This window comes from Hibiscus syriacus, unplaced genomic scaffold (genome assembly GCF_006381635.1).
Source record: "Hibiscus syriacus cultivar Baekdansim isolate YM2019G1 unplaced genomic scaffold, ASM638163v2 tig00110987_pilon, whole genome shotgun sequence".
Lineage (NCBI taxonomy): Eukaryota > Viridiplantae > Streptophyta > Magnoliopsida > Malvales > Malvaceae > Hibiscus > Hibiscus syriacus.
In genome coordinates this window covers 1,929,201-2,073,379 of record NW_024062941.1, presented here as the reverse complement: position 1 = coordinate 2,073,379, position 144,179 = coordinate 1,929,201, and the positions used below count along the sequence as shown (strand labels likewise).

The 144,179-nt window shown below is 34.0% G+C and overlaps 42 non-coding genes across 42 annotated transcripts; all 42 read right to left on the bottom strand.

The window, feature by feature from the left end:
• Positions 1-27,398: 27,398 nt before the first annotated feature.
• TRNAN-GUU lies at positions 27,399-27,471 on the bottom strand. Its single transcript has one exon. It is a non-coding gene; the product is annotated as a tRNA-Asn (tRNA).
• Positions 27,472-30,678: 3,207 nt separating this feature from the next.
• On the bottom strand, positions 30,679-30,752 carry TRNAN-GUU. Its single transcript has one exon. It is a non-coding gene; the product is annotated as a tRNA-Asn (tRNA).
• Positions 30,753-32,458: 1,706 nt separating this feature from the next.
• TRNAN-GUU lies at positions 32,459-32,532 on the bottom strand. The gene has a single exon. It is a non-coding gene; the product is annotated as a tRNA-Asn (tRNA).
• A 1,198-nt stretch (positions 32,533-33,730) lies between these two features.
• Positions 33,731-33,804, bottom strand: TRNAN-GUU. The gene has a single exon. It is a non-coding gene; the product is annotated as a tRNA-Asn (tRNA).
• A 1,766-nt stretch (positions 33,805-35,570) lies between these two features.
• On the bottom strand, positions 35,571-35,644 carry TRNAN-GUU. The gene has a single exon. It is a non-coding gene; the product is annotated as a tRNA-Asn (tRNA).
• Positions 35,645-38,103: 2,459 nt separating this feature from the next.
• Positions 38,104-38,177, bottom strand: TRNAN-GUU. The gene has a single exon. It is a non-coding gene; the product is annotated as a tRNA-Asn (tRNA).
• Positions 38,178-38,993: 816 nt separating this feature from the next.
• Positions 38,994-39,067, bottom strand: TRNAN-AUU. The gene has a single exon. It is a non-coding gene; the product is annotated as a tRNA-Asn (tRNA).
• A 1,824-nt stretch (positions 39,068-40,891) lies between these two features.
• Positions 40,892-40,965, bottom strand: TRNAN-GUU. Its single transcript has one exon. It is a non-coding gene; the product is annotated as a tRNA-Asn (tRNA).
• Positions 40,966-41,561: 596 nt separating this feature from the next.
• On the bottom strand, positions 41,562-41,635 carry TRNAN-AUU. Its single transcript has one exon. It is a non-coding gene; the product is annotated as a tRNA-Asn (tRNA).
• A 994-nt stretch (positions 41,636-42,629) lies between these two features.
• Positions 42,630-42,703, bottom strand: TRNAN-GUU. Its single transcript has one exon. It is a non-coding gene; the product is annotated as a tRNA-Asn (tRNA).
• A 147-nt stretch (positions 42,704-42,850) lies between these two features.
• TRNAN-AUU lies at positions 42,851-42,924 on the bottom strand. Its single transcript has one exon. It is a non-coding gene; the product is annotated as a tRNA-Asn (tRNA).
• Positions 42,925-46,350: 3,426 nt separating this feature from the next.
• On the bottom strand, positions 46,351-46,423 carry TRNAN-GUU. The gene has a single exon. It is a non-coding gene; the product is annotated as a tRNA-Asn (tRNA).
• A 139-nt stretch (positions 46,424-46,562) lies between these two features.
• On the bottom strand, positions 46,563-46,635 carry TRNAN-GUU. The gene has a single exon. It is a non-coding gene; the product is annotated as a tRNA-Asn (tRNA).
• Positions 46,636-46,767: 132 nt separating this feature from the next.
• Positions 46,768-46,841, bottom strand: TRNAN-GUU. The gene has a single exon. It is a non-coding gene; the product is annotated as a tRNA-Asn (tRNA).
• An 8,494-nt stretch (positions 46,842-55,335) lies between these two features.
• On the bottom strand, positions 55,336-55,409 carry TRNAN-GUU. The gene has a single exon. It is a non-coding gene; the product is annotated as a tRNA-Asn (tRNA).
• A 596-nt stretch (positions 55,410-56,005) lies between these two features.
• TRNAN-AUU lies at positions 56,006-56,077 on the bottom strand. The gene has a single exon. It is a non-coding gene; the product is annotated as a tRNA-Asn (tRNA).
• Positions 56,078-63,638: 7,561 nt separating this feature from the next.
• TRNAN-AUU lies at positions 63,639-63,712 on the bottom strand. The gene has a single exon. It is a non-coding gene; the product is annotated as a tRNA-Asn (tRNA).
• A 3,612-nt stretch (positions 63,713-67,324) lies between these two features.
• On the bottom strand, positions 67,325-67,398 carry TRNAN-GUU. The gene has a single exon. It is a non-coding gene; the product is annotated as a tRNA-Asn (tRNA).
• Positions 67,399-70,556: 3,158 nt separating this feature from the next.
• TRNAN-GUU lies at positions 70,557-70,629 on the bottom strand. Its single transcript has one exon. It is a non-coding gene; the product is annotated as a tRNA-Asn (tRNA).
• A 3,990-nt stretch (positions 70,630-74,619) lies between these two features.
• On the bottom strand, positions 74,620-74,693 carry TRNAN-GUU. The gene has a single exon. It is a non-coding gene; the product is annotated as a tRNA-Asn (tRNA).
• A 4,854-nt stretch (positions 74,694-79,547) lies between these two features.
• TRNAN-GUU lies at positions 79,548-79,621 on the bottom strand. Its single transcript has one exon. It is a non-coding gene; the product is annotated as a tRNA-Asn (tRNA).
• Positions 79,622-80,878: 1,257 nt separating this feature from the next.
• Positions 80,879-80,952, bottom strand: TRNAN-GUU. The gene has a single exon. It is a non-coding gene; the product is annotated as a tRNA-Asn (tRNA).
• Positions 80,953-83,231: 2,279 nt separating this feature from the next.
• TRNAN-GUU lies at positions 83,232-83,305 on the bottom strand. The gene has a single exon. It is a non-coding gene; the product is annotated as a tRNA-Asn (tRNA).
• A 2,217-nt stretch (positions 83,306-85,522) lies between these two features.
• TRNAN-GUU lies at positions 85,523-85,595 on the bottom strand. The gene has a single exon. It is a non-coding gene; the product is annotated as a tRNA-Asn (tRNA).
• A 2,801-nt stretch (positions 85,596-88,396) lies between these two features.
• On the bottom strand, positions 88,397-88,470 carry TRNAN-GUU. The gene has a single exon. It is a non-coding gene; the product is annotated as a tRNA-Asn (tRNA).
• Positions 88,471-92,398: 3,928 nt separating this feature from the next.
• Positions 92,399-92,472, bottom strand: TRNAN-GUU. Its single transcript has one exon. It is a non-coding gene; the product is annotated as a tRNA-Asn (tRNA).
• Positions 92,473-94,885: 2,413 nt separating this feature from the next.
• TRNAN-GUU lies at positions 94,886-94,959 on the bottom strand. The gene has a single exon. It is a non-coding gene; the product is annotated as a tRNA-Asn (tRNA).
• Positions 94,960-95,773: 814 nt separating this feature from the next.
• On the bottom strand, positions 95,774-95,847 carry TRNAN-GUU. Its single transcript has one exon. It is a non-coding gene; the product is annotated as a tRNA-Asn (tRNA).
• Positions 95,848-97,399: 1,552 nt separating this feature from the next.
• On the bottom strand, positions 97,400-97,473 carry TRNAN-AUU. The gene has a single exon. It is a non-coding gene; the product is annotated as a tRNA-Asn (tRNA).
• An 811-nt stretch (positions 97,474-98,284) lies between these two features.
• On the bottom strand, positions 98,285-98,358 carry TRNAN-GUU. Its single transcript has one exon. It is a non-coding gene; the product is annotated as a tRNA-Asn (tRNA).
• Positions 98,359-99,315: 957 nt separating this feature from the next.
• TRNAK-UUU lies at positions 99,316-99,390 on the bottom strand. The gene has a single exon. It is a non-coding gene; the product is annotated as a tRNA-Lys (tRNA).
• A 500-nt stretch (positions 99,391-99,890) lies between these two features.
• On the bottom strand, positions 99,891-99,964 carry TRNAN-AUU. The gene has a single exon. It is a non-coding gene; the product is annotated as a tRNA-Asn (tRNA).
• Positions 99,965-102,385: 2,421 nt separating this feature from the next.
• On the bottom strand, positions 102,386-102,459 carry TRNAN-AUU. Its single transcript has one exon. It is a non-coding gene; the product is annotated as a tRNA-Asn (tRNA).
• A 2,436-nt stretch (positions 102,460-104,895) lies between these two features.
• Positions 104,896-104,969, bottom strand: TRNAN-AUU. Its single transcript has one exon. It is a non-coding gene; the product is annotated as a tRNA-Asn (tRNA).
• A 2,444-nt stretch (positions 104,970-107,413) lies between these two features.
• TRNAK-UUU lies at positions 107,414-107,487 on the bottom strand. The gene has a single exon. It is a non-coding gene; the product is annotated as a tRNA-Lys (tRNA).
• A 1,571-nt stretch (positions 107,488-109,058) lies between these two features.
• On the bottom strand, positions 109,059-109,132 carry TRNAK-UUU. The gene has a single exon. It is a non-coding gene; the product is annotated as a tRNA-Lys (tRNA).
• Positions 109,133-110,682: 1,550 nt separating this feature from the next.
• On the bottom strand, positions 110,683-110,756 carry TRNAN-GUU. Its single transcript has one exon. It is a non-coding gene; the product is annotated as a tRNA-Asn (tRNA).
• A 146-nt stretch (positions 110,757-110,902) lies between these two features.
• Positions 110,903-110,976, bottom strand: TRNAN-AUU. Its single transcript has one exon. It is a non-coding gene; the product is annotated as a tRNA-Asn (tRNA).
• A 1,874-nt stretch (positions 110,977-112,850) lies between these two features.
• On the bottom strand, positions 112,851-112,924 carry TRNAN-GUU. The gene has a single exon. It is a non-coding gene; the product is annotated as a tRNA-Asn (tRNA).
• Positions 112,925-113,069: 145 nt separating this feature from the next.
• On the bottom strand, positions 113,070-113,143 carry TRNAN-AUU. The gene has a single exon. It is a non-coding gene; the product is annotated as a tRNA-Asn (tRNA).
• Positions 113,144-115,687: 2,544 nt separating this feature from the next.
• Positions 115,688-115,765, bottom strand: TRNAS-GCU. The gene has a single exon. It is a non-coding gene; the product is annotated as a tRNA-Ser (tRNA).
• A 380-nt stretch (positions 115,766-116,145) lies between these two features.
• TRNAN-AUU lies at positions 116,146-116,219 on the bottom strand. Its single transcript has one exon. It is a non-coding gene; the product is annotated as a tRNA-Asn (tRNA).
• Positions 116,220-144,179: the final 27,960 nt, after the last annotated feature.

Below are 144,179 nucleotides of genomic sequence, written 5' to 3'. Positions count from 1 at the left end.
ACTTTGAATAAATAGAGCCTACCCCAAAACCACATTCCAAAACCTAGGACATTTCTTTCCTAACCTTTTTTTTGTGTCTTTATGTTTTTTCCTTTACCATTTATTATTTATTTATTTTTATTTATTTCTATTTTACTAACCTTTTTGCCTTTGTGTTTGTTTTTAGCATTTGCATCGTAACAAGAGGCCATTGATCCCTAAAAAGGTGTTTATTAAAACTCAAATAATCTGAATTCATGGACAAAGGTGTTGTAATACAAGAGATTGAAAACGCTGAGGCACGACTATGGTCTGAGAAGACTCAAAGTGAAAAGGGAGACAGTCTTCAAGGAAGCTATGTGTCAGAGTTGGTTTGCTACACCCCTATCAGCCTAAAACAGAACAATGTACAAGAGCTTCGAGATATCTGGGATAGTTGGAAGAATGATCGGAGACAGAAGTTCAGCCAACGGTACGGTGACATTGCACTCTTGCTTCATGTTAAGACTGATGAGCCCTTAATCAGAGCCATGGTTTCTAGAACCCGGGATATAGTTGCTTCACTTTTAACCAAGAGGACATGGTGCCCACCATCAAAGAATACACTACACTGCTGCATTGTGAAAGCATCAAGCTTGAGCGAGCCTACATTAAACACATCAAAAACCAGCCCTTCAAGAATGCACTGGCCAAAGTTGCAGGAGTAGATGAGAAATGGGTAATCGATCGGACTCAGCGTAGAGGTAGTGGAGAAGGAATTGAATGGATCCACATAAAGCAACTAATGAAAAACCACCCTGATGAGTGGAAGACTATAGACCTTTTTGCACTGGGTCTGTACGGTTTGATCATCTTTCCGAAAGCTTTGGGGTGCATTGACGCTGCCGTAGTGGAACTATTTGAGCAACTTTCTAAACGAGTTAACCCAGCACCAGCCATCTTGGCCGAGACCTTTCGATCTCTCAACCATTGCCGAAGAACTGGCGGAGGAAGATTCACCGGGTGCATTCAGTTCCTTGGTTTGGATTCACAACCACTTCTGGAGGACTAACGGGGTTTCCTACCGCCGTTTCAACACCACCTATTCACCTCTAGGTGAATTTATCACCTTAAAATGGCATGAAGGCGCCTCGAAGGAAAAATGGATGAAGGTCTTTACGCATCTTCAGGATCGGGATATTGTCTGGAGAGCCCCCTGGCTATTTCTCAGTGACATTCTTTTCCGATGTGGTGACTCTGACACTGTGACCTTACTTGGACTTTGGGGAGCAGTCGGGTATGCTCCGTTATTAGCACTTAGACAGTATGGAGCACGCCAGTTTGTCCCAGCAACATGCGGGTTGGCTAGGTCAGAGTTTGAGTATCACGGCGACAGCTATAAGAAGATGATCAAAGAAGCAGCCGATTCGTGGAGGAAAGTATTCCGGATGGATGTTGTAGCTGCCAGAAGCATGCTCACTCCGGATTATGTGGAGTGGCGAAGATTGAGAAAGAATGAAAACATCCCTGTGCCAGACTGTGATGACACCCGAACCATGGAAGAACATCTCAGGCATGTCCCTTCTGAACTCGAGATAGCCAAGACCGAGTTTGAAGCAGTGAATAGTGAGCTGAAGCAAAGGATAAAGGAACTTGAAGCCGAGCGCTATCAGTGGAAGCTAGATGCTGACTCTCAGAAAGACCGGGCAAATAAATTGGAAAGAGAACAGAAAAGAGTCTGTTTTGAGTTCGAAGACTTGAGAAAGGGGTATCAAGATAAGGTCAAGGATAACGCCAAATTGAAGGTAACCTCTGAATACTGGAAAGACGAAGCACATAGCCTGAAAAGGAAGTTTGAGGGGCCTGATGAGAAAGCTTGGAAGGAACAGATGAAGACTGCCCAAAGATGCTTGGCAGATAGTCAATATCAGAACCAGCGCTTGAGAGTTCGGGTAGCTGACTTAGAAAAACAGCAGGAGAAAGATGGCAAGACAATAGCTGAGTTAGAAGCTATTGTAGATGGATTCAAGAGGCAAGCAAACGAGCTTCAGATGGTTCCCTTCGACGGAGGATTACAATGGTGTTTCCATTGGGAATAAGCACAGTGAAGGGTAAGGGCCCGAGAGGCAACCATCCGAGATTTCCTGGACCAAGTGCAAAAAGCAGCCCGTCATCTTCACGGCCTAGCAAGGGAAGCTGCTGTGGTTCGACAAGGCATTCAACCAGTGACAGATGAAGGTAGAAGACTTGTCAACCTACTGGAAGCTGTTCGGGGTCTAGAGGATTTAGTCCGAATGTACCTTTAATTTGTTTTTATGTCTCTTAAAAGATAAGACATTTTTGTCTGAACAAGGGTTTATTTATAATAATGAACACTTTTCTGGATCAATGCCTCCAATTGCATACATCATGCATTGCATTTCTTGCATTTTATATTTCATGTCTGTTTATTTATATTTTCCATGTTTTTACATTCGTATTAACTAAACAGAACATGTCTCAGACACCGAGCTTACCACCGCAAGCATCAGATACACATCACCCGCACAATACTCGAGCAAAAAAGAGATAAATGGAAGCCAGAATGGAGAAAATCGAAGAAAACATGGCAAGACTTCAAAAGGAATTAGAAGATAAGATGGCTCAGAACAGTGAAAGTATTCTGGAGTCCATAAAGAAAAATCAGGAGTCCTTGGTCGACCAAATCGTAGCCAAGTTGTCGGGTCTACAACAAGCTAGCGCATCAGGGACATTTCTTCCGAGGGGGTGGCCATACCACCAACCCCGCAAGTGGTTATCTCACCCGGAATATTACCCGGGGACGCATCTGCTACTAAAGGGAAAGCAGCACTACCCGGGGACTCATTCGTTACCAAAGTGAAAGTTGCACCTGCTGAGAAGATACAAACTTTTACGATCATCCCTAACGATCAACCGGATGATTATCATGTCCCAGACTTTGATGAGGAAGATAAAGCCAAAAAGATGGAAGAAAAGATAAAAATATTAGAAGATCAAATAAAGATGGTCCAGGGAGACCATGATTATTATGGAGTGGACGCAATGGAGCTTAGCCTAGTTCCAGACTTGGTGCTTCCACCAAAGTTTAAAGTTCCTGAGTTTGAGAAGTTCAACGGGAACAGCTGCCCTTCAGCCCATATCACTATGTTCTGTCGAAAGATGACAGGATATGGCGGGAATGACCAACTCCTGATCCATTGCTTTCAGGAGAGCCTGTCCGGTTCAGCTATTCGGTGGTACAACCAGCTTAGCCGGACTCATATCAAGATGTGGAAAGACTTAGCCAAGTCTTTCTTGGAGCAGTATAAGCATATCAACGATATGAGACCAGACCGGGTCATGTTACAAAGCCTAGAGAAAAAACACAATGAGAGTTTACGACAGTACGCACAGAGATAGAGGGATTTATCTGTGCAAGTTCATCCACCCTTGGATGAAAAGGAAACTAGAAAGTTGTTTGTACAGACCTTGAAGGCACCTTACTTCGGGCACTTGGTAGCAATAACGTCGGGAAGTTTCTCAGATTTAGTCATGGCCGGTGAAATGATCGAGTTGGCCATTAAACAAGGAAAGATTGAGGGAGGAGACTCCAGTAAAAAACCTCCCGTGAAAAACAAAGAGCGAGAGATCAACAATGTAAACACCTACAACGTCAGCAAGGGGGTTACAATCTCAAGCTCAAATTCCACAGCAGCTGTGCCATCCGGTACTTCTAGACAGAATCAGAGAGAACCAACAAGAGAAAGGGAAAGGGAGCCGTTCGAACCCATTCCCATGACATACAAAGAATTATACCAACAGCTCTTCGACACTCATGCAGTGTCGCCTTATCCTATGAATCCAATAAGTCCCCCTTACCCGAAATGGTATGACGAGAGCGCTCACTGCGAATACCATGGCGGTGTGCAGGGCCATTCGATTGAAAGTTGTCTCGCATTCAAGAGACTTGTGCAACGAATGCGGAACATGAATTGGATCACTTTCAACTCCGGAGCACCAAACGTCACCCAGAATCCCTTGCCCAATCATCATGAGACAGGAATCAATGCCATTACTACTGAAGGGGGCAAGAGAATTAAATCAAGTGTTTCGGAAATTAAATCTCCTTTGGCTTGGGTATGGAGCCAAATGGTAAAGGCAGGATTTCTTGCACCATATCTAGATACGACAGAAAATGAAGATGGTAACCATTGTTGTTACCACAACAAAGAGGGGCATAAAGTGCAAGATTGCCCAGAGTTCAGATTGTTAGTCCAGCTCATGATGGATCGGAAGGAGCTGGAGTTTTACGAAGAAATTCAAGGGTCCTTGGAAGCAGATGTTTGTGCCACTGGAGAATCATCAGATAGAATATTTGGTAGGGGTAGTCCTTTGATAATTACCCCTAAGGCAAGCATGACAGTAACAACACCAGCCAAGGTGGTAATCTCAGCCCCTCGGCCTTTTCAATATAAAGACAATCGGCAAGTGTCATGGAAGTACGAATGTCAGGTGAGTACTTCCGGAGGATGTAATAGTAAAGTGGGGCAAAGACCACTTGAGCCGTTCAAAGAAGATATGCTAGTTGTCAATGAACCTATAAAAGAGGAAGAAGCTAAAGAGTTCCTCAAGATCTTGAAGCACAGTGAGTACAACATTGTAGAACATCTCCACAATTTACCTACACGTACTTCAATGCTAGCACTATTTTTAAGCTCGGAAGCACACCGAGAAGCGTTGTTGAATGTTCTTAATCAAACGTTCGTGCCATTAGACATTCCAGTCAGCAAGATGGATCGACTGGTGAACAATATTCAAGCTGATAATCTCATCTCGTTTTCAGATGATGAGATTCCATCCGGAGGAAGAGGCCGAACAAAGGCGTTACACATTACTACCTACTGTAAGGGGCACGCTTTACCAAGTGTCTTAATCGATAATGGTTCAGCCCTGAACGTGATGCCTTCGATTACATTGAAGAGGCTACCAATAGATACCTCTCATATGAGAGCTTGTCAGAATATGGTCCGAGCATTTGATGGGACCAAAAGAGAGGTAATCGAAAAGATCGAGGTACCATTGACCATCGGACCAGCCACCTATGATGTTGAGTTCCTTGTGATGGATATCATGTCGTCCTATAGCTGTCTTTTGGGAAGGCCATGGATTCATAAAGCAGGTGCAGTACCCTCCACGTTGCACCAAAAAGTTAAATTTGTTATTGACGGGGCCTTAGTAATTATCAACGCTGAGGAAGATATCGTGGCAAGCGTGACCACGGAGGCTCCATACATCGAAGTAGACGAAGAAGCGGTAGAATGTTCGTTCCACTCCTTGGAGTTTGTGAATGCCACATTCGTGGCGGAAGGAAAGAGAATCCCAAGACCTCGACTCTCCAAATGCACAAGGATGGAGATCAAGCAAACCCTGGGCCGAGGTGCCAGAACTGGGAGAGGTTTTGGGAAATATTTGCAAGGAATGATTAATCCTGTCATTCCTATCTCAAAATTAGACCAATTTGGGCTCGGTTTTCAGCCCAGTTATCATGAAAAGAGAAAGGAGATCCAAAAGAACCGGGAGAGAAGGTTGGCCAGATTGACTGGAAACGAACTCCAATGGAAACCTATGACATTCCCGCCGCTTTTCAGAACATTCAAGTCAGGTGGTTATGTGTTTGAGACCACCATATCTGAGTTAGAAACGGCTCTGGAAGATCTGAACATCAATGCCGTGACCACAGAAGATGTTGACAACGGAGATAGATCCAGGATATGCCCTCTGCCACATGGGTTCGTGCCTAGCAGTTGGTCGGTGGAAGAACTACCTGTGGTTTACAAGAATCTTTCAGAGTAATATTCGAACTATCCCTATTTGCCTATACCCGGGGGAATAGGTGATCTTTTGTAAGGGTGAATAAACATTTTGTTTAAGTTTAATAAAAGATGCATTTTTCTTTTCCATGGCAAACAAATTTTTCTTTTATTTTTGAATTCATTATCCTCTCATTTCTAGTACTTCATTTCCAGTTATTCTCAAAGTTAGTTCTTGACCGTTCCGTGTGGGATATTATCCTCTCACACATGCACATCTTCCTCCTTTCAGGTTCCCAGATAACGATAATGTGGGCACTGATGATCCTGATCTGGATGTGGATTTTGAATCAACCATTTGTCTTGGGGAATTTGATGAATGCGATAATGAAGAGGAGTAAAACTTGCCTACCGAATTGTTGAGAATGATAGAAAGAGAAGAAAAGCAAATACTGCCACATGAGGAGGCGATCGAAATCTTAAATTTGGGCACTGAGGAAGATCGAAAGGAGGTTAAAATCGGCACAACTCTTTCGACTGAAGCAAGAAAAAACCTGATAGTCTTACTTCAGGAGTATGGAGATGTGTTCGCTTGGTCGTATCAAGACATGCTGGGACTAGACACAGATATGGTAGTTCACAAACTGCCAATCAAACCAGAATTCAAACCCGTGCAGCAAAAACTGAGAAGAATGCGACCAGAAATGCTCCTTAAGATCAAGGAAGAAGTCAAGAAGCAATTTGATGCCGGTTTTCTCCAAGTAGCCAAATACCCGGAGTGGGTGGCTAACATAGTACCTGTGCCGAAGAAGGACGGGAAAGTACGCATGTGTGTCGATTATCGGGACCTTAACAAGGCAAGTCCCAAGGACAATTTTCCTCTGCCACACATAGACACTCTGGTGGACAATACGGCCGGGAACGCCTACTTTTCATTCATGGATGGATTTTCGGGGTACAATCAGATCAAGATGCATCCCGAAGACATGGAGAAGACCACTTTCGTCACAATGTGGGGAATTTTCTGTTACAAAGTGATGCCTTTCGGATTAAAGAAAGCTGGGGAAACATATCAGAGAGCTATGGTAACCCTGTTCCATGACATGATGCACCAAGAGATCGAGGTTTATGTCGATGACATGATTGTCAAGGCACAGACCGAGAATGAACATGTCGAGAATCTGAGAAAGCTCTTCCAGAGATTGAGGAAATTCCAGTTACGACTGAACCCTAGCAAGTGTACCTTCGGGGTGACATCTGGGAAGCTATTAGGCTTTATAGTCAGCAGAAAAGGCATTGAGGTTGGTCCTGATAAGGTTAAGGCTATCCAGAGTCTACCTCCTCCATGAACACAAAAGGAGGTCCGAGGTTTTTTAGGAAGATTGAATTACATAGCCCGGTTTATATCTCAGTTAACTGACAAGTGTGATCCAATCTTTCGCCTTCTCCGAAAAAACAACCCTGGAACATGGGATGAAAATTGTCAGATTGCATTTGAGAAGGTAAAAGAGTACCTGTCCCACGCTCCTATCCTGATGTCCCCTATCCTAGGAAAACCTCTGTTCTTGTATCTCTCCATATTCGAGAGCTCCATGGGGTGTGTCCTAGGTCAACATGACGAGTCCGGAAAGAAGGAAAGAGTCATCTACTACTTAAGCAAGAAGTTCACCGATTGTGAGGTCCGATATCCTCCTATGGAGAAGGTTTGTTGTGCTCTGGTTTGGGCTACAAAAAGACTCCGACAATACATGTTGTATCACACCACTTGGCTGATTTCCAAGTTAGACCCATTAAAATACATGATGGGTGTACCTGCTCTATCCGGAAGGTTAGCCCGATGGCAGATGCTTTTGTCTGAATTTGACATCGAATACGTGAGCCAAAAAGCGGTAAAAGGCAGTGCCATATCCGATTTTTTGGCAAGCAGAACTGATGAGAGCTATGAGCCGCTGGACTTTGATTTCCCAGATGAAAACTTGATGGCCATATCTTTAGAAGAAGCAGATACTTCAACAGACAGCTCCTGGAGAATGCATTTCGATGGAGCATCAAATGCATTAGGACATGGCATCGGGGCAATCCTGATCTCTCCGGAAGGGAGTCATTACCCATTTACCAGCAGACTAAACTTTGATTGCACCAATAACATGGCTGAATATGAAGCCTGTATCTTGGGAATTCGGGCTGCACTGGGGCAAAATATAAAGACTTTACGGGTGTATGGAGACTCAGCCTTAGTAATCTATCAGCTCCGAGGAGAATGGGAAACTAAGGATATAAAATTGTTAGAATACCGAGACTAGTGCTGGATCTACTCGAAGAGTTCGACGAAGTCACCTTCCACTACGTGCCTAGAGAAGAAAATCAGATGGCTGACGCTTTAGGTATATTGGCAGCCGCATTCAGGGCTGGTGGAGAGTCTGAAATGATGCCAATTAACATGCAGTCGTATGAGTACCCAGCTCATTGTTACCAAATTGAAGAAGTGAAAGACACTAACCCTTGGTACTACGACATTCTGCAGTATATCAAGCATCGGAGTTATCCAGAAAAAGCAAAACCGATAAGAGAACATTTAGAAGGTTGGCAGCTGGATACGTCCTTGACTGAGAGGTTTTATACAAGGAAAGCCATAACCAAGTTCTGTTAAGGTGCGTCGATGCTGAAGAGGCAAAAATGATAATGGAAGAAGTACATGATGGAGTTTGTGGAGCACATGCAAATGGGCATATGATGTCAAGACAAATAATGAGATGCGGATATTTTTGGTCCTCGCTGGAAAGCGATTGCATCAACTATGCTAGGAGATGTCATAAATGTCAGATTTATGGAGACAAGATAAATGTTCCACCCCATCCGCTTCATGTAATGACGTCACCATGGCCTTTCTCTGTGTGGGGCATGGACGTTATCGGGCAAATCCATCTGAAGGCTTCGAATGGTCATCGTTTCATTCTCGTATCAATTGACTATTTCACGAAATGGGTAGAGGCTGCGTCATATGCCAGTGTCACTCAATCCACCATTTGCAAGTTTCTGAAGAAAGAAATTATATGTCGGTATGGTCTGCCTGAAAGGATTATCACCGATAACGCAACAAACTTGAACAACAAGATGATGAGTGCTGCTTGCGAACAGTTCAACATAAAACATCACAATTCCACTGCTTACAGACCAAAGATGAACGGAGCAGTAGAAGCAGCAAACAAAAACATTAAGAAGATAGTGGAGAAAACGACTGAAACTTACAAAGATTGGCATGAGAAGTTACCTTTTGCTTTGTTCGCTTATAGAACCTCGGTACGAACTTCGACTGGGGCAACTCCGTTTTCACTAGCCTATGGAATGGAAGCAGTCCTACCCATTGAAGTCGAGATTCCGTCTCTTCGGGTCTTGACAGAAGTCAAACTAGACGATGAAGAGTGGGTACAATCCAGATATGATCAGCTTAATCTGATAGAGGAAAAAAGACTGAAAGCCATTCATCATGGTCAAATCTATCAGAAACGAATGATTCGGGCACATGACAAAAAGGTGCGCCCGAGAATATTCCGCGAAGGGGATCTAGTACTAAAAAGAATTTGGCCAGTCCAGAAAGATTTCCGAGGAAAATGGACGCCAAATTGGGAAGGACCTTATGTCGTGAAAAAAGGCTTTCTCCGGAGGAGCCCTCATCCTGGCTGAAATGGACGGACCTGAACTGCCACATCCCATTAACTCGGACGCAGTCAAGAAATACTTCGCTTAGGATGAAAACCCGAGAGGGCGTCCTAAGTTGAAAAAAAAAGAAAAAAAAAGAAAAGAACGTTTAGGGTGAAAACCCGAAAGGGCGCCCTAAATTGAGAAAAAAAAAAGAAAAAGAGGAAAAAGAACAAAAGAAGAGAAAATAAGGTGGGTTCAAGATGAAAACCCGCAAAGGGCATCTTGCAACCAAGGATGAGTCCAAGTTGAAAACCCGGAAAGGGTGATTTGGATATTAACGGTGGGAACATCCCGGCACATGAATCTTCTACGAACTCAACAAATCAGAGAAATGTTGCACCCTCCCAAACGTTGTCGCATTTTCAAAGATCCTTTGGCAAAGGCTGCATTCAAGGTCACCAAACGGCTTTTCAACTCAGAAGTGCCCACATTATCGAGATCTAAGACATTCATTTACACATCATCGTGTATTCGTTTTCTAGAATGTTTGCCATGTATTATTTGTTCTTCTCCTCCCTTATGAATAAAGGCAATCTTTCCTCTAATTCCTTCTGGGTATCTTGAATTAGATTTAAACCTAATGATTTATTTATTTTTTGTGAAAGATAATCGCATATTATTGTACAAAGATTCATTGAAAAGTACAGGTACCCAGAAGCATATCAAGGCTCATGCACATGCTTGAGATGGTTGAGGAGCATCTCCCAAATCAAAAAAAAAACAGAATGTGCACATCAGATTTAAACATTTGAAGAATTCAAGATCAGAGATCGGAACTTCAAGCTTTCAAAATCAAGAGTCAACAACGACAGGCCATCGGAGATCGAGATTTCTCTCCAGAGCCCAGAATAACATATGTTGCATATACATTTTAGGCATACCTAAGAGCATGACATCCATAACATCGCATATATGCATATCTTTGTAGGTTTTACCCAGAGTCAATTTCAACTTCACAACGAAGGATATTGGACTCCAGACAACGCAAGTTCAACTTCACGGCGAAGGGACCGCTGGTTGTCAACAGACATTTCTCAATTTCAGAGCCAATTTCAACTTCACAACGAAGGATATTGGACTCCAGACAACGCAAGTTCAACTTCACGATGAAGGGACCGCTGGTTGTCAATAAACAATTTCAGGGCCAATTTCAACTTCACAACGAAGGATATTGGACTTCATACAACGCAAGTTCAACTTCACGACGAAGGGACCGCTGGTTGTCAATAAACAATTTCAGGGCCAATTTCAACTTCACAACGAAGGATATTGGACTCCTAACAACGCAAGTTCAACTTCACGACGAAGGGACCGCTGGTTGTCAATAAACAATTTCAGAGCCAATTTCAACTTCACAACGAAGGATATTGGACTCCAGACAACGCAAGTTCAACTTCACGACGAAGGGACCGCTGGTTGTCAATAAACAATTTCCCAATTTCAACTTCACAACGAAGGATATTGGACTCCAGACAACGCAAGTTCAACTTCACGACGAAGGGACCGCTGGTTGTCAATAAATAACTTCCCAATTTCAGAGCCAATTTCAACTTCACAACGAAGGAGATTGGGCCCCAGACAACACAAGTTCAACTTCACAACGAAGGGACCGCTGGTTGTCAACAAGTAATTTCCTGGTTTTAGAGCCAATTTCAACTTCACAACTAAGGATATTGGCCTCGAAACAACGCATCTTGCATTGGATTTCAACTTCACGACGAAGGATATCCAATTCTCAGGCTCAAATTCACGACGAATGAGCCATATACAATTCCAACTTCACAAACAGATTGACTCAACTTCACAACGAGAAAGTCATCTGTGACACCACAACACCAAAGTCTTCAGGTCAAGTTTCACCTTCACGACGAAGTACCTTGAGCCAGAAGAGGATTCAGAGACCACTTGCCAAAAGCTTTGAGCTCGTTTTCAACCTCACAAAGAGGGAATTCGTGCTCAAAATATTCCAGTTTTGACTCAACCTCACGACGAGGATGTCATTTCGTGATTGACAAACCAGTTTCAACGTCAGATCTCAACCGCAGAGGATATTCAATATGGTCGAAATTCGTGTCTTTTAATCTTTGCTCCATTGTCGTTACACGACAATGAGCAAAGAGGGGCAGCTGAAGACACTAAATTTCATCGGTTTTAAATAATGTTATTTCGTATAATAATGTCTAACCACATTACATAATATACATACTTACATATTTTTTATGTTTGTGTACAGACCCTTTACAAATAAAATAATAATAAATGGCCCAAGTACAGGTGGCCCAGATCCAACATTACACCCAATGCCTCAACAGCCCAAGGCACATGACCAGTAGGCTAGGGTTTCCAGAAACCCTAGCGTCGTTCTCCCCTTCAACTCCCTATGGCTGTACGTTTCTTATCTCCAACAAATCCGAGTTCTCCGACGCAAGACTCTAGGCCATCAAGCAAACGCCAATGAACGTGTTTCAACAAAGACAACCAAGTCAGAATCGTGGATTATCACCACAAACAAACCGAGTTTTACTCGGATTAAAACTCTAAAAATAGCCTAGGTTATCACTATAAAGCCATGTAATTAGAGCTTTTCGAAAGGAAGAAAGATACGGAAATACACACAAAAATACTGGAAATCACAAGATCACACACAGGAAATTACTCAGCAAAAAACGAGCCTTGTAAACGTTTCAAGAAGAAATAAAAAGGTGAAAGTTTATACCTTTCTTACTTCTTTCCCTTGCATGCGTTATGTCCTTGTCGTTTTACTCGAAAAAAATAGAAGATTTGGGGCTGATGAACACAAGGGAACCGTGATATTCTCTCTTAGATCTACGGTTCCCCGAGGCTTGGTTGGGAAAAATACTTTGATTTTTAAAACGTGCGGGCGAAGAGCTTTCAAAAAACTGGTTTTTTTTAGTTGGTTGCCGCCGATGACCGGCGGCCGTCGCCGATCAACGGCGGCGGTAAGGCGATGAGTGGAGGCCACGGCGGCCGATTTCTGGAAAACACAGCCCTATTCTTCGTCTTGAAGAACAAGGCAGAGGAAATGAAAGAGAGAAAGAAGTTCTCTCGTTTGGTGAAGAGAGAAATGAGCAAGATTAAATTTTTTTAACTTTTATAGTGGCTCTTGACCCGCACCTGGACCCGACCCGCTTTTGATGGATCCGCGTGTTTTGCTAAAAGGGGTAAACTTCGTTTTGGCTCCCTCTGTTTTAAAAAACATTTAATTTGGTACCCAAATCGGTTTAATTCCCTTGGTTATATTCTAATTCGACCATCTAACTTTATTTTGTTTCATTTTACCCCTTTATACTTATATATTTATTATATCTCGTATTTACTCTTTTATATATAGATATTTGGATTTTTATTTATTTACACTATTATATTATATTCTTATTAGTTTATATATATATATATATTACATATTTTTCTTTTATTACATGCTATTTTATTATATATATATTACTCATATTTGTATTTTTCATTTTCTTTGTTTTTATATTTTTTATTCATGTATATTTTATTTACCTATCTATTTATATTTTTATTCTTTTTTTATTTGAATTTTCGTATTTTTCCTTGTAAATTTTATTCGTATTTCATTCTTTCTTTTTGTGTACATTATACTTTCTTTATTTTGTTTCATTTTACCCCTTTATACTTATATATTTATTATATCTCGTATTTACTCTTTATATATAGATATTTGGATTTTTATTTATTTACACTATATTATATTATATTCTTATTAGTTTATATATATATATACATTACCTATTTTTCTTTTATTACATGTTATTTTATTATATATATTACTCATATTTTTTTTTCATTTTCTTTGTTTTTATATTTTTATTCATGTATATTTTATTTACCTATCTATTTATTTTTATTCTTTTTTTTTCTTTATTTGAATTTTCGTATTTTTCCTTGTAAATTTTATTCGTATTTCATTCTTTCTTTTTGTGTACATTATACTTTCTTTATTTCGTTTGTTCGCCTTATTTTTATATTCTAATTTTATTATTTTTATTATCTAACCATTTTCTCAGTTTTTTAAGGATGTTTTCAAAACAATCAGAAGTAAGTAATTCAGGATCAAATTTTACCTTTTTAATTTAAAATTACAATTTTCTTAAATCATGACAACTGGAAATTACGTAGTACCGAAAGGGCGGTTCAAGGGTGCTAATCTTTCCTTGACCGTAACCAACTCCCGAACTCGACACATTTCTGGAAAAAACGCAGATCAGGTAAGATGGTGTCCGACCCACCTAAATTCATTTTAAAATGGTCGGTGACGACTCTAACCCATTTTCCTAAGTCGAAGCCCAATTCTGGGCCCAACCGAAAGACGGTTACGACAGAGAGTAAAATAAAAAATGTAAACTCGAACGTATATAAATATTTATTACTTTTTAATTTATGGATACAATGAGATAATGTCTTAAACATTATATTAAAAAATATATTATATTCTTGAAAAAAAAAGAAAGGAAAGCATTTGAGACTTGGGACAAATACAACACGTTCAAATGTTAAAAGTCAAATTATCAACAACAAAAAATTCGAAAATATTTAATTATTTGGCAATTTCCCTTTAACTGTGCTTTATTCATAAGGTTAAGGTTGTGAGAATTTTAAGATTTTAGCTTTGAATTTTATTATATGTAAATTAGGTATGATTTAAAATAATAATAATTTAATTTAACTTGTAATATTTGTGGGTATTCTCTCAATTTATTCCATATTTTGGTTTAAATTGATTTTTTTTAAATTCTACATATATGGGTAGAGATGGGCACTAGACCCAAACTCAGTGGGTTTTGACCGATCTGACCTAATTGGGTAGGATTTTTTAAAAAAAAAATTGTGTTCGGGTAGGGTTGAGTTTTTTTTAGAAGAAGTTCGGGTCGGATCGGGTTTAAGGTGAAAGATACCCACTCGACCCGACATGAAAAAATAATATAATTTTATCTTATATAATTAGGGATAATTGCAATAATATCATTTTTTATATTATTATTTTCAATTAGATCCCTATTGAATTAAATAAAATTAATTATTTTTTAAAATATATTTATTTCGGGTTAGGTCAGGTTTTATCCATCCCTATAAATGAGTTCTAACCTAAATATATTAAAGTGTTGTAATTTTTTTAAGATATCTATGCTCATTGATTAAAGACGGATGCACTAAGCCAATTAGGGAAACAATTGTACATCATTATTTTGAAAATTTTGCTATATTTAATTTAATACACAAAGAGGAGATGAAGAAAAAAAATTATATTTCCATTTATTCAAAAAATATTAAAATATTAAAATTTTGAATTTTATTTTTTAATTTATAGATTATCATTATCATGACAATATATTCTCTTAAATGAAAAAATAATTTTCATTTGAAACCGTGTATTACTGTGTTTTGACATAGGAAAATGGCATAGAGATTATTAATGATTGCAATATTAAGGTCTCTGTCATCCTCACTTTTGCCATCTTGGCTTCATTGATATTGGTTAATTGTTCTTTTAATTAATTATTATGACGACCTTTGTAAGTTGTAATAAAGAGATTAATTAATTATTATGGTGAAAAATTCAAATTCCACTTGAACATTTCAAAGTATTTAAATTTTAAAATTTAATATGCTTTTCAAGGAAAAATGTGGCATCCAACCATACTATTTTTAATTAATTAAGCAAAAAAATAATTAAAAACTAAAAGGAGATTACAAGTAAAGTACATATATGTATGGCCCTTAATCCTCATTTTAAGTTTTGAAATTTATTTTAATATTTAGGGTAAAGTATACAAATTTTCCTCTAACTACAGGATATTATTTTGTTGAGTCTCTCAACTATTAAAAGTTACAAAATGACCCTCTGACTATAGGGAGGGGCTTTGTTAAGTCCATCGACTATTAAAAGTTACAAAATGGTCTCCCGACTATTCATATGTTCCAAATTTATCCTTTTTCGTTAAAAAATTGACGGTTGTCTACGTTGAACGTTAACCTGCTGACTGAGATATGATAAAATCATATTTCAATGATGTCCACTAGCACCGTCGTTACTTTCAAGCACTGGCTTGACGACATAAAATAAACGAAGAGTTGATCCACAAAATACAACTTGTTGAGTTAATCGATTGACGGAATCGGCCAAGAGGGGGGTGAATTGGCAATAAAAATTTTGGTGGAAGCTTTTGCAGAAAATTGAAAGAAATTGCACAGTGATTTAGAGTGGTTCGACTTTCTCAATCAAAGTCTACGTCCACTATCTTAGCTATCCACACTAAGGATTTTCCACAAATTCACTAATTTGTCTTTCTTTTGAGAACAAAGAGTAACCTTACAAACCCTCAAGAATTATACCCCAAATTCTTGAGAACACTCTCTCCCAAAGAGAACAATACAAATTTGCAAACTTACAAGGAAATACTCACAAGGTAGATTGTTTGCACAATTCTAAAACAAAGAAAAGAACACTCAAGAATGAATACAATTGAGCACAATAAGTGTTCTTGAAAGCAAAATGAATATTGAATGAAAAATAGGCTTGAAATGCTCAAACTTGAGGTTTATGCTTTCTCTTTGATTCCCTCTTGATTCTAGTTGCTTGATGTTTCTTATTGATCAGTGGCTTCTAAGCTTGCTTAAATACACCTTGAATCACTTCTGGATGTTGGGGGATCATTAATGAAGATAATATAGCCATTTTAGTGTGAAATCAATTAATAAAACATCTTGGAGCGTGGGGGAATCGTACCCCATAAGGGGAATCGGTTCCCTAAGTGTAAAATTCAAATATTTCGACCGTTGAACAGTGGGGGGAATCGGTACCCCCTGGGGGAATCGGTTCCCTCCGAGCATACTGGAATTCTCGGAGCCAAACCATTCAGGGGGAATCGGTACCCCCTTGGGGTGGAATCGGTTCCCTCTGAGCAATCTGTAATTTTTTGCTTTGAAACGGTTCGAAACACTTTGTAAAATTATTTTGAAATTGTTTTAAGTTTAAAACTTAATTTTACACTTGAGTAAGGATTAAAAATGACTTTTGAAAGATTTAGAGTAATGTTTTGATATTAGAATAATTATATCGAATATACATAGAAAATCTTTTTGGAAAATCTTAAAATTCATTTAACTTAATTTGTTATATCGAAATATCAAAATGTTTTCAACAATCTCCCCCTTTTTGATATAACAAAAAAAATTTAGTAATTTTAAGATTTTGAAATCAAAAACGACGTTTTTGAAAATTACTCTCCCTTACTTTAACACTTCTCCCATTTAAAACATTTAACACTTCTCCCCCTTTTTGTTAAATCAAAAAGACTCATAAAAGATTTTAAACAAGGTTTTTGAAATCATTTAGCCAATTGATTATATTATAGTTTAAGCTGCTAAGATCACAATCAAGAGAGACGTTAGCCATTAGTTTCATAATCAATATTCATAAACAATGTGACATGGAAAAATTGGTCATATATCTATCATGATGTAAATGATGCAATAAATTTAACTAAACCAAATATATAAATTCAAACATCCAAACAAATCCAAAGTCTAACAATCCTTAAAATAAAACATTCCAAAATATTCAAAATGTTGAAACAATAATCTTTTAGTTCAAAGTTCTATAGCTAAACATAGAATCAAACATCCGGATCGGGAGGAGGAAAACGAGCTCTCATAGCGGCCATCTCATGTGAGAGTGCATCAATACGTTAATTCATCGAAGCGTTGTTTGTGCGCATCTCTCGGAGAATTTCTAATTGTTGAGCTCCCATTGTGGATAAATGGGACTCTATAGAAGTAAAGCGCGAATCCATGGTAGCTATCGGAAATCGAATGTCTCCATAAAAGATTGAAAATATGGAGGCATTTGATGCGTTTGTTGTGTTTGCTCCTCGGGCTGCTCAGGCTCATCTTCGGCTTCATCGATGTCTCGCATTAATTGTTCAAGCTCGGGATCATCATCACCTTCTGGTGGAGCTCGTGAAGAACTAGCTCCCGGAGTATTTTTAGAAGATCGAACCCATGCACCGGTTTCCTTATCCTTTATCCATCCTGCTCTCGTTAAGGAAAGAAGATTAATTTGTTTCTTTAGAGGAAAGGAGGCATCTAGACCAACTCTAAGCCCAGCTTTGGTAAAAAGATTACTCAAAATGCAACCGTAAACTAGAGATGAACAGAGTTTCTTGTTAGGAAAAAGATTTACGATTTCAACAATTTTAGCAAAAATGATCTGAGGTAAATTTATTTTAAAATTGTTTTCGAAACAATGTAACCACCAAAGATCCAAGGCTCTAAGAGTAGAATAACGACCTCCAAATTTTCGAAACACCAAGAAATCATTAGATGAAGAAAACGTTCATGAAGGTCTAAGACACTTGCACCATCCCTTCTTTTATAACGAGAACCTAAAATTTATTTTTCATTTGAAATACCATCGTTATCTAATCCTAATGCCTTGGCTATGTAAGCCGAGTTAATATGTAAGAATTGTCCTGGGAGATAGGAACGAACTTCTATGGTCTCAGTTTGAGCTCGATTTTCGACACAAACGACATTAGAATAAAAGATGCGAACAAGTTGATGGTAAACTATAGGTTCAAGGTCCACTCTTGTAAAAGAGGAAGATATTTAAAATTAATATCTAACATAGCTTGACGAGAAGGGATACGTTCTTCTCTAATTTTGTAAGAGTCGAAATATTGATAATACCAAAAACGATGATTTATAGGACCAGGATGATTGAAGCATGAATTTTGGATAGTTAGATTGTGATCAACGAGATTAGGATTAGGAATTGGAATTTAGGAATAGGAGGAGGATTTGGAGGTGGATTTGGTTGACGATGTGAGCGACTAGATGATGACCTAGCACGTTTAGGATTGGACATGGTTTAGGAAATCAGAATAGAATGAATAACCTGCAATTTAGAAAACACATGTATGCAATTCAATCAATCCCAAAACTCAATTGAGTCCTCAATATTTCAAGGTTCACTAAATCAATCCTAATGGGCAAAGTTTTTGAAAACTATTGAAAAATAAGATTTTGAAAAACAATATATGTATAGTTTTCATAACAACAACATAATTCAATTAAAACACAATAATTTGACAAACAATTTTTTTTATTTCGAAAATTTCAAAATTTTTGGAAAATTCTTGTGTTTTTGATGAAATTAGTCGTAATATCTAGTTTCTAATCACTAAACAATCAATACCCGATCACTATTTCTATCTAGAATTAATTAAAACTAGTCCTATGTTCAAAATCAATTAAATAGAGAGTTTAGAAAAATTTACCTTGAAAGATGAGATTGAGTGGATTTTGATGTTGTTTGCACGATTTTAATGATGCTAGCATGTTTAGAAGATGATATTTGAAGTGAATTCCGATTAAAAACATTGTTTTGAGGCAAGAATGGAGATTTGAGAGAGTAGAGGGGAGAAACGGCAGAAGATAAGAGAAGAGATGTTTTGAGCCAAAACCAAGGGTTCTGCCCGATAAAACCAGAACCCCAGGGGGGTATTGATTCCCCTGTGGGGGGAATCGGTTCCCCTTCAAAGGGGGAATCGGTTCCCTCATGGGTGTATCGATTCCCTCTGCACCAAAATGCTAAAATCCGATTTTAAACACACAAAATGCTAAATTAATTTTCTCTAGTGGTATTGACAACTCATATATTGAAAATTAATCATGTTCAAACAATCAAATTAATCTTTAAACTATATTTGAACATAAAGTTAATTTTCATCAAGAATCATAAACTCCCCCTAACTAATAGCAATGAATGCAATAAAAATTAAGCATTTTTCATTTAGTCTTAAAAGTGCTAAATTATTTTAAACACTAAGTGAAGATAGGTTGGTCAAACCTAATTCTCTCCTAAGTGTCCAAAATCTTTCCTTATCTAAAGGTTTTGTAAAGATATCCGCTAATTGGTGCAAAGTATCAACAAATTCTAGAACTACATCTTCCTTAGTGACATGGTCTCTAATGAAGTGATGTCTTATTTCAATGTTCTTAGTTCTAGAGTGTTGGATGGGATTTTTAGTGAGACAAATAACACTAGTATTGTCACACTTGATATGAATGGTACCTACTTCAACTCCATAATCAAAAGTTGTTGTTTCATCCATAAAACTTGTGCACAACAACTACCAGCTGAAATGTATTCGGCTTCAGTGGTAGATAATGCAACACAATTTTGTTTCTTTAAAAACCAAGAAATCAGCATATTCCAAGGAATTGGCAAGTACCGGAGGTTCTTTTCCTATCTAATTTGCATCCTTCATAATCCGCATCAGAAAAGGCATGCAAGCTAAAGCTAGAGTCTCTAGGATATCAAATTCCTAAACTAGGAGTGTCTTTAAGGTATCTAAAGATTCTCTTAACAGCTAGTAAATGTGATTCCTTAGGACATGATTGAAATCTAACACAAAAGCAAACACTAAAATAATGTTCGGTCTACTTGCAGTTAGATAAAGCAAAGAGCCAATCATTGACCTATATAATTTAACATCTACACATTTACCTCCTTCATGTAAGTCAAGCTTTGTTGAAGAGCTCATTGGAGTGTCGTGAAGTTTGCCATTTTCCAGTCCAAACTTTTTGAGCATATCTTTGACGTACTTAGCTTGATTGATGAAGATGCCATCTTTTCTTTGCTTGATTTGGAGTCCCCCATCATGCTCATCTCAAACTCACTTTGCATTAGCTTAGAAAATTCTTGGCAAAGAACATCATTAGTAGAACCAAATATATATCATCAACATAAATTAGAACTACTAATAAATCTTTACCTTTATGCTTTAAAAACAATGTAGTGTCAACCTTCCCTTTTGAAAAACCTTTTTCAATTAAAAAGTTTGACAATCTTTCTTACCAAGCTCTAGGAGCTTGTTTTAAACCATAAAGCGCTTTTGTCAATCTAAGAACATGATCCATAAATTTTGAATCTTCAAAACCTGGAGGTTGTTCCACATACACTTCTTCCTTTATAAAACCATTTAAAAATGCACTTTTAACATCCATTTGATATAATTTAAATTCATGAAAACATGCAAATGATAATAACATTCTAATTGCTTCCATCCTAGCTACGAGAGCATATATTTCAGCATATGTTTCATCATAGTCTATGCCCTCTTCTTGAGTATACCCTTGAGAAAACAAGTCTAGCCTGTTTCTCACTATATTACCATTCTCATCAAGCTTATCCTAATACCTATCTAGTACCTACAGTAGATTTATTACTAGGCCTTTCAACTAATGTCCATACTTTACTTCTCTCAAATTGATTTAATTCTTCTTGCATAGCCATAATCCAATGTTCATCTTTTAATGCTTCTTTAATATTCTTAGGCTCTATGCATGAAATAAATGCAACATAATTACAAATATTTCTAAGAGAAGATCGAGTTGTTACCCCTTTGGATGGATCACCTATAATCTCACCATCCTTGACATAGTTGTACTCTCTTAGATAAGATACTTCCCTTTCTCAATGGTTGATTCTCAAGAGGATCATGAGTTACCTCGTCTTTTGTTTCTTCCTTTGATGATGGTTCTTCACGTCGTGTCTAACTTCATTTATATTTATAATACCTACATTATCATTCACACAAGAATCCTTTCTCGGAAGGGGATTATAATCGAAACAACATGTATAGACTCTTCTACAACTAAATTTTTTTTATTAATACTCGATAAGCTTTAGAATTTAAGGAATAACCCAGAAAAATTTCTTCATCACTTTTAGCATCAAATTTGCCAAGGTTTTCTTTACCGTTGTTTAAAAAACCATTTACATCCAAAAGGATGAAAATAGCTAATGTTAGGCTTTTTATATTTGAAAATTTCATATGAGTTTTCTTTAAAATAGGCCAAATCATTACTTGATTTACAACATAACAAGCGTATTGTGGCTTCCGCCCAAAAATATTTTGGCAAATTATTTTCACAAAGCATGGTTCTAGCCATTTCTTCTAAAGTTCAATTTTCCTCTCAACAACTCCATTTTTATTGAGGGGTTCTAGGTGCTGAAAAATTGTGACTAATACCATTAGAATTACAAAACTCAGTAAATCCAAGATTTTCAAATTCAGTGCCATGATCACTCCTAACACTAGTTATAGAGTACCTTTATCGTTTTGGATTACTTTTGAAAACGTGATGAATTTTCTAATGCTTCATCTTTAGTACTTAAGAATAGAACCTAAGTATATCTAGAATAGTCATCTACCAAGACAATGCATATTGTTTTCCACCCAAGCTATAGTCCTAGTTGGCCCAAAAAGATCTATATGGATCAATTGTAATACTCTACTAGTTGATATGTCATTAATGGATTTAAAAGAAACCCGCTTTTGTTTTCCTTTAGCACAAGCATCACAGATTTTATCATTATCAAATTAAGCTTAGGCAACCCTCGAACTAAATCACCTTGAGTTAGCCGTTGCAAAACACTTATACTAGCATGTCCTAGTCTCCTATGCCATAACAACTGACATGTTCATCCTTAGAAACTAGGCACAAATTATTCATATCAATAGAATCTAAATGCACCATGTATATGTTTCCTATTCTATGACCAACAAGCTAATCCGATTAGATGCAATGTCAATGACTTTACAACCATTAATATCAAACATGACATTGAATCCCTTATCACAAAATTGACTAATACTCATAGATTATACTTTAATCCATTCACATATAAAACATTCTTAATTGTATGGAAGAGGTATTACCAATAGTACCAAACCTTCAATCTGACCTTTGAATCATCACCAAAAGTCACTTCTCCTCCATTTTTGGCGTTAAGCTCAATGAACCGGTTTTTGTCTCCGGTCATGTGTCTTGAGCATCCACTATCAAGGTACCATGAATTTGGATTTGTTTCCCGTGCCTTGTAGCAATGCTCATTTTCCTACAACATAGATTATTTCTAATTTTTGGTACCCCAAATTCTTTGGGTTCATATTCATTAGTTTCCAAATCCTAGTCCCCTTAGGTATCCATTTGTGTAGGATATCCTTATCTTTAGTAGTAATGAGCTCTTTAGGAAACCATATACTTCTAATGATTTTTCCATTAAAGGTTCTTTGGGGACCTCTATGATTGTAGTTTTTAAAACTTTTTCTAACAAAGTTGGATTTTGAATTTTCTCCATTTTCAAAACGTTTTGTTCCAACTTTATCAAAAGAAGTTTTAAGATCATCAATTTTCTTTTGATGATCATCATTGACCTTTGAAAGTAAATTTTGCAAATCCAAAATTTTCTTTTCAAACTCTTCTAGTTTGATTTGCAAATCTTTGATTTTACTTTCAAGATCGTTGTTGGTTTTGGATATGAGTTTATTTTCATTTTTCAATTTGAAACATCATTTTTATATTTTAAAAACAATTTCTCATAATCCAAAGCCAACCCATTATATTCCTCTAATAACTCATCATAGGATAAATCATCAAAATCAGATGAGTTAAAGGTTACCTTATAATCTTCCCCGAATGCCATCAAGCACAAGTTTGCTACTTCTGTTCCTCTTCATTGGAACCTTCTCGCTCCATGTAGCCTCATTAGCCTTGTGCTTATTCTTTGATCGACCCTTTTTCTTTAATTGTGGGCAATCATATTTGACATACCCCGGCTTTTTGCATTCATAGCAAATGATCGGGTCCTTCTCTTTTGGTTCATTTTTAGGCCTTCATTTCGTTTGAATTTTCTTCCTCGGTAAGGTCTCATCATTTTTCTGAACCGTTTGGCAAACAATGCCATTTCCTCGTCATCTTCATCCGAATCACTCTCATTTTTTATGGATTTAAGAGCAACTCCAATGTTTTTCTTCTTCTCCTTCTCCTTTGGTGTCTCTTCAATCTTATCAAGGTCCACCTCATCTTCAAGCATCATTTCATGAGTGAGGAGTGAACCGATTACCTCTTCAAGAGTTAAGGACGTTAGATCCTTAGACTCGATGATTGCCGTCTTCTTTGATTGTCACGATTTGGGAGGGAGTAGACTAACTTCCTCATAAGCTTTTCATTTGAAATGATCTCTCCATATGATTTGAGACCATTGACAATCATTGAGAATCTATCCGTCATAGCTTTGATATCTTCATTTGGTTTCATCCTGAAATTTTCATAGCTATGTGTTAGATTTTAATTTTAGATTTCTTTACCTCATCGATACCTTCATGAGTGACTTGAATTTTGTCCCATATTTCTTTGGCGGTTGTACAAGATGAAACTCTTTCGTATTCATCTGGTCCAAGAGCACAAAATATGATATGGATGGCTTTGGAGTTGAGCTGGGTCATTTTTGTCTCTCTTCACTCCATAATCTTGGATGAGTGAGGATTATCGATGCAACTCTTCCCGAATCGACTCAAGAGGCAATTAAACCTTCAAATGAGTTAGGCTCTGATGCCAATTGTTGAGTTAATCGATTGACGGAATCGGCCAAGAGGGGGGTGAATTGGCAATAAAAATTTTGGTGGAAGCTTTTGCAGAAAATTGAAAGAAATTGCACAGTGATTTAGAGTGGTTTGATTTTCTCAATCAAAGTCTACGTCCACTACCTTAGCTATCCACACTAAGGATTTTCCACAAATTCACTAATTTGTCTTTCTTTCGAGGACAAAGAGTAACCTTACAAACCCTCAAGAATTATACCCCAAATTCTTGAGAACACTCTCTCCCAAAGAGAACAATACAAATTTACAAACTTACAAGGAAATCTTCACAAGGTCGATTCTTTGCACAATTCTAGAACAAGAAAAGAACACTCAAGAATGAATACAATTGAGCACAATAAGTGTTCTTGAAAGCAAAATGAATATTGAATGAAAAATAGGCTTGAAATGCTCAAACTTGAGGTTTGATGCTTTCTCTTTGATTCTCTCTTGATTATAGTTGCTTGATGTTTCTTATTATTGATCAATGGCTTCTAAGCTTGCTTAAATACACCTTGAATCACTTCTGAACGTTGGAGATCATTAATGAAGAAAATATAGCCGTTTTAGTGTGAAATTAATTAATAAACAGCTTGGAGCGTGGGGGGAATCGGTACCCCATAAGGGAATCGATTCCCTAAGTGTAAAATTCAAATATTTTGACCGTTGAACAGTGGGGGGAATCGGTAACCCTTGGGGGGAATCGGTTCCCTCCGAGCATACTGGAATTCTTAGAGCCAAACCATTAAGGGGGAATCGAATCCCTCTGAGCAATCTGGAATTTTTTGCTTTGAAACGGTTCGAAATACTTTGTAAAATTATTTTGAAATTGTTTTAAGATTAAAACTTAATTTTACACTTGATTAAGGATTAAAAATGACTTTTGAAAGATTTAGAGTAATGTTTTGTTATTCGAATAATTATATCGAATATACTTAGAAAATCTTTTTGGAAAATCTTAAAATTCATTTAACTTAATTTGTTATATCGAAATATCAAAATGTTTTCAACACAACTCAATGGTTCTTTGATCAGATTTTATCGTATCTCAATCAACAAGTTAACGTCCAGCTCAGACGACCGCCAATTGTTTGACGGAAAAGGACGAGTTTGAAATATATGAGCAGACGATTAACCATTTTATAACTTTTAATAATCGAGAGACTCAACAAAACAACACCATATAATCATGAGACCATTTTGTAACTTTTAATAGTCGAGAGACTCAATAAAACAATTCTTTATAATCGGATCATTTTGTAACTTTTAATAGCTGAGACTCAACAAGCATGACTTATAGAGACGGGGGACCATTTGTGTACTTGACTCGAATATTTAATCCATTGAGAAACAGACAGTCCGACCTTAAGTATAAAATGGTGGAATTTAAGGTGTGGAGCCATTTGAAACCACATTAGTCAAATTATGAGGAATCCAAGCCATTGATACAACATGTCGTTTTTTTGGGGTCAAAGTCAAATTATGAGGACTGGATTTTGTAGATTATTATATTTTAAATTAAAAATAATATCTAATGTAGGTAATGGATTATAATTATATATATATATATATAGTCTTAAAGACTCATTTATCCCTAAAGCATATAATTTTTACTATTTTACCCCTAAATTATTTTTTAGGCATTTTGCCCCTAAACTATTAGAAACTATTTTCATTGTCCTACCTTTTTTGATAACGTGAAAAGATTTCAGCCAATCAGAGTGCATCACTTGGTAATTTTGACCAATTGATTTTAATAAAAATGTTATATGATGTTGAGCTTCGTAGATTTTATTTTTTATTCGGTTAGTCCCTAACAATTTATTAAAATCAAATTAACCCTATTTTTTAAATTTAATCTAATATCATTTTATAATATTATTTACAATATTTTTATTTATTTATTTAATATTTAATTTCACCCGATAAGAATATGACGCATATCAATATCAATATCTATAGAAGGAAAAATATAAAACAAAAATGTTAACTAAAGGAATGAACTTGAGACTCGTGGAAAAATAACTCAACACTTAATCTAGTCCCGTTCATTAACAAGAACAACTTGTGACGTGTCACATGACCTTAAATGTGAGGGTCCCACATTTTGAAAAGAACTACTAACCCAAAAAATATTATTTTTATTGTTGTACTAGTGAAGAAAATTCAGTGAAGAAAACTTAATTTTATATGTTTGAAATTTTTTATTTTGTAAGAAATAATTATAATATGATAAATTTTTTATATTTTACAATCTAGTTATTAAACATATTTTAGGGTCTCATTTTAAAAAGCAACACAAATCCCCACGTCTTTTTAAATTATATCATAGATAAATATATTTTACAATCTAGTCTTATTATAACATATTTTACAATCTAGTCATTTTAGGGTCTCAACCACCTGGTCAAACCTTAAATTAGGTTATATTATAGATAAAAATATTAAAGATAAATAGGATTGCAATTAATTAATATTAATACATTTTTAAATTATATTAATATTGATGTAGTTAATGAGCAAACATTTATGGACAATAAGAAAAGCACTACATGATATAGGCATTGCTAAGGCGGAAAGGGAACATTAACAATGTTGCAGTTACCACTAAACGGCAAATGCCTTTCCTATAACCAGCCTGAAACCAAAACCATGTCCCATTCCTGCTCTACTCTGCAGCACAGCACTAAAAGAGTTCAATGGTCTGCTGCAACATTTCAACTACTTCAACTTCTGAAGATCTGATGACGGCCTACCCCATGATGCATCTACATCCGACTGCTCCAACCCAAAGATGGGCGGGGCTTCATCGGAACACTTTGGTTGAACTTGATCTCTTCATTGCTCCGGCTAGACCATTTGTTCCCATCAGATGAATTCCGATTGTTATCTTCATCCCACATGCTTGGTTGTTGAACCATTGCCTCCCTGATCAGAAACTAGTCATGAGGGAAACGACATGTTTGAAAAAAGCGTGAAAAAAGACTAGATTAGTAAAACAACGCTAGAAAGGGCTTAAACCTTCGACCTTGTGGTTAAGAGCCACACACTCTAACCAACTGAGCTAATAGGCCATTAAACCTTTCTTAAATAACTGCATAAATTGGTAATATTTTGAAAGTAAATGGGAAATGGACAATTCGAGTTAAACAACGCTAGAAGGAGGGCTTAAACCTCTGACCTTGGGGGTTAAAAACCACAAACTCTAACCAACTGAGCTATTCTAACTAGTTTGGTCTTCAAGCTCCAACCAATATAGTCATTTGACACTTTTTCCAATTAAGCTAATAGGCCATTGAAAATTTTCCTTATATAACTATATAATTGGTATTTTTGAAAGTAAATGGGAAATGAACAATTTAAATTAAACAAGCTAGAAGGGGGCTTGAACCTTCGACTATAAATTGGTAATATTTTGAAAGTAATGGGAAATGAACAATTTAAATTACAAAGCTAAAAGAAGGGCTTGAACCTTCGACCTTGTGGTTAACAACCACACACTTTAACCACTGAGCTATTCCAGCTAGATGAAGCTTAAGCTCCAACCAGTATTGTCAGTTTGACACTTTACCAAATGTGCTAATAGGCCATTTGAAATTTTCCTTTATATAACAGTATAAATTGTAATATTTTTAATTAAATGGGAAATGGACAATCAGAGTAAAAACAATGCTATAAGAAGGGCTTTGAACCTCTGACCTTGAGGTTAACAACCAAATGTTCTAACCAATTGGCGTTATTCAACTAGTTGGACTTTCAAGCTCCAACCAGTATTGTCATTTGACACTTTTACCACTGAGCTAATAGGCCATTGAAAATTTTCTTATATAACGTATAAATTGTTATTATTTTGAAAATAAAGGGGAAATGGAAATTCCGAGCTAAAACAATGCTTAAGAAGGCTTGATCCTCCGACCATATGGTTAACAACCAAAAGCTCTAACCACTAAGCTATTCCATCTAGTTTGGACATTAAGCTCAACCTTGTATTATCAGTTTGACACTTTTCCAATAGAGCTAATAGGTGTTGAAAATTTTCTTTATATAATTGTATAAATTGGTAATATTTTTGAAAGTAAATGGGAATGGACAATTCAAATTAAAAAAATACTATAAGGAGGGCTTGAACCTCTAACCTTGTGGTTAACAACCACACTCTAACCACCTGAGCTATTCTAGCTAGTTGGACCTTTAAGCTCCAACCAGTATTGTCAGTTTGACACTTTTACCAATTGAGCTAATAGGCCGTTGAAAATTTCTTTATATAATTGTATAAATTGATATTATTTTGAACTCCAACCAGTATTGTCAGTGACACTTTTACCAAATGTGCTAATAAGCCATTGAAAATTTCCTTTATATAACTGTAAAATTGGTAATATTTTTGAAAGTAAATCGGAAATGGACAATCCAAGTTAAACAACACTATAAGGAGGGCTTGAACCTCCAACCATGTGGTTAACAACCAAACGCTCTAACCAATTAAGCCATTCCAGCAAGTTGAACCTTCAAGCTCCAACCAGTGTTGTCAGTTTGACACTTTTACAAACTAAGCTAATAGGCAATTGAAAATTTTCTTTATATAATTGTATAAATTGGTATTATTTAGAAAGAAAATGGGAAATGGACAATATGAGCTAAAACAACACTAGAATGAGGGCTTGAAGCTCCGACCTTGTGGTTAATAGCAACACGCTCAAACCAATTGAGTTATTCCAGCTAATTGATCCTTTAAGCTCAAACATGTACTATCAGTTTGAAAATTTTACCAAGAGATAATAGGCCATTAAAAATTTTCTTTATAAAATTGTATAAATTGGTAATATTTTGAAAGTAAATGGGAAAATGACAATTCAAATTAAAACAATGCTAGAATGATGGCTTGAACCTTTGGCCTTGTGGTTAACAGCCACACACTCTAACCAACTAAGCTATTCCAGCTAGTTGGACCTTTAAGCTCCAACCAGTATTGTCAGTTTGACACTTTTACCAACCAAGCTAATAGGCCATTGAAAATTTTCATTATATAACTGTATAAATTGGAAATATTTTGAAAGTAAATGAGAAATGGACAATTCAAATTAAAACAACGCTAGAAGGAGGGCTTAAACCTCCGACCATGTGGTTAACAACCAAACACTCTAGCCAACTGAGTTATTCCAGCTAGCTGGACCTTCAAACTCCAACCAGTATTATTAGTTTGACACTTTTACCAACTGAGTTAATAGGCCATTGAAAGTTTTCTTTATATAATTGTATAAATTGGTAATATTTTGAAAGTAAATGGGAAATGAACAATCCAACTTAAAACAACGCTAGAAGGAGGGCATAAACCTCCGACCTTGTGGTTAACAGCCACACAATCTAACCAACTAAGCTATTCAGCTAATTGGACCATTAAATATAATTGTATAAATTGGTATTATTTTGAAAGTAAATGAGAAATGGTCAATCCGATCTAAAACAACGCTAGAAGAAGGGTTGAACCTCCGACCTTGTGGTTAACAACCACACGGTCTAACCAAATAAGCTATTCTAGCTAGTTGGACCTTTAATCTCCAACAAATATTGTTAGTTTGACACTTTGACCAACTGAGCTAATACGCCGTTGAAAATTTTCATTATATAACTGTATAAATTGGTAATATTTTGAAAGTTAATGGGAAATGGACAATTCAAATTAAAACAACGCTAGAATGAGGGCTTGAAACTCTGACCTTGTGGTTAATAGCTACATGCTCTAACCAACTGAGTTATTCCAGCTAATTGGACCTTTAATCTCTAGCCAATATTGTTAGTTTGACACTTTTACCACCTTAGTGAATAGGCCGTTGAAAATTTTCATTATATAACTGTATAAATTGCTAATATTTTGAAAGTTAATGGGAAATGAACAATTCAAATTAAAACAACACTAAAAGGAGGGCTTAAACATCCGACCTTGTGGTTAACAGCAACACGCTCTAACCAACTAAGCTAATAGGCCATTCAAAATTTTCATTATATAACTGTATAAATTAGCAATATTTTGAAAGTAAATGGGAAATGGACAATTCAAAATAAAACAACGCTAGAAGGAGGCCTTGAACCTCCCGACCTTGTGGTTAACAGCCACACGCTCTAACCAACTGAGCTATTCCAGTTTCTTTGACCTTTTTAAGCTCCACCCAGTATTATCAGTTTGACAATTTTACCAATAGAGCTAATAGGCCATTGAAATGTTTCTTTACATAATTGTATAAATTGGTAATATTTTAAAAGTAAATGGGAAATGGACAATCCAAGTTAAAACAACTCTAGAAGGAGGGCTTGAACCTCCGAGTTAACATCCAAACGCTCTAACCAATTGAGCTATTCCAACTAGTTGGACCTTCAAGCTCCAACCAGTATTGTCAGTTTGACACTTTTACCAACTGAGCTAATAGACAATTGAAAATTTTATTTATATAATTGTATAAATTGGTAATATTTTGAAAGAAAATGGAAAATGGACAATCCAAGCTAAAACAACACTAGCAGGAGGGCTTAAACCTCTGACCTTGGGGTTAACAGCAATACGCTCAAACCAACTGAGCTATTCCAACTAATTGCTCCTTTAAGCTCAAACATGTACTATCAGTTTCAAAATTTTACCAAGAGCTAATAGGCCATTGAAAATTTTCTTTATATAATTGTATAAATAGGTAATATTTTGAAAGTAAATGGAAAATGGACAGTTCAAAATAAAACAACGCTAGAAGGAGGGCTTGAACCTCTGACCTTGTTGTTAACAACCACATGCTCTAACCAACTGAGCTATTCCAGCTAATTGAACCTTTAAGCTTCAACCAGTATTATCAGTTTGGAAATTTTACCAAAAGAGCTAATAGCCCGTTGATTTTTTTAATATAATTATATAAATTGATATTATTTTGAAAGTAAAAGAGAAATGGTCAATCTGAGCTAAAACAATGCTAGAATGAGGGATTCAACCTCCGACCTTGTGGTTAACAGCCACACGTTCTAACCAACTGAGTTATTCTAACTAGTTGGACCTTTAAGCTCCAACCTGTATTATCAGTTTGACAATTTTACCAACAAAACTAATAGGCATTTGAATTTTTTTTTATAAAATTTTATAAATTGGTAATATTTTTAAAGTAAATGGGAAATGGGCAATTCAAATTAAAATAACACTAGAAAAAGGGCTTAAACCACTGACCTTGTGGTTAATGTCACACGCTCTAACCAACTAAGTTATTCTAGCTGGTTAGACCTTTAAGCTCCAACCAGTATTGTCAGTTTGACACTTTTAACAAATGTGCTAGTAGGCCTTTTAAAATTTTCTTTATATAACTGTATAAATTTGGATTATTTTGAAAGTAAATGGGAAATGTATAATCAGAGTTAAAACATCGCTAGAATGAGGGCTTTGAACCTCGGACCTTACGGTTAAAAGCCAAATTCTCTAACCAATTGGACTTATTCCTAGTAGTTGGACCATCAAGCTCCAACCAGTATTGTTAGTTTGACACTTTTACCAATTGAGCTAATAGGCAATTGAAACTTTTCTTTATATAATTTTATAAATTGGAATTATTTTGAAAGTAAATGGGAAATGGTCAATTCGAGCTAAAACAATGCTAGAATGAGGGATTGAACCTCAGACCTTGTGGTTAACAACCACATGCTCTAACCATCTTAGTTATTCCAGCTAGTTGGACCTTTAAACTCCAACTAATATTATCAGTTTGAAAATTTTACTAACAGAGTTAATAGTCTATTATAATTTTTTTAATATAATTATATAAATTGGTAATATTTTGAAAGTAAATGAGAAATTAACAATCCGAGCTAAAACAATGTTAGATGTAGGGCTTGAACCTCTGAACTTGTGGTTAACAGCCACACGGTCTAATCAACTGAGCTATTCTAACTAGTTGGACCTTTAAGCTCCAACCAGTATTATTAGTTTGACAATTTTACCAACAGAGCTATTAGGCCATTGAAAATTTTCTTTATATAATTGTATAAATTGGTAATATTTTGAAAGTAAATGGGAAATGGACTATTCAAATTAAAACAACACTAGAAGAAGGTCTTGAACCTCTGACCTTGTGGTTAATGCCACACGCTCTAACCAATAGAGCTATTCCAGTTTGTTGGACCTTTAACTTCAAACCAGTATTGTCAGTTTGACACTTTTAACAAATGTGCTAATAGGCCTTTGAAAATTTTATTTATATAACTGTATAAATTGGTATTGTTTCGAAAGTAAATGGCAAATGGATAACCAAAGATAAAACATCGCTCAAGCAGGGCTTTGAACCTCGGACCTTACGGTTAAAAGCTAAATGCTCTAACCAATTGGAGTTATTCCTACTAGATGGACCTTCAAGCTCCAACCAGTATTGTCAGTTTGACACTTTTACCAATTGAGATAATAGGCAATTGAAAATTTTCTTAATATAACTGAATAAATTGGAATTATTTTGAAATTAAATGGGAAATGGTCAATTCGAGCAAAAACAACGCTAGAAGGAGGGCTTGAACCTCCTACGTTGTGGTTAACAGCCACACGCTCTAACCAACTGAGCTATTCTAACTAGTTGAACCTTTAAGCGCCAAATATCATTATCAATTTGAAATTTTACCAAGAGCTAGTTGGCCATTGAAAATTTTCTTTATATAATTGTATAAATTGGTAATATTTTGAAAGTAAATGGGAAATGGACAATTCAAATTAAAATAACACTAGAAGAAGGGCAAAAAACCTCTGACCTTATGGTTAATGTCACATGCTCTAACCAAGTAAGCTATTCTAGCTAGTTGGACCTTTAAGCTCAACCAGAATTATCAGTTTGACACTTTTAACAAATGTGCTAATAGGCCTTTTAAAATTTCTTTATATAACTGTATAAATTGGTTATTTTAAAAGTAAATGGAAATGCACAATCAGAGTTAAAACATCGCTAGAAGGAGGCCTTTGAAACCTCGGATCTTACGGTTAAAAGCCAAATGCAACCAAGTAAGCTATTCTAGCTAGTTGGACCTTTAAGCTCAACCAGAATTATCAGTTTGACTTTTAACAATGATAATAGGCCTTTTAAAATTTCTTTATATAACTGTATAAATTGGTATTATTTTAAAAGTAAATGGGAAATGCACAATCAGAGTTAAAACATCGCTAGAAGGAGGCCTTTGAACCTCGGATCTTACGGTTAAAAGCCAAATGCTCTAACCAATTAGACATATTCCTACTAGTTGGACCTTAAAGCTCCAACCAGTATTGTTTGACACTTTTACCAATTGAGCTAAGAGGCAATTGAAACATTTCTTTATATAACTGCATAAATTGGTATTATTTTGAAAGTAAATGGGAAATGGTCAATCCAAGCTAAAACAACGCTAGAAGGAGGGCTTGAACCTCAGACCTTGTGGTTAACAACCACACTCTCTAACCATCTGAGTTATTCTATCTAGTTGGACCTTTAAGCTCCAACCAGTATTTGTTTATATAATTATATAAATTGGTAATATTTTGAAAGTAAATGAGAAATGAACAATCCGAGCTAAAACAATGCTAGAAGGAGGGCTTGAACCTCCAAACATATGGTTAACAGCCACACGGTCTAATCAACTAAGCTATTCTAACTAGTTGGACCTTTAAGCTCCAACCAATATTATCAGTTTGGCAATTTTACCAACAGAGCTATTAGGCCATTGAAAATTTTCTTTATATAATTGTATAAATTGGTAATATTTTGAAAGTAAATGGGAAATGGACAATCCAAGTTAAAACAACGCTAGAAGGAGGGCTTGAACCTCCAACTTTGTGGTTAACATCCACACGCTCTAACCAACTGAGCTATTCCAGCTAATTGAACCTTTAGGCTTAAACCAGTATTATCAGTTTGAAAATATTACCAAAAGAGCTAATAGCCCATTGAATTTTTTTTATATAATTATATAAATTGATATTATTTTTAAAGTAAAAGAGAAATGGTCAATCTGAGCTAAAACAACGCTAGAAGGAGGGCTTGAACCTCTGACCTTGTGGTTAACTGCCACACATTCTAACCAACTGAGCTATTCTAACTAGTTGGACCTTTAAGCTCCAACCAGTATTATCAGTTTCACAATTTTACCAACAACTAATAGGCCATTGAAAATTTTCTGTATAAAATTATAAATTGGTAATATTTTGAAAGTAATGGAAAATGGACAATTCAAATTAAAATTACACTAAAAGAAGGGTTTAAACCTCTGACGTTATGGTTAATGTCATACGCTCTAACCAACTAAGCTATTCTAGCTAGTTGGACCTTTAAGCTCCAACTAGAATTGTCAGTTTGACACTTTTAACAAATGTGCTAATAGGCCTTTTAAAATTTTCTTTATATAACTGTATAAATTGGTATTCAAATTAAAAACACTAAAAGAAGGGTTTAAACCTCTGACGTTATGGTTAATGTCACGCTCTTAACCAACTAAGCTCTAGCTAGTTGGACCTTAAGCTCCAACTAGATTTCAGTTTGACACTTTTAAACAAATGCTAATAGGCCTTTTAAATTTTCTTATATAACTGTATAAATTGGTATATTTTGAAAGTAAAGGGAATGCACAATCAGAGTTAAAACATCGCTAGAAGAGGCTTTGAACCACGGACCTTACGGTTTAAAGCCCAATGCTCTAACCAAGTACAATTCCTACTAGTTGGCCATCAAGCTCCAACCAGTATTGTCAGTTTGACACTTTTACCAATTGAGCTAATAGGCAATTGAAACTTTTCTTTATATAATGTATAATTGGAATTATTTTGAAAGTAAATGGGAATGTTAAATACACGGTCTAATCAACTAAGCTATTCTAACTAGTTGGACCTTTAAGCTCCAACCAATATTATTGGTTTGACAATTTTACCAACAGAGCTATTAGGCCATTGAAATTTTCTTTATATAATTGTATAATTGGTAATATTTTGAAAATAAATGGGAAATGACAATTCAAATTAAAAAACTAGCAGAAGGGCTTGAACCTCTGACCTTGTGGTTAATGCCACACGCTCTAACCAACTGAGCTATTCCAGCTAGTTGGACCTTTAAGCTCAAACCAATATTGTCAGTTTGACACTTTTAACAAATGTGCTAATAGGCCTTTGAATTTTTTTTATATAACTGTATAAATTGGTATTGGTTTGAAAGTAAATGGGAAATGGATAATCAAAGTTAAAACATCGCTAAAGCTCTAACCAATTGGAGTTATTCCTAGTAGATGGACCTTTAAGCTTCAACCAGTATTGTTAGTTTGATACTTTTACCAATTGAGCTAATAGGCAATTGAATATTTTCTTAATATAACTGAATAAATTGGAATTATTTTGAAATTAAATGGGAAATGGCCAATCCGAGCTAAAACAACGCTAGAAGAAGGACTTGAACCTCCGATCTTGTGGTTAATAGCCACACGGTCTAATCAACTAAGCTATTCTAACTAGTTGGACCTTTAAGCTCCAACCAATATTATCAGTTTGGCAAATTTTACCAACAGAGCTATTAGGCCATTGAAAATTTTCTTTATATAATTGTATAAATTGGTAATATTTTGAAAGTAAATGGGAAATGGACAATCCAAGTTAAAACAACGCTAGAAGGAGGGCTTGAACCTCCGACCTTGTGGTTAACAGCCACACGCTCTAACCAACTGAGCTATTCCAGCTAATTGAACCTTTAGGCTTCAACCAGTATTATCAGTTTGAAAATTTTACCAAAAGAGCTAATAGCCCATTGATTTTTTTATATAATTATATAAATTGATATTAGTTTTAAAGTAAAAGAGAAATAGTCAATCTGAGCTAAAACAACGCTAGAAGGAGGGCTTGAACCTCTGACCTTGTGGTTAACTGCCACACATTCTAACCAACTGAGCTATTCTAACTAGTTGGACCTTTAAGCTCCAACCAGTATTATCAGTTTCACAATTTTACCAACAGAACTAATAGGCCATTGAAAATTTTCTGTATAAAATTTTATAAATTGGTAATATTTTGAAAGTAAATGGAAAATGGACAATTCAAATTAAAATTACACTAAAAGAAGGGTTTAAACCTCTGACGTTATGGTTAATGTCATACGCTCTAACCAACTAAGCTATTCTAGCTAGTTGGACCTTTAAGCTCCAACTAGAATTGTCAGTTTGACACTTTTAACAAATGTGCTAATAGGCCTTTTAAAATTTTCTTTATATAACTGTATAAATTGGTATAATTTTGAAAGTAAATGGGAAATGCACAATCAGAGTTAAAACATCGCTAGAAGGAGGGCTTTGAACCACGGACCTTACGGTTAAAAGCCCAATGCTCTAACCAATTGTACATATTCCTACTAGTTGGACCATCAAGCTCCAACCAGTATTGTCAGTTTGACACTTTTACCAATTGAGCTAATAGGCAATTGAAACTTTTCTTTATATAACTGTATAAATTGGAATTATTTTGAAAGTAAATGGGAAATGTTAAATCTTAGCTAAAACAACGCTATAAGGAGGGCTTGAACCTCAGACCTTGTGGTTAATAGCCACACGCTCTAACCATCTGAGTTATTCCAGCTAGTGGGACCTTTAAGCTTCAACCAGTATTATCAGTTTGAAAATTTTACCAACAAATTTAATAGTCTATTATAATTTTTTTATATATTATAAATTGGTAATATTTTGAAATTAATGATAAATTAACAATCCGAGCTAAAACAATGCTAGAAGGAGGAGGGCTTGAACCTTCGAACTTGTGGTTACAGCAACGGTCTAATCAACTAGCTATTCTAACTAGTTGGACCTTTAAGCTCCAACCAATATTATTGGTTTGACAATTTACCAACAGAGCTATTAGGCCATTGAAAATTTTCTTTATATAATTGTATAAATTGGTAATTTTTGAAAATAAATGGGAAATGACAATTCAAATTAAAACAACACTAGCAGAAGGGCACGAACCTCTGACCTTGTGGTTAATGCCACACGCTCTAACCAACTGAGCTATTCCAGCTAGTTGGACCTTTAAGCTCAAACCAATATTGTCAGTTTGACACTTTTAACAAATGTGCTAATAGGCCTTTGAATTTTTTTTATATAACTGTATAAATTGGTATTGGTTTGAAAGTAAATGGGAAATGGATAATCAAAGTTAAAACATCGCTAAAGCTCTAACCAATTGGAGTTATTCCTAGTAGATGGACCTTTAAGCTTCAACCAGTATTGTTAGTTTGATACTTTTACCAATTGAGCTAATAGGCAATTGAATATTTTCTTAATATAACTGAATAAATTGGAATTATTTTGAAATTAAATGGGAAATGGCCAATCCGAGCTAAAACAACGCTAGAAAGAGGGCTTGAACCTCCGAACTTGTGGTTAATAGCCACACGGTCTAATCAACTAAGCTATTCTAACTAGTTGGACCTTTAAGCTCCAACCAATATTATCAGTTTGACAATTTTACCAACAGAGCTATTAGGCCATTGAAAATTTTCTTTATATAATTGTATAACTTGGTAATATTTTGAAAATAAATGGGAAATTGACAATTCAAATTAAAACAACACTAGCAGAAGGGCTTGAACCTCTGACCTTGTGGTTAATGCCACAGGCTCTAACCAACTGAGCTATTCTAGCTAGTTGGACCTTTAAGTTCAAACCAATATTCTAGCTATTCTAACTGTATAAATTGGTATTGGTTTGAAAGTAAATGGGAAATGGATAATCAAAGTTAAAACATCGCTAAAGCTCTAACCAATTGGAGTTATTCCTAGTAGATGGACCTTTAAGCTTCAACTAGTATTGTTAGTTTGATACTTTTACCAATTGAGCTAATAGGCAATTGAATATTTTCTTAATATAACTGAATAAATTGGAATTATTTTGAAATTAAATGGGAAATGGCCAATCCGAGCTAAAACAACGCTAGAAGAAGGACTTGAACCTCCGATCTTGTGGTTAATAGCCACACGGTCTAATCAACTAAGCTATTCTAACTAGTTGGACCTTTAAGCTCCAACCAATATTATCAGTTTGGTAATTTTACCAACAGAGCTATTAGGCCATTGAAAATTTTCTTTATATAATTGTATAAATTGGTAATATTTTGAAAGTAAATGGGAAATGGACAATCCAAGTTAAAACAACGCTAGAAGGAGGGCTTGAACCTCCGACCTTGTGGTTAACAGCCACACGCTCTAACCAACTGAGCTATTCCAGCTAATTGAACCTTTAGGCTTCAACCAGTATTATCAGTTTGAAAATTTTACCAAAAGAGCTAATAGCCCATTGATTTTTTTTATATAATTATATAAATTGATATTAGTTTTAAAGTAAAAGAGAAATAGTCAATCTGAGCTAAACCAACGCTAGAAGGAGGGCTTGAACCTCTGACCTTGTGGTTAACTGCCACACGTTCTAACCAACTGAGCTATTCTAACTAGTTGGACCTTTAAGCTCCAACCAGTATTATCAGTTTCACAATTTTACCAACAGAACTAATAGGCCATTGAAAATTTTCTGTATAAAATTTTATAAATTGGTAATATTTTGAAAGTAAATGGAAAATGGACAATTCAAATTAAAATTACACTAAAAGAAGGGTTTAAACCTCTGACGTTATGGTTAATGTCATACGCTCTAACCAACTAAGCTATTCTAGCTAGTTGGACCTTTAAGCTCCAACTAGAATTGTCAGTTTGACACTTTTAACAAATGTGCTAATAGACCTTTTAAAATTTTCTTTATATAACTGTATAAATTGGTATTATTTTGAAAGTAAATGGGAAATGCACAATCAGATTTAAAACATCGCTAGAAGGAGGGCTTTGAACCACGGACCTTACAATTAAAAGCCCAATGCTCTAACCAATTGGACATATTCCTACTAGTTGGACCATCAAGCTCCAACCAGTATTGTCAGTTTGACACTTTTACCAATTGAGCTAATAGGCAATTGAAACTTTTCTTTATATAACTGTATAAATTGGAATTATTTTGAAAGTAAATGGGAAATGGTAAATCTTAGCTAAAACAACGCTAGAAGGAGGGCTTGAACCTCAGACCTTGTGGTTAATAGCCACACGCTCTAACCATCTGAGTTATTCCAGCTAGTGGGACCTTTAAGCTTCAACCAGTATTATCAGTTTGAAAATTTTACCAACAAATTTAATAGTCTATTATAATTTTTTTATATAATTATATAAATTGGTAATATTTTGAAATTAAATGATAAATTAACAATCCGAGCTAAAACAATGCTAGAAGGAGGGCTTGAACCTTCGAACTTGTGGTTAACAGCAACACGGTCTAATCAACTAAGCTATTCTAACTAGTTGGACCTTTAAGCTCCAACCAATATTATTGGTTTGACAATTTTACCAACAGAGCTATTAGGCCATTGAAAATTTTCTTTATATAATTGTATAAATTGGTAATATTTTGAAAATAAATGGGAAATTGACAATTCAAATTAAAACAACACTAGCAGAAGGGCTTGAACCTCTGACCTTGTGGTTAATGCCACACGCTCTAACCAACTGAGCTATTCCAGCTAGTTGGACCTTTAAGCTCAAACCAATATTGTCAGTTTGACACTTTTAACAAATGTGCTAATAGGCCTTTGAATTTTTTTTATATAACTGTATAAATTGGTATTGGTTTGAAAGTAAATGGGAAATGGATAATCAAAGTTAAAACATCGCTAAAGCTCTAACCAATTGGAGTTATTCCTAGTAGATGGACCTTTAAGCTTCAACCAGTATTGTTAGTTTGATACTTTTACCAATTGAGCTAATAGGCAATTGAATATTTTCTTAATATAACTGAATAAATTGGAATTATTTTGAAATTAAATGGGAAATGGCCAATCCGAGCTAAAACAACGCTAGAAAGAGGGCTTGAACCTCCGAACTTGTGGTTAATAGCCACACGGTCTAATCAACTAAGCTATTCTAACTAGTTGGACCTTTAAGCTCCAACCAATATTATCAGTTTGACAATTTTACCAACAGAGCTATTAGGCCATTGAAAATTTTCTTTATATAATTGTAACTTGGTAATATTTTGAAAATAAATGGAAATTGACAATTCAAATTAAAACACACTAGCAGAAGGGCTTGAACCTCTGACCTTGTGGTAATGCAAGGCTCTAACCAACTGAGCTATTCTAGCTAGTTGGACCTTTAAGTTCAAACCAATATTCTCAGTTTGACACTTTTAACAAATGTGCTAATAGGCCTTTGAATTTTTTTATATAACTGTATAAATTGGTATTGGTTTGAAAGTAAATGGGAAATGGATAATAAAAGTTAAAACATCGCTAAAGCTCTAACCAATTGGAGTTATTCCTAGTAGATGGACCTTTAAGCTTCAACTAGTATTGTTAGTTTGATACTTTTACCAATTGAGCTAATAGGCAATTGAACTATTTTCTTATATAACTGAATAAATTGGAATTATTTTGAAATTAATGGGAAATGGCCAATCCGAGCTAAAACAACGCTAGAAGAAGGACTTGAACCTCCGATCTTGTGGTTAATAGCCACACGGTCTAATCAACTAAGCTATTCTAACTAGTTGGACCTTTAAGCTCCAACCAATATTATCAGTTTGGTAATTTTACCAACAGAGCTTAGGCCATTGAAATTTTTTATATAATTGTATAAATTGGTAATATTTTGAAAGTAAATGGGAAAATGGACAATCCAAGTTAAAACAACGCTAGAAGGAGGGCTTGAACCTCCTTGTGGTTAACAGCACACGCTCTAACCAACTGAGCTATTCCAGCTAATTGAACCTTTAGGCTTCAACCAGTATTATCAGTTTGAAAATTTTACCAAAAGAGCTAATAGCCCATTGATTTTTTTTATATAATTATATAAATTGATATTAGTTTTAAAGTAAAAGAGAAATAGTCAATCTGAGCTAAAACAACGCTAGAAGGAGGGCTTGAACCTCTGACCTTGTGGTTAACAGCCACACGTTCTAACCAACTGAGCTATTCTAACTAGTTGGACCTTTAAGCTCCAACCAGTATTATCAGTTTCACAATTTTACCAACAGAACTAATAGGCCATTGAAAATTTTCTGTATAAAATTTTATAAATTGGTAATATTTTGAAAGTAAATGGAAAATGGACAATTGAAATTAAAATAACACTAAAAGAAGGGTTTAAACCTCTAACCTTGTGGTTAATGTCATACGCTCTAACCAACTAAGCTATTCTAGCTAGTTGGACCTTTAAGCTCCAACCAGAATTGTCAGTTTGACACTTTTAACAAATGTGCTAATAGACCTTTTAAAATTTTCTTTATATAACTGTATAAATTGGTATTATTTTGAAAGTAAATGGGAAATGCACAATCAGATTTAAAACATCGCTAGAAGGAGGGCTTTGAACCACGGACCTTACAATTAAAAGCCCAATGCTCTAACCAATTGGACCTATTCCTACAAGTTGGACCAACAAGCTCCAACCAGTATTGTCAGTTTGACACTTTTACCAATTGAGCTAATAGGCAATTGAAACTTTTCTTTATATAACTGTATAAATTGGAATTATTTTGAAAGTAAATGGGAAATGGTAAATCTTAGCTAAAACAACGCTAGAAGGAGGGCTTGAACCTCAGACCTTGTGGTTAATAGCCACACGCTCTAACCATCTGAGTTATTCCAGCTAGTGGGACCTTTAAGCTCCAACCAGTATTATCAGTTTGAAAATTTTACCAACAAATTTAATAGTCTATTATAATTTTTTTATATAATTATATAATTGGTAATATTTTGAAATTAAATGAGAAATTAACAATCCGAGCTAAAACAATGCTAGAAGGAGGGCTTGAACCTTCAAACTTGTGGTTAACAGCAACACAGTCTAATCAACTAAGCTATTCTAACTAGTTGGACCTTTAAGCTCCAACCAATATTATCAGTTTGACAATTTTACCAACAGAGCTATTAGGCCATTGAAAATTTTCTTTATATAATTGTATAAATTGGTAATATTTTGAAAATAAATGGGAAATTGACAATTCAAATTAAAACAACACTAGCAAAAGGGCTTGAACCTCTGACCTTGTGGTTAATGCCACACGCTCTAACCAACTGAGCTATTCCAGCTAGTTGGACCTTTAAGCTCAAACCAATATTGTCAGTTTGACACTTTTAACAAATGTGCTAATAGGCCTTTGAATTTTTTTATATAACTGTATAAATTGGTATTGGTTTGAAAGTAAATGGGAAATGGATAATCAAAGTTAAAACATCGCTAAATCTCTAACCAATTGGAGTTATTCCTAGTAGATGGACCTTTAAGCTTCAACCAGTATTGTTAGTTTGATACTTTTACCAATTGAGCTAATAGGCAATTGAATATTTTCTTAATATAACTGAATAAATTGGAATTATTTTGAAATTAAATGGGAAATGGCCAATCCGAGCTAAAACAACGCTATATGGAGGACTTGAACCTCTGATCTTGTGGTTAATAGCCACACGGTCTAATCAACTAAGCTATTCTAACTAGTTGGACCTTTAAGCTCCAACCAATATTATCAGTTTGGCAATTTTACCAACAGAGCTATTAGGCCATTGAAAATTTTCTTTATATAATTGTATAAATTGGTAATATTTTGAAAGTAAATGGGAAATGGACAATCCAAGTTAAAACAACGCTAGAAGGAGGGCTTGAACCTCCGACCTTGTGGTTAACAGCCACACGCTCTAACCAACTGAGCTATTCCAGCTAATTGAACCTTTAGGCTTCAACCAGTATTATCAGTTTGAAAATTTTACCAAAAGAGCTAATAGCCCGTTGAATTTTTTTTATATAATTATATAAATTGATATTAGTTTTAAAGTAAAAGAGAAATGGTCAATCTGAGCTAAAACAATGCTAGAAGGAGGGCTTGAACCTCCGACCTTGTGGTTAATAGCCACACGTTCTAACCAACTGAGCTATTCTAACTAGTTGGACCTTTAAGCTCCAACCAATATTATCAGTTTGACAATTTTACCAACAGACTAATAGGCCATTGAAAATTTTCTGTATAAATTTTATAAATTGGTAATATTTTGAAATAAATGGAAATGGACAATTCAAATTAAAAACACTAAAAAGGGCTTGAACCTCTGACCTTGTGGTTAATGCCACACGCTCTAACCAACTAAGCTATTCAGCTAGTTGGACCTTTAAGCTCAACAATTTCAGTTTGACACTTTTAACAAATGTGCTAATAGGCCTTTTAAAATTTTTTTATATAATTGTATAAATTGGTATTATTTGAAAGTAAATGGGAAATGCATAATCAAGTTAAAACATCGCTAAATCTTACTAAGCCCAATGCTCTAACCAATTGGTTATTCCTACTAGATGGACCTAAGCTCAACCAGTATTGTAGTTTGACACTTTTACCAATTGAGCTAATAGGCAATTGAAATTTTCTTTATATAACTGTATAAATTGGAATTATTTTGAAAGTAAATGGGAAATGGCCAATCTTAGCTAAAACAACGCTAGAAGGAGGACTTGAACCTCAGACCTTGTGGTTAATAGCCACACGTCTAACCATAAGCTATTCCAGCTAGTGGACCTTTAAGCTCCAACCAGTATTATCAGTTTGCAATTTTACCAACAAATTTATAGTCATTATAATTTTTTTATATAATTGTATAAATTGGTAATATTTTGAAATTAAATGAGAAATGGACAATCCAAGCTAAAACAATGCTAGAAGGAGGGCTTGAACTTTCGACTTGTGGTTAACAGCCACATGGTCTAATCAACTGAGCTATTCCACTATTGGACCTTTAGGCTCAACCATATTATCAGTTTGAAATTTTACCAACAGAGCTTAGCCATTGAATTTTTTTATATAATTATATAAATTGGTATATTTGAAATAAAAGAGAAATGGTCAATTAAAAACAACTAGCAGAAGGGCTTGAACCTCGACCTTTGGTTAATGCCACACGCTCTAACCAACTGAGCTATTCAACAGTTGGACCTTTAAGCTCAAACCAGTATTATCAGTTTCACTTTTAACAAACTAATAGGCCATTAAAATTTTCTTATAAAATTTTATAAATTGGTATTATTTTGAAAGTAAATGGGAAATGCACAATTCAGAGTTAAAATCACTAAAATAAGGGTTTAAACCTGACCTTACAATTAATGTCAATGCTCTAACCAATTAACCTATTCTACTAGTTGGACCAAGCTCCAACCAGTATTGTCAGTTTGACACTTTTAACAATGAGCTAATAGGCAATTGAAATTTTCTTTATAACTGTATAAATTGGAATTATTTTGAAAGTAAATGGGAAATGCACAATCTGAGCTGGAAACATCGCTAGAAGGAGGGCTTGAACCAGACCTTGTGGTTAAAGCCCAACGCTCTAACCATTGTTATTCCAACTAGTTGGACCTTTAAGTTCTAACCAGTATTATCAGTTTGAAAATTTTACCAACAATTTAATAGCAATTGAAATTTTTTAATATATAAATTGGAATATTTTGAAATTAAATGGGAAATTAAATCTTAGCTAAAACAATGCTAGAAGGAGGGCTTGAACCTGAACTTGTGGTTAATAGCCACACGTCTAACCATCTGAGCTATTCACTAGTGGACCTTTAAGATCCAACCATATTATCAGTTTGAAATTTTACCAACAAATTTGGTCATTAAATTTTTTTATATAATTGTATAAATTGGTAATATTTTGAAATAAATGGAAATTAACAATCCGAGCTAAAACAATGCTAGAAAGGGCTTGAACTCGACTTGTGGTTAACAGCACTGGTGGTTGGACCTTTAAATCAATCGCTAAAGCTCTAACTAGTTGGACCTTTAAGCTCAACCATATTATCAGTTTGACTTTTACCAACAGAGCTTTTAGGCCATTGAAAATTTTCTTAATATAACTGAATAAATTGGAATATTTTGAAATAAATGGGAAATGAATCCGAGCTAAAACAACGCTAGAAGGGCTTGAACCTCCGACCTTTTGGTTAATGCCACACGCTCTAACCATCTAAGCTATTCCAACATTGGTCCTTTAAGCTCCGACCATTATTATCAGTTGGAAAATTTTACCAAAGAGCTAATAGCCATTAAAATTTTTTATATAATTGTATAAATTGTATTATTTTGAAAGTAAATGGAAATGCACAATCCGAGCTAAAACATCTAGAAGGAGGGCTTGAACCTCCGACTTACAATAAAGCCCAATGCTCTAACCAACTGAGCTATTCTACTTGGAACCTTTAAGCTCCAACCAGCATTATCATTTGACATTTTACCAAGAGCTATAGGCAATTGAAATTTCTTTATATAATGTATAAATTGGTAATATTTTGAAAGTAAATGGGAAATGGAATCAAGTTAAACAACGCTAGAAGGAGGGCTTGAACCTCGACCTTGTGGTTAATCCACACGCTCTAACCACTAAGCTATTCCACTAGTTGGACCTTTAAGCTAACCAGTATTATCAGTTTGAAATTTTACCAAAATTTAATAGCCATTGAAATGTTTCTTTAAATAATTATATAAATTGAAATATTTTGAAATAAATGGGAAATTCGATCCGAGCTAAAACAATGCTAGAAGGAGGGCTTGAACCTTTGAACCTTGTGGTTAACAGCCATACGTCTAATCAACTAAGTTATTCAGCTAGTTGGACCTTTAGATCCAACCATATTATCAGTTTGACAATTTTACCAACAGAGTTTGGCCATTAAATTTTTTTATATAATTGTATAAATTGGTAATATTTTGAAAATAAATGAGAAATGACAATCGAGCTAAAACAATGCTAGGAGGGCTTGAACCTCGACTTGTGGTTAAGCCACACGCTCTAATCAACTGAGCTATTCTAACTAGTTGGACTTTAAGATCAATCAATATTATCATTTGACATTTACAAAGAGCTATAGGCCTTTGAAATTTTTTTATATAATTGTATAAATTGGTATTTTTGAAAGTAAATGGGAAATGGATAATCAAAGTTAAAACATCGCTCCAAGCTCTAACCAATTAAGCTATTCCTAGTAGTTGGACCTTTAAGCTCACACCAGTATTGTCAGTTTGACACTTTTACAATGTGCTAATAGGCCTTTGAAAATTTTCTTAATATAACTGATAAATTGGAATTGTTTTGAAAGTAAATGGAAATGGATAATCAGTTAAAACAACGCTAAACAGGACTTGAACCTCGACCTTGAGGTTAAAAGCCAACGCTCTAACCATCTGGAGTTATTACAGCTAATGGTCCTAAGCTCCAACCATTATTGTCAGTTTACAAAGAGCTAATAGGCAATTGAAAATTTTTTATATAATTGAATAAATTGAATTATTTTGAAATTAAATGGAAACGGTCAATCCGAGCTAAAAAACGCTAGAAGGAGGCTTGAACCTCCGACCTTGTGGTTAACAGCCACACGCTCTAACCAACTGAGCTATTCTAACTAGTTGAACCTTTAAGCCAACCAGCATTATCAATTTGAAATTTTACCAAGAGCTATAGAACATTGAATGTTTTTTATATAATTGTATAAATTGGTATATTTTGAAAGTAAATAGGAAATGGACAATCTGAGTTAAAACACGCTAGAAGGAGGGCTTGAACCTCCGACTTGTGGTTAACAGCCACACACTCTAACCAACTAAGCTATTCTAACTTTGACCTTTAAGCTCCAACCAACATTATTAGTTTGAAATTTTACCAAGAGCTAATAGGCCATTGAAATTTCTTTACATAATTATAAATTGAAATATTTTGAAAAATGGGAAATGGATTCAAATTAAAACAACGCTAGAAGGAGGGCTTGAACCTCAGACCTTGTGGTTAACAGCCACACGCTCTAACCAACTGAGCTATTCCAACTAGTTGGACCTTTAAGTTCCAACCAGTGTTGTCAATTTGAAACTTTTATCAACAGAGCTAATAGGGCATTGAAAATTTTCCTTATATAACTGTATAAATTGGTAATATTTTGAAAGTAAATGGGAAATGGACAATTCAAATTAAAACAATGCTAGAAGGAGGGCTAAAACCTCCGACCTTGTGGTTAATAGCCACACGCTCTAACCAACTGAGCTACTAGTATTGTCAGTTTGAAACTTTTATCAATAGAGCTAATAGGGCATTGAAAATTTTCTTTAGATAATTGTATAAATTGGTAATATTTTGAAAGTAAATGGGAAATGGACAACTCAAATTAAAACAACACTAGAAGGAGGGCTTGAACCTCTGTCCTTGTGGTTAATGCCACACGCTCTAACCAACTCAGTTATTCCAGCTAGTTAGACCTTTAAGCTCCAACTAGTTTTGTCAGTTTGAGACTTTTACCAACTGAGCTAATATGCCATTCAAAAGTTTCTTTATATAATTGTATAAATTGGTATTATTTTGAAAGTAAATGGGAAATGGACAATCCAAGTTAAAACAATGCTAGAAGGAGGGCTTGAAATTCCGACCTTGTGGTTAATAGCCACACGCTCTAACCAACTGAGCTATTGCATCTAGTTGGACCATTAAGCTCCAACCAGTATTGTCAGTTTGAAACTTTTATCAACAGAGCTAATAGGATTAAAATTTTTCTTTATATAATTGTATAGTTTAAAATGTTTAATTTAAAATTGATATTAATCATGTTAATGTTATAACTTATATTATAAATTTTGAACTACAGTATTCAATAAAAATAATTAAAATAAAAATAATTCATATATTTTATTTTTAATAAAAATAAAAATTATTAACTAAATTTAAAAAAAAACTTTATTTAATGATTGTATATAACTAATAAATTATAATTATAAAAAAATATTAAATATAGTTTATAAATATAAAAAATTTCAACCCGAATTTTCTTTTAATCTTGTAAAAATTGAATTTTAAAATATGTTTATACTATATTCATTTAATATTTAATTATAAGATTTGTTTCAGTGGTTAAGTGCTCTTTAGTACTATATTTGGCCTAAGTTTAAAACTCATTATGTTAATTTTTCATTCATATTTTTTCTGGCATTAATTACACAATAAGTTATATATGTTATTGTGTAAAGTAAAATTCAAAGGCTGGGTTGGTTCAATTGTCGGAATGGTCCTTAAGCTTTTTGGGACTATTTTGGAGATTAATCCAACTTAATATTGGAAAATATTGGATTTTAAAATGAAGAACAAATAAATAGGTTTGGAGTCATCATCGACCTTTGGGTTTGGTAGATCGAATACCTAAAAATATATTTTAAAATTATTTTAAGAAAAATAAATTTAAAAGATAAAAAATGATTTACGTTTAACCAGAAATTTGTTTTAAAAAGGGTTCAGGAGTTAATTACGTGTGGGGAATGATTAGCACCTCCACAATGCCCGAAATCGGTACCTAAGCGATTATACGTCATCTAAATATTGAAATTGGCAAATTGAAATATACATTTAAATTATGATCCTTTTTAGAAAAAAATATAAGGGTTGCTATTTTGCACGAACAATTCTCGAAATACCTTCCTTGTCAGTTAAGGTGTCATTTCTATGGATTCCCCATACAAAATAATATTGCCCAAGATTATAGATAAAATACATATATTAAATATATTAAAAAATTCATTCGAATATAAAATGTATCATTTTGTTAGAACAATTCTTGGAAACACATCATTGTCAGTTAAGACGCGTTTCTATAAATTCCTCGAGTAAAATAACATTTGAAAATATTACAACTAGTGAGTAATTAACAAATATATGAATGTTAGATTAAAATAATAAAGATAGTGACTTTAAGGATTAAATCATAAAACCAACAAGAAATCAAGACAACTATTGCAAATATTTTACAAATTAAGCACTACAATCGTAAATAGACCAACTTCAATCATTCAGGACCAAAATGAACATATTTAAAGTTTCGAGCAATAAATTAAAATAAATAAAATTCAGTAACTCAAAGTGACCAAATTATAACACGCGAAAAGTAATAGGGCCAAATCAGAAGCATATAAATCTCGAGTGAGGACTAGGGGTGTAAACGAGCCGAGTCGAGCTCGAGTATTGCTGAGCTCGACTCGACTCGAAAACTCTAAAATTGAGCTCGACTCGACTCGAAAACTCACGAGTTTAAAATTTTCAAGCTCGACTCAAACTCGAAATCATGAACTGAAGCTCGTGAGCAGCTCGGAATTAAAAAAAAATTATTAAACTCAACTCGATTGAAGCCTCAAACTCAAACTCTAACTTGAACCTTAAATACATAAAAATATTACTGTATTTTTTATTAAAAAAATCAATACATAAATATTAATATTATTAATAATTTATTTAAAAAATAAAATATTAATATATTATAACTTCGAGCTGCTCACGAGCTTTTTTAGTCGAATATCAAGTAGCTCGTTTCAGCTCGTTAAGAACTCGAGTTGAGCTCGAGCTGGAGTTGAGTCCATTCGAGTCGAGTATTTATCGAGCCTTGATCGAGTCGATCTCGAGTAGCTCGCGGTCTATCTCGTCTCATTTACACCCCTAGTGAGGACCAAACATGCAGATAAACCATAGCAAATAATATTACTTATAAAAGTGACCAAAGTATAAACTGATTATATAAATTGAACCTTTAAGCTTCAACCAGTATTATCAGTTTGAAAATTTTACGAAAAGAGATAATAACCCATTTATTTTTTTATATAATTATATAAATTGATATTATTTTGAAAGTAAGAGAGAAATGGTCAATCTGAGCTAAAACAATGCTAGAAGGAGGGCCTGAACCTCAGACCTTGTGGTTAAAAGCCCCACGTTCTAACCAAGTGAGCTATTCTAACTAGTTGGACCTTTAAGCTCCAACCAGTATTACCAGTTTGACAATTTTACCAACAGAACTATAATCCATTGAAAATTTTCTTTATATAATTTTATAAATTGTTAATATTTGAAAGTAAATGGGAAATGGACAATTCAAATTAAAAAAACACTAGAAGAAGGGCTTAAACCTCTGACCTTATGGTTAATGTCACACGCTCTAACCAACCGAGCTAGAAGGAGGGCTTTGAACCTTGGACCTTACGGTTAAAAGCCAAATGCTCTAACCAATTGGACCTATTCCTACTCGTTGGACCATCAAGCTCCAGCCAGTATTGTCAGTTTGACACTTTTACCAATTGAGCTAATAGGCAATTGAAACTTTTCTTTATATAACTATATAAATTGGAATTATTTTGAAAGTATATGGGAAATGGTCAATCCGAGCTAAAACATCGCTAGAAGGAGGGCTTGAACCTCAGACCTTGTGGTTAACAACCACATGCTCTAACCATCTGAGCTATTCTATCTAGTTGGATCTTTAAGCTCCAACCGGTATTATCAGGTTGAAAATTTTACCAACAGAGTTAATAGTCTATTATAATTTTTTATATAATTATATAAATTGGTAATATTTTGAAAGTAAATGAGAAATGAACAATCTGAGCTAAAACAATGCTAGAAGGAGGGCTTGTACCTCAGAACTTGTGGTTAACAACCACATGGTCTAATCAACTGAGCTATTCTAACTAGTTGGACCTTTAAGCTCCAACCAATATTATCATTTTGACAATTTTACCAACAGAGCTATTAGGCCATTGAAAATTTTCTTTATATAATTGTATAAATTGGTAATATTTTGAAAGTAAATGGGAAATGGACAATTCAAATTAAAACAACACTAGAAGAAGGGCTTGAACCTCTGACCTTGTGGTTAATGCCACACGCTCTAACCAACTGAGCTATTCCAGCTAGTTGGACCTTTAAGCTCAAACCAGTATTTTCAGTTTAACTCTTTTAACAAATGTGCTAATAGGCCTTTGAAAATTTTCTTTATATAACTGTATAAATTGGTATTATTTTGAAAGTAAATGGAAAATGGATAATTAAAGTTAAAACATTGCTAAAGCAGGGCTTTGAACCTCGGACCTTGCGGTTAAAAGCCAAATGCTCTAATCAATTGGAGTTATTCCTACTAGATGGACCTTCAAGCTCCAACCAGTATTGTCAGTTTGAAACTATTACCAATTGAGCGAATAGGCAATTGAAAATTTTCTTAATATAACTGAATAAATTTGAATTATTTTGAAATTAAATGGGAAACAGTCAATCCGAGCTAAAACAATTCTAGAATGAGGGCTTGAACCTCTGACCTTGTGGTTAACATCCACACGCTCTAACCAACTGAGCTATTCTAACTAGTTGAACCTTTTAGCGCCAACCAGCATTATCGATTTGAAATTTTTACCAACAGAGCTAATAGAACATTGAATTTTTTTTTATATAATTGTATAAATTGGTATTATTTTGAAAGTAAACGAGAAATAGAAAATCTGAGCTAAAACAACGCTAGAAGGAGGGCTTGAACCTCCGAACTTATGTTTAACAGCCACACACTCTAACCAACTGAGTTATTCTAACTAGTTGAACCTTTAAGCTCCAACCAGCATTATCAGTTTGAAATTCTACCAAGAGCTAGAAGGCCATTGAAATTTTGTTTATATAATTATATAAATTGGTAATATTTTGAAAGTAAATGGGAAATGGAGAATTCAAATTAAAACAATGCTAGAAGAAGGGCTTAAACCTCTGACCTTGTGGTTAACAGCCACATGCTCTAACCGACTGAGCTATTCCAACTGGTTGGAATAGTTGGACCTTTAAGTTCCAACCAGTGTTGTCAAGTTGAAACTTTTATCAACAGAGCTAATAGGGCATTGAAAATTTTCCTTATATAATTGTATAAATTGGTAATATTTTGAAAGTAAATGGGAAATGGACAATTCAAATTAAAACAATGCTAGAAGGAGGGCTAAAACCTCCGACCTTGTGGTTAACAGCCACACGCTCTAACCAAATGAGCTATTCCATCTAGTTGGACCTTTAAGCTCCAACCAGTATTGTCAGTTTGAAACTTTTATCAACAGAGCTAATACGGCATTGATAATTTTCTTTATATAATTGTATAAATTTGTAATATTTTGAAAGTAAATGGGAAATGGACAAATCAAATTAAAACAACACTAAAAGGAGGGCTTGAACCTCTGTTCTTGTGGTTAATGCCACACGCTCTAACCAACTGAGTTATTCCAGCTAGTTTGACCTTTAAGCTCCAACCAGTATTGTCAGTTTGAGACTTTTACCAACTGAGCCAATATGCCATTAAAAATTTTCATTATATAATTGTATAAATTGGTATTATTTTGAAAGTAAATGGGAAATGGACAATTCAAGTTAAAACAATGCTAGAATGAGGGCTTGAAATTTCGACCTTGTGGTTAATAGCCACACGCTCTAACCAACTGAGCTATTGCATATAGTTGGACCTTTAAGCTCCAACCAGTATTGTCAGTTTGAAACTTTTATCAACAGAGCTAATAGGATTGAAATTTTTCTTTATATAATTGTATAAATTTGTAATATTTTGAACGAAAATGGGAAATGGATAATTGATATTAAAACAACACTAGAAGGAGGGCTTCAACCACCGACCTTGTGGTTAATAACCACACGCTCTAACCAACTGTTTTATTCTAGCTAGTTGGACCTTCAAGGTCAAACCAGTATTGTCAGTTTGACACTTTTACCAAATGTGTTAATAGGCTATTGAAAATTTTCTTTATATAAATTTATAAATTGATATTATTTGAAAGTAAATGGGAAATGGACAATCAGATTTAAAACAATGCTAGAAGAAGGGCTTTGAACCTCCGACCTTGTGGTTAACAGCCAAACGTTCTAACCAATTAAGCTACTCCAACAAATTGGACCTTCAAGCTCCAACCAGTATTTTCGTATTGACATTTTTACCAAATGAGCTAATAGTCCATTGAAAATTTTCTTTATATAATTGTATAAATTGGTAATATTTTGAAAGTAAATCGGAAATGGACAATTCGAGTTCAAACAAAGCTAGAATGAGGGCTTGAACGTCCAACCTTGTGGTTAACAGACACACGCTTTAACCAACTGATCTATTACATCTAGTTGAACCTCTAAGTTCCAACCACTATTGTCAGTTTGACACTTTTACCAACTATGCTAATTGGCCATTGAATTTTTTTTATATAACTGTATAAATTTGTAATATTTTCAAAGCAAATGGGAAATGGACAATCCAAGTTAAAACAACGCTATAAGGTGGGCTTGAACCTCTAACCATGTGGTTAACGGCCACACGCTCTAGGTAACTGAACTATTCCAGATAGTTGGACTATCAAGCTCCAACTAGTTTTGTCAGTTTGACACTTTTACCAACTAAGCTAGTAGGCCATTGAAAATTTTCTTTATATAACTGTATAAATTGGTAATATATTGAAATTAAATGCGAAATGGACAATCCGAGATAAAACAACGCAAGAAGGAGGGCTTGAAACTCCAAACTTGTGGTTAAGAAACACACGCTCTAACTAATTGAGTTATTCCATCTAGTTGGACCTTCAATCTTAAACCAATATTGTCAGTTTGACACTTTTACCAAATGTTCTCATAGGCTATTGAAATTTACTTTATATAACTATATAAACTGGAAATATTTTGAAATTAAATGGGAAATGGACAATCTGAGCTAAAGCAACGCTAGAAAGAAGGCTTGAACCTCTGAGCATGTGGTTAACAGCCACACACTCTAACCAACTGAGCTATTCCAGCTAGTTGGACCTTTAAGCTCAAACCAGTATTGTCAGTTTGACACTTTTAACAAATGTGCTAATAGGCCTTTGAAAATTTTCTTTATATAACTGTATAAATTGATATTATTTTGAAAGTAAATGGAAAATAGACAATTCAAATTAAAACAACACTAGAATGAGGGTGTGAACCTCCAGCCTTATGGTTAACAACCACACGCTCTAACCAACTGAGCTATTCCAGCTAGTTGGACCTTCAAGCTCCAACCAATATTGTCAGTTTGTTACTTTTACCAAATGTGCTAATAGGCCATTGAAAATTTTCTTTATATAATTGTATAAATTGGTATTATTTTGAAAGTAAATGGGAAATGGGCAATCCAAGTTAAAACAATGCTAGAAGGAGGGCTTGAAATTCCAACCTTGTGGATAATAGCCACACGCTCTAACCAACTGAGCTATTGCATCTAGTTGGACCTTTAAGCTCCAACCAGTATTGTCAGTTTGAAACTTTTATCAACAGAGCTAATAGGACATTGAATTTTTTCTTTATATAATTGTATAAATTGGTAATATTTTGAAAGAAAATGGGAAATGGATAATTCATATTAAAACAACACTAGAAGGAGGGTTTGAGCCGCCGACCTTGTGGTTAATAACCACACGTTCTAACCAGCTGTGTTATTCTAGGTAGTTGGACCTTCAATGTCAAACCGGTATTGTTAGTTTGACACTTTTACCAAATGTGCTAATAGGCCATTGAAAATTTTCTTTATATAAATTTATAAATTGATATTATTTGAATGTAAATGGGAAATGGACAATCAGACTTAAAACAATGATAGAAGAAGGGCTTTGAACCTCCGACCTTGTGGTTAACAGCCAAACGCTCTAACCAATTAAGCTACTCTAACAAATTGGACCTTCTAGCTCCAACCAGTATTTTCGTATTGACATTTTTACCAAATGAGCTAATTGGCCAATGAAAATTTTCTTTATATAATTGTATAAATTGGTAATATTTTGAAAGTAAATCAGAAATGGACAATTCGAGTTCAAACAAAGCTAGAAGGAGGGCTTGAACCTCTAACCTTGTGGTTAACAGACACACGCTTTAACCAACAGAGCTATTCCATCTAGTTGAACCTTTATGTTCCAACCACTATTGTCAGTTTGACACTTTTACCAACTATGCTAATTGGCCATTGAATTTTTTTATATAACTGTATAAATTTGTAATATTTTCAAAGCAAATGGGAAATGGACAATACAAGTTAAAACAACACTATAAGGTGGGCTTGAACCTCTAACCATATGGTTAACGGCCACACGCACTAAGTAACTGAACTATTCCAGATAGTTGGACTATCAAGCTCCAACCAGTTTTGTCAGTTTGAAACTTTTACCAACTGAGCTAGTAGGCTATTGAAAAGTTTCTTTATATAACTGTATAAATTGGTAATATTTTGAAATTAAATACGAAATAGACAATCCGAGAGATAAAACAACGCTAGAAGGAGGGCTTGAAACTCCAAACTTGTGGTTAAGAAGCACACGCTCTAACTAATTGAGTTATTTCAGCTAGTTGGACCTTCAAGCTTAAACCAGTATTGTCAGTTTGACACTTTTACCAAATGTGCTAATAGGCTATTGAAATTTACTTTATATAATTATATAAACTGGAAATACTTTGAAATTAAATGGGAAATAGACAATCTGAGCTAAAACAACGCTAGAAAGAGGGCTTGAACCTCTGACCATGTGGTTAACAGCCACACGCTCTAACCAACTGAGCTATTCCAGCTAATTGTAACTTTAAGCTCCTACCAGTATTATCAGTTTGACACTTTTACCAATAGAGCTAATAGGACTTTGAAAATTTTCTTTATATAATTGTATAAATTGGTAATATTTTGAAAGTAAGTGGGAAATAGACAATTCAAATTAAAACAACACTAGAATGAGGGCGTGAACCTCCAGCCTTGTGGTTAACAGTGACACGCTCTAACCAACTGAGCTATTCCAGCTAGTTTGACCTTCAAGCTCCAACCAATATTGTCAGTTTGATACTTTTACCAAATGTGCAAATAGGCCATTGAAAATATTCGTTATATAATCTTATAAATTGATATTATTTGGAAAGTAAATGGGAAATGGACAATCAGAGTTAAAACAATGCTAAAAGAAGGGCTTTAAACCTCTGACCTTGTGGGTAACAGCCTAACGCTCTAACCAATTTAGCTATTCAAACTAATTGGACCTTCAATCTCCAACCAGTATTGTCAGTTTAACATTTTTACCAGCTGAGCTAATAGGTCATTGAAAATTTTCTTTATATAATTGTATAAATTGGTAATATTTTGAATGTAAATTGGAAATGGACAATTCGAGTTCAAACAAAGCTAGAAGGTGGGCTTGAACCTCCAACCATGTGGTTAATAGCCACACGCTCTAACCAACTGAGCTATTCCCTCTAGTTGAACCTTTAAGCTCCAACAAGTATTTTCAGTTTGACACTTGTACCAACTATACTAATTGTCCATTGAATTTTTTTATATAATTGTATAATTTGGTAATATTTTGAAAGCAAATGGGAAATGGACAATCCAAGTTAAAACAATGCTATAAGGTGGGCTTGAACCTCTGACCATGTGGTTAACAGCCACACACTCTAAGTAACTGAGCTATTCCAGCTAGTTGGACCTTCAAGCTCCAACCAGTTTTATCAGTTTGACACTTTTACCAACTAAGCTAATAAGCCATTGAAAATTTTGTTTAAATAACGGTATAAATTGGTAATATTTTGAAATTAAATGCGAAATGGACAATCCGAGCTAAAACAACAATGGAAGGAGGGTTTGAATGTAACACCCCTAACCAGTATCCGACCCGGATACGGGTCCGAAGTGTCACATTAACTTTTCAAACATTTATTCGTATAAAATAGTGAGTAATTTAAAATCTTTTATAACATTTAACTTATTCAAAACGTTTACAAAATATATCAGAGTTCATACAATTTATATCTTTAGACTACATGCCAACTACACTCTATATACAGTACATATATTTTCTGATCTGACATTTGGTAAGGAGAACTGACCTGTCTTGCTCCGCATTACTCTTTACTCTTCTCGAAACCTACATGTGAAACAATCACACGCTAAGTCGTTGACTTAGTGAGGCATATAAAACATAAAATATTTCATATAACATAAATCATACATAAACATATACCATCATTATCATTAAGAAACACACATAACATCATATGGTTCATGTAACACATTTCAAACCATTTACCTTTGATAACCATTTATAAACCCATCGTATACATATCACATTCAATATGTTTGTTTGATCTCTTTATTAGCCCATGTACACTATTGAGAACTTAAGGTATGTGAGTACATTGAGGTTGTGCACTAATGCTGTCACCACAGCTCGTATCAATTCCCTCATGGGGCACCGAACCTTAGTTCAGTATTCGTCCCGAAGGACCAGTCCATAGATTTCGAAGAACCTAGGTAAACAGTCCATATGTCCCGAAGAACATAGGTAAACAGTCCATATGTCCCGAAGAACATAGGTAAACAGTCCATATGTCCCGAAGAACATAGGTAAACCCTCGACCCTTGGCATGCCAACTATACCACTAGTTCTCTTATCACATAACATGGGCATTAACATTCATAACAGTTCAATTTACTTATTCATATCCTTTTTCTTATGAACATATATCTTTTCTTTTAAGTCACGTACCAAATGTACATGTAATCATTGATCTTATAATCACATGTTCATTCTCTTCGGTCACCTACCATATGTATGTGTAAACATATATCTAATATCATATAATACGGATCATAAATGCATATATTCACATAAATCATTTCTTATAGCTTTATTCATATCACATAATCATATAAGCTCATATCTTATTTCACATATACTTTCCATATAATATATATATCTCATAATCACACAAATCATAACATTGATCACCAATCAAATAACATTTTAGGAGTTACTTCTTACCATAGAAACTCCATCACTGGCTCATCGCAAGCCAAATGTTTATTCAATAATATAAGTACAAATTAAATTGCACTCACCTTAGCTTTTCTTTGATTCGATTCTAATCCTTCAATTGATTCAGAACGGAATCACGTTCTATATCTACATAATCATACATAGATCTATATTAGTATTATAACTAATATACTCTAATGGTTCACTCTTTAAATTAAGATAAATGTCAATTTCTTCTTTTAATGAAGGTATGCATCGATGCACTACTGATGCATCGGTGCATAAAATGTATTCAATGTTGTATTATTACTGGGATGCATCGATGCATGCCTTATGCATCGATGCACTAATTGCATTCGATGTTTCTATTTTAAAAGAGTGCATCGATGCACTACCTGTCCATCGATACACCTTCAAACAAATTTTTGGGTTTTAACCTTGATGCATCGATGCACAATGAATATGCATCGATGCACAATGAATATGCATCGATGCACTTTGCCCAGAATCCTCTTTTTGAACCCGAAAATCATTCATTTTGGCTTAAATCCTTCATGTTTCATCCCCTTTTTCATTCTTAACTCTAGTACACATACTTAAACCAATCTATACTCATTTATTTCATCTTAAACCTCAAAATCCTATATTCCATATGTAATTCAATAATTACAACAATTTCGCAACATGTTTCAAATCCAATTATATTACTTTATATCTCTTACTTAAATTGATGACAAGTCAAATCCAACTTTCAATTCTTATTATAAACTCTATTTCAAGATTTCATTCAAGAACCACTAATCTTTAATCTTCTCTATCTCCTTTATCTTTTGATTTTAGGACAACCTATGCTTTCCATAAGCTTAGTTATCATCTAATGATCAAAACCCAATCTTAAACTTAACAAATAATTAACTAAGTAGAAGACTCGCCTTTGAGCTTGGAGATACGGGAGGAGAGGAAGAAGAAGAAGAAAAGAGAGTTTCTGGAGAAATCTCTCAATCTTATCCCATATATATCATTATCTTATCCTTTCCAAGTCAAATGACCACTTTGCCCTTAAAATCCTTTAATAATTACTAACAACTTTTAGGATATATTTCCAGATAAATCATTGAACTAATCTATTCTTGTACTTTAATCACCAAATTTCTATAACTTTACCATTTAGTCACTAACCCATAGTTTGGGATGTTACAACTCTCCCCTCCTTATAAGAAAATTCGTCCTTGAATTTTCACTGCACATCTCAATAAGAACATATCTTCTAATGTTCTTATGTTGCTTCTCTGACTTATTCTTTCTTGTCATCATCAGAAACTTACTTTTCAATCCTTTAGTTTTCCAACTATCTTTTTCGTTTATACATTCATCTTCTGTTTCTTATCATATAAACAATAACCAGTAATATCAATCCATTGTTGTCTTTTCTCTCATTCGATTATGCATTTTTCCTTTGACCTTTCTAAAATTCTTATAATGTTACTTATCCTGTAGACAGTAACATCAATTCTTATCACTCAAAATCAAAATTCAATCAATTGATTTCTTTCCTCATTTTCTAATTAATTCACCACAATCCAAACTTTTACTCATTCTTTCATCCTTGTCTGTATTACGATACACATAATCTCTTCATATAACCTTACATACTTTTCTTACTTCTAATCAAACTTACAATCTACACTTCCTTATAACCCTTTATCATATTTAATCATTTAAACACCATATTTTCATTTCTTTATCCATTTATCCTTTTATTATCAAAATCTTCTTATATACATATCATATCTTTATCACTTCTTTATAACGTTAATAACCAACTTCACTTATACATAACCTCATTCTTTACTATCTCTTATAATTGTATTTTCCTTCATCAACTTCTAATCCTTTAACTTAATATACTCCAACTTCATAACTCTGTTAATCAACATCGATTCTTCTAATCTAAAGAAAAAACCTTCATCTAACCATTCATATACATTCCTTGCAATTAGAATTATTTCAACAATTACCAAATCTCAATACTCATCTCACCCCTTTATAATACTTTTCCCGCTTCAATTTTCATAACTCTAATAGAACTTTTAATCTAATTCACAAAGGTTGTCTTTATCCTTGGTTTATTATCAATTAAATCATTTTTAATCTTTCAGTACCAGACCATACTAATTGAGTCTGTCTAACTCTCTTTGATGGTACTGAACTCTATGAAGCACCAATTCTCTTAATCATATCCACACTCTTGCTTATACCCAATATTATCCTTTCGTTTCAAACTCATAAGCTCTGGCTTCATATACCTTATACATGTATCACTAATGCACTTATCCTTGAACTCTTTTACAAATTCTCACTAATTCATTTAATATTTTTAACGTCCTTATGGTGACACTCGTTCACTATATTCTATCTTATCCACATAATAACAAACTTCTCAATTTAATTTATCCACTATGGAGAAATGAACATCTTCTAGCATTATCTTCATATCATTTATCCAAAGGTCTGTAACAACAGAGCCTTCCTCAAATTCACCCTTGAGCTCGGGTGCTCATAACTCTTTTAATTATTTTAATACATTCATTCTATGAGTTAACGAAGTATACAATTGAAAACACATCGGAATATCATTCAACATCATGAATCATTCTCTAATCTTATACAGACATTCCCTGAGGTTTTCGCTCTTCTCCCTGCCTGGCCAGGGCAGGTGAATGCTATTACCTTCAGGTTTATCGTCTTGTATTTCACTTTACAAAATCTCATATCATTTCTTCTATCACATATCACGTGTGCATATAATCATCCAATTCATATCATATAACATGTCATTTGCATATGTTCACATATCATCTATCATATCATATAACATATCAATTTAACTCTATTAACAATACAGCACACTCCTTACCCTATCAGATCAAATTTTTTTTTCACTTTGTGTTGGCATGTGAACTTTTTAAAACACTTTTGATTTCGTTTTTAGCCTAGAATCGTCTAAACCGTAGCTCTGATACCATTAAATGTAACACCCTAACCCGTATCCGACCTGGATACGAGTCCGAAGTGTCACATTGACTTTTCAAACATTTATTCGTATAAAATAGTGAGTAATTTAAAAACTTTTATAACATTTAACTTATTCAAAATGTTTACAAAATATATCAGAGTTCATACAATTTATATCTTTAGACTACATGCCAACTATACTCTATATACAGTACATATATTTTCTGATATGACATTTGGTAAGGAGAACTGACCTGTCTTGCTCCGCATTACTTTTTACTCTTCTCGAAACCTACGTGTGAAATAATCACACGCTAAGTCGTTGACTTAGTGAGGCATATAAAACATATAATATTTCATATAACATAAATCATACATAAACATATACCATCATTATATGTAACACATTTCAAACCACTTACCTTTGATAACCATTTATAAACCCATCGTATACATATCACATTCAATATGTTTGTTTGATCTCTTTATTAGCCCATGTACACTATTGAGATCTTAAGGTATGTGAGTACATTGAGGATTTGCACTAATGCTGTCACCACAGCTCGTATCAATTCCCTCATGGGGAACCGAACCTTAGTTCAGTATTCGTCCCGAAGGACCAGTCCATAGATTCCGAAGAACCTAAGTAAACAGTCCATATGTCCCGAAGAACATAGGTAAACAGTCCCTATGTCCCGAAGAACATAGGTAAATAGTCCATATGTCCCGAAGAACATAGGTAAACCCTCGACCCTTGGCATGCCAACTATACCACTAGTTCTCTTATCACATAACATGGGCATTAACATTCATAACAGTTCAATTTACTTATTCATATCCTTTTTCTTATGAACATATATCTTTTCTTTTCAGTCACGTACCAAATGTACGTGTAATCATTGATCTTATAATCACATGTTCATTCTCTTCGCTCACATACCATATGTATATGTAAACATATATCTAATATCATATAATACGCATCACAAATGCATGTATTCACATAAATCATTTCTTATAGCTTTATTCATATCACATAATCATATAAGCTCATATCTTATTTCACATATACTTTCCATATAATATATATATCTCATAATCACACAAATCATAACATTGATCACCAATTAAATAACATTTTAGGAGTTACTTCTTACCATAGTAACTCCATCACTGGCTCATCGCAAGCCAAATGTTTATTCAATAATATAAGTACAAATTAAATTGCACTGACATTAGATTTGCTTTAATTCGATTCTAATCCTTTAATTGATTCAAAACGAAATCACGTTCTATATCTACATAACATACATATATATATTAGTATTATAACTAATATACTCTAATGGTTCACTCTTTAAATTAAGATAAATGTCAATTTCTTCTTTTAATGAAGGTATGCATCGATGCACTACTGATGCATCGGTGCATAAAATGTATTCGATGTTATATTATTACTGGGATGCATCGATGCATGCCTTATGCATCGATGCACTAATTGCATTAGATGTTTCTATTTTAAAAGAGTGCATCGATGCACTACCTGTGCATCGATACACCTTCAAACAAATTTTTGGGTTTTAACCTTGATGCATCGATGCACAATGAATATGCATCGATTCACTCTGCCCAGAATCCTCTTTTTGAACCCGAAAATCATTCATTTTTGCTTAAATCCTTCATGTTTCATCCCCTTTTTCATTCTTAACTCTAGTACACATACTTAAACCAATCTATACTCATTTATTTCATCTTAAACCTCAAAATCCTATATTCCATATGTAATTCAATAATTACATCAATTTTGCAACATGTTTCAAATCCAATTATATTACTTCATATCTCTTACTTAAATTGATGACAAGTCAAATCCAACTTTCAATTCTTATTATAAACTCTATTTCAATATTTCATTCAAGAACCACTAATCTTTAATCTTCTCTATCTCCTTTATCTTTTGATTTTAGGACAACCTAAGCTTTCCATAAGCTTAGTTATCATCTAATGATCAAAACTCAATCTTAAACTTAACAAATAATTAACTAAGTAGAAGACTCACCTTTGAGCTTGGAGATACGAGAGGAGAGAAGAAGAAGAAGAAAAGAGAGTTTCTGGAGAAATCTCTCAATCTTATCCCATATATATCATTATCTTATCCTTTCCAAGCAAATGACCACTTTTCCCTTAAAATCCTTTAATAATTACTAACAACTTTTAGGATTTATTTCCAGATAAATCATTGATCTAATCCATTCTTCTACTTCAATCACCAAATTTCTGCAACTTTACCATTTAGTCACTAACCCATAGTTTGGGATGTTACAACCTCCGACCTTGTGGTTAATAGCTACACGTTATAACCAACTGAGCTAATATTCCATCTAGTTGAACAATTAAGCTCCAACCAGTATTGTCAGTTTGACACTTTTACCACTGTGCTAATTGGCCATTTAATTTTTTTATATAACTGTATAAATTGGTAATATTTTGAAATCAAATGGGAAATGGACAATTCAATTTAAAAAAAACACTAGAAGGAGGGCTTGAACCTCCGACCTTGTGGTTAACAGCCATACGCTCTAACTAACTGAGTTATTCTATCTAGTTGAACCTTCAAGCTCCGACCAGTATTGTCAGTTTGACACTTTTACCAAATGTACTAATATGCCATTGAAATTTTCTTTATATAAATTTATAAATTGATATTATTTGAAAGTAAATGGGAAATGGACAATCAGAGTTAAAACAACGCTAGAAGAATAACTTTGAACCTTCGACCTTGTGGTTCTAACCTTGTGGTTAAAAGCCAAGCGCTCTAACCAATTGAGTTATTCCAACTAATTGGACCTTCAAGCTCCAACCAGTATTGTCAGTTTAATATTTTTACCAACTAAGCTAATAGGACATTGAAAATTTTCTTTATATAATTATATAAATTGGTAATATTTTGAAACTAAATTGAAATGGACAATTTGTGTTCAAACAAAGCTATAAGGAGGGCTTGAACCTCCAACATTGTGGTTAATAGCCACACGCTCTAACCAACTGAGCTATTCCATCTAGTTGAGCTTTAAGCTCCAACCAATATTGTCAACTTTTACACTTTTATCAACTGTGCTACTTAGCCATTGAATTTTTTATATAACTGTATAAATTGGTAATATTTTGAAAGCAAATGGGAAATGGACAATCCAAGTTAAAACAACGCAATAAGGTGGGCTTGAACCTCTGACCACATGGTTAACAGCCACACGCTCTAACTAACTGAGCTATTCCAGCTAGTTGGACCATCAAGCTCCAACCAGTTTTGTAAGTTTGACACTTTTACCAATTGAGCTAGTAGGCCATTAAAAATTTTCTTTATATAACTGAATGAATTGGTAATATTTTGAAATTAAATGTGAAATGGACAAATCCCAGCTAAAACAACGCTAGAAGGAGGGCTTGAACATCCGACCTTATGGTTAATAACCACAAGCTCTAACCAAGCTTTTCCAGTTGGTTGGATCTTCAAGCTCCAACCAGTATTGTCAGTTTGACACTTTTACCAAATATGGTAATATGCCATTGAAAATTTTCTTTATATAATCGTATAAATTGATATTATTTTGAAAGTAAATGGGAAATGGACAATCTGAGCTAAAACAACGCTAGAAGGAAGGCTTGAACCTCTGACCTTGTGGTTAAGATCCAAACGCTCTAACCAACTGAGCTATTCCAGCTAATTGGAACTTTAAGCTCTAACCAATATTTATCAGTTTGACACTTTCACCAACAGAGCTAATAGGCCATTGAAAATTTTCTTTATATAATTGTATAAATTGGTAATATTTTGATAGTAAATGGGAACTGGACAATCCAAACTAAAACCACGCTAGAAGGAGGGCTTTAACCTCTGACCCTGTGGTTAACAGCCACACGCTTTAACCAACTGAGCTATTCCAACTAATTGGAATTTTAAGCTCCAACCAGTATTATTAGTTTGACACTTTTACCAACAGAGCTAATAGGCCATTGAAAATTTTCTTTATATAATTGTATAAATTGGTAATACTTTGAAAGTAAATGTGACATGTACAATTGAAATTAAAACAACACTAGAAGGAGGGCTTGATCCTCCGACCTTGTGGTTAAAATCCACTCTCTAACCAACTGAGCTATTCCAACTAGTTGGACCTTTAAGCTCCAACCAGTATTGTCAGTTTGACACTGCTAATAGGCCATTGAAAATTTTCTTTATATAAATTGATATTATTTTGAAAGTAAATGGGAAATGGACAATCAGAGTTAAAATAACGCTAGAAGAAGGGCTTTATACATATTTTGAACTCTAGTTACTACAATATTAAAAGAAAATTTTGATTCAAAATTTTTATATTTATAAATTAAATTTAATAATTATTTTTTACATTTATAATTCATTAGTTATATATAATCATTAAATTAAGTTTCTTAAATTTAGTTAATAATTTTTATAAAAATTAATATACGAATCATTTATATGTTAGTTAATATTTATTAGATTGTATAGTTTAAAATGTTTAATTTAAAATTGATATTAATCATGTTAATGTTAGAACTTATATTATAAATTTTGAACTACAGTATTCAATAAAAATAATTAAAATATAAATAATTCATATATTTTATTTTTTAATAAAAATAAAATTATTAACTAAATTTTAAAAAAAACTTTATTTAATGATTGTATATAACCAATAAATTATAATTATAAAAAATTATTAAATATAGTTTATAAATATAAAAAATTTCAACCCGAATTTTCTTTTAATCTTGTAATAATTGAATTTTAAAATATGTTTATACTATATTTATTTAATATTTAATTATAAGATTTGTTTCAGTGGTTAAGTGCTCTTTAGTACTATATTTGGCCTAAGTTTAAAACTCATTATGTTAATTTTTCATTCATATTTTTTCTGGCATTAATTACACAATAAGTTATATATGTTATTGTGTAAAGTAAAACTCAAAGGCTGGGTTGGTTCAGTTGTCAGAACGGTCCTTAAGCTTTTTGGGACTATTTTGGAGATTAATCCAACTTAATATTGGAAAATATTGGATTTTAAAATGAAGAACAAATAAATAGGTTTGGAGTCATCATCGACCTTTGGGTTAGGTAGGTCGAATACCTAAATATACATTTTAAAATAATTTTAAGAAAAATAATTTTAAAAGATAAAAAATGTTTGCGTTTAACCAGAAATTTATTTTAAAAAGGGTTCAGGAGTTGATTACGTGTGGAGAATGATTAGCACCCCCACAACGCCCGAAATCGATACCTAAGCGATTATACGTCATCTAAATATTGAAATTGGCAAATTGAAATATACATTTAAATTATGATCCTTTTTAGAAAAAAAATATAAGGGTTGCTATTTTGCACGAACAATTTCCGAAATACCTTCCTTGTCAGTTAAGGTGTCATTTCTATGGATTCCTCATACAAAATAATATTGCCCAAAATTTTAGATAAAATACATATATTAAATATATTAAAAAATTCATTCGAATATAAAATGTATCATTTTGTTCGAACAATCCTTGGAAACACACCATTGTCAGTTAAGACGCGTTTCTATAAATTCCTCGAGTAAAATAACATTTGAAAATATTACAACTAGTGAGTAATTAACAAATATATGAATGTTGGATTAAAATAATAAAGATAGTGACTTTAAGGATTAAATCATAAAACCAACAAGAAATCAAGACAACTATTGCAAATATTTTACAAATTAAGCACTACAATCGTAAATAAACCAACTTCAATCATTCAGGACCAAAATGAACATATTTAAAGTTTCGAGCAAGAAATTAAAATAAATAAAAGTCAGTAACTCAAAGTGACCAAATTATAACATGCGAAAAGTAATAGGGCCAAATCAGAAGCATATAAATCTCGAGTGAGGACTAGGGGTGTAAACGAGCCGAGTCGAGCTCGAGTATTGCTGAGCTTGACTCGACTCGAAAACTCTGAAATGAAGCTCGACTCGACTCGAAAACTCGCGAGTTTAAAATTTTCAAGCTCGACTCAAACTCGAAATCATGAACTGAAGCTCGTGAGCAGCTCGAAAAGGCTCAGAATGAATTTTTTTTTTCTTAAACTCAACTCGATTGAAGCCTCAAACTCTAACTCTAACTTGAACCTTAAATACATAAAAATATTACTATATTTTTTTATAAAAAAATTAATACATAAATATTAATATTATTAATAATTTATTTAAAAAAAAATATTAATATATTATATTTTCGAGCTGCTCACGAGCTTTTTGAGTCGAATATCAAGTAGCTCGTTTCAGCTCGTTAAGAACTCGAGTTAAGCTCGAGCTCGAGTCGAGTCCATTCGAGTCGAGTATTTATCGAGCCTTGATCGAGTCGATCTCGAGTAGCTCGCGGTCTATCTCGTCTCATTTACACCCCTAGTGAGGACCAAACATGCAGATAAACCATAGCAAATAATATTACTTATAAAAGTGACCAAAGTATAAACTGATTATATAAATTGAACCTTTAAGCTTCAACCAGTATTATCAGTTTGAAAATTTACGAAAAGAGATAATAACCCATTGAATTTTTTTTATATAATTATATAAATTGATATTATTTTGAAAGTAAAAGAGAAATGATCAATCTGAGCTAAAACAATGCTAGAAGGAGGGCTTAAACCTCCGACCTTGTGGTTAACAGCCACACATTCTAACCAACTGAGCTATTCTAACTAGTTGGACCTTTAAGCTCCAACCAGTATTATCAGTTTGACAATTTTACCAACAGAACTAATAGTCCATTGAAATTTTTCTTTATATAATTTTATAAATTGGTAATATTTTGAAAGTAAATGGGAAATGGACAATTCAAATTAAAATAACACTAGAAGAAGGGCTTAAACCTCTGACCTTGTGGTTAATGTCACACGCTCTAACCAACTGAGCTAGAAGGAGGGCTTTGAACCTCGGACCTTACGGTTAAAGGCCAAATGCTCTAACCAATTGGACCTATTCCAACTCGTTGGACCATCAAGCTCCAACCAGTATTGTCAGTTTGACACTTTTACCAATTGAGCTAATAGGCAATTGAAACTTTTCTTTATATAACTGTATAAATTGGAATTATTTTGAAAGTAAATTGGAAATGGTCAATCCGAGCTAAAACAACGCTAGAAGGAGGGCTTGAACCTCAGACCTTGTGGTTAAGAGCCAAACTATCTAACCATCTGAGCTATTCTAGCTAGTTGGACCTTTAAGCTCCAACCAGTATTATCAGTTTGAAAATTTTACCAACAGAGTTAATATCTATTATAATTTTTTATATAATTATATAAATTGGTAATATTTTGAAAGTAAATGAGAAATGAACAATCCGAGCTAAAACAATGCTAGAAGGAGGGCTTGTACCTCCAAACTTGTGGTTAACAGCCACACGGTCTAATCAACTGAGCAATTCTAACTAGTTGGACCTTTAAGCTCCAACTAGTATTATCAGTTTGACAATTTTACCAACAGAGCTATTAGGCCATTGAAAATTTTCTTTATATAATTGTATAAATTGGTAATATTTTGAAATTAAATGGGAAATGGACAATTCAAATTAAAACAACACTAGAAGAAGGGCTTAAACCTCTGACCTTTTGGTTAATGCCACACGCTCTAACCAACTGGGCTATTCCAGTTAGTTGGACCTTTTAGCTCAAACCAGTATTGTCAGTTTGACACTTTTAACAAATGTGCTAATAGGCGTTTGAAACTTTTCTTTATATAACTGTATAAATTGGTATTGTTGTGAAAGTAAATGGGAAATGGATAATCAAAGTTAAAACATCGCTAAAGCAGGGTTTTGAACCTCGGACCTTGCGGTTAAAAGCCAAATGCTCTAACCAATTGGAGTTATTCTACTAGATGGACCTTCAAGCTCCAACCAGTATTGTCAGTTTGACACTTTTACCAATTGAGCTAATAGGCAATTGAATTTTTTTTAATATAACTGAATAAAGTGGAATTATTTTGAAATTAAATGGGAAATGGTCAATCCGAGCTAAAACAACGCTATAAGGAGTGCTTAAACCTCCGACCTTGTGGTTAACAGCCACACGCTATAAGCTATTCCAGCTAATTTGATCTTTAAGCTCCAACCAGTATTATCAGTTGGAAAATATTACCAACAGAGCTAGTAGAATATTGAATTTTTTTTATATAATTGTATAAATTGGTATTATTTTGAAAGTAAATAAGAAATGGACAATCCGAGCTAAAACAACGCTAGAAGGAGGGCTTGTACATCTGAACTTGTGGTTAACAGCCACACGCTCTAACCAACTGAGCTATTCCAGCTAGTTGAACCTTTAAGCTCCAACCAACATTATCAGTTTGAAATTTTACCAATAGCTAGTAGGCCATTGAAAATTTTCTTTATATAATTGTATAAATTGGTAATATTTTTAAAGTAAATGGGAAATGGACAATCCAAGTTAAAACCACGCTAGAAGGAGGGCTTGAACCTCTGACCTTGTGGTTAACAGGCACACGCTCTATCCAACAGAGCTATTCCAACTAATTGGACCTTTGAGCTTCAACCAGTATTATCAGTTTGAAAATTTTACCAAAAGAGCTAATATTCTATTGAATTTTTTTTTATATAACTGTATAAATTGGTATTATTTTGAAAGTAAATGAGAAATGGTCAATCCGAGCTAAAACAACGCTAGAAGAAGGGCTAAAACCTCTGACCTAGTGGTTAACAACCACACGGTCTAACCAAATGAGCTATTCCAGCTAGTTGGATCTTTAAGGTCCAACAAATATTAGTAGTTTGACACTTTTACGAACTGAGCTAATAGGCCGTTGAAAATTTTCATTAGATAACTGTATAAATTGGTAATATTTTGAAATTTAATGGGAAATGGACAATTCAAATTAAAATAACGCTAGAAGGAGGGCTTGAACCTCTAACCTTGTGGTTAATAGCTACACGCTCTAACCAGCAGAGTTATTCCAGTTAATTGGACTTTTAAGCTCTAACCATTATTGTTATTTTGACACTTTTACCAACTCAGTGAATAGGCCGTTGAAAATTTTCATTATATAACCGTATAAATTGGTAATATTTTGAAAGTTTATGGAAAATGAATAATTCAAATTAAAACAACACTAAAAGGAGGGCTTAAACCTCCGACCTTGTGGCTAACAACCACACGCTCTAACCAACTTAGCTAATAGGCCATTAAAAATTTTCATTATATAACAGTTTAAATTAGCAATATTTTGAAAGTAAATGGGAAATGGACAATTCAAATTAAAACAACACTAGAAGGAGGGCTTGAACCTCCCGACCTTGTGGTTAACAGCCAGACGCTCTAACCAACTAAGTTATTCCAGCTACTTTGACCTTTAAGCTCCAACCAGTATTATCAGTTTGACAATTTTACCAATAGAGATAATAGGCCATTGAAATGTTTCTTTACATAATTGTATAAATTGGTAATATTTTGAAAGTAAATGGGAAATGGAAATCCAAGTTAAAACAACACTAGAAGGAGGGCTTGAGCCTCCGACCATGTGGTTAACAACCAAACGCTCTAACCAACTGAGCTATTCCAACTAGTTGGACCTTCAAGCTCCAACCAGTATTGTCAGTTTGACACTTTTACCAACTGAGCTAATATACAATTGAAAATTTTATTTATATAATTGTATAAATTGGTAATATTTTGAAAGAAAATGGGAAATGGACAATCCGAGCTAAAACAACACTAGCAAGAGGTCTTGAACTTCCGACCTTGGGGTTAAGAGCTAATAGGCCATTGAAAATTTTCATTATACAATTGTATAAATTGGTAATATTTTGAAAGCAAATGGGAAACAAACAATTCAAAATAAAACAACGCTAAAAGGAGGGCTTGAACCTCCAACCTTGTGGTTAACAGCCACAGCTCTAACCAACTGAGCTATTCCAGCTTCTTTGACCTTTAAACTTCAACCAGTATTATCAGTTTGAAAATTTTACCAAAAGAGCTAATAGCCCATTGACTTTTTTTATATAATTATATAAATTGATATTATTTTGAATGTAAAAGAGAAATGGTCAATCTGAGCTAAAATAACACTATAAGAAGGGCTTGAACCTCCGACCTTGTGGTTAATAGCCACAAGTTCTAACAAACTAAGCTATTCTAACTAGTTGGACCTTTAGGCTCCAACCAGTATTATCAGTTTGACAATTTTACCAACAGAACTAATAGGCCATTCAAAATTTGCTTTATAAAATTTTATAAATGGTAATATTTTGAAAGTAAATGGGAAATGGACAATTCAAATTAAAATAACACTAAAAGAATGGCTTAAACATCTGACCTTGTGGTTAATGTCAGACGCTCTAACCAACTAAGCTATTTTAGCTAGTTGGACCTTTAAGCTCCAACCAGTATTGTCAGTTTAACGCTTTTAACAAATGTGCTAATAGGCCTTTTAAAATTTTCTTTCTATAACTGTATAAATTGGTATTATTTTGAAAGTAAATGGGAAATGCACAATCAGAGTTAAAACATCGCTAGAAGGAGGGATTTGAACCTCGAACCTTACGGTTAAAAGCTAAATGCTCTAACAAATTGGACCTATTCCTACTAGTTGGAACATCAAGCTCCAACCAGTATTGTCAGTTTGACACTTTTACCAATTGAGCTAAAAGGCAATTGAAACTTTTCTTTATATAACTGTATAAATTGGAATTATTTTGAAAGTAAATGGGAAATGGTCAATCCGAGCTAAACCAACACTAGAAGGAGGGCTTGAACCTCAGACCTTGTGGTTAACAGCCACACGCTCTAACCATCTGAGCTATTCCAGCTAGTTGGACCTTTAAGCTCCAACCATTATTATCAGTTTGAAAATTTTACCAACAGAGTTAATAGTCTATTATAATTTTTTTATATAATTATATAAATTGGTAATATTTTGAAAGTAAATGAGAAATGAACAATCCGAGCTAAAACAATGCTAGAAGGAGGGCTTGAACCTTCGAACATGTGGTTAATAGCCACACGGTCTAATCAACTGAGCTATTCTAACAAGTTGGACCTTTAAGCTCCAACCAGTATTATCAGTTTGACAATTTTACCAACAGAGCTATTAGGCCATTGAAAATTTTATTTATATAATTGTATAAATTGGTAATATTTTGAAAGTAAATGGGAAATGCACAATTCAAATTAAAACAACACTAGAAGAAGGGCTTGAACCTCTGACCTTATGGTTAATGCCACACGCTCTAACCATCTGAGCTATTCCAGCTAGTTGGACCTTTAAGCTCCAACTATTATTATCAGTTTGAAAATTTTACCAACAGAGTTAATAGTCTATTATATTTTTTTTATATAATTATATAAATTGGTAATATTTTGAAAGTAAATGAGAAATGAACAAACCGAGAAAAAAAATTCTAGAAGGAGGGCTTGAACCTTCGAACATGTGGTTAACAGCCACACGGTCTAATCAACTGAGCTATTCTAACTAGTAGACCTTTAAGCTCCAACCAATATTATCAGTTTGACAATTTTACCAACAAAGCTATTAGGCCATTGAAAATTTTCTTTATATAATTGTATAAATTGGTAATATTTTGAAAGTAAATGGGAAATGGACAATTCAAATTAAAACAACACTAGAAGAAGGGATTGAACCTCTGACCTTGTGGTTAAAGCCACATGCTCTAACCAACTGAGCTATTCCAGTTAGTTGGACCTTTAAGCTCAAACCACTATTGTCAGTTTGACACTTTTAACAAATGTGCTAATAGGCCTTTGAAAATTTTCTTAATATAACTGTATAAATTGGTATTGTTTTGAAAGTAAATGGGAAATGGATAATCAAAGTTAAAACATCGCTAAAGTAGGGCTTTGAACCTCGGACCTTGCGGTTAAAAGCCAAATGCTCTAACCAATTGGAGTTATTCCTACTAGATGGACCTTCATGTTCCAACCGGTATTGTCAGTTTGACACTTTTACCAATTGAGCTAATAGGCAATTGAAAATTTTCTTAATATAACTGAATAAAGTGGAATTATTTTGAAATTAAATGGGAAATGGTCAATTCAAGCTAAAACAACGCTATAAGGAGTGCTTAAACCTCCGAACTTGTGGTTAACAGCCACACGCTCTAACCATCTATAAGCTATTCCAGCTAATTTGATCTTTAAGCTCCAACCAGTATTACTGGTTGGAAAATTTTACTAACAGAGCTAATAGAATATTGAATTTTTTTTATATAATTGTATAAATTGGTATTATTTTGAAAGTAAATAAGAAATGGACAATCCGAGCTAAAATAACGCTAGAAGGAGGGCTTGAACCTATGACTTGTGGTTAACAGCCACACGCTCTAACCAACTGAGCTATTCCATCTAGTTGAACCTTTAAGCTCCAACCAACATTATCAGTTTGAAATTTTACCAATAGCTGGTAGGCCATTGAAAATTATCTTTATATAATTGTATAAATTGGTAATATTTTTAAAGTAAATGGGAAATGGACAATCCAAGTTAAAACAACGCTAGAAGGAGGGCTTGAACCTCTGACCTTGTGGTTAACAGGCACACGCTCTATTCAACAGAGCTATTCCAACTAATTGGACCTTTGAGCTTCAACCAGTATTATCAGTTTAAAAATTTTACCAAAAGAGCTAATAGTCTATTGAATTTTTTTATATAACTGTATAAATTGGTATTATTTTGAAAGTAAATGAGAAATGGTCAATCCGAGCTAAAACAACGCTAGAAGAAAGGCTAAAACCTCCGACCTAGTGGTTAACAACTACACGGTCTAACCAAATGAGCTATTCCAGCTAGTTGGACCTTTAAGGTCCAACAAATATTAGTAGTTTGACACTTTTACGAACTGAGCTAATAGGCCATTAAAAATTTTCATTAGATAACTGTATAAATTGGTAATATTTTGAAAGTTAATGGGAAATGGACAATTCAAATTAAAATAACGCTAGAAGGAGGGCTTGAACCTCTAACCTTGTGGTTAATAGCTACACGCTCTAACCAGCAGAGTTATTCCAGCTAATTGGACTTTTAAGCTCTAACCAGTATTGTTATTTTGACACTTTTACCAACTCAGTGAATAGGCCGTTGAAAATTTTCATTATATAACCGTATAAATTGGTAATATTTTGAAAGTTTATGGGAAATGAATAATTCAAATTAAAACAACACTAAAAGGAGGGCTTAAACCTCCGACCTTGTGGCTAACAACCACACGCTCTAACCAACTTAGCTAATAGGCCATTAAAAATTTTCATTATATAATAGTTTAAATTAGCAATATTTTGAAAGTAAATGGGAAATGGACAATTCAAATTAAAACAACACTAGAAGGAGGGCTTGAACCTCCCGACCTTGTGGTTAATAGCCAGACGCTCTAACCAACTAAGTTATTCCAGCTACTTTGACCTTTAAGCTCCAACCAGTATTATCAGTTTGACAATTTTACCAATAGAGATAATAGGCCATTGAAATGTTTCTTTACATAATTGTATAAATTGGTAATATTTTGAAAGTAAATGGGAAATGGAAATCCAAGTTAAAACAACACTAGAAGGAGGGCTTGAGCCTCCGACCATGTGGTTAACAACCAAACGCTCTAACCAACTGAGCTATTCCAACTAGTTGGACCTTCAAGCTCCAACCAGTATTGTCAGTTTGACACTTTTACCAACTGAGCTAATATACAATTGAAAATTTTATTTATATAATTGTATAAATTGGTAATATTTTGAAAGAAAATGGGAAATGGACAATCCGAGCTAAAACAACACTAGCAAGAGGTCTTGAACTTCCGACCTTGGGGTTAAGAGCTAATAGGCCATTGAAAATTTTCATTATACAATTGTATAAATTGGTAATATTTTGAAAGCAAATGGGAAACAAACAATTCAAAATAAAACAACGCTAAAAGGAGGGCTTGAACCTCCAACCTTGTGGTTAACAGCCACAGGCTCTAACCAACTGAGCTATTCCAGCTTCTTTGACCTTTAAACTTCAACCAGTATTATCAGTTTGAAAATTTTACCAAAAGAGCTAATAGCCCATTGACTTTTTTTATATAATTATATAAATTGATATTATTTTGAATGTAAAAGAGAAATGGTCAATCTGAGCTAAAATAACACTATAAGAAGGGCTTGAACCTCCGACCTTGTGGTTAATAGCCACAAGTTCTAACAAACTAAGCTATTCTAACTAGTTGGACCTTTAGGCTCCAACCAGTATTATCAGTTTGACAATTTTACCAACAGAACTAATAGGCCATTCAAAATTTGCTTTATAAAATTTTATAAATGGTAATATTTTTGAAAGTAAATGGGAAATGGACAATTCAAATTAAAATAACACTAAAAGAATGGCTTAAACATCTGACCTTGTGGTTAATGTCAGACGCTCTAACCAACTAAGCTATTTTAGCTAGTTGGACCTTTAAGCTCCAACCAGTATTGTCAGTTTAACGCTTTTAACAAATGTGCTAATAGGCCTTTTAAAATTTTCTTTCTATAACTGTATAAATTGGTATTATTTTGAAAGTAAATGGGAAATGCACAATCAGAGTTAAAACATCGCTAGAAGGAGGGATTTGAACCTCGAACCTTACGGTTAAAAGCTAAATGCTCTAACAAATTGGACCTATTCCTACTAGTTGGAACATCAAGCTCCAACCAGTATTGTCAGTTTGACACTTTTACCAATTGAGCTAAAAGGCAATTGAAACTTTTCTTTATATAACTGTATAAATTGGAATTATTTTGAAAGTAAATGGGAAATGGTCAATCCGAGCTAAACCAACACTAGAAGGAGGGCTTGAACCTCAGACCTTGTGGTTAACAGCCACACGCTCTAACCATCTGAGCTATTCCAGCTAGTTGGACCTTTAAGCTCCAACCATTATTATCAGTTTGAAAATTTTACCAACAGAGTTAATAGTCTATTATAATTTTTTTATATAATTATATAAATTGGTAATATTTTGAAAGTAAATGAGAAATGAATAATCCGAGCTAAAACAATGCTAGAAGGAGGGCTTTGAACCTTCGAACATGTGGTTAATAGCCACACGGTCTAATCAACTGAGCTATTCTAACAAGTTGGACCTTTAAGCTCCAACCAGTATTATCAGTTTGACAATTTTACCAACAGAGCTATTAGGCCATTGAAAATTTTATTATATAATTGTATAAATTGGTAATATTTTGAAAGTAAATGGAAATGCACAATTCAAATTAAAACAACACTAGAAGAAGGGCTTGAACCTCTGACCTTATGGTTAATGCCACACGCTCTAACCATCTGAGCTATTCCAGCTAGTTGGACCTTTAAGCTCCAACTATTATTATCAGTTTGAAAATTTTACCAACAGAGTTAATAGTCTATTATATTTTTTATATAATTATATAATTGGTAATATTTTGAAAGTAAATGAGAAATGAACAAACCGAGAAAAAAAATTCTAGAAGGAGGGCTTGAACCTTCGAACATGTGGTTAACAGCCACACGGTCTAATCAACTGAGCTATTCTAACTAGTTAGACCTTTAAGCTCCAACCAATATTATCAGTTTGACAATTTTACCAACAAAGCTATTAGGCCATTGAAAATTTTCTTTATATAATTGTATAAATTGGTAATATTTTGAAAGTAAATGGGAAATGGACAATTCAAATTAAAACAACACTAGAAGAAGGATTGAACCTCTGACCTTGTGGTTAAAGCCACATGCTCTAACCAACTGAGCTATTCCAGTTAGTTGGACCTTTAAGCTCAAACCACTATTGTCAGTTTGACACTTTTAACAAATGTGCTAATAGGCCTTTGAAAATTTTCTTAATATAACTGTATAAATTGGTATTGTTTTGAAAGTAAATGGGAAATGGATAATCAAAGTTAAAACATCGCTAAAGTAGGGCTTTGAACCTCGGACCTTGCGGTTAAAAGCCAAATGCTCTAACCAATTGGAGTTATTCCTACTAGATGACCTTCATGTTCCAACGGTATGTCAGTTTGACACTTTTACCATTGAGCTAATAGGCAATTGAAAATTTTCTTAATATAACTGAATAAAGTGGAATTATTTTGAAATTAAATGGGAAATGGTCAATTCAAGCTAAAACAACGCTATAAGGAGTGCTTAAACCTCCGAACTTGTGGTTAACAGCCACACGCTCTAACCATCTATAAGCTATTCCAGCTAATTTGATCTTTAAGCTCCAACCAGTATTACTGGTTGGAAAATTTTACTAACAGAGCTAATAGAATATTGAATTTTTTTTATATAATTGTATAAATTGGTATTATTTTGAAAGTAAATAAGAAATGGACAATCCGAGCTAAAATAACGCTAGAAGGAGGGCTTGAACCTATGACTTGTGGTTAACAGCCACACGCTCTAACCAACTGAGCTATTCCATCTAGTTGAACCTTTAAGCTCCAACCAACATTATCAGTTTGAAATTTTACCAATAGCTGGTAGGCCATTGAAAATTATCTTTATATAATTGTATAAATTGGTAATATTTTTAAAGTAAATGGGAAATGGACAATCCAAGTTAAAACAACGCTAGAAGGAGGGCTTGAACCTCTGACCTTGTGGTTAACAGGCACACGCTCTATTCAACAGAGCTATTCCAACTAATTGGACCTTTGAGCTTCAACCAGTATTATCAGTTTAAAAATTTTACCAAAAGAGCTAATAGTCTATTGAATTTTTTTATATAACTGTATAAATTGGTATTATTTTGAAAGTAAATGAGAAATGGTCAATCCGAGCTAAAACAACGCTAGAAGAAAGGCTAAAACCTCCGACCTAGTGGTTAACAACTACACGGTCTAACCAAATGAGCTATTCCAGCTAGTTGGACCTTTAAGGTCCAACAAATATTGTTAGTTTGACACTTTTACCAACTGAGCTAATAGGCCATTAAAAATTTTCATTAGATAACTGTATAAATTGGTAATATTTTGAAAGTTAATGGGAAATGGACAATTCAAATTAAAACAACGCTAGAAGGAGGGCTTGAATCTCTAACCTTGTGGTTAATAGCTACACGCTCTAACCAGCAGAGTTATTCCAGCTAATTGGACTTTTAAGCTCTAACCAGTATTGTTATTTTGACACTTTTACCAACTTAGTGAATAGGCCGTTGAAAATTTTCATTATATAACTGTATAAATTGGTAATATTTTGAAAGTTTATGGGAAATGAATAATTCAAATTAAAACAACACTAAAAGGAGGGCTTAAACCTCCGACCTTGTGGCTAACAACCACACGCTCTAACCAACTGAGCTAATAGGCCATTAAAAATTTTCATTATATAACAGTTTAAATTAGCAATATTTTGAAAGTAAATGGGAAACGGAAAATTCATATTAAAACAACACTAGAAGGAGGGCTTGAACCTCCCGACCTTGTGGTTAACAGCCAGACGCTCTAACCAACTAAGTTATTCCAGCTTCTTTGACCTTTAAGCTCCAACCAGTATTATCAGTTTGACAATTTTACCAATAGAGATAATAGGCCATTGAAATGTTTCTTTGCATAATTGTATAAATTGGTAATATTTTGAAAGTAAATGGGAAATGGAAATCCAAGTTAAAACAACACTAGAAGGAGGGCTTGAGCCTCCAACCATGTGGTTAACAACCAAACGCTCTAACTAACTGAGCTATTCCAACTAGTTGGACCTTCAAGCTCCAACCAGTATTGTCAGTTTGACGTTTACCAATTGAGCTAATACAATTGAAAATTTATTTATAATTGTATAAATTGGTAATATTTGAAAGAAAATGGGAAATGGACAATCCGAGCTAAAACAACACTAGCAAGAGGTCTTGAACTTCCGACCTTGGGGTTAAGAGCTAATAGGCCATTGAAAATTTTCATTATACAATTGTATAAATTGGTAATATTTTGAAAGCAAATGGGAAACAAACAATTCAAAATAAAACAACGCTAAAAGGAGGGCTTGAACCTCCAACCTAGTGGTTAACAACCATAGGCTCTAACCAACTGAGCTATTCCAGCTTCTTTGACCTTTAAACTCAACCAGTATTATCAGTTTGAAAATTTTACCAAAAGGCTAATAGCCATTGAATTTTTTATATAATTATATAAATTGATATTATTTTGAAAGTAAAAGAGAATGGTCAATCTGAGCTAAACACTATAAGAATAGCTTGAACCTCGACCTTGTGGTTAATAGCCACAAGTTCTAACCAACTAAGCTATTCTAACTAGTTGGACCTTTAGGCTCCAACCAGTATTATTAGTTTGACAATTTTACCAACAGAACTAATAGGTCATTCAAAATTTGCTTTATAAAATTTTATAAATGGTAATATTTTGAAAGTAAATGGGAAATGGACAATTCAAATTAAAATAACACTAAAAGAATGGCTTAAACCTCTGACCTTGTGATTAATGTCAGATGCTCTAACCAACTAAGCTATTTTAGCTAGTTGGACCTTTAAGATCCAACCAGTATTGTCAGTTTAACGCTTTTAACAAATGTGCTAATAGGCCTTTTAAAATTTTCTTTATATAACTGTATAAATTGGTATTATTTTGAAAGTAAATGGGAAATGCACAATCAGAGTTAAAACATCGCTAGAAGGAGGGATTTGAACCTTGAACCTTACGGTTAAAAGCCAAAAGCTCTAACAAATTGGACCTATTCCTACTAGTTGGAATATCAAGCTCCAACCAGTATTGTCAGTTTGACACTTTTACCAATTGAGCTAAAAGGCAATTGAAACTTTTCTTTATATAACTGTATAAATTGGAATTATTTTGAAAGTAAATGGGAAATGGTCAATCCGAGCTAAACCAACGCTAGAAGGAGGGCTTGAACCTCAGACCTTGTGGTTAACAGCCACACGCTCTAACCATCTGAGCTATTCCAGCTAGTTGGACCTTTAAGCTCCAACCATTATTATCAGTTTGAAAATTTTACCAACAGAGTTAATAGTCTATTATAATTTTTTTATATAATTATATAAATTGGCAATATTTTGAAAGTAAATGAGAAATGAACAATCCGAGCTAAAACAATGCTAGAAGGAGGGCTTGAACCTTCGAACATGTGGTTAACAGCCACACAGTCTAATCAACTAAGCTATTCTAACAAGTTGGACCTTTAAGCTCCAACCAGTATTATCAGTTTGACAATTTTACCAACAGAGCTATTAGGCCATTGAAAATTTTATTTATATAATTGTATAAATTGGTAATATTTTGAAAGTAAATGGGAAATGGACAATTCAAATTAAAACAACACTAGAAGAAGGGCTTGAACCTCTGACCTTATGGTTAATGCCACACGCTCTAACCATCTGAGCTATTCCAGCTAGTTGGACCTTTAAGCTCCAACTATTATCATCAGTTTGAAAATTTTACCAACGGAGTTAATAGTCTATTATAATTTTTTTATATAATTATATAAGTTGGCAATATTTTGAAAGTAAATGAGAAAGGAACAATCCGAGCTAAAACAATTCTAGAAGGAGGGCTTGAACCTTCAAACATGTGGTTAACAGCCACACGGTCTAATCAACTGAGCTATTATAACTAATTGGACCTTTAAGCTCCAACCAGTATTATCAGTTTGACAATTTTACCAACAAAGCTATTAGGCCATTGAAAATTTTCTTTATATAATTGTATAAATTGGTAATATTTTGAAAGTAAATGGGAAATGGACAATTCAAATTAAAAGAACACTAGAAGAAGGGCTTGAACCTCTGACCTTGTGGTTAATGCCACATGCTCTAACCAACTGAGCTATTCCAGTTAGTTGGACCTTTAAGCTCAAACCAGTATTGTCAGTTTGACACTTTTAACAAATGTGATAATAGGCCTTTGAAAATTTTCTTATATAACTGTATAAATTGGTATTGTTTGAAAGTAAATGGGAAATGGATAATCAAAGTTAAAACATCGCTAAAGTAGGGCTTTGAACCTCGGACCTCGCGGTTAAAAGCCAAATGCTCTAACCAATTGGAGTTATTCCTACTAGATGAACCTTCAATCTCCAACAAGTACTGTCAGTTTGACACTTTTACCAATTGAGCTAATAGGCAATTGAAAATTTTCTTAATATAACTGAATAAAATGGAATTATTTTGAAATTAAATGGGAAATGGTCAATCTGAGCTAAAACAACGCTAGAAGGAGGGCTTGAACCTCTGAACTTGTGGTTAACAACCACACGCTCTAACCAACTGAGCTATTCCAGCTAGTTGAACCTTTAATCTCCAACCAACATTATCAGTTTGAAATTCTACCAATAGCTAGTAGGAGGGCTTGAACCTCTGACCTTGGGGTTAACAGGCACACGCTCTCAACAGAGCTATTCCAACTAATTGGACCTTGAGCTTCAACCAGTATTATCAGTTTGAAAATTTTACCAAAAGAGCTAATAGTCTATTGAATTGTTTTTTATATAACTGTATAAATTGGTATTATTTTGAAAGTAAATGAGAAATGGTCAATCCGAGCTAAAACAACACTAGAAGAAGGGCTTAAACCTCCGACCTAGTGGTTTAATAGCCACACGGTCTAACCAAAGAGCTATTCCAGCTAGTTGGACTTTTAAGGTCCAACAAATATTATTAGTTTGACACTTTTACCAACTAAGCTAATAGGCCGTTGAAAATTTTCATTATATAACTATATAAATTTGTAATATTTTGAAAGTTAATGGGAAATGGACAATTCAAATTAAAACAACGCTAGAAAGAGGGCTTGAACCTTGACCTTGTGGTTAATAGCTACACGCTTTAACCAACAGTTATTCCAGCTAATTGGACTTTTAAGCTCTAACCAGTATTGTTAGTTTGACACTTTACCAACTCAGTGAATAGGCTGTTGAAAATTTTCATTATAACGTATAAATTGGTAATATTTTGAAAGTTAATGGGAAATGAACAATTCAAATAAAAAACAAACACTAAAAGTGAGCTTAAACCTCCGACCTTGTGGCTAACAACCACACGCTCTAACCAACTGAGCTAATAGGCCATTATAAATTGGTAATATTTTGAAAGTAAATGGGAAATGGACATTCAAGTTAAACAATGCTAGAAGGAGGGCTGAGCCTCTGACCATGTGGTAACAACCAAACGCTCTAACCAACTGAGCTATTCCAACTAGTTGGACCTTCAAGCTCCAACCAGTATTGTCAGTTTGACACTTTTACCACCTGAGCTAATAGACAATTAAAAATTTTATTTATATAATTGTATAAATTGGTAATATTTTGAAAGAAAATGGGAAATGGACAATCCGAGCTAAAACATAGCAAGAGGTCTTGAACTTTCGACCTTGGGTTAAGAGCTAATAGGCCATTGAAACTTTTCTTTACATAACTGTATAAATTGGAATTATTTGAAAGTAAATGGGAAATGGTCAATCCGAGCTAAACCAACGCTAGAAGGAGGGCTTGAACCTCAGACCTTGTGGTTAATAGCCACACATTCTAACCTTCTGAGCTATTCCAGCTAGTTGGACCTTTAAGCTCCAACCATTATATCAGTTTGAAAATTTTACCAACAAAGTTAATAGTCTATTATATTTTTTATATAATTATATAAATTGGTAATATTTTTAAAGTAAATGAGAAATGAACAATCCGAGCTAAAATAATGCTAGAGGAGGGCTTGAACCTTCGAATGTGGTTAACAGCCACACGGTCTAATCAACTGAGCTATTCTAACTAGTTGGACCTTTAAGCTCCAACAGTATTATCAGTTTGACAATTTTACCAACAGAGCTATTAGGCCATTGAAAATTTTCTTTATAAATTGTATAAATTGGTAATATTTTGAAAGTAAATGGGAAATGGACAATTCAAATTAAACAACACTAGAAGAAGGGCTTGAACCTCTGACCTTGTGTTAATCCCACGCTCTAACCAACTGAGCTATTCAGTTAGTTGGACCTTTAAGCTCAAACCAGTATCAGTTTGACACTTTAACAAATGTGCTAATATGCCTTTGAAAATTTTCTTTATATAACCGTATAAATTGGTATTGTTTTGAAAGTAAATGGGAAATGGATAATCAAAGTTAAAACATCGCTAAAGTAGGGCTTTGAACCTCGGACCTCGCGGTTAAAAGCCAAATGCTCTAACCAATTGGAGTTATTCCTACTAGATAACCTTCAAGCTCCAACCAGTACTGTCAGTTTGACACTTTTACCAATTGAGCTAATAGGCAATTGATTTTTTTTAATATACTGAATAAAGTGGAATTATTTTGAAATTAATGGGAAATGGTCAATCCGAGCTAAAACAACGCTATAAGGAGTGCTTAAACCTCCGACCTTGGGTTAACAGCCACACGCTATAACCATCTATAAGCATTCCAGCTAATTTGATCTTTAAGCTCCAAACCAGTATTATCAGTTGGAAATATTACAACAGAGCTAATAGAATATTGAATTTTTTTTTATATAATTGTATAAATTGGTATTATTTTGAAAGTAAATAAGAAATGGACAATCCGAGCTAAAACAACGCTAGAAGGAGGGCTTGAACCTCTGAACTTGTGGTTAACAGCCACACACTCTAACCAACTGAGCTATTCCAGCTAGTTGAACCTTAAGCTCCAACCAACATTATCAGTTTGAAATTTTACCAATAGCTAGTAGGCCATGAAAATTTTCTTTATAATTGTATAAATTGGTATATTTTTAAAGTAAATGGCAAAGGACAATCCAGTTAAAAACAACGCTAGAAGGAGGGCTTGAACCTCTGACCTTGTGGTTAACAGGTACACGCTCTATCCAACAGAGCTATTCCAACTAATTGGACCTTTGAGCTTCAACCAGTATTATCAGTTGAAAATTTTACGAAAAGAGCTAATATACTATTGATTTTTTTATATAACTGTATAAATTGGTATTATTTGAAAGTAAATGAAAATGGTCAATCCGAGCTAAAACAACGCTAGAAGAAGGGCTAAAACCTCCAACCTAGTGGTTAACACCACACGGTCTAACCAAATGAGCTATTCCAGCTAGTTGGACCTTTAAGGTCCAAAAATATTGTTAGTTGACACTTTTACCAACTGAGCTAATAGGCCGTTGAAAATTTTCATTAGATAACTGTATAAATTGGTAATATTTGAAAGTTAATGGGAAATGGATAATTCAAATTAAAATAACGCTAGAAGGAGGGCTTGAACCTCTAACCTTGTGGTAATAGCTACACGCTCTAACCAACAGAGTTTTTCCAGCTAATTGGACTTTTAAGCTCTAACCAGTATTGTTATTTTGACACTTTTACCAACTCAGTGACTAGGCCGTTGAAAATTTTCATTATATAACCGTATAATTGGTAATATTTTGAAAGTTTGGAATGAATAATTCAAATTAAAACAACACTAAAAGGAGGGCTTAAACCTCCGACCTTGTGGCTAACAACCACACGCTCTAACCAACTGAGCTAATAGGCCATTAAAATTTTCATTATATAACAGTTTAAATTAGCATATTTTGAAAGTAATGGGAAATGGACAATTCAAATTAAACAGCACTAGAAGGAGGGCTTGAACCTCCCGACCATGTGGTAAAGCCAGACGCTCTAACCAACTAAGTTATTCCAGCTTCTTTGACCTTTAAGCTCCAACCAGTATTATCAGTTTGACATTTTACCAATAGAGATATAGGCCATTGAATGTTCTTTACATAATTGTAAATTGGTAATATTTTGAAAGTAAATAGGAAATGGAAATCCAAGTTAAAACAACACTAGAAGGAGGCTTGAGCCTCCGACCTGTTAAACCAAACGCTCTAAACCACGAGCTATTCCAACTAGTTGGACCTTCAAGCTCCAACCAGTAGTAAGTTTGACACTTTTACCAACTGAGCTAATATACAATTGAAAATTTTATTTATATAATTGTATAAATTGGTATTATTTTGAAAGAAAATGGGAAAGGACAATCCGAGCTAAAACAACACTAGCAAGAGGTCTTGAACTTCCGACCTTGGGGTAAGAGCTAATAGGCCATTGAAAATTTTCATTATACAATTTATAAATTGGTAATATTTTGAAAGCAATGGGAAACAAACATTCAAAATAAAACAACGCTAAAAGGAGGGCTTGAACCTCCAACCTTGTGGTTAACAGCCACAGGCTAACCAATTGAGCTATTCCAGCTTCTTTGACCTTTAAACTTCAACCAGTATTATCAAGTTCTAACCAACTAAGCTATTCTAACTAGTTGGACCTTAGGCTCCAACCAGTATTATCAGTTTGACAATTTTACCAACAAACTAATAGGCCATTCAAATTTTCTTTATAAAATTTTATAAATGGTAATATTTTGAAAGTAAATGGGAAGGGACAATTCAAATTAAAATAACACTAAAAGAATGGCTTAAACCTCTGACCTTGTGGTTAATGTCAGACGCTCTAACCAACTAAGCTATTTTAGCTAGTTGGACCTTTAAGCTTCAACCATTGTCAGTTTAACGCTTTTAACAAATGTGCTAATAGGCCTTTTAAAATTTTCTTTATATAACTGTATAAATTGGTATATTTTGAAAGTAAATACGAAATGCACAATTAGAGTTAAAACATCGCTAGAAGGGGATTGAACCTCGAACCTTACGGTTAAAAGCCAAATGCTCTAACAAATTGGACTATTCCTACTAGTTGGAACATCAAGCTCCAACCAGTATTGTCAGTTTGACACTTTTACCAATTGAGCTAAAAGGCAATTGAAACTTTTCTTTATATAACTGTATAAATTGGAATTATTTTGAAAGTAAATGGGAAATGGTCAATCCGAGCTAATCCAACGCTAGAAGGAGGGCTTGAACCTCGACCTTGTGGTTAACAGCCACACGCTCTAACCATCTGAGCTATTCCAGCTAGTTGGACCTTTAAGCTCCAACATTATTATCAGTTTGAAAATTTTACCACATAGTTAATAGTATATTATTTTTTTATATAATTATAAATTGGTTTTGAAAGTAAATGAGAAATGAACAATCCGAGCTAAAACAATGTTAGAAGGAGGGCTTGAACCTTTGAACATGTGGTTAACAGCCACACGGTCTAATCAACTGAGCTATTCTAACTAGTTGGACCTTTAAGCTCCAACCAGTATTATCAGTTTGACAATTTTACCAACAGAGCTATTAGGCCATTGAAAATTTTTAAATATTGTATAAATGGTAATATTTTGAAAGTAAATGGGAAATGGACAATCAAATTAAAACAACACTAGAAGAAGGGCTCGAACCTCTGACCTTATGGTTAATGCCACACGCTCTAACCATCTAAGCTATTCCAGCTAGTTAGACCTTTAAGCTCCAACCATTATTATCAGTTTGAAAATTTTACCAACGGAGTTAATAGTCTATTATAATTTTTTTATATAATTATATAAATTGGTAATATTTTGAAAGTAAATGAGAAATGAACAATCCGAGCTAAAACAATTCTAGAAGGAGGGCTTGAACCTTCGAACATGTGGTTAACAGCCACACGGTCCAATCAACTGAGCTATTCTAACTAGTTGGACCTTTAAGCTCCAACCAATATTATCAGTTTGACAATTTTACCAACAAAGCTATTAGGCCATTGAAAATTTTCTTTATATAATTGTATAAATTGGTAATATTGAAAGTAAATGGGAAATGGACAATTCAAATTAAAACAACACTAGAAGAAGGGCTTGAACCTCTGACCTTGTGGTTAATGCCATGCTCTAACCAACTGAGCTATTCCAGTTAGTTGGACCTTTAAGCTCAAACCAGTATTGTCAGTTTGACACTTTTAACAAATGTGCTAATAGGCCTTTGAAAATTTCTTAATATAACTGTATAAATTGGTATTGTTTTGAAAGTAAATGGGAAATGGATCAAAGTTAAAACATCGCTAAAGTAGGGCTTTGAACCTCGGACCTCGCTGTTAAAAGCCAAATGCTCTAACCAATTGGAGTTATTCCTACTAGATGACTTTCAAGATCTAACCAGTACTGTCAGTTTGACACTTTACCAATTGAGCTAATAGGCATTGAAAATTTTCTTATATAACTGAATAAAGTGGAATTTTGAAAGTAAACAAGAATGGACAATCCGAGCTAAAATAACGCTAGAAGGAGGGCTTGAACCTATGACTTGTGGTTAACAGCCACACGCTCTACCAACTGAGCTATTCCATCAGTTGAACCTTTAAGCTCCAACCAACATTATCAGTTTGAAATTTTACCAATAGCTGGTAGGCCATTGAAATTTTCTTTATAATTGTATAAATTGGTAATATTTTAAAGTAAATGGGAAAGGATAATAAGTTAAAACAACGCTAGAAGGAGGGCTTGAACCTCTGACCTTGTGGTTAACAGGCACACGCTCTATTCAACAGAGCTATTCCAACTAATTGGACCTTTGAGCTTCAACCAGTATTATCAGTTTGAAAATTTTACCAAAGAGCTAATAGTCTATTGAATTTTTTTATAACTGTATAAATTGGTATTATTTTGAAAGTAAATGAGAAATGGTCAATCCGAGCTAAAACAACGGTAGAAGAAGGGCTAAAACCTCCGACCTAGTGGTTAACAACCACACGGTCTAACCAAATGAGCTATTCTAGCTAGTTGGACCTTTAAGTCCAACAAATAGTTAGTTTGACACTTTACCAACTGAGCTAATAGGCCGTTGAAAATTTTCATTAGATAACTGTATAAATTGGTATTTTGAAAGTTAATGGGAAATGGACAATTCAAATTAAAACAACGCTAGAAGGAGGGCTTGAACCTCTAACCTTGTGGTTAATAGCTACACGCTCTAACCAGCAGAGTTATTCCAGCTAATTGGACTTTTAAGCTCTAACCAGTATTGTTATTTTGACACTTTTACCAACTTAGTGAATAGGCCGTTGAAAATTTTCATTATATACCGTATAAATTGTAATATTTTGAAAGTTTATGGGAAATGAATAATTCAAATTAAAACAACACTAAAAGGAGGGCTTAAACCTCCGACCTTGTGGCTAACAACCACACGCTCTAACCAACGAGCTAATAGGCCATTAAAAATTTTCATTATATAACAGTTTAAATTAGCAATATTTTGAAAGTAAATGGGAAATGGACAATTCAAATTAAAACAACACTAGAATGAGGGCTTGAACCTCCCGACCTTGTGGTTAACAGCCAACGCTCTAACCAACTAAGTTATTCCAACTTCTTTGACCTTTAAGCTCCAACCAGTATTATAGTTTGACAATTTTACCAATAGAGATAATAGGCCATTGAAATTTCTTTATAATTGATAAATTGGTAATATTTTGAAAGTAAATGGGAAATGGAAATCCAGGTTAAAACACACTAGAAGGAGGGCTTGAGCCTCCGACCATGTGGTTACAACCAACGCTCTAACCAACTGAGCTATTCCAACTAGTTGGACCTTCAAGCTTCAACCAGTATTGTCAGTTTGACACTTTACCAACTGAGCTATACAATTGAAAATTTTTTTATATAATTGTATAAATTGGTAATATTTGAAAGAAATGGAAATGGACAATCCGAGCTAAAAAAACACTAGCAGAGGTCTTGAACTTCCGACCTTGGGGTTAAGAGCTAATAGGCCATTGAAATTTTATTATACAATTGCATAAATTGGTAATATTTGAAAGCAAATGGGAAACAAACAATTCAAAATAAAAAACGCTAAAAGGAGGGCTTGAACCTCCAACCTTGTGGTTAACAGCCACAGGCTCTAACCAACTGAGCTATTCCAGCTTCTTTGACCTTTAAACTTCAACCAGTATTATCAGTTTGAAAATTTTACCAAAAGAGCTAATAGCCCATTGAATTTTTTTATATAATTATAAATTGATATTTTTGAAAGTAAAAGGGAAATGGTCAATCTGAGCTAAAACACACTATAAGAAGGGCTTGAACCTCCGACCTTGGTTAATAGCCACAAGTTCTAACCACTAAGCTATTCTAACTAGTTGGACCTTTAGGCTCCAACCAGTATTATCAGTTTGACAATTTTACCAACAGAACTAATAGGCCATTAAAAATTTGCTTCATAAAATTTTATAAATGGAATATTTTGAAAGTAATGGGAAATGGACAATTCAAATAAAAATAACACTAAAAGAATGGCTTAAACCTCTGACCTTGTGGTTAATGTCAGACGCTCTAACCAACTAAGCTATTTTAGCTAGTTGGACCTTTAAGCTCCAACCAGTATTGTCAGTTTAACGCTTTTAACAAATGTGCTAATAGGCCTTTTAAAATTTTCTTTATATAACTGTATAAATTGGTATTATTTTGAAAGTAAATGGAAATGCACAATCAGAGTTAAAACATCGCTAGAAGGAGGGATTTGAACCTCGAACCTTACGGTTAAAAGCCAAATGCTCTAACAAATTGGACCTATTCCTACTAGTTGGAACATCAAGCTCCAACCAGTATTGTCAGTTTGACACTTTTACCAATTGAGCTAAAGGCAACTAAACTTTTCTTTATATAACTGTATAAATTGGAATTATTTTGAAAGTAAATGGGAAATGGTCAATCCGAGCTAAACCAACGCTAGAAGGAGGGCTTAAACCTCAGACCTTGTGGTTAATAGCCACGCTCTAACCATCTGAGATATTCCAGCTAGTTGGACCTTTAAGCTCCAACCATTATTATCAGTTGAAAATTTTACCAACAGAGTTAATAGTCTATTATAATTTTTTATTAATTATATAAATTGGTAATATTTGAAAGTAATGAGAAATGAACAATCCGAGCTAAAACAATGCTAGAAGGAGGGCTTGAACCTTCGAACATGTGGTTAACAGCCACGGTCTAATCAACTGAGCTATTCTAACAAGTTGGACCTTTAAGCTCCAACCAGTATTATCAGTTTGACATTTTACCAACAGAGCTATTAGGCCATTGAAAATTTATTTATATAATTGTATAAATTGGTAATATTTTGAAAGTAAATGGGAAATGGACAATTCAATTAAACAAACTAGAAGAAGGGCTTGAACCTCTGACCTTATGGTTAAGCCAACGCTAACCATCTGAGCTATTCCAGCTAGTTGGACCTTTAAGCTCCAACTTATTATCAGTTTGAAAATTTTACCAACGAGTTAATGTCTATTATAATTTTTTTATAATTATAAATTGTTAATATTTTGAAAGTAAATGAGAATGAACAATCCGAGCTAAAACATTCTAGAAGGAGGGCTTGAACATTCGAACATGTGGTTAAGCCACACAGTCTAATCACTGAGCTATTCTAACTATTGGACCTTAAGCTCCAACCAATATTATCAGTTTGACAATTTTACCAACAAGCTATTAGGCCATTGAAATTTTCTTTATATAATTGTATAAATTGGTAATATTTTGAAAGTAAATGGAAATGGACAATTCAATTAAAACAACACTAGAAGAAGGGATTGAACCTATGACCTTGTGGTTAATGCCACATGCTCTAACCAACTGAGCTATTCCAGTTAGTTGTATCTTTAAGCTCAAACCAGTATTGTCAGTTTGACACTTTTAACAAATGTGCTAATAGGCCTTTGAAAATTTTCTTATATAACTGTATAAATTGGTATGTTTTGAAAGTAAATGGGAAATGGATAATCAAGTTAAAACATCACTAAAGTAGGGCTTTGAACCTCGGACCTTGAGGTTAAAGCCAAATGCTCTAACCAATTGGAGTTCCTACTAGATGGACCTTCAAGCTCCAACCATATTGTCAGTTTGACACTTTTACCAATGAGCTAATAGGCAATTGAAAATTTTCTTATATAACTGAATAAAGTGGAATTATTTTTAAATTAAATGGGAAATGGTCAATTCGAGCAAAACAACGCTAAGGAGTGCTTAAACCTCCGAACTTGTGGTTAACAGCCACACGCTCTAACCATCTATAAGCTATTCCAGCTAATTTGATCTTTAAGCTCCAACCAGTATTACTAGTTGGAAAATTTTACCAACAGAGCTAATAGAATATTGAATTTTTTTTATATAATTGTATAAATTGGTATTATTTTGAAAGTAAACAAGAAATGGACAATCCGAGCTAAAATAACGCTAGAAGGAGGGCTTGAATCTATGACTTGTGGTTAACAGCCACACGCTCTAACCAACTGAGCTATTCCATCAGTTGAACCTTTAAGCTCCAACCAACATTATCAGTTTGAAATTTTACCAATAGCTGGTAGGCCATTGAAAATTTTCTTTATATAATTGTATAAATTGGTAATATTTTTAAAGTAAATGGGAAATGGATAATCCAAGTTAAAACAACGCTAGAAGGAGGGCTTGAACCTCTGACCTTGTGGTTAACAGGCACACGCTCTATTCAACAGAGCTATTCCAACTAATTGGACCTTTGAGCTTCAACCAGTATTATCAATTTGAAAATTTTACCAAAAGAGCTAATAGTCTATTGAATTTTTTTATATAATTGTATAAATTGGTATTATTTTGAAAGTAAATGAGAAATGGTCAATCCGAGCTAAAACAACGCTAGAAGAAGTGCTTAAATCTCCGACCTAGTGGTTAACAACCACACAGTCTAACCAAATGAGCTATTCTAGCTAGTTGGACCTTTAAGGTCCAACAAATATTGTTAGTTTGACACTTTTACCAACTGTGCTAATAGGCCGTTGAAAATTTTCATTATATAACTGTATAAGTTGGTAATATTTTGAAATTTAATGGGAAATGGACAATTCAAATTAAAACAACGCTAGAAGGAGGGCTTGAACCTCTGACCCTGTGGTTAATAGCTCCACGCTCTAACCAACAGATTTATTCCAGCTAATTGGACTTTTAAGCTCTAACCAGTATTGTTAGTTTGACACTTTTACCAACTCAGTGAATAGGCCGTTGAAAATTTGCATTATATAACCGTATAAATTGGTAATATTTTGAAAGTTAATGGGAAATGAACAATTCAAATTAAAACGACACTAAAAGGGGGGCTTAAACCTCCGACCTTGTGGCTAACAGCCACACGCTCTAACCAACTGAGCTAATAGGCCATTGAAAATTTTCATTATATAACTGTTTAAATTAGCAATATTTTGAAAGTAAATGGGAAATGGGCAATTCAAATTAAAACAACGCTAGAAGGAGGGCTTTAACCTCCCGACCTTGTGGTTAAAAGCCAGACGCTCTAACCAACTAAGTTATTCCAGCTTTTTGACCTTTAAGCTCCAACCAATATTATCAGTTTGACAATTTTACCAATAGAGATAATGGGCCATTGAAATGTTTCTTTACATAATTGTATGAATTGGTAATATTTTGAAAGTAAATGGGAAATGGACAATCCAAGTTAAAACAACGCTAGAAGGAGGGCTTGAGCCGCCGACCATGTGGTTAACGACCAAACGCTCTAACCAACTGAGCTATTCCAACTAGTTGGACCTTCAAGCTCCAACCAGTATTGTCAGTTTGACACTTTTACCAACTGAGCTAATAGACAACTGAAAAATTTATTTATATAATTGTATAAATTGGTAATATTTTGAAAGAAAATGGGAAATGGACAATCCGAGCTAAAACAACACTAGCAAGAGGTCTTGAACTTCCGACCTTGGGGTTAAGAGCTAATAGGCTATTGAAACTTTTCGTTATATAACTGTATAAATTGGAATTATTTTGAAAGTAAATGGGAAATGGTCAATCCGAGCTAAACCAACGCTAGAATGAGGGCTTGAACCTCAGACCTTGTGGTTAACAGCCACACGCTCTAACCATCTGAGCTATTCCAGCTAGTTGGACCTTTAAGGTCCAACCATTATTATCAGTTTGAAAATTTACCAACAGAGTTATATTATAATTTTTATATAATTATATAAATTGGTAATATTTTGAAAGTAAATGAGAAATGAACAATCCGAGCTAAAACCATGCTAGAATGAGGGCTTGAACCTTCGAACATGTGGTTAACAGCCACACGGTCTAATCAACTGAGCTATTCTAACTAGTTGGACCTTTAAGCTCCAACCAGTATTATCAGTTTGACAATTTTACCAACAGTGCTATTAGGCCATTGAAAATTTTCTTTATATAATAGTATAAATTGGTAATATTTTGAAAGTAAATGGGAAATGGACAATTCAAATTAAAAGAACACTAGAAGAAGGGCTTGAACCTCTGACCTTGTGGTTAATCCCACACGCTCTAACCAACTGAGCTATTCCAGTTAGTTGGACCTTTAAGCTCAAACCAGTATTGTCAGTTTGACACTTTTAACAAATGTGCTAATAGGCCTTTGAAAATTTTCTTTATATAACTGTATAAATTGGTATTGTTTTGAAAGTAAATGGGAAATGGATAATCAAAGTTAAAACATCGCTAAAGTAGGGCTTTGAACCTCGGACCTCGCTGTTAAAAGCCAAATGCTCTAACCAATTGGAGTTATTCCTACTAGATGAACTTTCAAGATCCAACCAGTACTGTCAGTTTGACACTTTTACCAATTGAGCTAATAGGCAATTGAAAATTTTCTTAATAACTGAATAAAGTGGAATTATTTTGAAAGTAAACAAGAATGGACAATCCGAGCTAAAAAACGCTAGAAGGAGGGCTTGAACCTATGACTTGTGGTTAACAGCCACACGCTCTAACCAACTGAGCAATTCCATAGTTGAACCTTTAAGCTCCAACCAACATTATCAGTTTGAAATTTTACCAATAGCTGGTAGGCCATTGAAAATTTTCTTTATATAATTGTATAAATTGGTAATATTTTTAAAGTAAATGGGAAATGGACAATCCAAGTTAAAACAACGCTAGAAGGAGGGCTTGAACCTCTGACCTTGTGGTTAACAGGCACACGCTCTATTCAACAGAGCTATTCCAACTAATTGGACCTTTGAGCTTCAACCAGTATTATCATTTGAAAATTTTACCAAAAGAGCTAATAGTCTATTGAATTTTTTATATATTATAAATTGGTATTATTTTGAAAGTAAATGAGAAATGGTCAATCCGAGCTAAAACAACGCTAGAAGAAGTGCTTAAATCTCCGACCTAGTGGTTAACAACCACACAGTCTAACCAAATGAGCTATTCTAGCTAGTTGGACCTTTAAGGTCCAACAAATATTGTTAGTTTGACACTTTTACCAACTGTGCTAATAGGCCGTTGAAAATTTTCATTATATAACTGTATAAGTTGGTAATATTTTGAAAGTTAATGGGAAATGGACAATTCAAATTAAAACAACGCTAGAAGGAGGGCTTGAACCTCTGACCTTGTGGTTAATAGCTCCACGCTCTAACCAACAGATTTATTCCAGCTAATTGGACTTTTAAGCTCTAACCAGTATTGTTAGTTTGACACTTTTACCAACTCAGTGAATAGGCCGTTGAAAATTTGCATTATATAACCGTATAAATTGGTAATATTTTGAAAGTTAATGGGAAATGAACAATTCAAATTAAAACGACACTAAAAGGGGGGCTTAAACCTCCGACCTTGTGGCTAACAGCCACACGCTCTAACCAACTGAGCTAATAGGCCATTGAAAATTTTCATTATATAACTGTTTAAATTAGCAATATTTTGAAAGTAAATGGGAAATGGGCAATTCAAATTAAAACAACGCTAGAAGGAGGGCTTTAACCTCCCGACCTTGTGGTTAAAAGCCAGACGCTCTAACCAACTAAGTTATTCCAGCTTCTTTGACCTTTAAGCTCCAACCAATATTATCAGTTTGACAATTTTACCAATAGAGATAATGGGCCATTGAAATGTTTCTTTACATAATTGTATGAATTGGTAATATTTTGAAAGTAAATGGGAAATGGACATCCAAGTTAAAACAACGCTAGAAGGAGGGCTTGAGCCCCGACCATGTGGTTAACGACCAAACGCTCTAACCAACTGAGCTATTCCAACTAGTTGGACCTTCAAGCTCCAACCATTGTCAGTTTGACACTTTTACCAACTGAGCTAATAGACAACTGAAAAATTTATTTATATAATTGTATAAATTGGTAATATTTTGAAAGAAAATGGGAAATGGAAAATCCGAGCTAAAACAACACTAGCAAGAGGTCTTGAACTTCCGACCTTGGGGTTAAGAGCTAATAGGCTATTGAAACTTTTCGTTATATAACTGTATAAATTGGAATTATTTTGAAAGATAATGGGAAATGGTCAATCCGAGATAAACCAACGCTAGAATGAGGGCTTGAACCTCAGACCTTGTGGTTAACAGCCACACGCTCTAACCATCTGAGCTATTCCAGCTAGTTGGACCTTTAAGGTCCAACCATTATTATCAGTTTGAAAATTTTACCAACAGAGTTAATAGTCTATTATAATTTTTTTATATAATTATATAAATTGGTAATATTTTGAAAGTAAATGAGAAATGAACAATCCGAGCTAAAACCATGCTAGAATGAGGGCTTGAACCTTCGAACATGTGGTTAACAGCCACACGGTCTAATCAACTGAGCTATTCTAACTAGTTGGACCTTTAAGCTCCAACCAGTATTATCAGTTTGACAATTTTACCAACAGAGCTATTAGGCCATTGAAAATTTTCTTTATATATAGTATAAATTGGTAATATTTTGAAAGTAAATGGGAAATGGACAATTCAAATTAAAGAACACTAGAAGAAGGGCTTGAACCTCTGACCTTGTGGTTAATCCCACACGCTCTAACCAACTGAGCTATTCCAGTTAGTTGGACCTTTAAGCTCAAACCAATATTGTCAGTTTGACACTTTTAACAAATGTGCTAATAGGCCTTTGAAAATTTTCTTTATATAACTGTATAAATTGGTATTGTTTTGAAAGTAAATGGGAAATGGATAATCAAAGTTAAAACATCGCTAAAGTAGGGCTTTGAACCTCGGACCTCGCTGTTAAAAGCCAAATGCTCTAACCAATTGGAGTTATTCCTACTAGATGAACTTTCAAGATCCAACCAGTACTGTCAGTTTGACACTTTTACCAATTGAGCTAATAGGCAATTGAAAATTTTCTTAATATAACTGAATAAAGTGGAATTATTTTGAAATTAAATGGGAAATGGTCAATCCGAGCTAAAACAACGCTAGAAGGAGGGCTTGAACCTCTGAACTTGTGGTTAACAACCACACGCTCTAACCAACTGAGCTATTCCAGCTAGTTGAACCTTTAAGCTCCAACCAACATTATCAGTTTGAAATTCTACCAATAGTTAGTATGCCATTGAAAATTTTCTTTATATAATTGTATAAATTGGTAATATTTTTAAAGTAAATGAGAAATGGACAATCCAAGTTAAAACAACGCTAGAAGGAGGGCTTGAACCTCTGACCTTGTGGTTAACAGGCACACGCTCTATTCAACAGAGCTATTCCAACTAATTGGACCTTTGAGATTCAACCAGTATTATCAGTTTGAAAATTTTACCAAAAGAGCTAATAGTCTATTGAATTGTTTTTTATATAACTGTATAAATTGGTATTATTTTAAAAGTAAATGAGAAATGGTCAATCCGAGCTAAAACAACACTAGAAGAAGGGCTTAAACCTCCGACCTAGTGGTTAATAGCCACACGGTCTAACCAAATGAGCTATTCCAGCTAGTTGGACTTTTAAGGTCCAACAAATATTATTAGTTTGACACTTTTACCAACTGTGCTAATAGGCCGTTGAAAATTTTCATTATATAACTATATAAATTTGTAATATTTTGAAAGTTAATGGGAAATGGACAATTCAAATTAAAACAACGCTAGAAGGAGGGCTTGAACCTCTGACCTTGTGGTTAATAGCTACACGCTCTAACCAACAGAGTTATTCCAGCTAATTGGACTTTTAAGCTCTAACCAGTATTGTTAGTTTGACACTTTTACCAACTCAGTGAATAGGCCGTTGAAAATTTTCATTATATAACCGTATAAATTGGTAATATTTTGAAAGTTAATGGGAAATGAACAATTCAAATTAAAAACAAACACTAAAAAGTAGGCTTAAACCTCAGACCTTGTGGCTAACAACCACACGCTCTAACCAACTGAGCTAATAGGCCATTAAAAATTTTCATTATATAACTGTTTAAATTAGCAATATTTTGAAAGTAAATGGGAAATGGGCAATTCAAATTAAAACAACGCTAGAAGGAGGGCTTGAACCTCCCGACCTTATGGTTAAAAGCCAGACGCTCTAACCAACTAAGTTATTCCAGCTTCTTTGACCTTTAAGCTCCAACCAGTATTATCAGTTTGAAAATTTTACCAATAGAGATAATAGGCCATTGAAATGTTTCTTTACACAATTGTATAAATTGGTAATATTTGAAAGTAAATGGGAAATGGACAGTCTAAGTTAAAACAACGCTAGAAGGAGGGCTTGGGCCTCCGACCATGTGGTTAACAACCAAACGCTCTAACCAACTGAGCTATTCCAACTAGTTGGACCTTTAAGCTCCAACCAGTATTGTCAGTTTGACACTTTTACCAGCTGAACTAATAGACAATTAAAAATTTTATTTATATAATTGTATAAATTGGTAATATTTTGAAAGAAAATGGGAAATGGACAATCCGAGCTAAAACAACACTAACAAGAGGTCTTGAACTTTCGACCTTGGGGTTAAGAGCTAATAGGACATTGAAACTTTTCTTTACATAACTGTATAAAATGGAATTATTTTGAATGTAAATGGGAAATGGTCAATCCCAGCTAAACCAACGCTAGAAGGAGGGCTTGAACCTCAGACCTTGTGGTTAATAGCCACACGCTCTAACCATCTGAGCTATTCCAGCTAGTTGGACCTTTAAGCTCCAACCATTATTATCAGTTTGAAAATTTTACCAACAAAGTTATTAGTCTATTATAATTTATTATATAATTATATAAATTGGTAATATTTTAAAGTAAATGAGAAATGAACAATCCGAGCTAAAACAATGCTAGAAGGAGGGCTTGAACCTTCGAACATGTGGTTAACAGCCACACAGTCTAATCAACTGAGCTATTCTAACTAGTTGGACCTTTAAGCTCCAACCAGTATTATCAGTTTGACAATTTTACCAACAGAGCTATTAGGCCATTGAAAATTTTCTTTATATAATTGTATAAATTGGTAATATTTTAAAAGTAAATGGGGAATGGACAATTCAAATTAAAACAACACTAGAAGAAGGGCTTGAACCTCTGACCTTGTGGTTAATCCCACACGCTCTAACCAACTGAGCTATTCCAGTTAGTTGGACCTTTAAGCTCAAACCAGTATTGTCAGTTTGACACTTTTAACAAATGTGCTAATAGGCATTTGAAAATTTTCTTATATAACTGTATAATTGGTATTGTTTTGAAAGTAAATGGGAAATGGATAATCAAAGTTAAAAATCGCTAAAGTAGGGCTTTGAACCTCGGACCTCGCGGTTAAAAGCCAAATGCTCTAACCAATTGGAGTTATTCCTACTAGATGAACCTTCAAGCTCCAACCAGTACTGTTAGTTTGACACTTTTACCAATTGAGCTAATAAGCAATTGAAAATTTTCTTAATATAACTGAATAAAGTTGAATTATTTTGAAATTAAATGGGAAATGGTCAATCCTAACTAAAACAACGCTAGAAGGAGGGCTTGAACCTCTGAACTTGTGGTTAACAGCCACACGCTCTAACCAACTGAGCTATTCCAGCTAGTTGAACCTTTAAGCTCCAACCAACATTATCAGTTTGAAATTTTACAAATAGCTAGTAGGCCATTGAAATTTTCTTTATATAATTGTATAAATTGGTAATATTTTTAAAGTAAATGGGAAATGGACAATCCAAGTTAAAACAACGCTAGAAAGAGGGCTTGAACCTCTGACCTTGTGGTTAACAGGCACACGCTCTATTCAACAGAGCTATTCCAACTAATTGGACCTTTGAGCTTCAACCAGTATTATCAGTTTGAAATTTTAGCAAAAGAGCTAATAGTCTATTGATTTTTTTTATATAACTGTATAAATTGGTATTATTTTGAAACTAAATGAGAAATGGTCAATCCGAGCTAAAGCAACACTAGAAGAAGGGCTTAAACCTCCGACCTAGTGGTTAATAGCCACACGGTCTAACCAATGAGCTATTCCAGCTAGTTGGACTTTTAAGGTCCAACAAATATTGTTAGTTTGACACTTTTACCAACTGAGCTAATAGGGCGTTGAAAATTTTCATTATATAACTATATAAATTTGTAATATTTCAAAGTTAAAGGGAAATGGACAATTCAAATTAAAACAACGCTAGAAGGAGGCTTGAACCTCTGACCTTGTGGTTAATAGCTACACGCTCTAACCAACAGAGTTATTCCAGCTAATTGGACTTTTAAGCTCTAACCAGTATTGTTAGTTTGACACTTTTACCAACTCAGTGAATAGGCCGTTGAAAATTTTCATTATAACCGTATAAATTGGTAATATTTTGAAAGTTAATGGGAAATGAACAATTCAAATTAAAACAAAACACTAAAAACTGGGCTTAAACCTCCGACCTTGTGGCTAACAGCCACACGCTCTAACCAACTGAGCTAATAGGCCATTAAATTTTTTATTATAACTGTTTAAATTAGCAATTTGAAAGTAAATGGGAAATGGGCAATTCAAATTAAAACAATGCTAGAAGGAGGGCTTGAACCTCCCGACCTTATGGTTAAAAGCCAGACGCTCTAACCAACTAAGTTATTCCAGCTTCTTTGACCTTTAAGCTCCAACCAGTATTATCAGTTTGAAAATTTTACCAATAGAGATAATAGGCCATTGAAATGTTTCTTTACACAATTGTATAAATTGGTAATATTTGAAAGTAAATGGGAAATGGACAGTCCAAGTTAAAACAACGCTAGAAGGAGGGCTTGAGCCTCCGACCATGTGGTTAACAACCAAACGCTTTAACCAACTGAGCTATTCCAACTAGTTGGACCTTCAAGCTCCAACCAGTATTGTCAGTTTGACACTTTTACCAGCTGAGCTAATAGACAATTAAAAATTTTATTTATAATTGTATAAATTGGTATATTTGAAAGAAAATGGGAAATGGACAATCCGAGCTAAAACAACACTAGCAAGAGGTCTTGAACTTTCAACCTTGGGGTTAAGAGCTAATAGGCCATTGAAACTTTTCTTTACATAACTGTATAAATTGGAATTATTTGAAAGTAAATGGGAAATGGTCAATCCGAGCTAAACCAACGCTAGAAGGAGGGCTTGAACCTCAGACCTTGTGGTTAATAGCCACACGCTCTAACCATCTGAGCTATTCTAGCTAGTTGGACCTTTAAGCTCCAACCATTATTATCAGTTTGAAAATTTTACCAACAGAGTTAATAGTCTATTATAATTTTTTTATATAAATATATAATTGGTAATATTTTTAAAGTAAACGAGAAATGAACAATCTAAGCTAGAAGGAGGGCTTGAACCTTCGAACATGTGGTTAACAGCCACACGGTCTAATCAACTGAGCTATTCTAACTAGTTGGACCTTTAAGCTCCAACCAGTATTATCAGTTTGACAATTTTACCACAGAGCTATTAGGCCATTGAAAATTTACTTTATATAATTATATAAATTGGTAATATTTTGAAAGTAAATGGGAAATGACAATTCAAATTAAAACAACACTAGAAGAAGGGCTTGAACCTCTGACCTTGTGGTTAATCCCACACGCTCTAACCAACTGAGCTATTCTAGTTAGTTGGACCTTTAAGCTCAAACCAGTATTGTCAGTTTGACACTTTTAACAAATGTGCTAATAGGCCTTTGAAAATTTTCTTTATATAACTGTATAAATTGGTATTGTTTTGAAAGTAAATGGGAAATGGATAATCAAAGTTAAAACATCGCTAAAGTAGGGCTTTGAACCTCGGACCTCGCAGTTAAAAGCCAAATGCTCTAACCAATTAGAGTTATTCCTACTAGATGAACCTTCAAGCTCCAACCAGTACTGTCAGTTTGACACTTTTACCAATTGAGCTAATGGACAATTGAAAATTTTCTATAACTGAATAAAGTGGAATTAGTTTGAAATTAAATGGGAAATGGTCAATCCGAGCTAAAACAACGCTAGAAGGATGGCTTGAACCTCTAAACTTGTGGTTAACAGCCACACGCTCTAACCAACTGAGCTATTCCAGCTAGTTGAACCTTTAAGGTCCAACCAACATTATCAGTTTGAAATTCTACCAATAGTTAGTAGGCCATTGAAAATTTTCTTTATATAATTGTATAAATTGGTAATATTTTTAAAGTAAATGGGAAATGGATAATCCAAGTTAAAACAACGCTAGAAGTAGGGCTTGAACCTCTGACCTTGTGGTTAACAGGCACACGCTCTATTCAATAGAGCTATTCCAACTAATTGGACCTTTGAGCTTCAACCAGTATTATCAGTTTGAAAATTTTACCAAAAGAGCTATTAGTCTATTGAATTTATTTTATATAACTGTATAAATTGGTATTATTTTGAAAGTAAATGAGAAATGGTCAATCCGAACTAAAACAACACTAGAAGAAGGGCTTAAACCTCCGACCTAGTGGTTAATAGCCACACGGTCTAACCAAATGAGCTATTCCAGCTAGTTGGACTTTTAAGGTCCAACAAATATTGTTAGTTTGACACTTTTACCAACTGAGCTAATAGGCCGTTGAAAATTTTCATTATATAACTATATAAATTTGTAATATTTTGAAAGTAAATGGGAAATGGACAATTCAAATTAAAACAACGCTAGAAGGAGGGCTTGAACCTCTGACCTTGTGGTTAATAGCTACACGCTCTAACCAACAGAGTTATTCCAGCTAATTGGACTTTTAAGCTCTAACCAGTATTGTTAGTTTGACACTTTTACCAACTCAGTGAATAGGCCATTGAAAATTTTCATTATATAACCGTATAAATTGGTAATATTTTGAAAGTTAATGGTAAATGAACAATTCAAATTAAAAGCAAACACTAAAAAGTGGGCTTAAACCTCTGACCTTGTGGGTAACAACCACACGCTCTAACCAACTGAGCTAATAGGCCATTAATAATTTTCATTATATAACTGTTTAAATTAGCTATATTTTGAAAGTAAATGGGAAATGGCCAATTCAAATTAAAACAACGCTAGAAGGGGCTTGAACCTCCAGACCATGTGGTTAAAAGCCAGACGCTCTAACCAACTAAGTTATTCCAGCTTCTCTGACCTTTAAGCTCCAACCAGTATTATCAGTTTGAAAATTTTACCAATAGAGATAATAGGCCATTGAAATGTTTCTTTACACAATTGTATAAATTGGTAATATTTTGAAAGTAAATGGGAAATGGACAGTCCAAGTTAAAACAACGCTAGAAGGAGGGCTTGAGCCTCCGACCATGTGGTTAACAACCAAACGCTCTAACCAACTGAGCTATTCCAACTAGTTGGACCTTCAAGCTCCAACCAGTATTGTCAGTTTGACACTTTTACCAGCTGAGCTAATAGACAATTAAAAATTTTATTTATATAATTGTATAAATTGGTAATATTTTGAAAGAAAATGGGAAATGGACAATCCGAGCTAAAACAACACTAGCAAGAGGTCTTGAACTTTCGACTTGGGGTTAAGAGCTAATAGGCCATTGAAACTTTTCTTTACATAACTGTATAAATTGGAATTATTTTGAAAGTAAATGGGAAATGGTCAATCCGAGCTAAACCAACGCTAGAAGGAGGGCTTGAACCTCAGACCTTGTGGTTAATAGCCACACGCTCTAACCATCTGAGCTATTCTAGCTAGTTGGACCTTTAAGCTCCAACCATTATTATCAGTTTGAAAATTTTACCAACAGAGTTAATAGTCTATTATAATTTTTTTATATAAATATATAAATTGGTAATATTTTTAAAGTAAATGAGAAATGAACAATCTAAGCTAAAGCAATGCTAGAAGGAGGGCTTGAACCTTCGAACATGTGGTTAACAGCCACACGGTCTAATCAACTGAGCTATTCTAACTAGTTGGACCTTTAAGCTCCAACCAGTATTATCAGTTTGACAATTTTACCAACAGAGCTATTAGGCCATTGAAAATTTACTTTATATAATTATATAAATTGGTAATATTTTGAAAGTAAATGGGAAATGGACAATTCAAATTAAAACAACACTAGAAGAAGGGCTTGAACCTCTGACCTTGTGGTTAATCCCACACGCTCTAACCAACTGAGCTATTCCAGTTAGTTGGACCTTTAAGCTCAAACCAGTATTGTCAGTTTGACACTTTTAACAAATGTGCTAATAGGCCTTTGAAAATTTTCTTATATAACTATAAATTGGTATTGTTTTGAAAGTAAATGGGAAATGGATAATCAAAGTTAAAACATCGCTAAAGTAGGGCTTTGAACCTCGGACCTTGCAGTTAAAAGCCAAATGCTCTAACCAATTAGAGTTATTCCTACTAGATGAACCTTCAAGCTCCAACCAGTACTGTCAGTTTGACACTTTTACCAATTGAGCTAATGGACAATTGAAAATTTTCTTAATATAACTGAATAAAGTGGAATTAGTTTGAAATTAAATGGGAAATGGTCAATCCGAGCTAAAACAATGCTAGAAGGATGGCTTGAACCTCTAAACTTGTGGTTAACAGCCACACGCTCTAACCAACTGAGCTATTCCAGCTAGTTGAACCTTTAAGGTCCAACCAACATTATCAGTTTGAAATTCTACCAATAGTTAGTAGGCCATTGAAAATTTTCTTTATATAATTGTATAAATTGGTAATATTTTTAAAGTAAATGGGAAATGGATAATCCAAGTTAAAACAACGCTAGAAGTAGGGCTTGAACCTCTGACCTTGTGGTTAACAGGCACACGCTCTATTCAATAGAGCTATTCCAACTAATTGGACCTTTGAGCTTCAACCAGTATTATCAGTTTGAAAATTTTACCAAAAGAGCTATTAGTCTATTGAATTTATTTTATATAACTGTATAAATTTGTATTATTTTGAAAGTAAATGAGAAATGGTCAATCCGAACTAAAACAACACTAGAAGAAGGGCTTAAACCTCCGACCTAGTGGTTAATAGCCACACGGTCTAACCAAATGAGCTATTCCAGCTAGTTGGACTTTTAAGGTCCAACAAATATTATTAGTTTGACACTTTTACCAACTGAGCTAATAGGCCGTTGAAAATTTTCATTTTATAACTATATAAATTTGTAATATTTTGAAAGTAAATGGGAAATGGACAATTCAAATTAAAACAACGCTAGAAGGAGGGCTTGAACCTCTGACCTTGTGGTTAATAGCTACACGCTCTAACCAACAGAGTTATTCCAGCTAATTGGACTTTTAAGCTCTAACCAGTATTGTTAGTTTGACACTTTTACCAACTCAATGAATAGGCCATTGAAAATTTTCATTATATAACCGTATAAATTGGTAATATTTTGAAAGTTAATGGGAAAACAATTCAAATTAAAAGCAAACACTAAAAAGTGGGCTTAAACCTCTGACCTTGTGGGTAACAACCACACGCTCTAACCAACTGAGCTAATAGGCCATTAATAATTTTCATTATATAACTGTTTAAATTAGCTATATTTTGAAAGTAAATGGGAAATGGCCAATTCAAATTAAAACAACGCTAGAAGGAGGGCTTGAACCTCCAGACCATGTGGTTAAAAGCCAGACGCTCTAACCAACTAAGTTATTCCAGCTTCTCTGACCTTTAAGCTCCAACCAGTATTATCAGTTTGAAAATTTTACCAATAGAGATAATAGGCCATTGAAATGTTTCTTTACACAATTGTATAAATTGGTAATATTTTGAAAGTAAATGGGAAATGGACAGTCCAAGTTAAAACAACGCTAGAAGGAGGGCTTGAGCCTCCGACCATGTGGTTAACAACCAAACGCTCTAACCAACTGAGCTATTCCAACTAGTTGGACCTTCAAGCACCAACCAGTATTGTCAGTTTGACACTTTTACCAGCTGAGCTAATAGACAATTAAAAATTTTATTTATATAATTGTATAAATTGGTAATATTTTGAAAGAAAATGGGAAATGGACAATCCGAGCTAAAACAACACTAGCAAGAGGTCTTGAACTTTCGACCTTGGGGTTAAGAGCTAATAGGCCATTGAAACTTTTCTTTACATAATTGTATAAATTGGAATTATTTTGAAAGTAAATGGGAAATGGTCAATCCGAGCTAAACCAACGCTAGAAGGAGGGCTTGAAACTCAGACCTTGTGGTTAATAGCCACACGCTCTAACCATCTGAGCTATTCCAGCTAGTTGGACCTTTAAGCTCCAACCATTATTATCAGTTTGAAAATTTTACCAACAGAGTTAATAGTCTATTATAATTTTTTATATAATTATATAAATTGGTAAAATTTTTAAAGTAAATGAGAAATGAACAATCTGAGCTAAAGCAATGCTAGAAGGAGGGCTTGAACCTTCGAACATGTGGTTAATAGCCACACGGTCTAATCAACTGAGCTATTCTAACTAGTTGGACCTTTAAGCTCCAACCAGTATTATCAGTTTGACAATTTTACCAACAGAGCTCTTAGGCCATTGAAAATTTTCTTTATATAATTGTATAAATTGGTAATATTTTGAAAGTAAATGGAAAATGGACAATTCAAATTAAAACAACACTAGAAGAAGGGCTTGAACCTCTGACCTTGTGGTTAATCCCACACGCTCTAACCAACTGAGCTATTCCAGTTGGACCTTTAAGCTAAACCAGTATTGTCAGTTGACACTTTTAACAAATGTAATAGGCCTTTGAAAATTTCTTATATAACTGTATAAATTGGTATTGTTTTGAAAGTAAATGGGAAATGGATAATCAAAGTTAAAACATCGCTAAAGTAGGGCTTTGAACCTCGGACCTCACGGTTAAAAGCCAAATGCTCTAACCAATTGGAGTTATTCCTACTAGATGAACATTCAAGCTCCAACCAGTACTGTCAGTTTGACACTTTTACCAATTGAGCTAATAGGCAATTGAAAATTTTCTTAATATAACTGAATAAAGTGGAATTATTTTGAAATTAAATGGGAAATGGTCAATCTGAGCTAAAACAACGCTAGAAGAAGGGCTTGAACCTCTGAACTTGTGGTTAACAGCCACACGCTCTAACCAACTGAGCTAATCCAGCTAGTTGAACCTTTAAGCTCCAACCAACATTATCAGTTTGAAATTCTACCAATAGCTAGTAGGCCATTGAAAATTTTCTTTATATAATTGTATAAATTGGTAATATTTTTAAATTAAATGGGAAATGGACAATCCAAGTTAAAACAACGCTAGAAGGAGGGCTTGAACCTCTGACCTTGTGGTTAACAGGCACACGCTCTATTCAACAGAGCTATTCCAACTAATTGGACCTTTGAGCTTCAACCAGTATTATCAGTTTGAAAATTTTACCAAAAGAGATAATAGTCTATTGAATTTTTTTTATATAACTGTATAAATTAGTATTATTTTGAAAGTAAATGAGAAATGGTTAATCCGAGCTAAAACAACACTAGAAGAAGGGCTTAAACATCTGACCTAGTGGTTAATAGCCACACGGTCTAACCAAATGAGCTATTCCAGCTAGTTGGACCTTTAAGGTCCAACAAATATTGTTAGTTTGACACTTTTACTAACTGAGCTAATAGGCCGTTGAAAATTTTCATTATATAACTATATAAATTTGTAATATTTTGAAAGTTAATGGGAAATGGACAATTCAAATTAAAACAACGCTAGAAGGAGGGCATGAACCTCTGACCTTGTGGTTAATAGCTACACGCTCTAACCAACAGAGTTATTCCAGCTAATTGGACTTTTAAGCTCTAACCAGTATTGTTAGTTTGACACTTTTACCAACTCAGTGAATAGGCCGTTGAAAATTTTCATTATATAACCGTATAAATTGGTAATATTTTGAAAGTTAATGGGAAATGAACAAATCAAATTAAAACAAAACACTAAAAACTGGGCTTAAATCTCCGACCTTGTGGCTAACAGCCACACGCTCTAACCAACTGAGCTAATAGGCCATTAAAAATTTTCATTATATAACTGTTTAAATTAGTAATATTTTGAAAGTAATAAATGGGCAATTCAAATTAAAACAATGCTAGAAGGAGGGCTTGAACCTCTGACCTTGTGGTTAATGCCACACGCTCTAACCAACTGAGCTATTCCAGCTAGTTGGACCTTTAAGCTCAAACCAGTATTGTCAGTTTGACACTTTTAACAAATGTGCTAATAGGCCTTTGAAAATTTTCTTTATATAACTGTATAAATTGGTATTGTTTTGAAAGTAAATGGGAAATGGATAATCAAAGTTAAAACATCAATAAGCAGGGCTTTGAACCTCAGACCTTGCTGTTAAAAGCCAAATGCTCTAACCAATTGAGCTAATAGGCAATTGAAAATTTTCTTAATATAACTGAATAAAGTGGAATTATTTTGAAACTAAATGGGAAATGGTAAATCCGAGCTAAAACAACTCTATTAGGAGTGCTTAAACCTCCGACCTTGTGGTTAACAGCCACACGCTCTAACCATCTATAAGCTATTCCAGCTAATTTGATCTTTAAGCTCCAACCAGTATTATCAGTTGGAAAATTTTACCAACAGAGCTAATAGAATATTGAATTTTTTTATATAATTGTATAAATTGGTATTATTTTGAAAGTAAATAAGAAATAGACAATCCGAGCTAAGACAACGCTAGAATGAGGGCTTGAACCTCTGAACTTGTGGTTAAAAGCCACACGCTCTAACCAACTGAGCTATTCCAGCTAGTTGAACCTTTAAGCTCCAACCAACATTATCAGTTTGAAATTCTACCAATAGCTAGTAGGCCATTAAAAATTTTCTTTATATAATTGTATAAATTGGTAATATTTTTAAATTAAATGGGAAATGGACAATCCAAGTTAAAACAACGCTAGAAGGAGGGCTTGAACCTCTGACCTTGTGGTTAACAGGCACACGCTCTATTCAACAGAGCTATTCCAACTAATTTGACCTTTGAGCTTCAACCAGTATTATCAGTTTGAAAATTTTACCAAAAGAGCTAATAGTCTATTGAATTTTTTTTATATAACTGTATAAATTGGTATTATTTTGAAAGTAAATGAGAAATGGTCAATCCGAGCTAAAACAACACTAGAAGAAGGGCTTAAACCTCTGACCTAGTGGTTAATAGCCACACGGTCTAACCAAATGAGCTATTCCAGCTAGTTGGACCTTTAAGGTCCAACAAATATTGTTAGTTTGACACTTTTACCAACTGAGCTAATAGGCCGTTGAAAATTTTCATTATATAACTATATAAATTTGTAATATTTTGAAAGTTAATGGGAAATGGACAATTCAAATTAAAACAACGCTAGAAGGAGGCTTGAACCTCTGTCCTTGTGGTTAATAGCTACACGCTCTAACCAACAGAGTTATTCCAGCTAATTGGACTTTTAAGCTCTAACCAGTATTGTTAGTTTGACACTTTTACCAACTCAGTGAATAGGCCGTTGAAAATTTTCATTATATAACCGTATAAATTGGTAATATTTTGAAAGTTAATGGGAAATGAACAATTCAAATTAAAACAAAACACTAAAAACTGGGCTTAAACCTCCGACCTTGTGGCTAACAGCCACACGCTCTAACCAACTGAGCTAATAGGCCATTAAAAATTTTCATTATATAACTGTTTAAATTAGTAATATTTTGAAAGTAAATGGGAAATGTGCAATTCAAATTAAAACAACGATAGAAGGAGGGCTTGAACCTCTGACCTTGTGGTTAATGCCACACGCTCTAACCAACTGAGCTATTCCAGCTAGTTGGACCTTTAAGCTCAAACCAGTATTGTCAGTTTGACACTTTTAACAAATGTGCTAATAGGCCTTTGAAAATTTTCTTTATATAACTGTATAAATTGGTATTGTTTTGAAAATAAATGGGAAATGGATAATCAAAGTTAAAACATCGCTAAAGCAGGGCTTTGAACCTCGGACCTTGCTGTTAAAAGCCAAATCCTCTAACCAATTGAGCTAATAGGCAATTGAAAATTTTCTTAATATAACTGAATAAAGTGGAATTATTTTGAATCTAAATGGGAAATGGTCAATCCGAGCTAAAATAACTCTATAAGGAGTGCTTAAACCTCCGACCTTGTGGTTAACAGCCACACGCTCTAACCATCTATAAGCTATTCCAGCTAATTTGATCTTTAAGCTCCAACCAGTATTATCAGTTGGAAAATTTTACCAACAGAGCTAATAGAATATTGAATTTTTTTTATATAATTGTATAAATTGGTATTATTTTGAAAGTCAATAAGAAATGGACAACCCGAGCTAAAACAATGCTAGAATGAGGGCTTGAACCTCTGAACTTGTGGTTAAAAGCCACACGCTCTAACCAACTGAGCTATTCCAGCTAGTTGAACCTTTAAGCTCCAACCAACATTATCAGTTTGAAATTTTACCAATAGCTAGTAGGTCATTGAAAATTTTCTTTATATAATTGTATAAATTGGTAATATTTTTAAAGTAAATGGGAAATGGACAATCCAAATTAAAACAACGCTAGAAGGAGGGCTTGAACCTCTGACCTTGTGGTTAACAGGCACACGCTTTATTCAACAGAGCTATTCCAACTAATTGGACCTTTGAGCTTCAACCAGTATTATCAGTTTGAAGATTTTACCAAAAGTGCTAATAGTCTATTGAATTTTTTTTATATAACTGTATAAATTGGTATTATTTTGAAAGTAAATGAGAAATGGTCAATCCGAGCTAAAACAATGCTAGAAGAAGGGCTTAAACCTCTGACCTAGTGGTTAATAGCCACACGGTCTAACCAAATGAGCTATTCTAGCTAGTTGAAACTTTAAGGTCCAACAAATATTGTTAGTTTGACACTTTTACCAACTGAGCTAATAGGCCGTTGAAAATTTTCATTATATAACTGTATAAATTGGTAATATTTTGAAAGTTAATGGGAAATGGACAATTCAAATTAAAACAATGCTAGAAGGAGGGCTTGAACCTATGACCTTGTGGTTAATAGCTACACGCTCTAACCAATAGAGTTATTCCAGCTAATTGGAGTTTTAAGCTCTAACATGTATTGTTAGTTTGACACTTTTACCAACTCAGTGAATAGGCCGTTGAAAATTTTCATTATATAACCATATAAATTGGTAATATTTTGAAAGTTAATGGGAAATGAACAATTCAATTTAAAACAACACTAAAAGGAGGGCTTAAACCTCCTACCTTGTGGCTAACAACCACACGCTCTAACCAACTGAGCTAATAGGCCATTGAAAATTTTCATTATATAACTGTTTAAATTAGCAATATTTTGAAAGTAAATGGGAAATGGGCAATTTAAATTAAAACAACGCTAGAAGGAGGGCTTGAACCTCCCGACCTTGTGGTTAAAAGCCAGACGCTCTAACCAACTAAGTTATTCTAGCTTCTTTGACCTTTAAGCTCCAACCAATATTATCAGTTTAACAATTTTACCAATAGAGATAATAGGCCATTGAAATGTTTCTTTACATAATTGTATAAATTGGTAATATTCTGAAAGTAAATGGGAAATGGACAATCCAAGTTAAAACAACACTAGAAGGAGGGCTTGAGCCTCCAACCATGTGGTTAACAACCAAACGCTCTAACCAACTAAGCTATTCCAACTAGTTGGACCTTCAAGCTCCAACCAGTATTATCAGTTTGACACTTTTACCAACTGAGCTAATAGACAATTGAAAATTTTATTTATATAATTGTATAAATTGGTAATATGTTGAAAGAAAATGGGAAATGGACAATCCGAGCTAAAACAACACTAGCAAGAGGTCTTGAACTTCCGACCTTGGGGTTAAGAGCCAATAGGCCATTGAAAATTTTCATTATACAATTGTATAAATTGGTAATATTTTGAAAGCAAATGGGAAACAGACAATTCAAAATAAAACAACGCTAAAAGGAGGGCTTGAACCTCCGACCTTGTGGTTAACAGCCACAGGCTCTAACCAACTGAGTTATTCCAGCTTCTTTGACCTTTAAACTTCAACCAGTATTATCAGTTTGAAAATTTTACCAAAAGAGCTAATAGCCCATTTATTTTTTTTATATAATTATATAAATTGATATTATTTTGAAAGTAAAAGAGAAATGGTCAATCTGAGCTAAAACAACACTAGAAGGAGGGCTTGAACCTCCGACCTTGTGGTTAATAGCCACAAGTTCTAACCAACTAAGCTAGTCTAACTAGTTGGACCTTTAAGCTCCAACCAGTATTATCAGTTTGACAATTTTACCAACAGAACTAATAGGCCATTCAAATTTTGCTTTATAAAATTTTATAAATGGTAATATTTTGAAAGTAAATGGGAAATGGACAATTCAAATTAAAATAACACTCGAAGAAGGGCTTAAACCTCTGACCTTGTGGTTAATGTCGCACGCTCTAACCAACTAAGCTATTCTAGCTAGTTGGACCTTTAAGCTCCAACCAGTATTGTCAGTTTAACACTTTTAACAAATGTGCTAATAGGCCTTTCAAAATTTTCTTTATAACTGTATAAATGGTATTATTTGAAAGTAAATGGGAAATGCACAATCAGAGTTAAACATTGCTAGAAGGAGGGATTTGAACCTCGAACCTTACGGTTAAAGCCAAATGCTAACAAATTGGACCTATTCCTACTAGTTGGAACATCAAGCTCTAACCCAGTATTGTCAGTTTGACACTTTTACCAATTGAGCTAATAGGCAATTGAAACTTTTCTTTATATACCTGTATAAATTGAAATTATTTTGAAAGTAAATGGGAAATGGTCAATCCGAGTTAAATCAATGCTAGAAGGAGGGCTAGAACCTCAGACCTTGTGGTTAACAGGCACACGCTCTAACCATCTGAGTTATTCCAGCTAGTTGGACCTTTAAGCTCCAACCATTATTATCAGTTTGAAAATTTTACTAACAGAGTTAATAGTCTATTATAATTTTTTTATATAATTATATAAATTGTTAATATTTTGAAAGTAAATGAGAAATGAACAATCCAAGCTAAAACAATACTAGAAGGAGGGCTTGAACCTTCGAACATGTGGTTAACAGCCACACGGTCTAAACAACTGAGCTATTCTAACTAGTTGGACCTTTAAGCTCCAACCAGTATTATCAGTTTGACAATTTTACCAACAGAGCTATTAGGCCATTGAAAATTTTCTTTATATAATTGTATAAATTGGTAATATTTTGAAAGTAAGTGGGAAATGGACAATTCATATTAAAACAACACTAGAAGAAGGCTTGAACCTCTGACCTTGTGGTTAATGCCACACGCTCTAACCAACTGAGCTATTCCAGCTAGTTGGACCTTAAGCTCAAACCAGTATTGTTAGTTTGACACTTTAACAAATGTGCTAATAGGTCTTTCAAATTTTCTTTATATAACTGTATAAATTGGTATTGTTTTGAAAGTAAATTGGAAACGGATAATCAAATTTAAGACATCTCTAAAGCAAAGCTTTGACCTCGGTCTTTGAGGTAAAAGCCAAAACTAAATGGATCTTCAAGCTCCAACCAGTATTGTCAGTTTGACACTTTTACCAATTGAGCTAATAGGCAATTGAAAATTTTCTTAATATAACTAATAAATTGGAATTATTTTGAAATTAATGGGAAATGGTCAATTCGAGCTAAACAACGCTATAAGGAGTTCTTAAACCTCCGACCTTGTGGTTAACAGCCACACGCTCTAACCATCTATAAGCTATTCAAGCTAATTGATCTTTAAGCTCCAACCAGTATTATCAGTTGGAAAATTTTACCAACAAAGCTAACAGAACATTGAATTTTTTTATAATTGTATAATTGGTATTATTTTAAAGTAAATGAGAATGGACAATCCAAGCTAAAACAACGCTAGAAGGAGGGCTTGAACCTCTGAACTTGTGGTTAATAGCACAGCTCTAACCAACTGAGCTATTCAAACTAGCTAAACATTTAAGCTCCAACCAACATTATCAGTTTGAAATTTTACCAAATAGCTAGTAGGCCATTGAAAATTTTCTTTATATAATTATAAATTGGTAATATTTTTAAAGTAAATGGAATGGACAATCCAAGTTAAAACAACGCTAGAAGGAGGGCTTGAACCTCTGACCTTGTGGTTAACAGCCACACGCTCTAACCAACTGAGCTATTCTAGCTAGTTGGACCTTTAAGCTCCAACCAGTGTTGTCAGTTTGAAACTTTTATCAACAGAGCTAATAACATTGAAATATTTTTATATAATTATATAAATTGGTATTATTTTGAAAGTAAATGAGAAATGGACTATCCGAGCTAAAACAACGCTAGAAGGAGGGATTGAACCTCTGAACTTGTGGTTAATAGCTAAACGCTCTAACCAACTGAGCTATTCTAACTAGTTGAACCTTTAAGCTCCAACCAGCATTATCAGTTTGAAATTTTACCATTAGCTAGTAGGCCATTGAAAATTTTCTTTATATAACTGTATAAATTGGTAATATTTTGAAAGTTAATGGAAATGGACATTCAAATTAAAACAACTCTAGAAGGAGGGCTTGAACCTCTGATCTTGTGGTTAATAGCTACAACCCTCTAACCACTAAGTTATTCCAGCTAATTGGAACCTTTTTACCAACTAAGTGAATAGGCCGTTGAAAATTTTCATTATATAACCATATAAATTGGTAATATTTTGAAAGTTAATGGGAAATGAACAATTCAAATTAAAACAACACTAAAAGGAGGGCTTAAACCTTCGAGCTTGTGGTTAACAACCACATGCTCTAACCAACTGAGCTAATAGGACATTGACAATTTTCATTATATAACTGTTTTAAATTAGCATATTTTGAAAGTAAATGGGAATGGACAATTCAAATTAAAACAACGCTAGAAGGAGGGCTTGAACCTCCGACCTTGTGGTTAACAGCCACACGCACCACCAAATGAGCTATGCCAGCTTCTTTGACCTTTAAGCTCCAACCAGTATTATCAGTTTGACAATTTTACCTATAGAGCTAATAGGCCATTGAAATGTTTCTTCACATAATTGTATAAATTGGTAATATTTTGAAAGTAAATGGGAAATGGATAATCCAAGTTAAAACAACACTGGATGGAGGGCTTGAACCCCTGACCATGTGGTTAACAGCCAAACGCTCTAACCAACTGAACTATTACAATTAGTTGGACCTTCAAGCTCCAACCAGTATTGTCAGTTTGACACTTTTACCAACTGAGCTAATAGACAATTGAAAATTTTATTTATATAATTGTAGAAATTGGTAATATTTTGAAAGAAAATGGGAAATGGACAATCCGAGCTAAAACAACACTAGCATGAGGGCTTGAACCTCCGACCTTGGCTCTAAAATTGTTCATTTAAGCTCAAACCTATACTATCAGTTTGAAATTTTTACCAAGAGCTAATAGGCCATTGAAAATTTTCTTTATATAATTGTATAAATTGGTAATATTTTGAAAGCAAGTGGGAAATGGACAATTTAAAATAAAATAACGCTAAAAGGAGGGCTGTAACCTCCAACCTTGTGGTTAACAGCCACAGGCTCTAACCAACTGAGCTATTCCATCTAATTGAACCTTTAAGCTTCAACCAGTATTATCAGTTTGAAAATTTTACCAAAAGAGCTAATAGCCCATTGAAATTAGATGGGAAATGGATAATCTGATCTAAAACAACGCTAGAAAGAGGGCTTGAACCTCTAACCATGTGGTTAACAGCCATACACTCTAACCAACTGAGCTATTCCACTTAATTGTAACTTTAAGCTCAAACCAGTATTATCAATTTGACACTTTTACCAATAGAGCTAATAGGACTTTGAAAATTTTCTTTATATAATTGTATAAATTGGTAATATTTTGAAACAAAATGGGATATGGGAAATTCAAATTAAAATAACACTAGAATGAGGGCGTGAACCTCCGGCCTTATGGTTAACAGCCACGCGTTCTAACCAACTGAGCTATTCTAGCTAGTTGGACCTTCAAGCTCCAACCAATATTGTCCGTTTGATACTTTTACCAAATGTGCTAATAGGCCATTGAAAATTTTCTTTATATAATTTATAAATTGATATTATTTTGAAAGTAAATGAGAAATGGACAATCAGAGTTAAAACAACGCTAAAATAAGAGCCAACGCTCTAACAATTTAGCTATTCAAACTAATTGGACCTTCAATCTCCAACCAATATTGTCAGTTTAACATTTTTACCAGCTGAGCTAATAGGTCATTGAAAATTTTCTTTATATAATTGTATAAATTGGTAATATTTTGAATGTAAATTGGAAATGGACAATTCGAGTTCAAACAAAGCTAGAAGGTGGGCTTGAACCTCCAACCATGTGGTTAATACCCACTCGCACTAACCAACTGAGCTATTCCATCTAGTCGAACCTTTAAGCTCCAACCAGTATTTTCAGTTTGACACTTTTACCAACTATGCTAATTGTCCATTGAATTTTTTTATATAATTGTATAATTTGGTAATATTTTGAAAGTAAATGGGAAATGGACAATCCAAGTTAAAATAACGCTATAAGGTGGGCTTGAACCTTTGACCATGTGGTTAACAGCCACACGCTCTAAGTAACTGAGCTTTTCTAGCTAGTTGGACCTTCAAACTCCAACCAGTTTTGTCAGTATAAATTGGTAATATTTTGAAATTAAATGCGAAATGGACAATCCGAGCTAAAACAACATGGAAGGAGGGTTGAACCTCCGACCTTGTGGTTATAGCTACACGCTCTAACTAACTGAGCTATTCCATCTAGTTGAACATTTAAGCTCCAACCAGTATTGTCAGTTTGACAGTTTTACCACTGTGCTAATTGACCATTGAATTTTTTTTATATAACTGTATAAATTGGTAATATTTTGAAATGAAATGGGAAATGGACAATTCAATTTAAAACAACACTAGAAGGAGGGCTTGAACCTTCGACCTTGTGGCTAGCAGCCACACGCTCTAACCAACTGAGCTATTCCATCTAGTTGGACCTTCAAGCTCCGACCAGTATTGTCAGTTTGACACTTTTACCAAATGCACTAATATGCCATTGAAATTTTCTTTATATAAATTTATAAATTGATATTATTTGAAAGTAAATGGAAACTGGACAGTTAGAGTTAAAACAACGCTAGAAGAATAACTTTGAACCTCCGATCTTGTGGTTCTAACCTTGTGGTTAAAAGCCACACACTCTAACCAATTGAGCTATTCCAACTAATTGGACCTTCAAGCTCCGACCAGTATTGTCAGTTTAATATTTTTACCAACTGAGCTAATAGTACATTGAAAATTTTCTTTATATTATTGTATAAATTGGTAATATTTTGAAAGTAAATGGAAATGGACAATTTGAGTTCAAACAATGCTATAAGGAGGGCTTGAACCTCCAACATTGTGGTTAATAGCCACACGCTCTAACCAACTAAGCTATTCCATCTAGTTGAACCTTTAAGCTCCAGCCAATATTGTCAGCTTTTACACTTTTATCAACTGTTCTACTTGGCCATTGAATTTTTTATATAATTGTATAAATTGGTAATATTTTGAAAGCAAATGTGAAATGGACAATCCAAGTTAAAACAACGCAATAAGGTGGGCTTGAACCTCTGACCAAATGTTTAACAGCCACACACTCTAACTAACTAAGTTATTCCAGCTAGTTGGACCATCAAGCTCCAACCAGTTTTGTAAGTTTGACACTTTTACCAACTGAGCTAATAGGCCATTGAAAATTTTCTTTATATAACTGAATAAATTGATAATATTTTGAAATTAAATGTGAAATTGATAATATGAGCTAAAACAACGTTAGAAGGAGGGCTTTAACCTCCGACCTTATGGTTAACAACCACACGAACTAACCAACTGAGCTATTCCAGCTGGTTGGATCTTCAAGCTCCAACCAGTATTGTCAGTTTGACACTTTTACCAAATGTGCTAATATGCCATTGAAAATTTTCTTTATATAATTGTATAAATTGATATTATTTTGAAAGTAAATGGGAAATGAACAATCTGAGCTAAAACAACGCTAGAAGGAGGGCTTGAACCTCTGACCTTGTTGTTAACATCCAAACGCTCTAACCAACTGAGCTATTCCAGCTAATTTGAACTTTAAGCTCCAACCAATATTTATCAGTTTGGCATTTTCACCAACAGGGTTAATAGGCCATTGAAAATTTTCTTTATATAATTAAGCTTAACCAACTGCTATTCCAACTAATTGGAATTTTAAGCTCCAACAAGTATTATCAGTTTGACACTTTTACCAACAGAGCTAATAGGCCATTGAAAATTTTCTTTATATAATTGTATAAATTGGTAATACTTTGAAAGTAAATGTGAAATGGACAATTGAAATTAAAACAACACTAGAATGAGGGCTTGAACCTCCGACCTTGTGGTTAAAATCCACTCTCTAACCAACTGAGCTATTCCAACTAGTTGGACCTTCAAGCTCCAACCAGTATTGTCAGTTTGACACTGGTAATAGGCCATTGAAAATTTTCTCTATATAAATTTATAAATTGATATTATTTTGAAAGTAAATGGGAAATGAACAATCAGAGTTAAAATAATGCTAGAAGAAGGGCTTTATACATATTTTGAACTCTAATTACTACAAGATTAAAAGAAATTTCGATTCAAATTTTTATATATATAATTAAATTTATAATTATTTTTTACATTTATAATTCATTGGTTATATAATCATTAATTTGAGTTTCTTAAATTTAGTTAATAATTTTATAAAATTAATATACGAATCATTTATGTAGTTAATTTATTAGATTGTATAGTTTAAAATGTTTAATTTAAAATTGATATTACTCATGTTAATGTTATAACTTATATTATAAATTTTGAACTACAGTATTCAATAAAAATAATTAAAATAAAAATAATTCATATATTTTATTTTTTAATTAACTAAATTAAAAAAAACTTTATTTAATGATTGTATATAACCAATAAATTATAATTATAAAAAAATATTAATTATAGTTTATAAATATAAAAAATTTCAACCCGAATTTTCTTTTAATCTTGTAATAATGAATTTTAAAATATGTTTATACTATATTCATTTAATAATTATAAGATTTGTTTCAGTGGTTAAGTGTCTTTAGTACTATTTGGCCTAAGTTTAAAACTCATTATGTTAATTTTTCATTCATATTTTTTTTGGCATTAATTACACTATAAGTTATATATGTTATTGTGTAAAGTAAAACTCAAAGGCTGGGTTGGCTCAGATGTCGGAACGGTCCTTAAGGTTTTTGGGACTATTTCGGGGATTAATCCAACTTAATATTGGAAAATATTGGATTTTAAAATGAAGAACAAATAAATAGGTTTGGAGTCATCATCGGCCTTTGGGTTAGGTAGGTCGAATACCTAAAAATACATTTTAAAATAATTTTAAGAAAAATAATTTTAAAAGATAAAAAATGATTCGCGTTTAACCAGAAATTTGTTTTAAAAAGGGTTCAGGAGTTGATTACGTGTGGGGAAGGATTAGCACCCCCACAACGCCCGAAATCGGTACCTAAGCGATTATAAATCATCTAAATATTGAAATTGACAAATTGAAATATACATTTAAATTATGATCTTTTTTAGAAAAAAAAATATAAGGATTGCTATTTTGCACGAACAATTCTCGAAATACCTTCCTTGTCAGTTAAGGGGTATTTCTATGGATTCCCCATACAAAATAATATTGCCCAAAATTTTAGATAAAATACATATATTAAATATATTAAAAATTCATTTGAATATAAAATGTATCATTTTGTTCGAACAATTCATGGAAACACACCATTGTTAGTTAAGACGCGTTTCTATAAATTCCTCGAGTAAAATAACATTTGAAAATATTACTACTAGTGAGTAATTAACAAATATATGAATGTTGGATTAAAATAATAAAGATAATGACTTTAAGTATTAAATCATAAAACCAACAAGAAATCAAGATAACTATTTTTTACAAATTAAGCACTACAATCGTAAATAGACCAACTTCAATCATTCAGGACCAAAATGAACATATTTAAAGTTTCGAGCTAGAAATTAAAATAAATAAAAGTCAGTAACTCAAAGTGACCAAATTATAACATGCGAAAAGTAATAGGGCCAAATCAGAAGCATAAAAATCTCGAGTGAGGACCAAACATGCAGATAAACCATAGCAAATAATATTACTTATAAAAGTGACCAAAGTATAAACCAAATAAAATTAGAAGCTCAAAACAAAAAATAAAAAAAATCCTACGATGACCAAAGACAAATACTACAAAATCATAGATCCTCCCCTAGTATATGTCCTTCAATACTATGATAATAAAGAGTGACTAAAACAACGTGTGCAAAATAAAAAGGATCAAAAGAACATTAACCTGTTACATTTCATAACTGAAATAAAGAAGTTACAAGCATGAGGGACCTAGGGTGCTATTATCCCCTAAAATCTCAAAAACACGGGTTACCCTAATTCAAAAGGATGTCGTTTTAAATCCCTCTTATATACCTCCTTATGTGTTTTGGGAAAACTTAACTCCCTATTTCTTATTTTAGCTGCTCGACTCTCCTCCAAATCCTCTCTCACTCTTTTCTTTTTCTTCAGCCGAGAGCCCTAAAGGCTTTCTCCCAATGTTGCAGGCCACCTGTCGGCCACCCTCTGTGGTATCCATCAATCCTAAACCCGACCTAGGACCGAGCCATCCTAATCTTTTTCCCCCATAACCGAAGGTAAAGACCAAGAAAATCCCTCTCTAAACTACTTAAGGACCATTGAACCATAATTTTTTCTAGCCCCTAAAATAAAGATCTCTCACCGATCTACTCCTCAGTGCCCAAATTGAGGTCTAAAATGGACATGCAAAGGCTTGAGGATTTAAAGAGGCCACTAAACCTTCGACTAGCCTCACCGACGACCTTCAACTCCGATGACAAAAAGGTAAACTCGAAAACCTTTTGCTCTATTTTACTTTCATTTTCAAACCAACTACCCCTCACACATAAAGCTACTGGAAATGGAAAAAAATACCTTAAATGCTATGGCTTTCTTTCGAACGGAAGGAAGAGAACAAATCTGTAGAAACTTTTTTTGTATTAATTTCGAAAGAAAAAAGGTCCCTTGTTACATTTTTTACGTGGATTTTCTAATCCGAATAAAATAATTTCCCTTTTCCTTTCTTTTCGATCCTTTTTTCACTCGTTTTTTCCTTCTTCCTTTTTCCCTCCAAACCCAAATGCTCTCTCATTTTCCTCTGATTTGTTTCTTTTTTAGCTTCCCCTTTTCCCTGGTTGCGTGTTTGTTGAGAATCAAGCATAGGGAAATGATTTCCTTGCAAAATATTAAAAACATGATCCCAATCTAACAAAAATCTGATTTTTCAAGATGTTTTGTATGGTTTACTGTTGATGATGATTCTTCTATTGATTTTGATTTTTTTTATTTTATTGATTTTCTTACTGTAGGTGACAATGTGCAGTTGAAATGGCGGTCGGATCACAGGGAATGGGCCGGAACAGTGGCGGCGCGGCGGCGGCAGGAAGAATTTGAGTTGTAAGTGGTGGTTGGAAGAATTAGGATTTAAAACTCTAGTTAAATATGGGTTGTTATATGGGCTTGTTGCATTGGGCTTATAGTATTGGATTGGTGGTTGTTGGGCTTGTTGTATTTGGGCCCAATTCGGGTTACTGTTGGGTTTGTAAAAAAAGATAATAAAATTTATTATTATTTATTATTATTATATTATATTAATATAAATAATATTAATATTAATATTATTAAATATTAATAATAACCTGAACAAAAATGAGTCTCTACAGTTGCCCCTCTTTGCCGATGCTTATCTTAATAAGAATAGGGAAAAGATAAAAAGACTACATATGTTTGTCTGGTTCTGTCCCGACGCTGTCTCAAGTGAGACCGATAGATAACCCGAAAGATTTAATCATCATGCTCGAAAAACTTACTGATAGCCCAAAGGACTTAATAATTTTGGAAATAATTTACTGGGTAAAAAACTTTGAAAATCGCTTTCTTACTTTTCAAAAATTTCATTTTCTAAAAACATTAAATGAGAAACTTTGGAAATCACTTTCTCATTTTTCGAAAATCATGTTGAAACATCCTAATCGAATGTCTTATAGATGGACCGAAAGACTTATCATCTTGCTCGAAAGACTTACAGATGGACCAAAGGACTTATCATCATGCTCGAAAGACTTACTGATGGCCCGAAGGACTTCTAAATTTTGGAAATAATTTACTGGATAAGAAACTTTGGAAATCACTTTATTACTTTTCAAAAAAATTTATTTTCTGAAAAGATTTAAATGAGAAACTTTGGAAATCGCTTTCTCATTTTTCGAAAATAACTTAATTATTGGGTAACATGCCCCACTTCAAAGTAATGTTTCTTCTATGGATTAGCCCCTTGTTCTTCAGGTTCTACCTCTCTAAACATGATTTCTTGTATTTGAGGTTTGAATTCTACCTTCCACTTGTTAGGATTTTAACATCATGAATCTTCTCTTTTCACACGAAGATCTGTAAAAACCATATGTTTATGTGTAAAATACGAATACAATTAAATGTATCAATGTAATGCATTTTCTTTTATGCAAATGATGTTCTCATGAATACATAAATGTTGATTCAAACATCAATTGACTTAAACATGGATAACTCAGTCTTTTTTAACTTGATTACTCCTTTTCAGGGTTTACTCAGATATCAGTGTAGCAACTTATGATTTCATGCTTCAAAATTTGAAGAGCCATCTGATCATCTTATATCTTTTACATCTTCTTTGCCTCTCATCAACATTATAGTCTCATAAGAAATGCTTCATTTCTTGTTGCGGTAAGTAATATGATCTTGATGCCCCTTTTTGTCCTTGGCTCAATTGCGATATCAGAGTTGTTTTTCGAGACTCTACCATTAGTTGATGCTCGACTGATTTGCTCTGCAAGGTATGCTCTTCTCAAATTCATGGTTTATCCTTGACACTCCAAGTTGTGAGGCTCATTCTCAATGTCTTTTCAGTCTGAAATATCCTAACATGATCTAGACTTTTGGTCATGCCCCAATGTAGGTACTTTCATGACTCATCCCTATTTGTGTGCCAAAATTTCATCCTTAATTGGTCTCACTCTTGCATTACTAAACAACAATGTTATGATGCCACAGACACTTAAGAAGTGATCAATTTTGGTTAACGAAATGTCTTGCATTTTCGCTATGAGTTGGGATATGTGCCCCTTTTAAATAAGGAAATCATCTTATTCTTGACTGGTTACCTTCAACGTCACAAGGAAGTGTTACAAGTTCTATCCCTCAGGTCTTCTGATCTCTTGGACAATTTGTTTTGGATTGTGGAATACTTCATTATTTTATCATCGTTTATTTTTTCTCCAATAGAGGTAAAATAGGCTTCACATGCTTCAAGTACCTTTCGCATTTGAGACTGTCATATTTGAAAATATTTTTCTTCTTTCTTTTATTTTAGAAATTAAAGAATGAAAGAATTTTGTAAAGTATTACTCCTTAATTCATGCTCATAATTGAAGCAAATCTTGAGTTTGCAGAATATCAAAAGAGACAACAGTTCTTTTAATATTTTCAAAGTTATAGCTCTTTGACAAGTGAGAAAATTAATAGGCTGGCTTCTTTTTTACCAAATTTTTAGTCATCGAATACGTCCTTTCTTTCTCGGTCATGCCCCTTTTTCTTGGCTTGATATTTTAATTGGATGCAGACAAAATAACGCAACTAGAATATTCAATTACTAGACTTTCTAGCACAATTCTATTTTGATTCTCTGAAATCTTCCATTTGTTCAAGCTTCACAGACTTCATTAACAGAGGTAGTGCAGAGACATCGGTCTAAATATAAAATCCTGAGTGATTGTGTGAGGTTGACTTTAACATGTGTTCCTAAACTCCCTTAGACTATTTTACTAAAACTCGTTATTAGATAAATTTGATTTAATTTACCATTGTTTGGCTAGCTGAATTCAGCTTTATTGTATATATATTATAATCGCCTTCATTGGGCTAGCTGAAGGGTTCATCTCATCACAAAGTTTTTGACTTGATAATCACAGTGGAGCAAACACTGAACTGCCAAGTACCTGAGCAATGTCATGGTTTGAATCAATCTATTCATAAAGTCGGGGCTTTTGAGTTTCCTCTATAACCAATTGCTTTAGTGGAATAGCTCAGTTTTATTGTATAATCGATAATAGTAAATCTATTAACCTTTTGAGTATTCAAATTTAGAATTTATTAAGCTCATCGAGAAGAACCTATTATAGCCTATGTGTCTTTGATGGTCAGATAATCTCATATTTAGAGTTTCGCTCCCAAACAACTAACCTATACTAAATCCATCCACTTTATCATTCTATTTGTGAAGATTACGATCATCACTGAACGTCCTCAACAAAAGTGTATTCTATTCAGTTTTGCAATGTCATACACAAGAGATGTCCCATGTTGTCCTCTCCTATGCATACCTGAATACCAAGCCTTTTATTCATTTTCATAAAAGAGAAGAAGGTTATATTGGTCACTGCAAGAGAAGGGTATGGTGCTCGAGTGTATCTTCTGGGTAAGTCCAGGGTCCTTGTTTTATAAGGGTTCATTATTGTCACTTTTATAACTCTAATTATATAAAGAGTTTTTAATTCAGTTGATATTCAAAGAACTATAATATGGAAATTTGATTCAATGTTCAGTATCCGTAAAGTAACACAAGTTCATTTAAAATATCCTTACAAGAAAGCTGAGAAAGGAAAAAACACAAGTTCAAACAAGATGTTGCAAATGGATTAAAGCTTCATGATGGATAAAATGATCTCTTCCTAATTAAGATTCCTTATCATCTAATAAGTGGGTACTTTGATGCCCCACTCGAGTCTGTCATCCACTGTTCCACCAATTTTTGTGTCAACGTTCCATTTTCAACAAGCATCTCTATCTCCTTTAACAGTGGCCTACAATTTCCCATAGAATACCCAGATACCCCCAAGTGGAAATCACAGACACTATATTGATCATAGCTGTGGGCAGAAGGGTTTGGTGGCACTTTCTTTGGTCTCGGTGTGAGGTATTGACCTTTAATCAAATGAGGGTACAAATCTTAAATAGAAGTTTGGAACACCTCTAAAGTATTTCTCGATCGTGAGATTTTATTTGGTTGGTCTGAACTACTAGTTGCTCCTTTTCTTTTACGACTATAAGGGCTCTAGACACGACATTCATTTACATCATCAGCTTTCACTTTTTGATCGGTTAAGCTTTTGGAAGTGACTTTTAAGTTTCCTTTACTAATTGTGTTTTCAATTAATTCCTCAGCTGTCATAAGATCCTTGAAATCCTCTGTTGAGTTTGCCAGTATTAACTCGAAGAAAGGATCTGGGAGAGAATTATGAAACGTATAAGATATCTCTTCTTCTAACATGGGAGGTTGAACTTGTGCTTCCATCCCTCTATATCTTAGGGCATATTCTTTAAAGCTTTTAGTGGCCTTCATCCTTATTCCCTGAAGATCCTGAAACTTTGGAGCTAAGCCTTTAACATATCGATATTACCCAAAAAGGTATCAGCTAGATCAACCCATCTCTTGATCTGCTCTCTATTCAAACAATCGTACCATACTACCACTGGCCCAACGAGACTATCATGGAAGTAGTGAATTAGCATATTATCATCATTTAAGTACCCTTCCATCTTTCTGCAAAGCATTCTCAGGTGGATTAAGGGACAATTAGTGCCATCATATTTCTCAAAATTAAGTTCCATAATATTGTTCCAATTGATTCTTTCAACTGCTTGTATTTATCTTCCAATTGCTCATGAATAATGAGGCTCTTCCCTAGGTTTGAGTGGGATGCTCTAGGGCAGGTTATTATTCTCAACGTATTAGTTTGATAATATTGATATCCTTTATCAGCTATCTTCTCTCTATCAGCAGCTTTGGTTGCCATCTCCTAGATCATCCGATTCGATACATCTTATAGAGGATGCTTTATCCCTCATATTTTGTTGTAACCCGACCAGATGCTCTTCCAACTGATCTTGTGATCCCTCTTGAGATTGCTCCATTACTTCCATTTATTTGCTCATAATGATTAGGAAGTAGTATGAATGAATGATTATGTTATTACTGTCACATAACCCTTTGTTGGGATTTGAAGAGGCTCAATTGAATAACAAAAAAATATGCAAAGGGGGTTAATTGGTAAAATTATGATTAGGGAGTAAGGAGAACAAAAGATAGAAAAAATTGGCATAATGATTTAAAGTGGTTTGACTTATCAACCAAGTCTACATCCACTACCTTAGCTCCTCACTAAGGATTTTCTAACAAATTCACTAATTTGTTCTTTCTTTTTCAAGGATAAAGAGATAACCTTTACAACTCCCTATCTTTTAAGTTGGATAAGATAGAACCAAACCCCTTTACAAAAGGATAAAAAAAAGTAAACAAATAAATCTCTAAAAAGGAATGTGTTTACAAAATTTGGCTCACAAGAACAAAATATTTACAAGAGAATTGGAATAAAGAGTGAAAAGTTCTTCTCTTGTGTTTGATTGCTTTGATAGGTGTTCTAACCCTTCTTCAAGTGTTCTCAACTTGTATTTATATGTTGAATTGTTGTTGTGGCCGTTTCTAGCAGTTGGAGGTGGTTTGGAGCCATTGAGGATTTATTTTGGTACAAAAAAAGCTACACAGAACAGAGGGTATCGGTACTCCTAAAGGGAGTATCGGTAGTACCTTTGTTATATTTAAATCAATTAGTCGTTACTATCATTGGGGCCTGATGGTATCGATACTATGCCTATGGTATTGATTCTACTATACATAGTAGTATCGGTACCCTTTTGGGTATCGATACCATTTTTACATTCTAGAATTTTAGCAAAGTTGGTAGTATCGGTACTACCTAGTGAGTATTGATACTTCCATTACCTTGATATCGATACCATATGAATAGTATCGATACTGTTCATGAGGTATTGATACTGTAAGAACATTATCGGTACTACTTGTCCAGAAAAACATTTTGTGTTTAATTCCACTTATAAATGGACTTTAAATTATTTTTGTAAACTTTGAATAAATTCAATTCAAGTCCAAAAACATGTTGCCTTAAATTGTTATATCAAAATATAGTTTAACACCCTCCATAAATTATTTTCATGTTTTCATAACCAATGTATGTAAAATGCGTAAATAAACAAATGCGATGCAAATACGTGTATGTAAATGGTGTCATTCCAAAGTGACCATCTTTAAACAACTTTCATTAAACACAAAGGTTTTAAGACATCAAACAAACTTTACTTATAAGGGATAGCTTTCATTCCTAACTTCTCTATCTCCCTCAAAAGCCAAGTTAACTTCCACTCATGCTTAGTTGTTGAGTTATCAATCTGCTTCAATTCTCTTACAAAACTAGCTAAATCAACCAATTTGTGAGCCACATTACTTTCTTGGGCAACAGTTTCCTGTATGACATCGCCTTTTTCCTTTATCTTCTAAGTAAACTCTTGGAGCCGTAGACAATGTTGTTCATTCTTCCTTGTAAGAAAGTCTTTGTGGTTACAAAGTTCTTTTGCAATATCTCCATAATCATCTATAATCTTCATCAATGTCTTGTTCCTGTCTCTAATGGCTTCTAGCTTAGCATCAGTCTCACTCTTGTGGCGCTAATATCAAGTTTCCATGTTGGGTATAGACGTATTCAACATCTGATTTTCAGCTTCACATCTTCCCAAATCAATAACGGATGTATTGTGCCTTTCTTCTACAATCCATAAATCATAAGAAAACTTCTTACCTTGACATTCATGCACCTTACAATTCTTTCTCCATTGTTCAGCATCGTTTTTTAGTTTAGTGACCCCTGTTGTCCACTCCTCTAGGATTTTTCCCATACCAGCATTTTTAAAAGCTTGACTGATCCTTTGAAAACCATCACACATGGCTTTTATCTCTCTATTCGGTTCATCGTTTTCATTCATCAAATAACAAACTTGAGCTTCATATTTTAGCAAATCTTCTTCCTCTTGGATATCCTTTCCTAAAAGGTCTCGTTTAGAACCTTTATCAGTGTGTTTCGATGTACCTCATAATGTAACAGAAGAGATAAAATCAAAATATGTGTTGGTGTCCTATGGAGTTGCTATAAAATATTGTACTTGTCATGTTTCAAATATTTTAGAAATTCTTAACCTTCATTAATCTTGAGAAGTTCATTCACCCTATTCTCAAGCTCATTGATCACAACAACTATTGTTTTTTCAATTCTATCAGGGGCGTAGCACCTCCCACTCCTGGTGAAACCTCTAACTAACTTCATCGGTTTCCCATTTCTGGTTCTTAGAAGTGTTGATTTGGCATGTATAATTCCAAGGGACACTCTTATCACTTTTTTATGTAAAAGGCGTCGGTTTCTTTATCGTTACTTTGGATGTTGTACATCCCATGCTTGCCTCGTAGTTCGGTTTTGATATAACCAGAATTGGTTTCTTTAACTTTCCTTTAACCTCTCCTGAACTTTCCTCGGAGGCACAAATATTCATTCTTTATTTTTCATCCTTCAAAGAAATGCAATTCTTTTTTGTCCATCAACTCTTATATCATCTACTTAAAATCTAGACAATCTTGGATTTGATGACTATCTTCACAACGGTATTCAAAGAAACTATATGATTTCTCGGCTACAAATTTCTTCATGTGACTCAACAACCCTCTTTTCTTCATTTGTTCATATACCCATCTCATTGGTGTCTTTACTTCCTTGTTCATTCTCTTGATTCTTTGATTTCCTTCAATATAATTAACTCCTTGGTTTTGATGATTTTGAAGTGGATTTGCGACAACACATGGAGCCTCTGAGTCATTGAATGACACCACTTTTCTTTTGATTAGATCGTCTACTACCCTTTTGAAAGAAAGACATTTTTCAGCAGTGTGCCCTCAAATATTTGCATGATACTCACAGGTCTCATTTTTATTGTACCATTTTAGAAAAGGCAGTTTAATGGGGTCCATGAACTTTGGTGATATTATGTGAGCTTTGAATAATCCTTGGAACAACTCATTGTAGGTTATCAAAATTGGAGTAAACGACGCCCTTTCAGTATTATTCTCACGTTTTGCTTCCCCTTGATATATGGAATTTCCAGCCTTTGTTGTTTTGTTCACAGAGAAATTCACATTATTTACTTCTCTTTCTTTATTTTTCACAAAGAGCATTTTTGTTGAGTTTTGGCCACCAGCGATTTGACCTTTCTTTAAAGCTCTCTCAATCATATCTCCATAAATCACTATTTCAGAGAAACTTTTGGTTGCCACCCCTAACATGTGATCTATGTAAGGAGATTTTAGTGTGTCAATGAACATCGTTATGAACTCTCTTTCAACTAATGGGGGATGCACTTGGGCAGCGATATCTCTCCAGCGTTGCACATATTGGCGAAAGCTTTCATTATGTTTCATTTCCATATTCTAGAGAGTAACTCTATCAGTCATCATGTCAATAACATGCTAATGTTTTTCTTTGAAAGAATCGTCCAAATCTTTCCATGACCCTATCTTGGCACGAGTCAACTGATTATACCACCTTGTAGATGAAACCATCAAGCTCGCTTGAAAGCAATGACTCAACAGTCTATCATTTTTTACAAAATCGATCATTATCTTGCATAACATAGTCAAATGTGTGATGGGACAAGTCTTCCCCTCGTATTTCTCAAATTCAGGCATTTTAAACTTTGGGGGAAGGATTAACTCGGGCACTAAACTCAATTCTTCTACGCCCATCTTATCCTGGGAGCCTTGCATTCCCAGTTCTTTGAAAAAGTCTTTGCACCAATCTTTTAGATGTTCTAGTATCTCAGTCTTAGATTTCTTAATTTCCTCGAGATCCAGAGCAGTGTATTTGTTGAGTTAATTGATTGACTGAATCGGCCAAGAGGGGGGGGGTGAATTCGTAATTAAAAATTTGGTGGAAGCATTTGCAAAAAATTGAAAGTAATTGCACAGCGATTTAGAGTGGTTCGACTTTCTCAACCAAAGTCTACGTCCACTACCTTAGCTATCCACACTAAGGATTTTCCACAAATTCACTAATTTGTCTTTCTTTTGAAGACAAAGAGTAACCTTACAAATCCTCAAGAATTATACCCCAAATTCTTGAGAACACTCTCTCCCAAAGAGAATAATACAAATTTGCAAACTTACAAGGAAATCCTCACAAGGTAGATTATTTACACAATTCTAGAACAAAGAAAAGAACACTCAAGAATGAATACAATTGAGTACAAGTAGTGTTCTTGAAAGAAAAATGAATATTGAATAAAAAATAGGCTTGAAATGCTTAAACTTGAGGTTTGATGCTTTCTCTTTGATTCTCTCTTGATTCTAATTGCTTGATGTTTCTTGTTATTGATCAATGGTTTCTAAGCTTGTTTAAATACACCTTCAAATGATTCTGAACATTGGGGATGATTAATGGAGTCAATAGAGTCATTTAAGTGTGAACACAATTAATTAAAGTAGTTGGGAGCGTCAGTGCATCGATGTATACCCTAGGTGCATCGGTGCATCAGTGTAAAATTCAAATATTTTTGACTGTTAGACTCTCAGTGCATCAGTGCACTAAGAGTGCATCGATGCATGAAATGCATTCGATGTTTTGAAATAGCCTGAGTGCATCGATGCATGGTCTTGTGCATCGATGCATCAAATGCACTAAGTGCATCGATGCATGGTATATCCATCGATACATAAAATGCATTCGATGTTAAATTAATTCCATGGTGCATCGATGCATGGATTGGTGCATCGGTGCATCACTTTGAAAATTTGATTTTAGTCTTTATTTTGGTTCAAAATACTTTGTGAAAATTGTTTCAAAAATAGTTTAAGTATAAAACACAATTTTACACATTTAGTAAGGTTTGAAATGATCTTGAAAGACTTGGAGTAATAATTTGATAATCGATTAATTGAGTAATTTTATATAACAAAACTCTTGAGTAATTTTAAGATTTTCTTTGAAAATAAGTTTTGAAATCAATTTTGAAATTACTCCCCCTGACTATAACACTTCTCCCCTTTAAAACTTTTAACACTTAACACTTTTCCCCCTTTTTGTTAAATCAAAAAGACTCAAAACTAAGTGAAAGAAGGCTTTGAAAAACATAGCCAATTGATTAAACATTTTAATTGAATATAGCCTAAGCTGCTAAGATCAAAGATCAAAAGAGAGGTTAGCCATTAGTGTTCATAATCAATATTCAAATCAAATGTGAAATGGTAAATTGGTCATAATGCACTAAGATGTCAATAATGCAAAAATTAATAAACATGAAGCTCAAACCAAATAAAAAGTTCAAACATCCAACAATAGTTAAACAATTCAAAAACAACAAAATGTTTTAACAATCCAAATTTTAAGTTTTAATCCCAAATACAATCAAAATAAAATAAGTCTAGTCATCCATAGAAGGATCGGGAGGCAGAGGAGGAAATCGAGCTTCCATCTCAAGAGAGAGAGCATCCATGCGTGCAAGCATCTCCCTTTGAAACTCCATTTGACGAGCTTCCAAAGTGTCTAAGCGTTGATTTACTACTTCGTGAGTAGCAGTCAAGTGGGATTCGATGGAAGCATACCGTAGTCCTAGGGCATTTGGGATTAGACATGGTTTACAGATCGGAGAAAGGAAAGAAATAGATAACCTGCAAATTGAAAAACATGTATGCACAATAATCAATCCCAAAACTCAATTGAGTCCACAATAATCAAGGTTCTCTAAAACAATCCTAATGTGCAAAGTTTTGAAAACTATTTGAAAATATCATTGGAAATATTGCAATTCATATAGTTTTCATAAAAAAAATATAATGAAGTCAAAAACATCAATGATTTTCGAAAATATTTTTTTTTTAAATTTCGAATTTCAAAGAAAATTTTGAAAAATTGTGTGTTTTTTATGAAATTTGTTGTAAAATCTAGTTTAGAAACATCATATAACCAATGCCCGATATAATGTTCATCCTAGAACTAATCAAGACTAGCCCTAAGATTGAAATTTGATAAAATGAGTTTTTTAGAAAAGTTTACCTTGAAATTTTGGATTGAGAGGGATGTATTGATGTTTTGCATGAATTAATGATTGAAGCGGGTTTAGGAGTTGAAAAGCTCCAAGATTCCGATCAAAAACCAAGGATTTGGAGAAATTTTGAGAGTAGGAAAGAGAGAGAAGGCGAACGGCTAAGAGAGTTTAGTTTTAGGTTTTGAAACAAATGAGAAAATAAGCCTTTTTAACCTAAAACCCGACGGATGCATCGATGCATGACCCTGTGCATCGATGCACATTCAAGGCGTGCATCGGTGCATCAGCAAGATGAAACGATGCACATTCAAAGGGATGCATCGATGCACTGTTAAGTGAATCAATGCATTAAGCACAAAAATGTCAAAAATCCGTTCTAAACACTCAAAATGCTAAATTAGTTAGCTCTAGTGGTTTTGGTAACTCATATATTGAAAATTAATCATGTTCAATCAATCAAATTATTCTTTAAACTACATTTGAACATAAAATTAATTTTCACCAAATAACATAAACTCCCCCTAACTAATAGCATAGAATGCAATCAAAAATTATTATTATAAGCATTTTTCATTTATTCTTAAAAGTGCTAAAATTATTTTAAACACTAAGTGAAGATAGGTTGGTTAAACCTAATTCTATCCTAAGTGTCCAAAATCTTTCCTTCTCTAAAGGCTTTGTAAAAATATCCACTAATTGGTGCAAAGTATCAACAAATTCTAGAACTACATCTTCCTTAGCGACATGGTCTCTAATGAAGTGATGTCTTATTTCAATATGCTTAGTTCTAGAGTGTTGGATGGGATTTTTAGTGAGAAAAATAGCACTAGTATTGTCACACTTGATAGGAATAGTACCTACTTCAATTCCATAATCAAAAAGTTGTTGTTTAATCCATAAAACTTGTGCACAAAAACTACCAGCTGAAATGTATTCCGCTTCAGTGGTAGATAATGCAACACAATTTTTTTCTTTGAAAACCAAGAAATCAGCATATTTCCAAGGAATTGGCAAGTACCGGAGGTGCTTTTCCTATCTAATTTGTATCCTCCATAATCCGCATCAGAAAAGGCGTGCAAGCTAAAGCTAGAGTCTCTAGTATACCAAAGTCCTAAACTAGGAGTGTCCTTAAGGTATCTAAAGATTCTCTTAACAGCTAGTAAATGTGATTCCTTAGGGCATGATTGAAATCTAGCACATAAGAAAACACTAAACATAATGTCTGGTCTACTTACAGTTAGATAAAGTAAAGATACAATCATTGACCTATATAATTTAACATCTACATATTTACCTCATTCATCTAAGTCAACCTTTGTTGAAGAGCTCATTGGAGTGTCATGAGGCTTGCCATTTTCCAGTCCAAACTTCATGAGTATATTTTTGACGTACTTAGCTTGATTGATGAAGATGTCATCTTTTCTTTTCTTGATTTGGAGTCCCAAGAAAAATGAGAGCTCCCCCATCATGCTCATTTCGAATTCGCTTTGCATTAACTTAGAAAATTCTTGGCAAATAACATCATTAGTAGAACCAAATATTATATTATCAACATAAATTTGAACTACTAATAAATCTTTACTTTTATGCTTTAAAAACAATGTAGTGTCAACCTTCCCTTTTAAAAAACCTTTTTCAATTAAAAAGTTTGACAATCTTTCATACCGAGATCTAGGAGCTTGTTTTAAACCATAAAGTGCTTTTGTCAATTTAAGAACATGATCCGAAAATTTTGAATCTTCAAAACCTGGAGGTTGTTCCACATACACTTCTTTTTTTATAAAACCATTTAAAAATGCACTTTTAACATCTATTTGATATAATTTAAATTCATGAAAACATGCAAATGCTAATAACATTCTAATTGCTTCCATCCTAGCTACGGGAGCGTATGTTTTATCATAGTCTATGCCCTCTTCTTGAGTATACCCTTGAGCAACAAGTCTAGCCTTGTTTCTCACTATATTACCACTCTCATCAAGCTTATTCCTAAATATCCATCTAGTACCTACAGTAGATTTATTACTAGGCCTTTCAACTAATGTTCATACTTTACTTCTCTCAAATTGATTTAACTCTTTTTGCATAGCCATAATCCAATGTTCATCATTTAATGCTTCTTTAATATTCTTAGGCTCTATGCATGAGATAAATGCAATATAATTACAAATATTTCTAAGAGAAGATCGAGTTGTTACCCCTTTGGATGGATCACCTATAATCTCACCATCCTTGACATAGTTGTACTCTCTTGGATAAGATACTTCCCTTTCTTTAATGGTTGGATTCTCGAGAGGATCATGAGTTTCCTCATCTTTTGTTTCTTCCTTTGATGATGGTTCTCCAACGTCATGTCTAACGTCATTTATAATACCTACATCATCATTCAAACAATAATTCTTCCTCGGAAGGAGATTATCATCGAAAACAACATGTATAGACTCTTCTACAACCAAAGTTCTTTTATTAAATACTCGATAAGCTTTAGAATTTAAGGAATAACCCAGAAAAATTCCTTCATCACTTTTAGCATCAAATTTGCCAAGATTGTCTTTACCGTTGTTTAAAACAAAACACTCACATCCAAAAGGGTGAAACTAACTAATGTTAGGCTTTTTATTTTTGAAAATTTCATATGGAATTTTCTTTAAAATAGGCCTAATCATTACTCGATTAATAACATAACAAGCGGTATTTGTGGCTTTCGTCCAAAAATACTTTGGCAAATTATTTTCACAAAGTATGGTTCTAGCCATTTCTTCTAAAGTTCGATTTTTCCTCTCAACAACTCCATTTTGTTGAGGGGTTCTAGGTGCTGAAACATTATGGCTAATACCATTAGAATTACAAAACTCAGTAAATCCAAGATTTTCAAACTCAGTTCCATGATCACTCCTAACACTAGTTATAGAGTAACCTTTTTCGTTTTTGATTAGTTTTGAAAACGTGATAAATTTTTCTAATGCTTCATCTTTAGTACATAAGAATAGAACCCAAGTATATCTAGAATAGTCATCTACCAAGACAAATGCATATTGTTTTCCACCCAAAGCTAGTAGTTCTAGATGGCCCAAAAAGATCTAAGTAGATCAATTGTAATACTCTACTAGTTGACACATCATTAATGGATTTAAAAGAAACTCACTTTTGTTTTCCTTTAGCATAAGCATCACATATTTTATCATTATCAAATTTTAGTTTAGGCAGCCCTCGAACCAATTCTCCTTGAACTAACCATTGCAAAACACTCATGCTAGCATGTCCTAGTCTCCTATGCCATAACCAACTATCATGCTCATCTTTTGCAACTAGGCATAAATTAGTCACATTAATAGAATCTAAATGCACCATGTAAATGTTTCCTATTATATGACCAACAAGCATAATCCAATTAGATGCAATGTCAATAACTTTACAACCATTAGTTTCAAACATGACATTGAATCATTTATCACAAAATTGACTAATACTCAAAAGATTATGCTTTAATCCATTCACATATAAAACATTTTTAATTTGTATGGAAGAGGTATTACCTATTGTACCTATACCTTCAATGTTACCTTTTAAATTATCACCAAAAGTCACTTCTCCTCCATTTTTGGCGTTAAGCTCTATGAACCAGTTTTTGTCCCCGGTCATGTGTCTCGAGCATCCACTATCAAGGTACCATGAATTTGAATTTATTTCCCGTGCCTTGTAGCAATGCTCCTTTCCCTACAAACATAGATTAATTTTTGATTTTTGGTACCCAAATTCTTTTGGGTCCATATTCATTAGTTTCCAAAATCCTAGTCCCCTTAAGTATCTATTTGTGTAGGATATCTTTATCTTTAGTATTAATGAGTTCTTTAGGAACCCACATACTTCTAACGATTTTTCCATTATAGGTTCTTTGGGGACCTCTATGATTGTAGTTTTTAAAATCTTTTCTAATAAAGTTGGATTTTGAATTTTCTCCTTTTTCAAAATGTTTTGTTCCAACTTTATCAAATGAAGTTTTAAGATCATCAATTTTCTTTTGATGATCATCATTGACCTTTGAAAGTAAATTTTGCAAATCCAAAATTTTCTTTTCAAACTCTTCTAGTTTGATTTGCAAATCTTTGATTTTACTTTCAGATCGTTATTGGTTTTGGATATGTGTTTTTTTTCATTTTTCAATTTTGAAACATCATTTTTATATTTTAAAAACAATTTCTCATAATCCGAAGTCAATCCATTATATTCCTCTAATAGCTCATCATAGGATAAATCATCAAAATCAGATGAGTTAAAGGTTACCTTAGAATCTTCCCCGATTTCCATCAAGCACAAGTTTTCTACTTCTTGTTCCTCTTCATCGGAACCTTCTTCATCGCTCCATGTAGCCACATGAGCCTTGTGCTTATTCTTTGATTGACCTTTTCTCTTCAATTGTGGGCAATCATATTTGACATGCCTCGACTTTTTGCATTCATAGAAAATGATCGGGTCCTTCTCTTTTGATTTATTTTTGAGGCCTTCATTTCGTTTGAATTTTCTTCCTCGTTAAGGTCTCATCATTTTTCTGAACCGTTTAGTAAACAATGCCATTTCCTCATTATCTTCATTCGAATCACTCTCATCTTTTGTGGATTTGAGAGCAACTCTAATGTTTTTCTTCTTCTCCTTCTCCTTTGGTGTCTCGTCAATCTTATTGAGGTCTACCTCATCTTCAAGCATCATTTCATAAGTGAGGAGGTAACTGATTAGTTCTTCAAGAGTTAAGGAAGTTAGGTCCTTAGACTCGATGATTGCCATCTTCTTTGATTGCCATGATTTTGGAAGGGAGTAAACTAACTTCCTCATAAGCTTTTCATTTGAAATGATCTCTCCATATGATTTGAGACCATTGACAATCGTTGAGAATCTATCCGTCATCGCTTTGATATCTTCATTTGGTTTCATCATGAAATTTTCATAGTTATGCGTTAGAATACTAATTTTAGATTTTTTACCTCATCGGTACCTTCATGAGTGACTTGAAGCTTGTCCCATATTTCTTTGGCGGTTGTACAATATGAAACTCTTCCATATTCATCTGGTCCAAGAGCACAAAATATGATATGAATGGCTTTAGAGTTGAGCTGGAACAATCTTGTCTCTCCTTCACTCCACATTCTTGGATGAGTAAGAGGCTTGATATATCCATATTCTATAACATTCCATGCTCCCATGTCACTTGCTTGAATGATGTACATCATCCTATTTTTCCAATAGGCATAGTTAGCCCCATTGAAGAAAGGAGGCTTGTTGACAGGCATCGAATCAAGACCGGAGTCAAAGTTTGAAGTGGAGGCCATTGATGACTTTGATTATCGATGTAACTCTTCCCGAATCGACTCAAGAGGTGATTAAACCTTCAAATGAGTTAGGCTCTGATACCAATTATTGAGTTAATCAATTGACTGAATCGGCCAAGAGTGGGGGTGAATTGGCAATTAAAAATTTGGTGGAAGCTTTTGCAAAAAAATTGAAAGCAATTGCACAACAATTTAGAGTGGTTCAACTTTCTCAACCAAAGCCTGTGTCTACTACCTTAGCTATCCACACTAAGGATTTTCCACAAATTTACTAATTTGTCTTTCTTTTGAGGACAAAGAGTAACCATACAAACCCTCAAGAATTATAACCCAAATTCTTGAGAACACTCTCTCCCAAAGAGAACAATACAAATTTGCAAACTTACAAGGAAATCCTCACAAGGTAGATTGTTTGTACAATTCTAGAACAAATAAAAGAACACTCAAGAATGAATACAATTGAGTAAAGTAGTGTTCTTGAAAGCAAAATGAATATTGAATGAAAAATAGGCTCGAAATGCTCAAACTTGAGGTTTGATGCTTTCTCTTTGATTCTCTCTTGATTCTAGTTGCTTAATGTTTCTTGTTATTGATCAATGGCTTCTAAGCTTGTTTAAATACACCTTTAAATGTTTCTGAACGTTGGGGATGGTTAGTGGAGTCAATAGAGCCGTTTAAGTGTGAAAACAATTAATTAAAGTAGTTGGAAGCGTCAGTGCATTGATGCATACCCTAGGTGCATCGGTGCATCAGTGTAAAATTCAAATATTTTGACCGTTGGACTCTCAGTACATCGGTGCACTAAGAGTTCATCGATGCATGAAATGCATTCTATGTTTTGAAATAACCTAAGTGCATCGACGCATGGTCTTGTGCATCGATGCATACAATGTATTCGATGTTTAATTAATTCCATGGTGCATCGATGCATGGATTGGTGCGTCGGTGCATCACTTTGAAAATTTGATTTTAGGCTTGATTTTAGTTCAAAATACTTTGTGAAAATTGTTTCAAAAATAGGTTAAGTATAAAACACAATTTTACACATTTAGTAAGGTTTGAAATGATCTTGAAAGACTTGGAGTAATAATATTTGATAATCAATTAATTGAATCGAATATACTTTAGAAAATCATTTGTAAAATCTTAAAATTCATTTAAACTTAGTTTGTTATATCGAAATATCAAAATGTTTTCAACAATATTTATATGGGTTAGTTTGGGGATTTGTTATAGCCACTTGAGCTTTGATGACAGAAGATCCTATGAGATGCTCAGTAAGCTTTTCAGGAGAGATAACCAATCTCTGGGTAGATTCTGTTGCAGCATGTTCAGAAGCTTCAACTAATGTAATACTTGGCTCTTTTTCTGTTTCAGCATGCAGTCCAGACATTCTGGTCACGATATCATCTACCATGCTAGTTTAGCTTTACAAGATACGGTATATGATTGATTTCTACGATTGTTCCATTTTTTCTTCCCATTCTTGTTGTATCTTCAATAAATCCTCCTGCATTTCTTTTTTTAGTTGTTCGAGCTTAACCTCCATGGTTTTGCTTCAGGTGTGGTGAGGGTTTGGATTTTTTCCTGCCAATATCTTCTGCCACATAACCCTTAATGAATCAATATTATTGTTCTCTTAAATATGAATGCATGTTATTGGTGATGTATTAACAATAATGCAATCAATGTTTATGTGGAATAAATGATGCAAGTGCAAAAAATAAATAAAAGGCATTGATCCTAACAACAATAATTATGGAATAACTTTCATTTGATGAAAAGTTTTGCTTATTACAAAGGAGTTTGATTACATATAGGGTCTAGTCCTCAAGCTCATCTCTACAATTTCATTAATGATTTAAGTGATCTCCCTTGTGTATTCGGAGATTGGACTAGTGTGAAGTTGGATAATCTCATTCCTGTTAGCAAATTCATTTATATATCGAGCTACTTCACCCATTTTTGCTATGGCTTCGCCCATTATGCCTCTCGTTCTCCTACCAGAGAGTGGTAGTATTTATATATGTCTCTCTGCTCATCATTGATATTAATGATCTCTCTTTCCAGGCTAGTGATTTGAATCTCACATTGTTATAGCTCACCATTCAGATCTCTGATTTCTTTTCATAAAACCTTATTTTCTTCAAGAAAAACTCTTAAGTCCATTGACGCATGAGGAACTTATACTTGAAGTAGTGATTGCTCAAGATGTGAGATATGGATTTTAAGCTCACCATTCATGGTTTGAGATTGGTTTAACTCTTCTTCGAACCTTGTCTGTAATTCTCCCATTTCTCCAGTAAGCTTATCTACTCTTTGACTCTTTCTGGAGAACCTTTGCATCCACGACCTAATCTTTGCATGCTTTCTATCAAGGATACGATTCCAACCCTACCTTTCAGACCATATATCATCTTTATTTTGCTCTCTTTCTTATTCAAGTTCTTGAATCTTACAATCTCTAGCTTCAAAATCTTCAAGTATGCTATTTATCTCAGTTTCCAACTCCTGGACTCGATTCTTCTCATCTTTCAGACTAACCTCTTTCTTTTTCTTGAATTTTTTGAATTTTACTATTCTCGGCCTTATATTGCTTTACCAACTATTTCTTGTCGGCTTCTAATTCCCCTATTTTTCCTTCTCAACTTTTAACTTCTTGAACTGATACTTGTTCTCAACCTCAAGACTTTTAATTCGACGTTTCACAGCTGCTAGCTCTTTATCCCACTGTTGTGGTGCTTTACTTGATCCAACTTCTCTTCTAGCTCTTTCCAGCCTTTGACAGTCCTTTTCTAAGTCTTCGAAGTTAGCTTCCACCCCTTCTTTTCTTTTTCTCATCATTTCAAATTGTTTGGTGTGAAATTTAGCATCAAGAGTTAACATGAAGTTTTCCTTTCCATTTCTTCAATTTTCTTAGCATATTTGGCTATTTCCACCTCGAATTCTTTCCTCTAGATTTCCATGCTCGAAGGAAATTTCCTGAATTATTCTTCTGTCGACATTGATCCTTCTCCATAAGCTAAAGAAATGTTTTCATTTACCCTTTGAATTCTCTAGGCTTCATAATCAGGTGTTAACATGAAATCAGCTCCAACTACCCTGATTCTAAAAGTCAACCTCCATGAATCAACCACATTTTTTACCTTCTTCTTATAATTGACTTCATTTTAGTCAAACTCAGCGCTAGCCAGCCCATAGGTTACTGGAACGAACTGTCGAGCACCATATTGTCTCAGAACTAACAAAGGAGCGTACCCGACTCCTCCCCATAGCCCAGAAGCATAATCCAATCAAAGTCTCCACATTTGTACAAGATTTGAGTGTGCATCAGCCATGGGGTTTGCCATGCTATATTTTGATCCTGTAGATTATTAAAGAAATCGATTTATTGGTCTTTATGTGACGTCTCCGACCATTCTTTTGTAAGATACTCTGCAATAATAGAATAATCCTTCAAGAAATGATTTTAGTTGACTTTTTCTTCTTTCTAAAAACAACTTCAGATACAAAGAGTATGCAGCTGAGTGCAACCCATAAAGCGCCCTTCTCCCAGTCTCCTACAGATGTTCAAAGATCTGAATGTCTCGTCCATGATTGTAGGGACTGGATTCAAATCTCTTTTTAGTTTTTCAACCACAACTAACTCGATGAGGCCCAAACATTTAGGAAATATTACCAAACCATAGATCCCTAGGTCAAACACATCTCTTCTTACATTTTCATGTATGTGTGCTTCTGCTATCTTTTGCATGTGAAACCATGACACTCCTTCGTTTTCTTCTTTTCGTTGTAGGCGATCAGTCACCTATTTGTCACTTGTGCCTGAGATCTTTACGAGTTTTGTCTTGAAGGATGGCCTTTTAATTGATCTGGAATAGATCTTGTCCACTTTAAATTTCAAAAAAATCAATAAAAAATGGTATTCCTCCATGGTCGAAGTCATGTTCTCTCAATTGAATATGAAGCAACTATAGGTTGGATTCCAAAATTGTATCATGCTTCGAATCAGGATTGGTTCTACGGTGACTTACATCAGATGGAATATATCTCCATAAATCTATTGGAATGCTTGCTTCTCAGTAAAACTCAAACTCTCCCAAATCCTTTTCAACCCCTGAAACTCATTTTGCTTGATAGAGGCCAATGTGTAATTAGACACTTCTGACACATAGTGTCTTGGTAGACTATCCCCTGCTCTTTTTGCTTTGCTTCGGACCAATTTGACACATTTGTAGGATTCTCTTCTTTGTTTAGGAAACTTTTCTCCATCGTGAAAGTCTTTCAACCTTACAGATAGTTACAAATCAATCATTTTTTTCTAATATTATTTACATGCAGTATGAAGAAAGCAAAACAAAACAAACAAAACAATTAGTCGAGAAAAAAGTGTAAAGTTAACAAAAGATATAGAAAGGTAAACAAATTTGACCTACCCTATGCTATCTACCCAAATAGGATTTATTAAGAAAAATAAGTCCTACCCAGACATGTTTTCTACCCTCATGTATTTATTCGATAATTAAAACTTAATCGTATATAATTTATAATTCATATGCTTTTATTTGAAAAGAGTAAATCTATTCTACAAATTCAAAAATAAAAAAATAAAAAAAATGTTAGAGTAAGTTTTTCCTTCGTGTACACCTATTTTGGAATTTACTGATGGAAAGAGGATTGGCATGGCTCTACCTAGGGTGACCATTCTATGGTTCACTACATGCATGGTTTCGGCTCTAACAGGAAAAGGTACTCGAATTGTCCTTGTTGTTGGTGCACCCTTGGGCTGCCAAACAACCCATTATAAGTATAAACGGTCAAGTTCAATTCGAGGAGATTCACTTTCTTGTACCCATACGAGGAATAAATACCTACGAAGGTATAAGGTATATGTACCCCAGGGGTTATTTGCTAAGACTCATACGAAGAATAAATTTTTACGAGAGTAAAGCGTTCACTTTTACTACTTGGGAAGAGGCTTTGGTATAAAACCCATGTCATGTGAATGCACGTGATGTGTGTGAGGAGAAACATACAAACCTTTGACCCAAAAAAAATAAAGAAAAACTCTTAAGAGAAACTTTGACACAACTGAAAACATAAATTAAAACATTAGTATGACAATTTAAAAGTAAAGAAATTTGTTTTAATTACGATAATGTATAAGTCATTTACGGCTTGACCCTCTAAAAAAATCTCCATTAGAGTCGCCAAGTTGTCGTAACCTTCTTTTTAATTAAAAGAATATTCATGTTTTAAGGAAAGGGTTCATTTACGACGTGTTATTATTATTACTTTTTGATATTCGCTCAAAATCATATCGATTAATTTGTTTAATTTAATTTGGAGTCTCCATCGACCTTTGGGTTAGGTATGTCAAATACCCAAAAAGGCCTTTTGAAATAATTTTAAGAAAAAAATCATTTAAAAGACAAAACTTGGTCTACATTCACCAGAAAATTCATTTTGGAGGATTTAGAAGTCGATTACGCATGGGGAAGGATTAGCACCCCCACAACGCCTAAAATTTTTACATGGTTGCTTATACATTATCGTAGAAATAGAATTATGAATTCGAATAGAAAATTAGAACATGATCCATTTGTTGGTGTTTTTAATTAATTGGTTTCAAATTAATTATCAGAGAAAATCCTTTTAATTTTAAAAGAAATCTTAAGATTCGCACATCCTCCAACGAGAAGGCTATCCCATTTATTTCTCGTCTATAAAATGAATTCCCTCCTCACTTTATCAAAATTCAATAATCGAATAAAATTTTAGTACTAATTATTACATAAAGTGACCTATTATTTAAACACACGCTTTACCAATATTTAAAGTAGAAATAAAGAAAAATTAATTAATATTACCTTTTATAAAAATAAGCTTGATTTATTTTGAGTTCTATTTCATTCGAATGCCGTCTTGAATTACACTACTTTTGTAAAGTAGTGTTTTTCACGCCCATTCTACGACTAATGCTCTCGAAAATAAATACGAATAGGAAAGTCTTGTCAAATATTAATAAACAAAAATGTTTTATAATAGTTAAAATATACATACAAAATATATATGCACATAGTTATATATTTCTAAACATATATACGTAAATATAAGAGTTAAAATATATTATAACATATACATATAGTATACACGTGCATAAGAAATAAATGAAGCATAAAATTCTTAACAAATATTTGATAAAATAAACATACATGCAGACACATGCTCACTGGTAATAAAGGATTAAAATACTAACATTAAAATATTGGAACCCAAAAATAAATTCCATAAATTAGATGGGCAAGGTAAATAAATAGCTAAAATAAAAAGCAACACATTAGAGGAACTAAATATGAACATATCAAAAATAAGAACGTCAGAACATAAATAGGCCAAACAACCATTCGAATATTAGACTATGGGCAATGACCAAAATGAACATAATGCTAAACTTGAAGCCTAAAACACGAAGTACATATTAATCTTTTGAAAATAAAAATGAGTGACTAAAATAAAGTAAGTAAAAAATTAATAGCTAGGGCAAGGAATTTACCCAAAACAAATTAATGAACAAATAGTGGCTAAAATGAAATGCAAATAACTATTGAGCTCGAAATGAACAAACATAACCTTTCATCGATGACTAAAATGAATATTATAAAAATTAAAAGCAAAAAATCAAAATATGGAAAAAGACAACAATGATTGAAATGGAATAAAGCAGAAACAATAGGCCCGAATCAAAAGAGAACAAATATTCATTAGTGTCTAAAATAAATCAATACAAAAGATAAAGGGCCTAAAGTGATATTAGGCCATGCGCTAAAACATGTTGAATCCCCCGTTACGACGTTGTTCCAGGCACAATATAAATGGCCAAAATTAAGGCAAAAAAACGAGCCATCCCCTATTTGGCACACTACAACTTAAAATAAAAGAGAGAGAAAAACTCACAAAATTTATCTCCTCCTCGCCGATAAAAGTTCCAGCACCTTTCGACCACCGTAAATCGGTGGCCCCGACGATGGCTAAAAACTTAAAGTGAACCCCTTTTCACTCTTTTCTTCCCTAAAACTGGAGAAACCACCCCATACCTCATTCCCTACGACCTAGAAATCGAGAAACCCTTCCCCTCTTCTAGATTTAGAAGGCCATAAGGCTTTACCTTTGGTGTGGTGGTGTACACTTTCCTACGGGGCAGGTGTGACCTCGCAAAGGGTAAGCTTCTCCCTCTTTGTTATGGTTTTCCTTTTTTTTTGATAGATCCCTTGCTGAGTATCCTTTTATTTTACGATTTTTTTGCTATTTGAATCTCTATGTTTTTTTTGTTCTTTCATTTTCTTTCTGCTAATGATCTTTTGGTCGTTCCTTTTGTTTTTGTGATGATGTCCCTTGGCAACTTTATTGATTTCTTTTGCGTGCACGAGACCATTGTTAACTACTCCTGTAGTGACACAGGAAAATATGGCTTGTCATCTATCTCGATAGTGCCAGGATGAGATGGTGAGACTTGGGCGCATCAAGGAGTTCGTGTATACAACACAAGGCAGATTGAATGATTGATCTTCAAAGGCGACAACGGCTACTAGATCGTTGGATGGGTCTAGATCAGGCGGATGAGGATCAACGGCGCTGAATGGGTTACCATAACCATAGATGTTGACGCATGTGGACTGTTGGATCTCCCACGGAGCCAAAGGCTGATGGTGAGCGGCGGCAGATGCTAAGAGTGAAGAATCCTAACCATGTATTGGGCTCGTCAGTGGGCTTCATTCCTGTTGGGCCCGAACTGGTGGGTTGGTTGCTAAGTGGGATGCTTTGGATGGGCTACTAATTTGTACTTATTGTTGAGCTTCCAATTATATAAAATAAAAAATAAAAGTTAATAAATATTTCAATTTAGTATTGTACATATTATACA